The sequence below is a fragment of the Hyaena hyaena genome, unplaced genomic scaffold (genome assembly GCF_003009895.1).
Source record: "Hyaena hyaena isolate Hyena2069 unplaced genomic scaffold, ASM300989v1 scaffold_311, whole genome shotgun sequence".
Lineage (NCBI taxonomy): Eukaryota > Metazoa > Chordata > Mammalia > Carnivora > Hyaenidae > Hyaena > Hyaena hyaena.
The window spans coordinates 1000250-1122145 of record NW_024080944.1 but is presented as its reverse complement, the minus strand read 5'-3'; the positions used below and the strand labels follow the sequence as shown (position 1 = coordinate 1122145).

At 47.1% G+C, this 121896-nt stretch overlaps 1 protein-coding gene across 1 annotated transcript; it reads right to left on the bottom strand.

Annotated features, from left to right (window-relative positions):
- Window positions 1–1457: 1457 nt before the first annotated feature.
- On the bottom strand, window positions 1458–80602 carry SPSB4 (splA/ryanodine receptor domain and SOCS box containing 4). The gene is made up of 3 exons (XM_039248571.1): window positions 80059–80602; window positions 63979–64825; window positions 1458–2553 (listed from the first exon to the last, which is right to left on the bottom strand). The coding sequence occupies exons 2-3, from the start codon at window positions 64670–64672 to the stop codon at window positions 2426–2428; spliced, it is 822 nt and encodes a 273-aa protein (XP_039104502.1). The 5' UTR covers window positions 64673–64825; window positions 80059–80602; the 3' UTR covers window positions 1458–2425.
- Between the last annotated feature and the right edge of the window lie 41294 nt (window positions 80603–121896).

The window sequence follows — 121896 nt, the reverse complement described above, 5'->3', positions numbered from 1 at the left end:
TGTTTTTAAGCTGGAAAGATGGTGGTGAAACTGGGTCCCTAGGAGTCAGGAGAGGAAGAGTCCTTGTCCACTCGCCACCTGGTCTAGCCACTACAGTGTGTAGAGAAGGGAGTGTCACAGTAAGTGACAATGCTGGGACTCAAACCCAGGCCCCCTGACTCCAAAACAGAGCCCGGCCTCAGTCCCGACCTCAGAGCGAGGGAAGAACACTGTCCCTGGTGGTAGGTTTAGCTCATCTGATGCTTTCTGTCTGTCCTCACCGAGGTTGTCTTAGCTTAAAAAATACGTATGAGGAGTGCCACCTCCTTCAGGAAGCCTTCCCTTCAGGCCCTATCTTCCCACACCCGCTTCGTGATCTTCCTCTCACTTTATCAGTCTGTAACATCTGTAAACATCTCCCCTGGAGGGACAGATCTGCCTGTGCTCTGGGTCCTCAGAGGTTGACAAGGTACGGGTTGGTGACCTGTAGTGCTGAGTGAATGTTGGGCCCTTATCCTGAACTGGCTCCTGACCTGCTCACAGCTCCAAGCCTGCCGCCAAGCCTGCCGCGGCTGCATACTCACTCACCCTCCAGCAATTTGCACTACTTCTTGACCATGACATGCATGTGCAGGGTCGCATCCAGTTCCACCTCCAGAGCCAGCCCTCCGACACCCCCACCCTGGCGTGGTCCAACCTGTTTCTCCACCATCGTGACTAGCTTTGTGTGGACCCAGGCCCCAGACACATTCGTTTTTCTGGGGCAGGCCTTTGTAAAATGACTCAGGTTTGGGCTCAAGTGGGAACAAGACAGAAGAGGCAAGGGGGCACCTGGGGGACTCAGTCAGATGAGCATCGGACTTCAGCTCAGGTCATGATCTCCTGGTTCCCGATGTTCGAGCCCCACATCCAGCTCTGTGCTCACAGCCCAGAGCCTGAGGCGTGATTCAGATTCTGTGTGTCTCTCTCTTTCTGCCCCTTCCCTGCTCACGTTCTGTCTCTGTCTCTCAATAATAAATAAACATTAGAAGAAAAAAAAAAGACAGAAGAGGCACGAAGAGCCTGGGGAGGGGTTTGCACTCCTGCCTTCTGAGGGCCTGGGAACCCACCAGCCAGGCTAGTGGAAGACACCCTCCCAAAGCTCCCCACGCAGCATTTAGTAAACAGTGGAAGGACTGAACAGCAAACTTTATTAGAAACGCTCCTCATTCATCAAATTCACATTAAAGTCGGGGAAGGCAGTGCCGGCTGGGGCTCTGGGATCCCACTGCCGTGACAATTTCCAGTTAGAAACGAGTCTGCGCAGAGAGCTCCGGAAGCGCACGGGAGATGCCCACTGGCGGCAGCGGGCGGCGGCGTCCGCAGCGGAGGACCGGGCTCGGAGCGCGCAGGGAAGCGGCTCCCCACGGCCACCCCTCCGGTCCCGGGCTACCCCTGCGGCCCCAAGCTGATAAATAAACAGCACATCACACACACGCTTGAAACAGAAACAAACTCGTATATGTCTCCTAAAGTGAAAAAATAATTCGCTCAAATAAAGCTTTGTGGCGCTAGGAACATCCGAATGGACGGTTGCCCAGAGACCCTCAGAGCCCCAGGGAGGCTCCCCAGCCTGTGACATCATCCACTCGGGTGTCACAGTGCCCCCAATTCCCCCATTAGCACCTTTGGACTAAGTACTGCCCTCACCACATTCCTCTTTTAAAATACCATGAAACATAAGATAATAATAATAAAGGCTACACTCTGACCCTGGGGTGAATTAGTCAGACTCAGCTTCCCTGAAGAGGGGTGCCTGGGGCAGCCAGCGAGCTGCGGGTCAGCGGTGGGGACAGAGGGCACGCCAAGGGGTGAGTAAACAATGTGCAAAGAGGTCAGCTGGAAGGGGTCTACACACTGCTCTGTCCACTGGCCAATTCTGCAACCGGGCAACCCTGGGTAACAGTCTTTCAAAGGGGCGCAAAGTACAGTGTCAGGGGTGGGGGCCCAGACGGGCACCGGCATCAAGCTGCTTTCCTCGTTCGTTATTCAGACGCAATTTCCTCCCGAGCTGGCCAGTCTTCCCCTGGCCCTGTCTGCACCCGGGCACACAACAGCAAGGCTCCCGCCCAAATGTTTATTCATTCTCTTCAATAAGGCTCTCTGATCAATGCCAGGGCCGCTGTGTCTTGGTGGTGGGCAGGATCTCTGCTGGGCGCAGGCCCCAGGCTCCTCGCGGCTCCCAAGGAGGTGCCCGACTTAGGAGAGCTGCCTCCAGGGCGGCAAATACTGTTGGCAAGAGACATTTCACTTTCGAAGTTGGCGACGCGTCCCGGTCCTTTCAAAGAACGGAGTGTCCTGGCGCTCTGGGGCGAGGAGGAGGACACCTTCCTGAATGTACTGTGTGACCGTGAGAGGACAGGCCCAGGCCGTGGTGTGTGTGGGTCCCCACTGCTGCTCCTCAGCCTCACTGGTATTGCAGATAGTTTTTGAGAGATTGAGGCAGGGGCAGGGCGCCGATGTCCCGTAGGCGTTGGCGGCCTAGGGCCAGGCGGATGGACCTCCGGCACAGGTCCATCAGAGGCAGGGGCTCGGCTGGAACGAGAGGGAAATGGATTAGTCTTGCCAGTGCCTTGCACACCTTCCCACCTCTGCCTACCATCTCCCCACCCACCACCAGCCCACCTGCTCCTCTGAGCTGGCCGCCAGGGCTCCTCCTCCAGGAAGCCTTCTTCGGTTATTTTAGCTGGAGGCTTAAAGAAGGGGTTTTCAAACTGTGGGAAGCAACGGCTTAGACTAAAGAGTCCTGAAATCGGGGTGCCTGGGTGGCTCATTTGGTTAAGTGTTGGACTTCAGATCAGGTCATGACCTTGTAGTTCAGGAGCTGGAACCCTGCCTGGGGCTCTGTGCTGACAGCTTGCAGCTTGGAGCTGCTTCAGATCCTGTGTCTCCCTCTCTCTCTGCCCCTCCCCCACTCACACTCTCTCTCAAAAATAAGCAAACATTTAAAAAAAAAAAGAGGAATGCCCAGGTGACTCAGTCAGTTAAGCATCTGACTTCCACTCAGGTTATGATCTTGCCATTGGTGAGCTGGGAGCCCCGCATCGGTCTCTGCGCCAACAGCTGGGAGCCTGAAGCCTGCTTCAGATTCTGGGTCTTCCTCTCTCCCTGCCCCTCCCCCACTCAAGAATAAACATTAAAAAAAAAAAAAAAAAGAATCCTGAAATCAATTCATTGGATGGTGACCAGCAATTTTAAAAAAAGAAAGAGAAGAAAGGGAAAATGGAGAACAATGACCATGGCAAGAGTAAGTATCATTCCATGACAGCTTTTTCTCTGATGTGCATGTTCAGTGTGTTTCAATGGAAAAAATACTTCTCTTGGCAGGTCATGATAAAAATGAAAGCCTCTGACCTAGGAAGGGATCTGAACAGGTGAGGCTTGGGAGGCTGTTTGAAATTCCTTTGAACCCTCAAACTTCTCCTGTAGCATCTTTTGATAATTAGCAGAGGGATGCATTTTCTTCTAAAATCCAGTTCTGGGGAAATTCATGAATTAAAATCCATAACCCACAGAACACCTGGACGTAGGACCAAGTTTAGTTTTATCGCACACATATTTATTAAGCTCTTATTCTCTTCCAGGCCCTCTGATTGGACCTAGTGTTACAGAGGTAACTAAACCAAGGCCAGAGGCAGCCCTGGAAGTGGAGGAGGGCTCGTGGTACAGAGTTTAAACAGGTGAATAATTATAATAGAGTGTAATGTATGCAATGACTCCTAAATGCACAAGGGACAGAAACTGGGCAGTTCCTATGGAAGAATTCATAATCTTCAAAGGGAGGATTACTGACGAGGTTTTGAAGGATGAATAGGAGTTGTATGTCATGTTAGTGAGGGGAGTATTCTAGGCTGAGAGAACAGGCAAAGGCACAGAGGCATAAAATAGGATAGGCTGGAAGGTTTGGAGGGAGAGGAATGGGTCTGCTGGGTCACGAATAAAGAGGATGGTGGTCACATGTTGTCTCATATGGCTTGTACAGGCCTAGTTTCCCCAAGCCTATGGTATCACACTGGAGGCCTGATGCTGCATCTTTTTTTTTTAAGATTTTTTTTTTTTTAAAGAGAGAGAGAGTTGGGAGGGGCAGAGAGAGAGAGAGAGAGAGAGAAAGAGAGAATCCCAAGCAGGCTTCGTGCTGTCAACACAGAGCCTGTTTTGGGGCTCAATCTTGCAAATGTAAGATAACCCCAGCTGAAATCAAGAGTCAGACACTTAATCGACTGAGCCATCCAGGCACCCCTTGAAGCTGCATCTGAATGCTTTATTGGTAACAGAACAAGTGATAGTTTAAAAACATTCTATAATGTGCTAAGATGCAATAAAACTATAAGTCATAAGTACAAGAGTCGTGATAGGAATAATATCATAATGGATGGGAAAGTGGTCAAGAGTGTGTTTTGGAGAATTTTCCTTTGCTAGAGCTGCAGAGTTAATACAGAGAGCCATGTAAACTGAAGGAGGACGTGGCCAGTGCACTGGAAGCCACATACCAGCGTGTCCCCAGCTCTCCTTCGCTCGGGGCAAGGCTGTGCGGAGGCATATCTGTATGCAGGATTGGTGGCTTTAAACATTCTCTCCTCTGTATCTTCTTCTGACCCTCATACAAACGCTCACAGTTGGCCAAGGAGGAATCACTTACCCTCAGTCACCATGCCTAGGCCCACACCTGACACCTCTCTTGAGGCATCCCCGTCTTTCCCATACCTACACCATTGTGTCTAGCTCTCCCTCACCCTGTCCCCCACCTGTTCGGATCCAAGCTTTACCATGCTCCCCAAGTCATGTCTCTGTGAACATCCCTTCCCAAACCCCGATCTTCTTATCTAATTATAGTTACTTTAATTTGTGGGTTTCCCTCTCTTGACCAACTCCCCCCCCAATTATCGTTACTTTAAATTATCTATTATTTATATATTTTTTATTTGAGTATAACTGACACTCAGTGTCATATTAGTTTCAGGTTAATCATAGTTACTCTTTACTGAAGACTTATTACGTGGTGAGGTGCTGTGCTGAGCTCAGCTCACAGGAATGTGTTATCAAACTTATATCCCAACAACATTTTGGGGTAGAAATTATTATTGTAAGTATTATTATTACCCCCATTTTATTTTTATTTATTTAAATTTTTTTTAGTTTATTTATTTTGAGAGATAAAGAGACAGCATTAGTAGGAAAGGGACACAGAGAGGGGAGAGACAGGGAATCCCAAGCAGGCTCTGCACTGTCAGCACAGAGCCCGATGCAGGGCTCAAATTCATGAAACCATGAGATCATGACCTGAGATGAAGCCAAGAGTCTGATGCTTGAGTGACTGAGCCACCCAGGTGCCCCATCCCCATTTTAAGGAGGAGGGAACTGAAACACAAAGAGGGTAAGCCACTTGCCCAAGGTCACATGGCCGGTAAGTGCCCAGGCCAGCAGCGGGGCCTCACTCATGGCATGGGCAGAGCATAGGTGGGTGCCATGCACAGGGGCTACGGACCAGAAGTGCACTCTTCCTCCGCTTAGACAAACGCGGCAAGACTTTCCAATTCCATTCCTTGTTACAAGCAGCCTGTGAGCTTCTTAAAGGACATGACCCTGACTCACCTGTCCTTGGACCTATGGCTGTCAGTCTGCGCACAGGGAGATAGCCCAGCAATTGTCTATTCAGCGAACGAATTGATGTTCTGCTTCGGGGCATGTCCTCTACAGATGTTTTAAGCTACTGGAATAAATGGCTCTTGGCATCATTTCTGCCTCAGCTCCCCACTCTCCTGTAAGTCCCAGGAGAACAGGGCAGTTTTAATTGAGGTGGGGATTTAATTGTGGTGGGGATTCAGTGAGCTGGAAAGTGTAGTGCACTAAGCACGATGACCAGCACAGAGTGGGTGTTGAACACATGCCACTGCTAGCTATCTCCTCCCCACCCGGGCCTTTGGTTGGTTGTCCTTTGTGAGAATAAGCTTGGGGCTGGTAACAGGTAGGCTCTAGCTGGGAGGCCGGCAGTTACTTCTCTGAGTGGGGGGAGATGGGCCGGCACTTTGCATCAGGAAAATTCTGAGCTGTTAATGTTTGATAATCATGTCAGAGCTTGAAAGCTTTCTTAAATATTTTAAAGCTCTAGGCACACATCAGGTCCTCAGTGCCCAAAACGCTAAGCCTTTTCAGCAAACCCAATGCCCTGTGTACCCTCTGCCTCGTTAGGGGCTGAGCAGAAGGAAAGAACTCTGTTTATCCATTCATTCCTCTGTGGTCTTTGAAATCAGTCCAGAGCCCAACTCCAAAGGAAGCGAGAAAGGGGGTGGGAGCTGGGGGGCCGGGGCATGTCTTTAGCTCTAAATGTGAAATATAAGTCATCTCTCCTAATTTCTGAGTGACCTTTGAACCGATGGCTGTGCGGCAATGCCAGAGTGCAAGCAAGGCTGTGCGGCAGCCGGCCGCTGTGGAACTTCCAAGGCTCCGGGGATGCCCAGTGTTGGCTGGGCCCACCCTCCGACTCTTCTTTTTCTGACTCCCCTTGGCTTTGGGACCCTTCTGGGAAGTGCCAAATGTGGAGGTTTAGCAATGATCAGCCAGGTGGGAAGAGAAACACAGAATCTTTCAGCATAGGAGCCATTTTCAGAAATGTTTTCCAACTAAGACAATGAAAGAGGAGTCCTTGTTCACAAAAGTGCATATGCAAATGGCCAATAAGTAGGTGAAAAAGTGCTCAACTTTAAATTAACACCATAATGTGACTCTGCTGCCTGCCTGCCAAAACAGGCCAAAAGGAAAATAAGACAATAGCAAGAGCTGACGAGGATGAGGAGGAACTGGAGCCCTCATAACGCGGAGAGCGTGCAAGCTGGCATAGCTGTTGTGGAACACTAAAGCTGAGCTTATGGCCTGCAGACTCACTTCCGGTGTGGGCCAGTATATCAAATGCAAGTACACGAATGCTCATAGACGCACTATTTGTTTTTAAAGTTTATGTAATTATTTTGAGAGAGAGACAGAGAGTGAGCAGGGGAGGGGCAGGGGGTGAGGGGGGGCGGGAGAATCCCAAGCAGGCTCTGCACTGTCAGCACAGAGCCTGATGCAGGGATCAAACCCACAAATTGTGAGATCGAAGTCAAGAGTCAGACGTTTAACCCACTGAGCCAACCAGGTGCCCCAGAAGCAGTATCTGTAACAGCACCAATCTGGAAACAATTCTACTGTCCACCAGCAGTGGAATGTAAGCATAAATTGTGTATCTTCACATAGCAGAACACTAACCAGCCATCAGAATGAGGACACACAATTACATGCAAAAACACGGATGAGTCACAAATGTAATTTTGAGTGAAAGAAAAATACATTTTGTGTGGTTTCACCTATAAAGTTTCCCAAACAGGACGATGACATTAGGGCAGTGGTGATACTGGGCAGGAGGTGATTAGGAGGGGCAGGAGGAGGGGCGCCTGGGGGGCTCCGTCGGTTGAGCATCCGACTTCGGCTCAGGTCATGATCTCATAATCTTGAGTTCGAGACCCAGTCGGACTCTGTGCAATCAGCTCAGGGCCTTAAGCCTGCTTTGGAATCTGTGTCTCCCTCTCTCTCTGCCCCTTCCCCACTCACATTCTGTCCCTCTCTCTCAAAAATAAATAAACATTTAAAAAAAAAAAAAAAAGGAGGAGCAGGAGGAAGCTGGGGGCCAGGAACTGTCCTGCTCTTTGACAAGTTCTGGCTGTACCAGTTTGTTCAGTTGATAGAAACCATCCAGCTTCGCCACCTGAGATTTGCATGCTTTCTGTGTATTTATGCATCAAAAATGCATTTAACGTCAAGAAAAATAAAAGATCACTGACTGAGTCAGGGGTGCCTCCCCTCTGTGGTTGGGGGGTGTGGACACAGCGCAAGCCAGACGTCTTCCCAGGGGCCTCAGCGGGGCCAAGTGGGGAGAGGAGGCTGGCTTGGAGCCCCTTCTCCCACTCCCACTGCCAGTGGGCCAGGCGGTTGGCGCACCTTCTGGGAACCACGGTTTTCTCATCTGTAAAGTGGGGAGAGAAACACCCCCCAGCCACGTGTTGTGATGACAGTATGCTATAGCAGGCTCCTTGCCTTAAAGACATTCTCTCTACAGTAGGTCTTATCTCAGCCATCAGCCCAAGAGGCACCTTTAAAATAGTAACAACTTACTTACTATGGTTCTAAACATGCTTCAGTACATCGTCCTAATTGACAACACTGCTCTACTCCTGATGAAGATTTATTGAAGCTGGGGCTGAATGTCTGGGTCCATGCTAAAAATATCACCAGGCAATCATTTCCAAGGTTCTGTGGTGACCTGAATTTTCCGTAATTCTCCACCAAGCCCCTGTACACCCCCAGGTAAGGCACAGAACTTCCCAGGGACTCTGTTTTGCTGTTGGTGAAGTGGGGAAGTTAGATCATCTGGCTTCAAGAGTCCATATCTGTGATGTATCAGTGAATGGTGGAGATTTCACGCAGGGATTGGTGGCTTAAGCAGCTTCCCTGGGCCCTTGATGTCCCCTCTGCCTGCGGTGGAAGATGCCAAGATGTGAGTCCTACCCTATATCCATCCCTACATTAATATTTTGAAAAAAAGATCAACATTTTAAGGTCAGGAGATGAAATTCTTTTGCAGCAGCTATAGACAATGGTCAGCAGATGGGGGAAGGTTTGAGTGACAGCCTTGAAATCGGAACTTAAGTAGACCTGAGTACCGTTTGTTTTCGGGAAAAGAAATGAGAAGACACGCATACGGGCAATCACATATACGCTCTATGTGCAGACACTGTGCTAATTGCTTATCCACAGACTATGGTTTTGGTGTTGGAAGACTCAGAGAATTGCCTGCATGTCTCTGGGCCTCCTCTCATGCTGCTCCCTCAGATGTTAGACCCTCCCTGCCTTCCAGAAGCCTGCCTGCTTTCTAGGACCCCAGCTAAGTGTCATCTTCTCCCCAATGGCTTGGCTCCTCTGCCTTCTCTGTCTACACCTGTCAAGTGTCACTCCTTTTAATTACGCTAATGGATAAATATGTCATTACCCACTCCCTTCTAAAATATATGGCATCCCTGTACCAACTGGCCCTGCCATTATCAACAGGGACCCCAGTTTATATCTAAGAAAGCATTTGGAATCTGGAGTTTTCTCTTAGCAAGCTTCACTGTTTCCCCAGCAAAAAGCATTGTGATGGCAGCTGGGACAGAAGCTGTGTTTTCTGATGAACTCTATGCCAACAAGCGTCGCTGGCACAGATGGTCCCCACAGTGCAGGTGTGGCCCACAGGTTTCCCTGGGATACGGAGTGAGGGAGAACCTTCATGCGCATAGGAGTGCAGCACAGCAGTACAGTCCTAAATAATGCATGGTCTTCCCCGGGCAACACTGCGGAGTGAGGACGTGGGAATCCTCCGAAGGGGCGAACCCAGAACAAAGTGTGCTAGAAAACACCACAGTTCAGAAAACTGAACTGTGTGGGGCTATGCTCAAGGGGACAGCCTGGACCACCCACTTATACCTCTCCCACCCACGTCTCCCGAAAGGGCAGAGGAGATGTGCACCTGTGTGCACCTATGTGTGTAAAGGGTCTGACAACAGTACTGGAAAGCACAAAAGGCAGTGGGCAGCCTAGACGTTTGGATAAATCCTGGGAAGACAGGGACAGGATGGTGGAAAAATCAGGCAGAGAACGGGCAGCTCTGTGTGCATGGGCAAGACTGGGTGTGGAGCAAACATCAGGTAATCCCTCCAAGAGCTCAGCATCTGGGAAAGCCTGGCCTTGCTCTCTGCATGAGATAGCCTGGGGGAAGCGCCTGTCATGGCCTGCCCAGCTCCCGGACCCAGTCCTCTCCAGGAAGGTGTGTCCAGCAGGAGAGTGGTCACCTGAAGGCTCCACAGCACTCCCAGCACAGGGGGACTGCACAGTCTTGGAGCAAAGAGCAGCTACAGGTCAGATCCTGAAAGAGCCTCTGCACATCCAGTCTGAATGTTATTCAGGGAGGTGCTCCTGCAGGATGAAAACGTACTCCGAGGGAAGAGTAAATGGAGCGGGGATGTAAAGGAAGGTGGAGTGATGGACGTGAAGAGCCAGTAGATTTTCTGCCTGTGGCCATCGCTTCTCTCAAGTGCCATCCTCCCCATACGGCCCTGTGCCTCCTCACCTCTGGTCCCAAACCTCAGCGAATCTTCCTCTGTGCTCTCTGGAACTGCAGCTTTATACACAGAAAATTGTGCCCCTGACTTCTTCTGGAGCTCCCCCCCCCTTTCTGTGCATGGGGCATTCTCTCCCAGGCTCCACAGCCCCTTGGCCTTCCCTGGGGGCCGTCTGTGCCCGCAGGCCCAGGAGGTGGGCAGGACTCCTTGCCACATCTGTAGCTCTGCACCTGCCATCCACTTGTGAGAAGTCCCAGCTCCTCCTCGCACCCCTTGGCTCTGATCCTTGCTGTTTTCATCTACTGACCTCTGGCCCCTTGTTTGTCAGGGCTCTGGCCTGGCCTCCCAGGTCCCATCTCTGTCCATATCTGCCGCCCGCCTCTGATGCAATCCTCCACAGGCACAACGCTCTCTTTGCTCAGGCTCCTGGTTCTGGGCTGCCTCGTGCTCAGGACACTCTCCTCCACCCAGCTGCCCACCCCTGGGTCATGCCATGGAGCCCAGCCACATCCCTAAATGCCCCTTTCAGCACCCCAGTCTCTGACCACTGGATAAACCACCCCCACTGTGGCCACAGGACCCTCTCCTTTTTTGCTCAACCCATCAGCATTCTTTTCCTTCACCTTCCTCCTCACCCAGCTGAATGATTCCCCATCCCCAGCGACAAAGGATATGGGGGCAGACTGGCAGCACGGGTAGCCAGTGAGTGGCCGGCGGCGCAGGGCTGGGGACTGAGAATGAACAGGGAGTGAGGCGCACCTCAAGCTCAGTTCATCTCTGTTCAGTTCCATCTCAGGGCCCCCTCACCCTGAGCCTGAAGCACAGCTGCGTGGAAAGTGGCCAAGCAGCTAGCAACCCTGGGCTCTGGCTGGCCTCAGCCACCAGCTGGCTGAGTGGCTTTGCCTTCCTCCTTAGGGTCTCAGCTTCTATCGGTGTGGCAAGTGGTTTGGCAAGAAGGCTCAGGGTCCCTTCCACGGCTGGCACTTGGCAGAACAGAAATCACATTTAATCCTGGCAGCGGAAGGACTCTAACTGAACCCAAACAAATTGGGCTTAAATGTACATGAAAAAGTGAAAGGCAAGGCCAGTGAAGCCTGTGAGATAAATGTTAGGTGAACCTCGGAGATCTAGGGTCGTGGCTCCCAAGTTGCTAGCACAGGCAAGGTGGGCTTCCTGGGGGAGGTGGTACTGAGCCAGACCCAGGAGGGGTGGGCTGGCCATAACCTGCTATATGATCAAAGGCAGGGGGCTGGCTGCTCAGAGGCTGCACTCAGATTTACCAAGCGAGGCCCGTTTTAGCCACAGGCTCACATTAGCTGTGCCGAAGGAATGGGTAATCTGGTGACCTGAATCCTTCATCTGAGGGCCTTCTATCCACGGATACTCTCTGCTCTCTTGGCCCAGATCTCAGCAGAGCAGGAGCTGCCTGCCCCCTCACTCTGCTATGCCCGGGGCCCTGCCAAAGCCTGTGGGTGGGTGTCAGCTGTTGCCCTCACCCTGCTGTGAGGAAGAATGAATGGCTCCAGGCAGGTGTTGGGGTGGGGCGTGGAGGAGAGGCTCAGGTCTCCCTGGAGATTTGTGGCCTCAGCCCCTGTTGAGCCTCCTCAGCCTCTAAGCAGTTGCAGGCTGAGAAGCCCCTGTGTGTTTAGGTTGGGGAGGACTGGGGAGATGGGAAGAAGATCCCATAACTTGTTCAGCCTCTTGAGAGCCTGGCAGGGGTGTGGGGAGCAGTACTGGAGAGAAACCCTAGCTCGGCTTCCATTCTTGTATAGGGTCAAGGTCAGTCTCTATTGACAGAAAACCTGAACTTTCCCTGAACAATGTAAGATATCTTCATTGACCCATTCTGCAGATGGGGAAATCAAAGCATGAGGACGTCACTGTTATAATCAAAGTCTTCTTAAGAAGGGTTTGGAGGGATACCAGAGTCCCAGTGTCATTTTGTGGACTTTGAGGATAAACTCTTGTCCCTCTGATGCAATGATGAATCACACATGCATGCACTCATCATACTTCTACTTCTAAACTTGCTTTGCAGGACCTGAGCAGGGAACCGGGCACACAGGGGCTCACGGGGCTACAGATGGGACAGGGAGACTGGATGAATGGTGGCAGCCCACATGGCTTTGTGTGGAGCAGGAGTTGCAGGGGGAGTTGTGAGAGCCAGGAAGAGGGGCACTTAGCCCAGCCTGGAGGTATCTAGGATGGCTTCCTGGAGGAGGCTGCAGGTAAGAGAAGTTTTAGAAGACGAATAAGAGTTAGCTTTACTGCTGGGTAAGGATGCCTATTGGCTCCAAAGCCACATCTCTAAGATGTGTTCAAAGAATCTCGTTTGTGTAACATTGGGAGGAGTCCACAGTTTTTCTCAAATGACACTTTGAGGAAACAAAAATCGGTTGTTGAAGAAGATCTAGTCTGTTAAAAAGAAAAAAAAAGTCAGTGCCCTCAACTTACTGGGAATAGAGGTTGTACACTCGATCTTTGCCAAGTGTCCATGAGGGTGCCCAGGCGAGTCCTAGGAATGAATGCACACTGTGAGATGGCGTGTGCCTTGCTCTTCAAGTGAAGACATTTCCAAAAAGGCACATGTCCCTTTCCATTCTCATATCCCTGAATTCTGACAGGAATGATCAGTGGTGGTGTTCCTGAAGCCTGGGACACTTTCATTTTGGAGGGGAAACTAAAATGACTATCAATCTCATCTCGACAGGTACTTAGCCCCTGCTATTACCTGAGTCAGGGACACTGTCACACCAGCCTCTGCCCCGGCTCCAGTCTGGGACCCTCGTGAGCCATCCATGGACCAACAGCATCAGCTTCAGTGGGGAGCCTGTTGGGAATGTGGGATCTCCGGCCTACCCTGAACAGCTGCACCAGAAGCAGCGATTTCACGAGTTCCCCAGTGATTCCAATACAAGTGTCCACCGGCCCGCTCCACGGGGCTGCTCCACACATATCCCAACACCCAGCAGGGAATCCACATGCCTCCCGCGGCCCCTCCTCCTCCCCACTGTGCTGCTCTGGTGAGATCCCTGTCCCAGGGGCCATGTCTCATGCTCCTAAGCCCCTCCTCTGCCCTCCTCTGCCCTCCTCTGCCTTCCAAACTGGCCCTACCAGCAAGCCCTTCCATTCCCACCTGCTAAACTGGAAGGTGGATCTCTGATCCATCCTGTCTTTCTATCTTCAGGACCAGCCTTCTGGTCACCTCCTGACCCCACCATGAAAAGCAGCCTCCTGAGGGTCCCCCTGCCTCTCCTCCTCCCCATCTGGTACAGCTTCCTCTTCCTCTCTCTGCTGGGTGAGCCTGTCCTCCAAATACCTCTCCCCAGCAGAGAGGCCTTTGTGTGGTTCTCATCATTATGGTGACTCACCTGAGCAGTTTATGGGACTACACCTGTTGGAAATATTCTGTCCCGCTGCCAGACATCATTGTCTCATTTTCCATTTGGGAAGCACGGCTTCCCTATCCCCGACCACCATGAATTCCTCTAGCATCGTTTCCTGCGGGTGGTGCCCTCTTCACCCCTGCAGACTCTGGACTTCCCCGGGTAGGGACCGGCTCTGCCCTTACTTCCCGGCCCTTACAGCTCTGCTCTGCACCTGATGGGCGCTTGGTCTCTGACCAAGGAGGCAGCTGCAACACACCTCCTCTTTACAAAGGAAACTGTAAGGGCGCCTGAGTGGCTTAGTCAGTTAAGCGTCCGACTTTCGCTTAGGTCATGATCTCGCGGTTCGTGGGTTCGAGCCCCGCGTCGGGCTCTGTGCTGACTGCCAGCTCAGAGCCTGGAGCCTGTTTCAGAGTCTGTGACTCCCTCTCTCTCTGATCCTCCCCTGCTCATGCTGTCTCTCTCTCTCTCCTAGAAATAAATAAAACATTAAAAAATAAAAAAATTTTAAAAAAAGGAAACTGTAGCCCGGCTCTTCTGGTGCAAGGAACACATTTTTAAAAAGTAGCCCTTTTACACTGCCCTAGGCTGGCTGAAGAACCCTCCAGCAAGGTCCCACAGGCAGACAGAATTAGTAACACACTGCGCCAGTTCCTCGGCCTGGTGGAGAATGTTGCTGACTCAGCTGAAAAATTTCCCAGAATATCTGGCCGTTTTCAACTTGGGGCTTGCCTTGGGGAGCTGCGCAAGGGCTGGACACCCTGGCTTTGGATGAGGACAGCCCCTGGCCATGCGAGGAGAGCCGCAGGGTGCTGGGCAGAGGGCTCTGGCTCTGATATGCCCTGCACCATGGGCCTTCCCTGCGTCCCTATATGTTTTCTCAGCTACTGCAGTCCTGGGAAAGCCCGGCTGCCCCTACAGATGCTGAAACAAACACGTCTAACAGGGGTTGACCACAAAAGGGAGCACAATGGCCCTTCGGAGGCAGTTGGTGCAGGTCTTATCCAGGGCAGTGTTGGGACCGTCAGGGATGGGTCCCCCTTCTTCATGGCGTGTCCCCTTCTAAAGAAGAAGAATAAGGAGCGTGGGGGCAGCAGGACTTGCCGGCCACATAGCAAGACTTACTTAAAGCCACAACAGTGAACACAGTGTGGTACTGGGACAGACAAACTAGTAAAGTTCAAAAATGACTAAAACTAAGCCATTTAAACATACATCTATAAGTGGAAAATCTATAAGGAATAAACACAAAATTGTTAGCAGGGATGAACCAGGTACAGACATGGAGGTACCCAACTACTGATGTTCTAGTCCTTGGGTTGGGGGATAGATTCATGGAAGCATTAAATGATAAGAAAGTAAATACATAAAGATGCAAGTCAGAATGAAAGAGGGCTATGAATGGTACCGATGACAGTGTATTACAACTAAGGATTGTGTTTAGTTCAATTCTGTGTATCGGAGTTTCAGTCAAAAACAAAAAAAAAAGAGAAAGAGAGCAAAAGTGAGTGAGAGAAGTTCTGGCCTGGCCTCTCTCTGGCCAGAAGCTTGGCCAGAAGACGAATTATAGTTGAATTCTAGCTGATGAGTAATAATGGAGTCACCCTCGCCTGCCGAGAACTTCGCACTGCTTAAGAGAAGGCGTCGCTGGAAGGAGGCACAGCCCAGGCCCAGAGCTGAATTCTGGCTGTACATGGCCAGCTGCTTCCTCTGTAGAAGGGGGATGATGCCTGCCCCATGGGGGTGTGGGGGCATGAGATGAGAGGCACGGGCTTAGGCCTGGAGCACCTGGGTGATCAAACATGACAGCTACTGCTGTTCAAGAGCAGTTGATCATTTAGAACGAAGTGAAAGCAGAGTCAGGTGGTGTGAAGAGCGGGACGGGATGCCCCGAGTAGGATGCCTCCACGTCACTAACCACAGGTAATTCTGACCAGAGGGCTGGGGAGGCCCAGCAGCTGGTGCACCAGGAAGCCGGGGTCCGAATCTAGCTCTGTGAAATCCCAGACTCTGGCCCTCCCCATCAGCCCCTTCTATTTTGGGGAAGTTCCTTTAATCTTTTCATCAGAAGCAGAAGCATGAGGAAAGCCATGAGTGCTGATCTATTTTCAAAGTCTAACTTGGTGTTCTTCTGGGCTCTTTGGCTGCATTTCTGGCAATAATAACAGTAAAAATGTAAATAGTCACAGCAAGGATGTACTTCTTATGTCTGGAGATGGTCTAAGTCTTACTGTACTTACTCCTTACTACCAATGATGCAGCTACTATTATGAATGCCTACTTACAGATTGAGGAAACTGAGGCACAGAGAGAGGTTGGGTAGTTTGCTTAAAGCCACCTAAAAGGGGTCAAAAAGGACCAGAACTCAGGCAGTATGGTTTGGGACACCCCTCGTGTTGGCACACTCTCCTGGGGAAGTGGGGTGACAGTCCTTGAGGAAGAAACCTAGCTCAGCTGACTGTCACCCAGTCTTTGTGCCCCAAGCCTCAGCCTTGCTCCGTGTGTGTCAGGGAGGGATAGCTCTTTCTTTGTGTGTGGAGATCCCTGGATGGACTGGAGGTAAGCCCCTGGCCCGACAAAGTCCATCCATGGGTGGCAGGCAAGTGGTGAGATATGCGGCTGATGAGGGACCCTGCCAAGTGGCGGACAGCAGCTAACGGGTTGTCCAGTCCACCTGGTTGCACCTGGGGTTTGGCCTGAAGAATTCAGAAAGGAGAAGGAAGCCAAAGCAGACCCCACGAGGGTGCTTCTCCCCTCCAGGTATGACCAGCAGCCCCACGGTCACCCCTTCCTGACTCAGCCCCAGCCCGTGCACCCTGCAACCATCGAGGCTAATGGGGACAGTTGACTCCTGTGCTCTAGCAAATAGCCAAGGCCAGGCAAACTTCCTTCCACTTGGGAAACGTCATCACCCTAGCCTCTTGCTAAACAGCATAAGCCTCGGGGGTTTAATATGAAGGCCTTCTAATAGATTTATAGTGTTTATTTGACCTTTCCAAGTGTGAGCTCAGAAATAGGCCCAGAGGAGGATGGTGGAAGCTTGTTTTTCTTAACTTAAGCAAAACTGATGAGTAAACTGAATTCTTGGATGGAGTCTGCCTAGTTTTCTTACCCTGGCTCCCACTCCTTTAGTTAGAGGATCCAAGTAGCTCAAGAGGAACCCTGTATTTAGGAGATAGCTGGGGAAGAGAAAAAGTGTGGCTAGTGAAAAGCGGTAAGAGATGAGGTCTGTAAATAAATATTTTCTGTGTGTAAAGAGCCATGATACAGCATAATACCTAGCAAATTTGGAAAGTCCTGCTCTATTTCCATTTCTCATTTCAAGGCAAATGGCTCTTGCTTTAGGTAACTTGTTAAAAAGTAAATGGTCAGTACAAGAATGAAAGCCACTTCTAGTATCGCAGATGTTTGGATTTTAGACCAGAGGTGCCACCTCCAATACCTAGGGGCCAGAGCGGGGTCGCCTGCGTGAATGGCAGGAGCAGGTGTAGGCAGCGGGCGCAAGGGCCCTCCACCAGGGGGCGCATAGGAGCTCCAGCCTCGGGTCCACGAAGGAAGGTAGGTGCAGTGTTACAGGTTCCCTGCTCTTTTCCAAAACTCCTGAAATCCAGACTTTTATGTGACATTTCTGTGTTGTTTTAATTTAGCACAGCCAAAGAAAACATTTCTAGGCCCAGACACAGACCCAGGCCAGCGGTGTCACTGCTACTGTAGATTGAAGCTCATCTACCACCTTGTCAGAATCTGGTTAACTGTCACCCCACCCTGCAGGGGGGCACCCCATCCTTATAAACTTCTGGAAGGTCTGATCCAACTACAGAGCCACAACCTCGATGGAATCCAGCGATTTGCTCACTGTTCTTCCATGCTGAGGATGACTCTAGCTATAATATCCGTGATGACACGTTAAGAATCCTGAACTTCATGAAAACCCCATTCTCTCTCTCTCCAGCGTCCCTCACCATGGATTCTGAGTATTCAGATTGGTCACCAAATGCACCCACTCCTTCTTCACACTCGGTTTTCCTTGTGTAGACAGGTTGGCAAACCAACCAGGTTGGCAAAATGTACAACCCGCTGTGTAGCAATTAGGACACCTGGGAGTCCGGGGGACTGTAGGGACCACCACAGAGTAACAGTAACAATACCACCACCACTACCCCCCCAACAGTAATAATGGTGAATAAGGAGCTCACCCCAAGCACCAGCGCTTGCCCTTTGGTAACTGATTCAGTCCTCAGCATCCTATGAGGCAGGTACCATATTTACCCTCATTGTAGAGATCGGGAACAGAGAGGTTGTGTGATTCCCAAGGTCACCCAGAAAAAGCGCAGAGTTTCTTCCTCACAAGACACTATTCAATGTAGTTGGTGTAAAATGTCCATATCTATTTTCCCATAAAATTAGACACCTTCTTATTTCTTATTTTACTCCAGACAAGGGGTAGCAGATGGTAGAGGTTCAGGAACAAAAATATATTTGTAGAGAAAAATGACAGACAAAATTAATTTTTTTTGTTAGAGCTGGACAAAGACAGGAAAATATTTTAGGTTCGGTTGCAGCCAAACCAGTTTCTTAAAGGAACATAGACTAAGAATCCCCTTGACCAATCTTGCAAGTTGCCAAGAGACTACATCTTAAAGGTTCCCACCATGGAACGGAGGTGTTAGCTTCCCCTGCAGTGGTAACCATTCTGTAGTATGTAAGTGTATCAAATCAACATGTTGTACATCTTAAACAAACTTATACAATGTTGTATGTCAATTATATCTCAATAAAGCTGGTTGGGGGAGGCTTGTTTCCCAGTAGTAATAATAAAACCTAAGGCGAGCAGCAGCTGCCTTCTGCTGGGTCCTGCATCTGGGCCCACCCTGCCCCACCAGCTTGAGATCATCACCTCTCTGGGTTGGCACAGTGAGCCAGACACAGCGCCATCATCCCATTCTATTTCGTGGTGAGGAAAACAAGCTGGGAGGCTTAAGCCGCTGGCACAATACTGCAGAACTGTCAACTGGCGGACAGTGCTGGTGTGTACTCACTATGCTTTCATCAGTTACCCCCTGGAGCCCTAGGTTCCCGGAGGATCCCCTGTGCGCAAAGCCAGGTGCTGGGGAATCAGAATTGAGTCAGGCACCCTCAGTTTGGGGAGCTCACAGTTTTCCAGGGGTCATGGGGGATAAAGGGTGCTCCCTAGTGCTATGCTTGGGGTGAGGGAGTTCACCTTCTGCATGAGCATAACTGCTGTTGTTGACTGAAGTCTGGTGACAGTTTCCTTGCAGTGAATTTATTTTTTAATTATGGTGAAGTTAGTATAACATAAAATTAAGTATTTTAAAATATATAATTCAATGGCATTTAATACAGTCACAGTGTTGTAGAGCCACCACCTGTATCTAGTTCCAAACCCTTTTTATCACCCCCATAGGAGATCCTGTACCCATTAAGCAGTTAGTTCCCACCATCCGTCTTTCCACCAGCCTCTGGCAATCACTGATGTGCTTTCTGTCTCTATGAATGTATCTATTTTTGAGAGCTCGCCTTCTGTATCTGGCTTCTTTTACTTAGCAACAATGTCTTCAGAGTTCCTCCATGTTGCATGTGTCAGAACTCCATTCCTTTTTATGGCTAAATAATAATCCATTGTGTTGATACACCATATTTTGTTCACTCATCCACTGATGGACATTTGGACATCCACTGATGGACATTTGGATTGTTTCTACCTCTTTTTGGCTATTGTGAATACTGTGTCTATGTATATTTGGGTACAACTATTTGTTTGAACACCTATTTTCATTTCTCCTGGGTATATAATGAGGAGTGGAATTACTGGGCCATAAGCTGATTCTATGTTTAACTTTTTGAGGAACCACCAAACTGTTTTCCACAGGGGGCCACATCATTCTACATTCCCACCAGCAATTTCTCCATATCCTTGTCAACATTTATTTTCAAAAATGTGAATTTAGTTGGACAAGACTCCTGGAGTAAGAGACAGAAGACCCAGGCCACAGTCTCACTATACTATAGTATTAATAGTGACCAGCATTTCTATGGTGTGTACTTCATCAGGCACTGTTTTAAGAACTTTCCACAAACTAACTTCATTTAATCCTCACAACAGCCATCAGTATCTTCCTTTACAGATGAGGAAAGTCAGTCACATGGAGGTCATAGCCTGCCCAAGATTACTCAGCTAGTGAGTGGTTCAGGAGAGATCAGAACCCAGGCAGTGTTACGAAGGTTCTAACCACTGCACGCAGTGCCGCTCTGGGCTGTGGTTCTCGGCCTGGGGGGCTTGGGGGGGGGGGGCAGGAGGGCAGGTCTTTTGGCCCAAACTGCAGAAACCTGTTGCCAAATGATTTTTTATGTAGAACCACAGGTAGAAGGGAAGGTGATCGGAGTGAGGGATGGGGTCTCAGCTACCACCCTCAAGGTGGGGCCTTGAGGACTTCAGAGGAACAGGGTTTTGGAACTCCCTTGCAAGATCCACGATTCTGGGAGGTGAATGTTGACACAAAACCTCTGACTCTTGCCCAATGGCTAGAAAGGGCACATTATTTGATACATCTTAAAGTTATCAAGCATGTTATCTCTTCTCGGAGGACCTTCACAAAGACCCTATTTGCTATCAGAGTGAATTATTCCACAAATACACTCAAGGATGTCTGAGGCGCTCAAGACTTCTATTTACTAGGATAGACTTTTCAGCAACCAAAGAGACCTGCTGATTTGAGTTAAGTGAAAACTGGAGCATTCCCACTCTTTTCTTGCTTTGGTTTCAGTTCCTGTGGCGATCTTCCACAAGCCGGAGACTCTTTCCTGTCTTGTCAGTTTGAGCTTGGGATCTAGAATAATCACCAAGTATTGAGCACTTCCAACATGCTGGGCCTAGTGCTCAGAATTTTTGACACATCATCTCCCTTAATCCTTACTGCAACCCGTTGAGGATCCATAGTGCCTTATCCAAAACCCTGGGGCCAGACTGTTTCAGATTGAGAGAGTTCCAGAGTTTATTAATTAAATTCCATATGCCTTGTATTGCATAACATCCCTGTGGTCTGGGGCAGCGCCTGTAATCAAATACATTAATATTTCTATAGTGAAACCTATGAATATTCACACTGAGTGAAATAAGGAATGACTATAAATAGGCTCACACCCATTCTGATGGAGTCTGTCTGGCTGCCAAATGAGTTTGCCCAAACTTAGGAATAAAGTTCTGGTTTTCAGAACATAGTCCTGCACCAATATCTCTATTTTACAGAGAAATGAGGCTCTGAGAGGTAACACGACCTGATAATTGGGGTAACATAGCTGGTGAACACTGGAGATAGAATTTGAGTCATAAGTCTGTTTTTAGCTCCCATGTCTATAGCCACTTTGCAACATGGGAAAAGAGCACAGGGGCGCCTGGGTGGCTCAGTTGGTTGAGCATCTGACTCAACTTTGGCTCAGGTCATGATCCCAGGGTTGTGGGATGGAGCCCTGCTCCATGCTGAGTATGAAGCCTACTTAAGATTCTCTCTCTGTCTCCCTCTTCCCCTCTGCCCCATTCTCTCTCTTTCTCAAAATAAAAAATAAAGATAAGTTAAAAGAATTTTTTTTTTTGAAAAGGAAAAGAGCAAAGATTTCTAGGGAGAAGAGCTGAATGTTCAAATCTCTGCTCTGCCACTTAGGAGCTGTGGGAGCTAGGAAAATCACCGACCATTGACCCTGAGCTCCTGTGAGGTCATTAGGGCTGTTTTCAAATATTCCAGCTTCCATTTTCTAGGCACAGGATCAGTTTTACCCTTCCCTACTCATTTGCAGCTAGGAGTGACCACACACTTACTCTGGCTAATGAAAAGTCAGAGGGAGTGCAGTGCACCACTTCCAAGTGGCAGCCTTAGCAGCCAGTATGTGCACTGCTGTCTTCCCCTTTCCATTAGTGACCATTGGAGCTTGGTCCTTTTTCCCAGGACCTGAAGGACACGAACCTTACAAAATAGAGCCTCTGGCTGACCAGCGATGGGCATGCAACAAGGGCAAAAATGAACCTTGGTTGTTGGAAGTCAGTGCAATTTGGGGCTTGTCTATTACAGCAGCAAGACCTGGCCTACCCGGACTGAAATGGGTTCCTCGTCTCTAAAACAAGTGACATGAAGCTCCAAAACAGTGCCTGGCAGTGAACATTAGTTCATTCCTCTCCCATGCTCAGCTGGAATTCCCCAGCTGTAAGGAATGGGGTGTAATAGTTATCCTGCTGTGTGTGAATGAGTAAAACTGCTTGTTAATGCCATGATGAATTAATGGAAAGGACTTTGTGGATGTTTACTTGCATATTCAGTCATACATGTCCCTCAGCCCACTCTGGCTTTGATGTAGAGGCTGGGGGAGTGATGGGGGAGGTCGGGGACAGAACCTCAGTCCTAAGACAAATGGCCGCCTGAGGACTCCAGGTTCCTGATGGAAGTGACAGCTGTGGGCCAAATATCCCCGAGGACAGGACTGCAAAGGGCCTGCTTGTGTTGGGAGGAGGTCAGGGGGGCCAGGCAGCCTGCTGACAGCTGCTGAGTAGAGGGAAGGCACCACTGCCCCCAGGAGAGGCTGCCAGGCAAGCCCGCTCAGGCCGGCAGATGGAGGGAGTGAGGCTGTGGGGAGGAGATTCTCTGTGATGAAAATGTGCAGTTGCCACGGGACTTGCATTAAGACCCCATTTAGCAACACCGATTAAGGAGCTATAAATAGCACCTGGGCTCTCTCACAGGCCATAAAACACACTTCCCTGCACTGCTCCCAGCCTGCAGCCTGCCCTGTTTAATTGGGGCTCCAAATAAAATACCTGGAAGGCCACTTTTTGATGGAAGGCCTTTGTTGTCATAGTGACCGGTTGCTGGGCTAAGGATGGGCCAGAGGCTTGACACAGGGCTGCTAGGGCAAAGGTGGGGAGGAGGAAGCTGGGGAGGAGGAAGGGGAGGAGACGGCAAGGGGGAGGGGCGGGAACACTGACAAAGGTTACTATGGAAGCCTGGAAGCACACATCAAGAGGCTGGTGGATACCTCAGCCTACTCCCCCAATGACTATAAAAAATGGCAGCCTCACCCATCACCTTTTCCAACCCATGGTTTAACAATGAAGACCATCGAGGCAAGGAAGTGGACCTTGCTGGCCTTGGGTAGATATGAGAAACAGAAGACTTGAGTATGGGTCCTGGCTCAGTCACTGAACAGCTGGGAGACCTTGGGTGGGCTTCCTACTTTTCTGGACCTCCGATCTTTTCCACCATCAACAAGGGACCGGATGAGAAGGTCTCTAAGCAATTCATGCACAGCTGGGGCTCTACAGCTGGACTCCCACCACTATAAAGAAAAATGACGAAGCCCTCCAGGTGCGAAGTCACCTCCAATAGATGAAACAAAGAAAGCAAGGTGCACCTTAGGGCATAAGGGGAATGCTGCTGTTTGCGTACCTGTGAAAAATACCCTAGAAGAAAACGCAGGAACCTGACAGCAATGGTTGCCTCTGGGGAAGGTGGCTGGGAAAAAAAGGTAGGCAGGAAACTTATCACTGTCATATTTTAATCAAACTTTATGAATGTATTTAATAGAAATACATTTTAAATTAAAAAACTATGGGATTTCAAAGGCCCAGGTTTAATGAATGAACAAATGACCAACTACGTCAGTGGCATCACCCTTACATGACTACTCTCTGCCTCATGTGCTCCTTGAACTTCTTGCAGTCTCCTGCACTTGGCTATGTGTCTGAAAGCCTCTGTCCCATTGCACATACTACACCCATCTAGCAACAGCCTTTCCATCTAGTAACCTCTTTAAATTTCAACTCCAACATCCCTCTTCTGTGAACACTTCCTAGATGCCACAACTGCCGTAGACACCTGTTATTCTCCCCACTGCACTTCTGAGAGCACTTGATTAATCTTATCTCACTGAATTGCCATTATCTGTGCAGCTGCTCCAATAACTAGGAGATTTTTGAGACCGGGCCCATATCTGATTTCAGAGTGTATCCCAGACCCTCACATAAAATGCTGCTCAGTATCTCTCAGGGATCAAACACACACAGAGCATCCATTCCAGATGATTTCCTGCGGTTTATCTGCTGAAATTTAAGTATCTGCTTTCACACCACCTCCTTCCTTGGCCTCATTTGAGTGCAATGGGGAAGTTACTTTTGAACTTTAGGCTGAGCAAAATACAATTAGGAACAGATGCCCTACAGAAAGAAATAATCACCAAGGATGCACCCAGCAACACACACAGTGAGACGTCTCTCCACCGCTCTGCCTGACTAAAGAGAAAGGATTTTGTGGATTCTTCAGGCAAAGGTTTCATTCTGGCCTTCACCACAGCTGCCTTCCTGCCTGCCTACTCAGGCATCCCATGGTAATGAGGCACCCACAGGAAAGGGATGCCAGCCAGAGGGCCTGGGCTCTGCAATTTAACTGGCTGAGTGGCGATGGAAAGCCCCTGACTCTTACTGGTCCCCATCCACAGCACGGGGGCTTGGACCAGGGTCCCTAACGCCCTTCCCAGTTGAAATCTCTACCTGGAATTTTAAACATCAGCCCAGGGAAGGCAGCACAGTGAGCGAAATCTACTCTAGACAAATAAATCTCTAAGTGACCACCAGAGACCAGAGGAGGGGATATAAGGATATCCCAGTAGTTACAGGATGATATCACACGCAAGACAACCTCCCATGGGTAAACCCACAAACCTAAAGAAATATCTCCCTTTTTCCAGGTCTTTAAATTGGAGTCATCACTGAAATGTGTCTTCACCGGGACTGCCCCCTGTGGATGGCAGTGTGGGCAGGACAGAATCCATCTGCCTAAACTCCACAGGCAATGAAGTGAGGTTATCAAAAGGATAGCCTTGATTCTCAACCTGATTTATCGAAAGATTGATCATTTATAAACTTTTATCCTATTAACTCTTATGTTAGTTACTAATGGATTTTTGGTGGTTTTGCCTCCAGCATCTCTTCTCTGCTCTTTTAATAAAATATCTTCAGATTCCCTTGGGGAATATGCATGTTTCCACGACTTTGCCCCACCTGACCTCCATGGGTGGAGATTGTGACCTGGCTCAGCCAATCAGCACATTCCAAGCCAGTGGCCACAGTGATTGGCTCAGGAGCAGGCATGTGACCCAAAGAGGGCCAATTAGAATGCATTCCAGGTCTTGTGCTAGGCAAGCCTGATACAACAGGTTGGGACACCTGGGTGTCTCAGTTGGTTGACCATCTGGACTCTTGACTTCAGGTCATGATCTAACAGTTGTGGGATTGAGCCCTGCACTGGGCTCTGTCCTGAGCCTGGAGACTGCTTAAGATTCTCTCTCTTCCTCTGGCCCCTCTCCTGCTCAGCACACACACACTCTACCTCAAAATAAATATTAAAAAAAAAAAAAAAAGGAGGGAACAGGTGGTCCCAGGGGCTCCTTGCACGCATTTTGGGACTGGAGAAAGAAGAGCCCATCCATGGGGCCTCCAGAATGTGTGTGGAGAAGGGGCTTAAGGGTGGTGCTCTGTGGGATGGGCTATTCACTGTCTATACTTAGATTGTGTTATTTCATGTAGATTGAGAGTATGAGGACCTAAAGCCCCTTGAAGTAGCCCTAAGGCACCACTAGACACAAAGGAAGAGGAGCTGAGAAATGGAGAGAGAGAAACTAGATCCAGGCAATAGTGTTTGAACCCTGGATGTAGGTGAGACTGAAGCCAGATTTACCCAAGTAGTAGTCAGTGATAAAAGCATATACATTCCCTTCATTAACATAAGGTAGTTTGGGTCAGGTTTCCTGTTCCTTACAAGAGAATACAACTAATAAACCTCCCTGACTGTGTTAAGCCTTCTCTAACCCTGGACTTGAGTGAGTTATTGGACTATGATCAAAGGTTATTCCCAATGGAGACACTATAATGGGTGGAAGAGGATCTCTGGTCCAGTGAAGAAAGGCAGGGAGTGAGAATGGACGTTAAGAGGCCTGGATTCAGAGAGGATTCTAGAGAGGTAAGAAAACCATGGTGGGCCATGCTGCACACTTGGAGGAGGAAGTCTACCTTTGTGGAGTAGCCCGAGGGCTCTGGAAAACCTTCCTTGCCCAATGGCACTTTTCCGACCGGTGCTTCAAAATCCACCTGAGCATTTCCCTCTCAAGTTCAGTGCCACATGAGAGACAGAGAGTCAGGGAATGTACAAGTTAGAAGGGACCTTCAGGGATACCACTCCATGCAAGCACTGCACAATCAAGAATTTGCTGCCCAGAGAGCTGAAGTGGCAGACTCAGTGCCCATGTGGCCAGTCCAGGGCAGATCACAGTCCAGGATCCCTGCTACGTATTATCCTTTCCACCTACCTATATTTGTTGTCTAGTTAAGTCTTTGCTCTTTTTCTCTGTCTCCACTGCTATGAGAAATCTCTGCCACCAGGTGGCGATGCGGAGTTACCGCATGGTTTGTGGAATTGAGGTCAGTAGCCATTACGTATTTGCTTTTAAGAAAATGTATCTTTATTCATCTCAAAAGATAATTAGCATACAAAACTATGATTAATTTTAATATAACTTAGAACACAAGCCAAGGAATTATAATTGAGGCTACATATATTGTCTCTTCTTTACTAATTACTTTCCTCTTTCTAACCTAGGCAATGAAGTAGAGAGAAGCTAGCAATGAAGTCAGACTGGCTTGGCTTTCAAATGCAGCTCTTTCATGTAGTAGCTGTACGTCTTTGACAAGTCATTTCTCTATGAGCTCAACTTATTCATCTGTAACAATGAGTTCGCTGCTACTATAAATAGGGCTCTTGTAAAGGAGAATGTCATTGCATTCTCAGGAGCTTGTATATAGTAGGTTTTCAAGAAACCTCAGTTGAAAGAATGTGGTACCTAATGAAGTGCTTGGCACAGAGTGACAAGTACCCAATGGCACTTATCACTAGTGGCAAAAGGGAAGTAGGTCTACCAATGAAATTATAGGCCATGGTCAGGAAGACAGGGGGCTTTGCAGGGGATAAGGAACTCACTGGGAAGCTAGAAATCACAGTGTGTCAGTGGCTGCCCACTCGCTCACTACTTAAGGCTGATGCTTTTTTCTTTAATGTTTATTTTGAGAGAGAGCGTGGGAGTTGGGGAGGAGCAGAGAGAAAGTGGGAGAGAGAGAATCCTAAGCAGGCTCCATGCTCAGTGTGGAGGCTGACGTGGGGCTCGATCCCATGACCCTAAGGTCATGAACTGAGCTGATATCAAGAGTCAGACACTTAACTGACTAAGCCATCCAGGTGTCCCTAAGGCTGATGTTTTTCAACCTCACTGTGTAACGTCCTCTCCCACCAGTTATCTCAGCCCTGAAACCCTTCTAGAAACCTCTGTGCCTGGTGGGCAACTTCTGCAGGAGAATTCCCATTTATCCTTCTTTGTGGCCTCCCTGGCCTCACCTGTGAATGAGGGGCTAAACCGTCCCGAAAAGCATAGTGCTCAAGAAGGTTCTCAGGGAACTGACTCTCCTCTAATACCATCTCCTGGGCTCACTTTCCAGGCGTAGGGCCTCATTCTCTCCATCCACAAAAACTGCAGCTGACTTGGATGGTGCCCACATCCCCTCCAGAGGGAGGATCCTGGGAACACCCCTCCCCCTCGGGCTCACAGGCCTTTCCAGGGGTGCAGAACTCCCTTCACTTCAAACCTCCTCTCAACTCTAACGGAGCAAATTATATGACGCTTTTATTTTTCCCAGCTTGAATGGGCAGAGCTAGCACCTCATAAAGTGACAGGGAAAATATTTGGCTGGTTTCGTAAACCAGAGCCACAAAGGCTCGCTTGTGATGGGCAGCCCTGCCCATCTGGGCAGTGAGGTCTGCAGACACCACTGCCCGCCTGACACCGGCCACCTGTGTGCAGACCACGAGGCCTGGCAGCGTCTCAGCTCTGCCAGCCCGTCTCCTCCCACACACTTCCCGACCCCGAGCTGCCAAAAACAACCCCAGCCATTGGCACTGCACAGGGCATTCTCAGGGGCATGCCTGGGAGGCTCTCAAAGAAGCTTCTGTGGACCGGTCAGCGGCAGCCACTGGGAGACGTCTGCAGCGTGTCCGGGTCACCGTCTGGCCCCAGCAGGCTCCCCCCCAGGAACTCACCCACAAACTCCCATCCCGCAGACTCAAGTGCTTTTCAGCCTCCCTGCCCTTGCCCTTGCCATTCCGCCTGCCTGGAACACCTATTCCATCCTCTCCATCGAGACCATGCCGACTACGCCCCAGCCCTGCACACCATCCTCCTCCAGGCCTCCGTAATTCTGCACCCGCAGGGACTTCGCCTTTCCACGAGCTCTCAGCACTCATTGCCTGTGCCTTCATTAGATAATTAATCACACCCTTCCTGGGGTGTCTTTATTATTTAATGCTGGCATTATTTCGCTGACACCTCGTTTATTTGAAACAGGGAAAGAGCTTTTTCAACATCAGTGAATTTTTCTGATAAATTATCCTTTTAAGTACCTACACCTACTTTTAGCTTGATCTCTTTGGGTGGGAATTTTTCTAAAATGCATTATGCCTTCGTCTTTAATTTTTTTTCCAGTTTTACTGAGATATAATTAACATATAACACTGTATAGGTTTAAGGTGCACCACAGTGATTTCACACACGCATATACTGTGAAATGATATCACGCCCCCATCTAAAACCAGTCACCCTGAACACAGGGGAATCCATTTTTGAAGATTCCATTAGAAAAGAAAATGCCACGCTTGGTCCTTGTGCTTGGCTGCTGGGATGGAGGCTGCACGCCCCTCTGCCGTGCTCTGGAGAGCTCTGCTTGCTGCTGCTCTCCCGAGCGCCCCCATGTGGGTAGATGGTCCATGCGGGCCTGCGCCTGTGCGCTTTTCTCTGGCCTCACTGCCCACGCTTGATGCTGCTTCTGTTCGGTGAAGACAGTGGGAGGCAGAGGATCAGGCTGATGTAAATGCTAGTAAGGTGTGGATGAACAGAAAATAGCATCTAAGAAGATTGCTCTAAACTTCAAGACAGAGATTGGGTTCCTTTCAAGGCCCAGAGTGAGTCTTTCCATTCATTCTCTGGGATGGGGTTGTGTAGAGCTGAGGACGCCAAAAGGGCCTGCTGCTCCTCTGCTGATGTGCCCTTGGGGTGATGAGTGGGCTCTGCTGTGCCTGACCCAGCATGGCTCAGAAATAAGACCCGGCCGGCTTGCTCCGTGCTCCGAATGGCCAGTGTGTGCTGGGGATGAGGCTCTCCCCAGAGCACCGTTCTCAGCTCTCACTTTAGAATTAACTGCTTCTTGTGCTCACTGCCGCAGAGGGCCCATGACTCCAGGGTGCTGATGAGTGCTGGCTCTGGAGCACGCACATTTGCGATGCGTGGGAATTCCTCAACTTTGCTGGAACTAGTTGTTGTGTCTACCCTCTGGGGTCTTGGAAACAGAGATGTCCAACAACCTTAGGCAGGACGTAGGACAGGTGTGGCCACTTAGTGACCACAGTTGGCATGCGCTGCAGTAAATCCCCTCCCGAGGCCTGGGAATTGAGCGCTGAACAAGGAGCGGGCTGGGCATGGTGAACTACACAGCCAGGATTCAGGGACAATGGAAGGAAGGGCCTGGGAGGCCCTCAGAGCTGTAGGCTGGAGGTGGAGTGTAGAGGTGTGGTCTGGTCCGCAGGCAGGTGGCCTGTCTGCCTGAAACATGGTGAGTTCTGCCAAGCAGTGTTCTCCCTGGCGATGCTTTCCTTGGGCAGCCACTTTGGCCAAGGGGCATCTCCAAGGTGCCACTTAGCCACCTGGCTTTGGGCACTGCTAGTGAGTTTATAATCTCATCACACCCCAAATTATCCTTGTTCAAAAATCTTATGTACGCAAAGCTTTACTTCCTGCTTGCTCCCTTTAATCTTTGTGATTAAGGCTGCCTGCCTCTCCAGCCTTGTTTCTTGCTATGCTCCATGCATGCCACATGTTATCTCAGTTGCTAAATTATGCTAAGCTCCTTCTCACCTCAGGGCCTTTGCACATGCTGCTCCTGTTACCTGTAATACCTTTTTCTTTATTCCCACCCCAAAACAGATATCTTGCTAGTTAATTTCTCCTCTAAGCTTAAGAGGTTCCCTAGATTGCCCTTTTCTGTCTCCCAAGACAGACCAGAGCCCCCTCGTGCACTCTCCCAGCACTCTCTGCTTCTCCTGTGTGCTACCAAGCACCATAGTAACCACAGAATAACATCTATAATTGGTTGTGACATGTCTCCCTGCTGAGTTCTAAGTTCCAGGACGGGGTCCCTGGCTGCCCTGCTCACTGCCTTATCAGTACCTAGCACAGGGCCTGGCATAGAGTACATGGTCAGTACATATTTAATCAATCACTACACCCTCCACTCCAACTCCAGCCAAGCTGAGCTTCCCCCAGACCCTGAGGCCTCTCATAACTGTGATTTCCTGATCTTTCTGCCTGGATACACCTTCCTGCCTAAGTAATTCCTGCCCTTGGATGAAGGAAGGAAGGAATCAACGAAAGCATGAACAAACAAACAAACGACTAGGATTTCAGTTAATTTATATGGGAATCATGAGGCTTTCCACTGTGCTAGAAAGGCTCTGAACATGTGGCTGGAGAAGCACTCATAGAGAAAAGGGCCCAGAGTGGGTGCATTGCCTGTATCAAAGCGGATGAATTTACAAGCATCCCTTAAAATGCTTTCTGGAAATCCTAAAAAGTCTCTGGTGGGCAAGGGCCGGTGAATGGAAATGAATAGTGCACAACCCATTATGATTAATTTAAGATGAGCATGCCTCATTGATGCCTCTCATGTTAGTGTGCTGTCTGCTGTTTAGCTTAAGGGAAAAGAAAAAATATTCATTTGGAGAGTATCATGCAGGTAATGATAAGAGTTATCCGGCAGTGATCACTTCTCTGTGCCAAAGCCGTGCAGGGCAGTTGTATCCATTGTATTATTTAATGGTCAGGAGAACTTTGACAGGTGGGATCTATCCCCATTTTCCAGATGAGAAGACAGAGGCTCAGAGAGGTTGAGGAGCTCAGCCACGAGGACTCTACCACTGGTAGCTGGACTCCAAAGTCTCTGGCTGGCTTTAGAGTGAGGTTCTAGGCAGGTGGCTCCAGGCGAGCGTCCCCAAACCAAAGGTGCAGTGCTGCCATGGAAACAAGGCTCCCGGCCTCTGGTCTGGCCAGGTCTGATTCGCCAAGTGTTTAGTCAGGTGCTCCCCAGCCTCCCAGTGTGGGTGTCTGCAGGGGCGACGAAGGGGACAGCAGGCCGCTACGGTGCTTGGGCCAGCCTGCTGAGGGCTGTGGCAGTCCCCAAGGAGATGGCAGTGGGCTCTAAGGTCCCCCAGCCTTCTCCAAAGGGACTTCTCTACTGCCAGCCTGGAAGGTCTGGAGGGCATGTTTTAGGGCCAGGGTCATCCACCTGTGACAACTCCACCTGCTCATCTACACTTGCACAGTTGCAGGTTTCACGAGAAGCCCACCTCTGCCTCCCTGAAGTGACGTCCCTGGGTGGTCATTGTGTGTCTCCAATGCTAGCGGGGTAGCTACAGGGCTTGGGCCTGGAAAGCAGAGGCCTCTGACCTCTGGGATTCTGCAGGGTTTGTGCAACATGCATTCCCTAGAGAGCTACCTGCTGTGTACCTGCACGGGTACCCTTGCCTTCTCCCTCTAGCCTCCAGGCCCACAGCCACGGCTGCTAAGTCCTGGGATCCAGGATGCTCATTCTACAGGCTATGCCCCTCCTTAGCCTTGGCCTCACATGTTGAAACCATCGTGATGCATCTTTCTGAGCACACAGAGGCCATTGCATCACGTTAATTGAGCAGATGAGCCTTTCCCTTATTTATCAGTCTGTTCGGTCCGCCCTAACGAAGTGCTACAGACTGGGTGGCTTAAGCAACGGAAATTTATTGTCTCAACTCTGGAGGCTGGGAGTCCAAGATCAGGGTGTCCTCACGGTGGGATCCTTCGAGGGCTGCGAGGGAGACTGTTCTATGCCTCTCCCCTAGCTTCCGGTGGTTTGCAGGCCATCTTTGGTGGTTCTTGGCTTGTAGACACGCACCCTGATCCCTGCCTTCTTGTTCACACAGTGTTCTCTCTGTCGCCATGTCTGGAACTCCCCTTTTTATAAGGACACCAGTCTTATTAGATTAGAGCCCACTCGAGGGACCTCATCTTAACTTACTACTTCTTATTGTATCTTATTTCCAAATAAGGTCATAGTCTTAGGTTCTGGGGGTTAGGGCTTCAACATGCGAATTTTAGGGGCACACAAGTAAGCCCATAACACTTTGTTTACTTTATGCAAGGGAAGATGAGGGCTACTGGGGGAGAACAAGACCAGCCCAGTAGCTGGTACCTCCAGAGAGCCGGGAGAGAAAGACTGAGTCATATGTGTAAAAGGCAGCACAGAGGGGCAGAGCCATGAGCCAAAGGACAATGACCCTTGCTTCTTGGGCCTGGGCAAGACCAGTCAGGTCAATACTGGGCCCATGCCCCATGGTGATATACTTTACAACAGTCTCTGGCTGAAGGGATTCTCAGAAGAGGGAAGACATAGGCTCTGCTGGACCTGAGCTCAGGGGACCCCAAGAGGCCAGACTCAGCCTCAGCACTAGCCCATTCTTTTGTTTATTTATTTTTGAGAGAGAGAGAGCGAGAAAGTGAGCATGAGTGGGGGAGGGGCAGAGAGAGAGGGAGACACACAGAATCTGAAGCAGGGTCCAGGCTCTGAGATGCCAGCACAGAGCCCGACGCAGGACTTGAACTCAAACTGAGAGATCATGACCTGAGCTGAAGTCAGATGCTTAACTATCTGAGCCTCCCAGGTGCCCCGGCACTAGCCCATTTTGATGCCACAATCTCTTGTTCTGAATGAAGTCTGAGTCGACATTAAAACATCCTCTTGACAACACTAGCAACCGAGCTCATTTAATATAAATCTTCTCTAAGGAAATAGTCCCCCAATCTTGAGATTCTACAAGGCATTAACCAATCTTCAAAGCTTTAACCTATATGTGTTTAATTAATTAGATAAACCCTTTCCGGAAAATCACTTGGCACTCAGTTATCAGCAACCTCAAAAACAGTTCTTATTCCTTGACCTATTATTACTCCTAATGATCTACCATGCTGATATAAATAAAGAGGACAGCTGGTATAGGTAAAAACATTCATTGCAATGTTATTTATAAGAGAGGAAAGCTGGAAACAAATGTATAAAATAGAGGACAGTTAGTTAAATTATGGTATGATTAAATAATGACATACTATTTAGTTATTAGAAATTATATTATACCACCAACACCACCACTGCTTGTCACTGTTCTGGAAGTGAAAGAAGAGAAAGAAGGCAAAATTGTTGTTTTCTGCAGATGGTTTGCTTGTATACCCATAACACCCAGGAGAACCAAAAGACAACCTTTGAGAGAAATAAGAATGCACTGAGGCAGAAAATTACTGGTCATCAAAAATCAACAGCTTCCCTGTAGACATATAACAGGTCGGGAAATATAATGGAAAGTAGGATTCCTTCCATAACAACAACAGAAAGATAAAATACTTAGGGCTAAACACAACAAGAAATGTGTGAGGCTGGTAAGAATAGAACTATAAATCACACTAAAGGACACAACAGAAAACTTGACTAAATGGAGAGACATGTTTTATGCATGGACCTCAGTACTAGATGTCAATTATCCCCTACAAGAATCCACAAATGTAGTATGATCTCGATTAAAATACCAATGGGATTTGGGGGGGGACCTTACTAAAATGATTAAAGTTTATCTGGAAAAGTAAACACAAAAGAAGAAACAGAATAATGCAAAATTAAGGAATAATGAGGTGGAGAAATCCTACAGGCTATTAAAAGAGATTTTGAATCATTGCATCACAATAATTAAAGCCATCTGGCACTGGAGAAGGTCTAGACAGAAAGTGAAATGTTGCACTTCTCCAGCAATCAGTGAACCTAGCTGCTGCTGGGTGAGAAAATGGTCCTGGTGGGGAAGAAAGGCCATGGATTTGATAAGCAGACTGACCTGGGCTGTCCTCACAGCCTGTGTGGCCTCAGACGCCTGTGGTACCTGCCCCTAATCTATTTTATTTCACGCGAGTATGGTAAGGTAAAGGTAATGAATAAGGGGTCAGATGTCACAGGGACTCACTGAAGAGTCACGATGATGGTCAGTAATTTATTATTTTTTATTTTAAAATTATTTAAATGGATTGTTTTAATTATTTTAATCTGTTGGATTTAACTTTTGGATATTACCACATTGCCACCCAGTCAGAGGCTCACCAGCCTTTTTTCCTGTGGCACCGGCCACATCGCAGCGCCATCTGGTCCTCCCCTCCAACTGTCCTTGAGCCTCTCTCTCCTCCTTTAACAGAGAGGAGGCCCGGCTCTCTCTCCCATGGGAGACAAACAGAAAGTCAAAGTGGAGGCCTTTGGAGATAGTCCCAAGAAAGGATCAAGATGACAGGAAATAGGAGTCTTTGGAGAGAAATGTGGGCAGCTTCAGAAACGGTCTCTACTGCTGGAAAGCCCCTGTTATGGGCCCAGGGTGGTATTTTTGAAGATCATCCGATCCCCAGGCTGGTAGAGAACAGAGACAATGGTGGACATGGAAGAATCAGCATGGTGGGTCCAAGGGCCAACAAAGGCCCTGGCCCCTCTTCAGGGATGGTGTTAGGGTCGAGGGACCTTGGGTCACCCCGGGGCTGGGAGCTGATGATGGAGAGCCCCATATGTGGGCTGAGTGGCCTGGCCTAGTTCAGCTCCGACACAGACTCTCAAGAAAGGATGGAACAAAAAGCAATGGTATTTCAGGGCGATGAGTCTGGAAGCCACGTATAAAAGGTACCAGGTTGGGGACAGGGGACCCGGGGACAGGAGGTTCAGCCAGAATGCTGATGCAGCTGACCTGGAAAGAGCAGGGAAATGACAGCCCTGCTTAAACCATGCAACTCTCCGGTCACAAGGCTCTGCATTACAAATTTTCCAAGATCCTTAAAGTGTGTTTGAGATTGGGGTAAATTTATTGGTTCATTTATTGGTAAACTTATTGAAAGAAAGCTGCAAAACTGAAGTTAATATATTTAATATCCACCCTAGAAGAAAAGCATTATGTCAATAAGTGCAACACAACGGACTCACCACTACACCTTCGTTATGTTTAACAAAGGATGCTGCAAGTTTTTTTTTAATTAATTAAATTCAAGTTGGTTCGCATACAGTGTTAACTGTATTTTGAACTCTATTCAGGAGTAGAACCCAGTGATTCATCACGTACGTCTCACACCCAGCACTCATCCCAACAAGTGCCCTCCTTAATGCCCATCGCCCATTTAGCCCATCCCCCCACCCCCCTCCCCTCCTGCAACCCTGAGTTTGTTCTCTGTATTCAAGCCTCTTATGGTTTGCCTCCCTCTCTGTTTTTATCTTCTTATTTTTCCTTCCCTTCCCCTATGTTCATCTGTTTTATTTCTTAAATTCCACATAGGAGTGGGAAATCATATGATATGTGTCTTTCCCTGACTGACTTACTTCACTTGAAGGGTGTTGTAAGTTTTAATGTGTTTGTTATGATGTTACCACATATGTAAGAAGCACAAGCTGGAAATGATAGATGACACCCAGTATGGAACTAGAAACCCAAATGATCCCCACACTCTAGGAAACTTGGCATAGCACAGGAAGACGGAACCTTGCAGGGTTTCCTATAAAGTCCTGCTTTTAAGCCTCGGAAATAAATCCAGCTGGCAGGACAGGGAAAGCCGGCCTGGCAGTGTATTCTGTGAAACAGAATACGCTCCCTGAGATCGGACAATGTGAGCTGGCTGCTTAGTTAACTGAGACTAACAGAGGCTGCATCAAAAACAGTATGAGGTGCAGATGCAAGGAGGTGAGGGCTCACTCTAATGTTTGTTGGACAGGCCCTGACTATATACCTCCTTGCTACCTACCTATCACTTGCTGGCTTATGAAATTATTTAACTGCTTCCTTCTATAGTCTTGGATGGTCATCACATCCTGGCTTTGGCTCCTCTTTCAGAGAGTAGCATAGATGGTGCCTCCACTTCTGTCTTGGGAGTTATTTCTACTCCTATGTTTTTCTTATGGTTTGTCCAAACCCAGGCCCAGACTCCCAGCCCAGACTTGGTCACAGAGGTCTTATGGCTGTCTACCAGTTTGCCCAAGATCTCTACCCTCTCGGGGGACTCCCCCTGCCCACAGTGCCAGCTCTTCCCACCCTCCCCCCCAACCCCAGTTAGCTCCCGGCCCAGCCTCTAAAGCAGATGGCACTGGAGCAGATGACCTAAAATGTTCCAGGGGGCTGGGGCACAAAGGGTCCCCAGCCATCCCTGCGTTCCGGGTCCCAGCTGCTTCCCAGGAAGTTTGGGTGGACATGGGCCCTCCCCATCGATCTCCCTCATTTACGGAGGAAAGTGAAAATCCCCTCTTCCCTCCCGATGTCTGGGGCCCTACGGACAACAGAGCCAGATGACACTGGGATTTATATGAGTTTTGACAACATCAAGTCCCAGAGAAGTCTCGGGGGAGCTGGGCAGGGAGCAGGTGGGGGAGCGAGGGATGAATAAGTCTGTTCTGAGCCCCAGGACGGCCTCTTCCATTATGCATTTGTATTCATCCCGTAGCCATGGCCTCCAGGCAGCGGCCCAAACAATACAGAGCGCACAGCTGTTGAGGAGCTTACAGTCTCAAATTTTCCGCCTCAGAGTAGCCCGGAAATCCCTTCCTGAACATGCCCTCCACATTCTCGCCCAGAGCACTCCTCCCCAGGGGTGATGCGCGGCTGCCTCCTCACCCTGATGCCCAGCAGCAGCCCCCCTGCCCCACACTACCTGGAAACAGGCCCGAGAGAGGAGCTGAGCCCATTCTTCAGATGGGAACATATACCAGCTATGCCCTTTTAGGGAGCAGGATACACGGGTACAGAGTCCAGACTTTTCTTGACACCTTTTCTCATAAAGTGCTTCCTTGGTGACCCCCAGGGCACTTCTCAATCCTCCTTGTTCCCTGAGGCAGAAAGTGCAGCCACAGGGAAAGGGTGTAATGTAGAGGACAAGGGAATCGTGGGCAGGAGGGCAGGGACATGTAGGCAGGACATGCTCTTTAGCGCGCAGAGCGCTCCCACCTGAGGACAGGGAAGCTGGGGACATTATACACCACCCTCCTGACTGTGAGGGAGGGCTGCTCCCAGGGGAAACCAGGTGGCACTCCCCGAGCAGGAAGTCAGGCTGAGGTGGGGAGGGTACCGGCCAGTCAGTGCTCAGGCTCTGGGAGTAATGGGTCCTTGACGGGAGTCTCAGCCCTAGCCTGTGACAGCTTCCTTCTCAGGCTGCAATAAAGGGATTTCCACCTCAAAGCCTTTTGTTACAGGACTTTTGGGATACACTGAAAGAAAAAGACCAGGAGCAAATGTAATACCCAATCCACATTCTCTTCAGACCAATCCAAAAATTGCCTCCTTGGGGCACAGAAATGTGTGGAAGGAACAGCTGTACAGCTCAGCTCCCTGAGGAGGGTGTGCAGGCGAGGAGCCACCCCATGGGTGAGGCTGGCCGAGGTGCCGGCTCTTCAGGACGCCCTGTGGTAGCAGCACAGGTCTGCATAGAGCAGAACAGGAACTCCACCACTCACCAAGTTCCCAAGCACCTACAGTGGTGTGCTGTGCCATGTTGGAGGGAGGGCAATGCCGGGTCAGGTTGAGAGGGCCGAGGCTGGGGGTGGCGGGCACAGGAGGAAGAGGAAGACGGACACGAGCTGCCCTCGGCTACAGAGGTGACTGCTGTCCTCCAACTGGCCCCAAGCTACAAGACTGCCATAGACATTGTTCTAGAAATAGAATGAACATGTCTGGCCACCAGTCACTAAAGAGAACCAGGCCAGGCCTAGGTGGCCTTTGTTAAATGTCAACAGGGTGCCAGGTGCCTGGCTGAATTTTTAAAGGTGTCACCACACTAACCCCCCACCCCCACCCCCTGGCCATCCCAGAGGGAGGTGCTGTTGACTCCTACTTCCCAGAAGGGGAAACTGAGGCCCAGAACTTGTCAATGACTCGCCCAAGGTCATGTAGAGTGTTTATGTGGTGTTAGAGGAGCTTGGCAAGGTGTGGCTCAGGCTCTGGATGGCCAAGGTAATAGGCACATGGCTCTTAGTACCCGGCTGGTAAGGGAGACTCTTGGCTTCCAGGGTGCATCTCTTGCGGAGGTTGAGCTGCTCATAAAAATATATACGTGATAAATATGCACATGAAAGGAGGGAAGAGGGGAGCCTAGCCGGACCCTGGCAGCTGGCATACGGCCCTTCTCCAGCAGTGCATGGGGTAAGGTGGCTCTGGAGATCCGGAAGCTTCCCCAGCTATGACTAATCCACTGTGGGCCTCACGCCCAGCTTAACCTCTCTGGGCCTCCTCTTTGTCATTTCGGATCAAACATTCTGATGAATTAAATTATACCTTAGTTAGAACAGCAGAATGAGCATGTTTTTGAAATGAGACAGACCTGGGTTTGGATCCTGGCTCTGCCACTTATTAGCTGAGTGACCTTGGGCCGATCAAGTGACCTCTCTGAGCCCCAATTACCACAGCTACAAAGTAGAAAAGAAAGTAATATCTACTGGGCAGATTTGCTAGGAAGATTTACAATGTGAAAAGTGCCTACCACAATATATGGCATTACTACATATTTTATTATTGTTGTTGTCATTATGGCCAGCTAGCATTTTAAGGTTTAAGTTCCAAGAAGCCTTGATTTCTCCCCACAGACTCTATTATGAAAAAGAACACCTTCATCTTCCTGCATCACCTCTGCAAATGTTTCTGCATCTCCAGGGCTGCCCCACCCTCTGCCTCCTCCTTTCCTTTTGGAGCGGGGATCCTGACACCTTTCATCTTCATCGCCAGGCAGGCCAGGCTTAGCCCCACCACCATCCCCTGCCCAGAGCCCATCACTGACATCTGTCCTGCAGGCTGGCAGCCACAGTGTGGCCCACGGCCCCCTCTGAGGGCAGAGGGAGGGAGGCAGAGGAAAAAGAACTGGAGTCCAAGCATCAGACTGGCCTTGAAAACCTGTGTGGTCATGGCAAGTTGCTTCACCTCTCTGAGCTTCTTAAAACGCAGTAAGCAGCCCCTCTCTGCAGTGGAGCAGGGGTGAAGGAGTCTATAAGACATCAAGTATACGCTGGACACAGGAGGGAACTAGAATGCCAGGGAAGAGGGCACTGCCTCATCTCTCTCTCAGTGCCCAGGCTTCATACCCATCCTTTGCTTCCCTCGCTGCTCTCCCTGGATCAGGAAGCTGAGGGCAGGATGCCCACTCCAAAGCAGTAAGCAAGCTTGGGAGGCCGTTGGTGCAGGAGACTGAGCCCCCATGCCAGGCGTCCCTCCAGCTCATGGGGCAGGACACCGGCAAAGCCAGAGGCTGCCTGAGGAGGGCCTGGCTGCCCTGAGTTCCCCTGGCAGGATCTGGCTGTCTCTCCGCTTCCAGTCTCTCTTCTGGTGCCCAGGGGCACACAGAGGTACTGGCTGTATCAGCGATGGAGGCCTTAAGTGTAGTAGATTCTATTCAGTACTTCTTTTTTTTTTAAGTTTATATGTTTTAAAAGAGGGAGAACACAAGCAGAGAAGTGGCAGAGAGAAAGAGAGAGAGAGAGAGAGAGAGATTGGATCCCAAGCAGGCTCCATGCTGTCCGCTCAGAAGCCGATGCAGGGCTCAAGGCCACAAACTGTAAAATCACGACCGAGCCAAAATGCTTAACCAATTGAGCCACCCAGGCGCCCTGCTAATCAGTACTCTTTGACTGACCCTTGGTGATGGTTGAGAATAAATGTGGTTATTGAAAGAGAAGGCCTTTGGCTGAACATATGTAGAGTGATTTCACTCTGAAAGTCTTCATTTAGTTTGCTGTTAACATTCATGCTAATAATAATCATCATCTCATCATCTACTATTTATCAGGCCCTGCTTTGTGTCATTCCCTCTATATGTTATTTCGAGTCCATAAACAATGCTGGGAACCAAGGGTGACCCCCAGAAGCGAGAGCTGAAACTCAAAGGGGTAAAATAACTAGCACCAGGTGCCCAGCCAGAGATAAAGGAAGTGGAGAACAGCTCAGCTGGACCCAGGGCCAACCCAGGCCTCCCCCAGACCTCCCATGCCTCTAACTCGGGGTTCATAGCTTCCTCTGGAGTTGGTTTGCTGCTGCACTGGAGATGCACTGACCGCTGGGGAAAGCAGCACCCCGGACTGAGCAGGCTGCGGCTCCGGCAGGCGTTGCTGAATAGAGCTGGTATGTGAATGAGCTCTACCGCCTCATCTGACCAAAGGTGTCTGACAAAAGGAAGTCACCCTGCCCTGTCACCACCTCCATAGGTTTCAGCCTGTGTCCCTGGCCATTTAGCATGAACCTAGTACCACTGGTGGGGAGCACTGCCACGGGGGCTTGTCCTAAACCAAGCTGGCATCCACATTCTCACTGGTGAGTAGCACCTGTCCTACTTAATCATTTGTCAGCCTTATCAGGCTGTGGCGGGAGGATCGGAGAAGCAGGGTTTGGGGGCTCCACACAAGCCCTGGCTCGGTCACTAATGTGGTGGAAAGCTGGGCACCTCCCTTAACCTCTGTGAATCCCAGGTTCCTCATTGGCTACATGGGGATAATTATGACGTGTCTTATTGTTCAGGACACTTTTTTTTAATGTTTGTTTATTTTTGAGAGAGAGAGAGAGAGGCACAGAGTGTGAGAAGGGGAGGGGCAGAGAGAGAGAGAGAGAGAGAAAGAATCCCAAGCAGGCTCCAGGCTCTGAGCTGTCAGCACAGAGCCCGATGTGGGGTTTGAACCCACAAACCGTGAGATCATGACCTGAGCTGAAGTTAGACGCTTAACAACTGAACCACCCAGGTGCCCCTCTCAGGACACTTTTGATGGTCAAAAATAACAGAAAGTTGGGGCACCTGGCCTGTGCAGTCAGTAGACCATGCAGTCTTGATCTCAGGGTTGTGATTTTGAGCCCTGCATTGGGTGCAGAGATTACCTCAAAGAAAAAAATAATAAAATCTTTAAAAAAAAAAAAATCAGAAACTAGATTTGAAAGTTAAAAAGCATTTATAAGCTAGGGGCATTATGCTTGTTGAGACCATCATTTCTCATTCATAACAACTATTTCTATCATTAAAACAACTCATGTCTATGGTACTCTTAACCTGTGCCCTTTATTATGAAATGTTTAGTATACGCATAACACAGGCAGTGCCTCACATGAGCTCTACAGCAGCCCTTATGAGGTGACTCTAGCTTCGATTCCCATTTTACAGAAGGAGAAGCTGAGGCTTGGTTTCTAAGTGTTACAGTGCCCAAGGGCTTTGTAAGGGACCTCTTCCCTTCAGAAGCTACACTCATTCCCCAGGGGACTTCACACTGTGTCATGGCTATAAAAGCCATCTGCATGCTGGACTCTCCCCTGCACCCCATATGCAGCTCCCTTTGCAGCACATCCTCTCCATGTCCTATGGGCATCTTAACCCCCACATGACCAAGGTCAGGCTCCAGTTCACCACCCAACCTACGGTCTTCCTCACCTCAGTTAATGGCACCTCCACCCCTGTGGTTACTTGGGCCCCAAACCTGGAGATCACCTCTGACTCTTCTCTTTTTCTCACCCACTCCAGCAAATCCCATTGGAATTTTCCAAATATATCCAGCATTCGGCTACCGCTCATCACCTCTTCTGTTACCATCCTGATCCAGGCCACCAGCATCACTCACTTGTATTACAGTAGCCTCCTAAGTGGCCTCCAAGCTTCTACCCGGGCCACTCTACAATCTATTCTCAAGACCACAGTTAAAGCGATCCCACTAAAACCTAAGGCAAATCATGTTGCTCCTCTTCCCAAGAGTTGGTAGTGACTCCCCAGCTCACTCAAAGAAAAAGCTGAATGTCCTACATGATCTGCCAATCCCTGTGCCTAGGTCGTCTCTGGCTTCATAGCCTGCTCCTGTGCCCTTCTTAGCACCTGTGCCTCAGGGCTTTTTCACCTGCTATTAATGCTGCCTGGATAGCCCTTCCCAGACACACCCACTGGGCTCACTGCTGCTGGTTTCAAGTTCTTTACTCAAATGTCTCTTTCTCAACAAGGCCTCCTCCAACACACTCTAATCCTTTCCCTGCTTTACTTTTCTCCACAGCACTTATCACTAGCTAACATTTTATTCATTTATTGCCTGATTGTCTGTCTCCACTTACTAAACATAAGCTTCACGAGGACAGAGCTTTTTCTCCGTTTTGCCTGTACTATTTGTAACTGAAGTGCCTACTAGTAATTGTCACATAGTAGGGGCTCAATATGTGCAGAATAAATGAATTTTTTAAAAAATGACTTGTCCAGGGTCACATGGTGGAAAAGCTGGGGATTTAAATTCTGGGCTGACCCTAATGTGTATTCCCAATCTGGGGGGGCAGGCAGAAAGAGAGGGCCGGGGCAGAGAACTGTTCTGCTTATCCTTCAATTTGTCAGCAGTCTGGACCAGATGGGAGGTGCAGGAGCCGGAAAAAGAGGAGGTAGCCAGCGTCACCTCAGACAAGTATTCATGAGTGTTCCCAACACCATCCCCACCCCTCACACTAATGGGCACACTCATTTGGTCAGCTACTCTCAGAAAAGCAAATAGAGCAATTCCAAAGCAGGCTCTAAAGTGACTTTCCTAAGGTCACCCAGCTGATTGTGACAGAGCTGTCAAAACTCACAAATTCTGGAACAATTTCTGTGAAATCCCTGAAAATTGGTTCTTCAAAGATAACTGGCTTCTGACAAATTCCTCAAAGAAGGAGGTAAGGGCTTCTGTCCAAATGCATACATCATCTCCTCTGTTCCTGACCCTAAGGCTGCTGGCAGACACAGGCCTGATTGTGAAGGTCGTGATAAAAGAATCCATTGCAGTCGAGAGAAACGTCAGGCCGAGGCATGAGAAACACCGCATCTGCTCCCTGTCCTACCTCCCCACACCCTCTCTCTCACCTCCATACCCTGGCCTGCCTCGCTCCTTTGGGCTCTACCCCGCTTGGTACACACGCAGGTTTCAGGACTCCGAGGTCCCTTCCTCAGCAGAGACCTGCCCTATCTGCTCTCTGTGCCCCCTCGGTGCCCTTTCCCTGTGTTCTGAGGTCTGTGGGAACCTGCAGCTCTTACCAGACTGTTTCACTTCTGCTGGGCAAATGGGCTGGGCCATGCAGGCCTATCTGTGCAGCTGCAAAGCCCGGCCTAGATCTAGGTGGGGGAGCGGAGAAGACTCAGCCAGTGTTTGGACAGCAAACGCGACCTACAGGATGAGGACGAGGATTTGTCACACACTCCCCTACCTTGAGGACCAATAACCTCTAGCCAGGATTGGTCCCGTCTTTGGAGGACCTGGGTGCCCACAATAAGCAGGATCAAGGCCACCAGGAAGGGCTGCTAGGTGCACACACCGTCACCTGAAATTCCCCCTGCAGTATTTCACTGAGTCACAAAGGAAGCAAGTTGCAGAACAGTAAGTACTGTCTGGTTCTGTTTGCGCTTTGTGAAAAAGCAAGTGTGCACATCAGTGTTGAGATACAGACGTGCTTTCGTATACCTAAAAGATGTCTGAGGAGCTCTTCCAGAAACTGGTCAGTGTGGGCTTGTCTTGGTACAACAGGGAAGGGAGGAAGACAAGAAAGGGTATGGTTTTTATTTTTATTTTGTTTAAAGTTTATTTATTTTGAGAGAGAGAGAGAGCACAAGCCAGGGAGGGCCAGAGAGAGGGAGGGAGAGAGAATCCCAAGCAGTTTCTGCACTGACTCATGAACCGTGAGATCATGACCTGAGCTGAAACTAAGAGTCAGACACCTAACCAGCTGAGCCACCCAGGCGCCCCAAGAGACGGTATGTTACTGAGGTCACACAGGTGGGGGCAACTGGGCTTATGCTCTCAGGAACCTCTGAGCAACCCTCAGTCATACTTCAAAGCTGTCCTGGAGGCTGGGGGCTGGGGGCATTTATCCCCCTGACTCCTCTCCTCAAAGTGGTTGAGGGGTACACTGGTACATCCAGGCTGTAGCTATACCCAGAGGAGGGGCCGCCTGCAGCTCAGGACAGAGCAGAGCAGATAGAAGCGACCACAGTACCAAGGCAACAGGCCCTGGGAATACCCACCACAGTGGCTCTGAAACTCGGTGGGCTGGGGGAAGAAAGCATGGGCACCCCAAGAATCTGCTAGGAAACGGGGATGGATGGAGAATACTTTTTATAGCCCTGTGTATGTGCTGATTTATAAGGTACATTGGGCACAAAGAAACAGGAAATCTTCCTCTCCTCCTGCCACCTAGGAGTAACCTTGGAAAATCCATTTGGAGTATAGCCTTCCAGCATTAGTTTTTATAGTGTGGACTTACAGTTATTTTGTACTTGTGGATTTACATATGTCCCTCTTTATGTTTCCCGTGTAACACGGCAACATCGTCCTTTGAAGCAGGTGCTAACAGCCGCTGCAGTCCAGGGCTGGGTCCATTTCCAAGACAGACTGGAAGGAGTTTCTGGTGGAACTCAGAGAGCAGGGAGACGCCAGGAGGCCGGCTCGCCACCTCACGGTGCACAGTGGATTTATCACTCTGACGCTGTGGTCCCAAGCTATTAAATACACTGCTGCCTAAATGGCCAACAGGGCTTTAAATCCCTGAGCCAGGGTCACCTCCATTTTCCTGGTCACTGAGCACAACCAAACTTTTGCGTCCTAAAGAAAAGTCTATGCCTTGAGGTTGTAAACACAGAAGGGTCCCACCACGCCCACCACTCCCACCACAGATAAGCCAGCAACTCCTCACCATATTCCATGGTATAGATACACCTCATCTTCTTCATCCATTCATCTGTTAATGGACATTTAGGCTCCTTCCATGATTTGGCTATTGTTGAGAGTGCTGCTATGAACATTGGGGTCCATGTGCCCCTCTGCATCAGCACTCCTATATCCCTTGGGTAAATTCCTAGCAGTGCTATTGCTGGGTCATAAGGGAGTTCTAGTGTTAATTTTTTGAGGAACCTCCACACTGTTTTCCAGAGGGGCTGCACCAGTTTACATTCCCACCAACAGTGTAGCAGGGGGCCCGTTTCTCCACATCCTCACCAGCATCTAGAGTCCTCTGATTTGCTCATTTTAGCTACTCTGACCGGTGTGAGGTAGTATCTCAGTGTGGTTTTGGTTTGTATTTCCCTGATGAGGAGTGAGCCCTTTCTGTATATTATCATACGGATAAGCCTTACAACAGCTCCACCAGGTAGGTACTCTTATTATCATCCCCATTTCACATAATGAAACCAAGGCACAAAGAAGTTAAGTAACATATGCAAGGTCACACTGTAACCAGGAGCAGAGCCAGGACTGGAACCCAGGCAGTCTGAGGCCAGAGCCTATGCGCCATCTGCCATGCTCTGTGTCTCTTCCCTGCTTTGCCCTCTCTTAGTTCATGTGATTCTCCCAAGAGCTTCTCAAGGTAGGTAGTGTTAGCTAAGGAAAGTGGGGCTCTGACACACAGCAGGTACGAAATTAAACCAGGAGACAGCACATTTCCAGCTGTGAAAATAAAATGGCTCAAAACTTTCCCCAAATTCTTTCTGAGTTATTACGCTCTGGAAGTCCTCTCAGTGAGGAATGAATGAGGCTACAGTTATTTAGTGACATTGTTATTTCTTTCTTGTCCTCCTAGTCCACGCTCTAACTGCACAGACCATTCTGTGCAAAGCCAAGCTTGCAGAAGGGCAATGGATGCCTTAAGGAGGTGGTAGATCAGAAACAAAATCAGACTTCAGAACACCAAGAAACCCTTTGCCTAGAATTCCGCTCAGCTTTGGGGCTTTGGAGAGTGGCTGGCCATGAGCCTGGCTCTGTTTGCAGGAAGTGCACCAAACACCATGGGAATCCCTGGGGAGAGGACCTTCTGGCAGTAAACCAACAGGACAAACATGGGAATGCATGCTAATTGGCTCCGTGCCCACCATGAAGGGAGGCATTATTAACTGAGCCGCGTTCTTTCCCACAAAGGCAAGGTAGGGCCTCAGGATCCTTTGCAGAAGAACAGTATTACAGGCAGCACCTAGTAATCAGAACTACATTTCTTATCTTGCAGCCAAGAGTGGTATGTGATAACATATTGACCATTGAGCTATAAGCAGAAGCATGGTATGGTATTTCTGAGACTTTTTTTTTTTAAAGCAAAGAGTGTGCCCTCCTTCACCTCTTCTTTGGTCCTACTGCCTGAAGTGTGCATGCCAAAGCTGGAGCTCTGGCAGCCATTCTGGACCATAAGGTACCTTTAGGAATGGAAGTCACAAGTTGAGAAGGTAGAGTAGCAGGCAGAAGGGGCACTGATCACCTCATGGAGCCTCACATCTTTGGACTGCCTGTGTCCTGATTTATCTTAAACGAGAGAGAAATGAATCTCTTTTCTTGTTAAACCTATATGATTGAGAATTTTTGGCCACACAACCAGACCTAATTCATACCGATACATTTCTAGCCCCCTTTTACTCCCCCATGTATACTTCCAGCATGTTCTCCAGTTTGTAGGTCCTGAATCTATCAAGCTGCTTCACACCCCATGCCTCCCCTGCCACATGCTATTCCTCTGTCTGAAACACATCCTTCATTTGGCAAATACCAACTCATCCTTCAAAACTCAGCTTCAGTGCTCCTCCCTGGGAAGCTGTCCTAGATTTCAAGGTCATAGTACATCCACCTGGGTCACCTGCTCAACTGTAGCCCATAATACCTTGTCCTGTAATTATCTATATCCACAGCTGTCTCTGGGTGTTCCTGGTGGTAAGGGCAATGTCCAGGCTTCCCAGTGGGCCCAGGCAAAGGAAGCACAGTGAATGCAGAATGAATGAACAATATATGACTGAGTGCCTGGAGCAGTCAGACCTTCTATGCCATAGAAGCTACAGTAACTGCTGTAGCCACGGAAGGCTTCCTGCAGGAGGGGTCGACAATGGCACAGAGCACACGAACTATGGCTCTGGAGCCAGGCCACCGCCTGGCCTCATGTGGCAAAGCAGGCACCACAAACCTTCCAGAGATCTTTTTTTTTTTTTTTAAAGTTTTTTTTTTTTAATGTTTTATTTATTTCTAGGAGAGAGAGAGAGACAGCGTGAGCAGGGGAGGGTCAGAGAGAGAGGGAGTCACAGACTGAAACAGGCTCCAGGCTCTGAGCTGACAGTCAGCACAGAGCCCGACGCGGGGCCTGAACCCACGAACCGCGAGATCATGACCTAAGCGAAAGTCGGACGCTTAACCGACTAAGCCACCCAGGCGCCCCTCCAGAGATCTTTATATGGCTTCAATGGAATGTCTCCAATACAGTCCCTAAGTGTGTCTGAGAGGTCACGGCCCCCAGCTAGAGCCTGGATCACCGATTGGGACTGATTGACAGGGCAGCTGTGCAAAGGAGCTCTAAGGCCCTGGGTCAGGCAAGGGAGGGGTCAAGCATTGTTGGAAGCTGAGTTACTCCGTGCTGCCGATGTATGGCCATCTGGTTTGGGTCAGAGGTCTCCAGGGACAGGTTTGATTTATAGGCCAGTGCAGTTGCCAGGGCGGCATGGAGGGGAGGGCACAGAGAGGCCAGGGCAGGGGTGTGGGGGAGGAGGACGCAAGGGCCAGGCAGAGGCCCCCTGGAAGGCTGAGCAAGCACTGTGCTTCTGCGCTGGGCCTTGGAGTGCCTCAGGTTGCATTTAATAGAGTAACATTACAAAAGAAAGATTGAAAAGAACCAAGGAGCCTTTACTGCGTGCCCACTATCCTATCCACCTGGGACTACATCATGCGCTGTTACTACTGGGACAAGAAACAGCCACCTGAGTTCCACCCAGTGATGCCAGGCCTCGGGCACCATGCTAGGCTTGTCACACTGGCAGGCTCACTGGTCTCTGTCACCCTCCAGCAGAGCCATTATTAGCCACATGTTACAGATGATGGGAACAAAGCAAAAGTGCAGAGGCCCGCAGCCCGGAAGGGCACAGCTAGGATCCACGCTTGGGCTTTCTGCCCACTTCAGAGCCTTTCCCCTCTGCGCTGAAGGGCCTCCAGACGTTCTGGAGTTAGTGGAGGGAGAGGTGACAGGGGCCAGCGTCCAGTAAGGAGGAGCCACAGAGAAAGACGTCTGAAGATGGGCCACCAAGAAGGTAGTTGTGCCTTCATCTTTTCTGGGTTACAAACCCTGTAGGCCCCAGCTATCCACCCAAATGTGCTCCAACAGTACAGAATGGGGCTGCTACTATGGACTGAGATCACTAAAGAGGACTTTAAAAACAAAGCTGGCATCATCTGAGCTGTGAGAAAGGATAGCTTTAGGCAGACAGAGAGCTGGGGCTGGCCTCCAGGCAGGGGGCACAGCATAAGCAAAAGTGTCTGGGTGGAATGTGCCTGGTCTCAGGACTGGGGGCCATTGTGATAGGCATTCTGAGACGCGGGCTCTGCCGAGGGAGGCCACGCACAGGGTGCATCGCCTTGGGGTAGCCTAGAGAAAAGGGCACAGTGAGGGCCCTGCTCCCCAGGCCTCCCTTCTGACATGAGGCTGAGAACTTCGGGTCCAAGTGGGGCCAATGCCTGTCCTATGTCTTGTGCCAGACATGTCCTGAACAAGAGGGGCACCGCCCAGGGTTCTAGCTGGGGTAGGGGGTGGGTGGGTAGCACGGGGACAACAGAAAAACCACAGAGCACGGTTCCCAAGGGTTGGGGGAAGCCGTGTGCCTGGCACTCCATCGCTCTAGCTCCCTGGATATGTATGGTGTCCCCACTGCCTAGTGAGGACACCTGAGGCTGGGGGAAGGGGTCCTGTGGCAGGCCCGGATCACACAGCTCTGCAAAACCTGGCCTTAAACACACATCTAGAGAAGTTCAGATCGTCAAGCTGAGGCCAAGCAAGGAAAACAGGGGTACTATAGAACCTATCAGATGGTTTAAAAACCCTGCTACAGCTGATCATGATCAGAGGGAAGATGTCAGGAAGAGGAAAGGAAGCCTTTAGGACCTCCTGAAAGGGAGCCTCTGAGAGTCAGACAGATAAGGTTACAATTCCAGTTCTGGCCCTGTGACCTTTTAGCTTCTCACGGCCTCAGTTTCCTCATCTATGAAATGGGGATGTTGATATGATCCACACAGGGCCAAAAGAATTGGTGTCTATCAAATGGTTCTTTGACTTATCTTCACTGCCACTTTTGTTGGGAAGCGTACCAGTCCCGTGGCAGGAAAGGTGGCTCTGGTGAGACCTGAGCTCTACTGTGTTCGGCATGTCTGCAGTGCAGACTTCATGAGAAGCCAGAGCCAGACCTGAGCAATGAACCTATCCAGGGCTGGTGTGTAGCAGGCAATCCATCATCAACAAGCCAGCCAGAAATGTCACCTCCCAGCTAGGAATGCAGATGAAAAGCTGATTTTTGGGGCGGGGGGAGGGGGGGTGCACATGATGAAACTAGACACCAGGCTACTTCCTGCCAAGAGCAACGCATGAGGTGTTGGCAAAGCCCAGCTCTGGCCTTTGACCTCTGCCCTCGATTTGTTTACACACAGTGGGGCTGGGGTCAGAGCCTGAGACGGGCCATGGGTTCAGAAAATGACAACCAGACCTAGTCAGATGTACATATGTGTCAGGGACAAGGAGAGAGTTCAACAACTCTCAGAGCATGACTACGTGTTGCCGAAAGGCCACCGGGTCAGGAGCAAAGAGTGCAAGCCAGCACGGCCCCCCACACGGTGGCCACCGGCACTGTTCCGTTCAACCGTGTGAAGGGAAAGTGCCTGCGTGGTCAGGGTTGGGGACGCGGGAAGAACGTGCTGGCCCCCTTCTCCAAAGAGCCTAACATCCAGTTGGTAAAGCAGGACAGACACCTCTTAACCTTAAAATCACAACTGAAGCCAGTCTATGATTACAAGTTAACAACAGTGCTCTGTGCAGCAGTCTCTAACACGATTTGGTCATACCACTGACAGTGGGCTTTCAAGAGCCTGATTTTATTTCATCTCCATCAAAACCTTCTTTTCTTATCCCTCCCCTTTCACCCATGAGGAGATGGAGGCTCAGAAACTTGCCCAAGGACACAGACCTAGCAGTGGGGGGTGGGGGAGGGGCTGCTCTCTGATCCTGAACCCGGGTGTCCAGAGCTATTGCCTCCTTGCCGCAGCCGCCCCTCTCCAGATGGGGCTGCTGGCCCCTGCTGGCCCCAGGCCCTCCTCTTTGGCATTCCTCACATACCTCCTGTCACTGCCCCCTCCTGGATCTCCCCACCCATGACCTTTGACATTCTCTAAGGTTTCCTGGTTAGCCCAACACTCCCTGGATGGGCATCTCTGCTGAATCTTCTTCCTACACCCAACCTGCTCAAGCCAGGCCCAGGGGAAAGCTGACCCTCCTCCTGGCACTGACCCCAGCACAGTTCCAGAATGGGAACAGTGGCCTGCATGCCTCCATTGTGTTCCCCAGTCCTTCCCCAGCGCCTCGAAAGCAGCGCTGACCACTAGAACTTTGTGTGATAATGGAAATGCTCTGAATGTGCACATCCAACATGGTAGCCACCACCGACATGTTGCCATGGAGCCCTTGAATGTGGCTGGTGCAACTGAGGCACCGAATTTCTAATTTAACTTTAATTAATTTAAACGCAGGTGTGAGCAGCTGCCTGAGGCTAGCGGCTGCTGTCCTGGACAGCACAGCAGTGTAAAACGTTTGTCATCATGTGCAGAGAGTGCCTCAATATCAGATAGCAAAGCAGAACAATGGAAACCCTTTGAGGTCATCTTGTCCAATCATGTGCTTCCAGCAGTGGAGAAATAAAGGCACAGAGAGGTGAGGTAACTTGCCCAATGTCACACACAGCTGATGGTCAAGCTGGAATAGGCCGAACCAGCTTTTTTGGCTCCAAGTCTAGCATTTATTTCCAGGACTTAACTCCTTCTCTTTTCCACCCAACACCTGACTCTAGGTAAGTCAAGTTACTTCAGCTCGAGAATGCTTTTTCAACTTTTGCACATCTGAACAATTTATTTTGTCACAACACCTTGAATAACTAAGAGAAGCTGGTAGTGCCAGCCAAAGCAGAAACAAAGCCATGTCCCTCCTGGGGAGCTCACCCAGCCTGGAGTGACAAGCACCCAAGCCAACAGACCTCTGTCAGATCCCTGGAGCCCCACCATGCCAGGGGACAGAAGGGAAGGCAGAGGCTACCTGCCTAGAACCCACCCAGGTGTCCCCCTTCCCAGGGTACAGCCAAGGATATGGAGAAGTGGAAGCACAGTGCACAATGGCTGGCCCAGACCCTGGCCACAGTGGTGGCTCCAAGCCCTGGGTCACCCACCCACCACCCAGATTAGGGAAGACCGTGAACCACAAATCCCCAGCCACAGCTCACTCAGCAGCCTGATGGAACAAAAGAACAGCATCAGGCAGAGACCTGTCCAGGTCCACATGGGCTTCCCTGCTCTGGAGAGGCCCCTTCTCTCGGCCGGACTGCCAGATGGCTCTGGGTAGACCCACGGAGCCCTGCTGTGCTCACACACACCCCTAGGACCTGCTTCTTGAGCAGTGACAATGTGGAAAAATGAAAGATGGGGTTCAAATCAGCTTTCCCACTCACGGTGCGACCTGGGCAAGGCTCCCAAACTTTCTGGGCCATAAGCAACTCATCTGTAAAAATGGAAATGGTAATACCCACCTCAAGCAAGGCTACCTTCACCAAACTTCCAACAACGTATCATTTGGTAGAACCAGGAGGCACATCCTGGTAGAAAAGGAACTTTAAATATCGCTTCTTTAAAATTAGGTTGTTTACGACTTTTTAAAAAATAGTGAATCATCTGGGCCTGTAGGATGGAGGGAAATGCCATGACCGGCAGGCCCCCAAGTCTAGCCTCTGCCAACCCATCTCCCAGCCCCTCTCTCCCCTGCACCATGCCCGGCCTTGTCGCTCGCTGCCACAGACTTGCTGCCTTGTGCCCAGCAACTCACTTCCCCAGGCCATCCCGGGGCTGCCCCCACCTCACTGGAGACGTCTCCAGTGCCCATCCCCAGCAGCAGCGTGGAGCCACCCCTCCCCATCATCGTCTCCTGTTTTGCTCACTGAACCACATTTATCTATGTCTAGACGTATCACAGCATTTATTTTTTTCTGTTTCTGTCTCTCCTCCTAAATTGTCATCACAGTACCCCCAGTGCCTGGCACACAGGAGATGTTTTAAAAAATAGCCACTGACTGATTGGCTGAGTGATAAAAAAAAAAAAAAAAAAAAGACAACAAAAAAACCCTCTCTTACTGTGATCATGGCTCTCCAGCAGATTGGGGCTCCACAGAGAGTGGCAAGCCTGCCTGCCTCGCTCACCACTGCAGCCCAGCTCCTGGCCCAGGTCAGCACAGGTCAGGACCCTCACAGACACTGAGTGAAAGGATAAGTCACCTCCTTACACCACGGGATGGACTGGCCCACGCAGGACGGCACGTGGTTGAGGAAAGAGCAATGGCTTATTTATACTGAGATCAGATTCGTGGCTGTGGGCAGAGTGCGACTAATTTTAATTTGCTATTCCTGGCTAATTGGAAATGTCTTAGGATTCCCTTCCCCGAAGCTTCAATGGGAAGCGTGGAAAGTCTTTTGTGCAGATGCTGTAGGGAGAATGTTCTCTTCCCTGGGCCTCCTGTCCTACCCCAAACCTGCAGTGTTTTCTAGCCCTGCCACACGGACCCTCGGTTATCCAGTCATTCACTCGAGAGGTTCACTGAGAACCCACCACGTGCCAGATGCTGGGGACGCAAGGGCAAAGGGGACAACCTCGTCTCTGTCGGCGGGGAGAAAAGCCGTACTCAGGACATTCTGAGACAGCACCTCCACCACCTCAAAGGTGCAGAAGCAGCACGCGCAGGAACATTCCATGCGCTGGAACCCTGGCTGAGGGGCTGATTCGGGACAGCATTTCCACACAATGCACCCCGTGTGACACCCCAGGAGGCAGCGAGGGAAGTAACAGAGCCTCTCCAAACTCAGGCAGCCAACACTGACACTTGGGCCGCGTGAAATAAGCATCTGCCTCCTTGGTGCTGGAGCCAGTAAGAATGATCTTCAGGTGCTCCACGCTTGTTCCAGCCCAGCCCCCACTTCTGCCTGGGACCACACTTCCTGATAACCAGTTCCTGTAAATCTGGAACATCACTGCTTGCCTACCACACTCTCTCTCTACAGGACCCTGCCCCCACCCCTACCCCAGCAGCTTCCTCCATAGGCATTCCAAGCCACTGCTGGGTCCGCTGATTGTATAGATGAGAGGAGGCTGAAATTTGTGGTGTTTACATGCTCCCTGAAGGATACTGGTGTCCAGGCACGTGTGCTAAAGGACCAGCTCCAGCACTCCCCACAGCTAAGGGAATCAGCAGGTAGGACTGGACCCAACAACAGCCAATCAGAGGGCCGGTGGGACCGTCTGCCTGCACCTGAGGAGAAGCACTGGACCAATCAGAGATTCTCAGGACTTTAAAGCAAGACCTAGGAAAATACTGTGCTGGCTAACAGTGAGGCACAGGAGTGGGGTCAGGGTCACAGCCACTCAGCACCAAGGGAGCACCCAAATTATGAGGAATCCAGAAAAGATACAGGAGAGGTTGGGAACAGGGGGGTGGAAGGGAGGCTGGGGCAGACATGCCATCGAGGCAGCAGTGAGGTGCCTGAGCATGGTCCCGTTCCTGGACCACTCAGTCCTCATACACCCTTACACTCACGCGTTTCCTGAGACAATTTGGATCCTCCGAACTCCAAAGGAGCTGGACTGAACGTCCCACTCTCACTTGGCACCTGGCCTTCATGTGTGTGGCCGTGACTCCAGCCCCTCCCCCCAGATGCAGCCACACTTAGGGAGATGAACCAGATCCCACATGCCCCTCCTAGCAAGGCCCCGACATCAGGCAGAGAGCTGTCACCCACCTCACTAAACACCAGAAGCAAACCCGCTCTCACCCTGGGACTCCCTCGTGCAATGCATTTTGAGGGAGAAACATCAACAAATAGGGCGAGATCTGGAACATGGCTGTAGCTCCAAATGGATCAACTCAAACACTTCTACTTAAATGGCACCAAAGCTAAGACAGCGATATCTTTGCTGGCAGCTCTGCCCGCCTTGCTGCTCCCCGGTGGGGTCGCCAGCCTCAGAGGTAGGAAAGAGGAGAGGCACCAGGTGCCTCATCAGGTGTGGTCCCAGAGGGCCGTGACAGGGCTGCCTGTGCCCACTGGGGCTCCCAGCAGCTAGGTCACGAAGCGGGGCTCACAGCTCTATTTATAGAAGCCGCCGCCACTAAGGATGAAGAACGGGGGAGAACCAGCACGGCAGTATTTTCCAAGCTCACGCTGTCTCGGCTTAATTTCACCCCAAGCAAATAAATCATTAAGGAGGCCCCGAGTCTTGGAAGATCTGATGAAGAACGGCCATTAGACAGGACAGCCTTAACTTGAATTATGGAAGGCCTCAGACAAGCAGCCTTATTAGTGTCTGGGCTGGGCTGTAACTCATGCTAACTGCACCCTTGCCTTAACCAAGGGACATGGCTGGGAGGATCAGCTGGCTCCCTGGCCATGCAAACAAATGCCACTGCCAGCCTGGCAGGCTGTTTGCTCTCGCCAATCATTCCAGCCCCATCCTGCAAATCTACTTACTCCGGCAGAACCCACTCTGCATCAGCACCACTCCCCTGGGCACAGGTGAGAATGAATCCAGTCCGGATGTCCTGTATTTAGGGGGCTTAAATGCCGCAGCAGTGAGTCTGCCGATGTCAGCTTCAGTAACCTCTTCTGCTAACGCTCGAGACCACCAGCAAAGCCAGGAAGGCTCACCATGACCCCGTGTGGCCTGGAGGTTAGAGGTGGGGGTGCTGGAGTTGACGGCCTGGATTCCTATGCAGATGGCTGCCTCCAGGCATGTGCTGTGTGCGGGCTCTCCATCTCCCTCGGCCTCAGGCTCCTCATGTGGGAAGTGGGGTAATGGTAGCTTCTCATCTGTGAGGATTTGATGAGCTAATGTGCATGTGTATGGGGCTGGGGGGTGGGCGTTAAATAAGACGATGTGATGCATGGACAGCGCAGAGCAGCGTTTGGCCTTTGGTAGGTGCTCAATCAATAACTGTTTAACAAAGAGCCATTTCTATTTGCAGTAATCTTTTTCCCAGATAACATTGCCCTCACAGAAAATTCATGGATTTCTTGTGTATACCTTGCTGGCAGCTGTGTGAACTGGGGTTCCAGGACAGGTAAACTGAGTCACATGGTGGTTGGGGTGGTGGAGAACAAGAGGAAAATGGGGCTGGATGTGAAATGAAGAAAAAAACACTGAAGGCACAGCTGGACAGCGAAAGGCTGGGGAGTGTCGGGGGACGAGGTGCAGGAACTACCCTCACATCAGCCACACAGGAGGGGTGGTGGGCAGAGCCCAGCTTGGTAACACTGGGCTTTGATAGGGGAATGGGGGGTGGGGACGGGGAACAGGCCAATTCCAACAAAGAGGTCAGCACAGACCAAGGCACGGAGGAATAAGCAGGCTGGCTTGGCCTCAGGATCAGAGCGGTGGTTAGAGAGGTGGACGGTGGGAGTAGGGGACAAGCCACGTGTATGGAAGCCTTCTCTTATGCCCTGTCCTCAACATGCAGCTGCATAAGCATCACCCAGGGGCTCATCAGAAATGCAGAATCCTGGGCCCAACCCACACCTCTTAAGTCAGAACCTCATTTAACAAGATCTCCAGCCCCGGCCGACCTGAATCCACATTAAGGTTTGAGAAGCACCACTGACCACAAGTCTATGGGGTGAGTGCCATCATCAAACCCACTTTACAGAGGAGAATACTGACAAACTGAGAAGTTAGGAGACTTCTGTCTAGCTCATCGTAAATGAAGGGACCCGTGGTCTCTGGTCTCTGTGCTGAACTCCCTGCTCTGTGGTCTGAGCATGGTAGGGACCGGGTCTCTGACATGTAGGAGGCACTGCGAAGCCATGGAGGGTTTCAACTCTGCTCAGACTTGCAAAGGCCGCTTCTAGGAAGGCAGCATTCTCCTCTTAAACTCCTCTGTCCTCTGTCCTCTACATCAGGGTTTTTCAATATGGGCTCACAAACTGCACTGTATTCTCACTCTTTTGTTTCTGGTGAGGTGCACTTTCAAGGGGTTTGGGGGGTCTGGGTTTTAGGCTACTTAGTCGGTGACCTTGGGCACGTCCTTCCAGCTCTCTGGTCCATTCAGGCCCTACCTGTGAAGTGGGGGTCTGGCACTGGCTGCTGGGTGCATCTGTTCCAGCTCTGATGCCTGGGGCCCGCCTTCCCCCTCCTGTCAGCTCTCCAAGAGTGGAGTCCAGCCACCTCCTCCCCCTTCCCTTCCCTCCAAAGGTTCTGCAGGGGCTGGCCCACAGCCGGTCCTACAGACCATCTGTTCCCAGGCAGATGCTGCCCCCCCCCCCCGGGCCCACCGCCCCAGCAGCTCATCCCCACTGAATACGCACATGGGGCACGGCTAGGGAGGAGGTCGCTTATCTGGACACCCTTGCTGAACACTCGTTCACCAGGCAAGTCATCACCAGCAACTACAAAACGCTTAAACCAGACACTTAGCTGGAAACCTTTGAAACTGCTCACAGGGAAGGCTAAACACTCCCAGCTCATTTGTGACAAACTCACAGTGGCCTCTGAACATCAGGTGGCATTTCCACCAAGGATCTTAAAGATAAAAGAGTCAAAAACCTCCCCTAACCAACATACTCCCTTATGTGAAATCCCTCGGATTTCACTATGTGGACTGAATTTTTTTAATATTTGTTTTTGAGAGAGACAGACAGACAGACAGAGAATGAGCAGGGGAGGGACAGAAAGAGAGGGAGATACAGAATCTGAAGCAGGCTCCAGGCTCGGAGCTGTCAGCAGAGAGCCCAATGTGGGGCTCGAACTCATAAACTGTGAGATCACGACCTGAGCCAAAGTCAGACACTTAACCGACTGAGCCACCCAGGCACCCCGTGGACCGAAATTTAATAAGAATGAGTATTCCCACATATAATGATGCTAACAGTAATTTTACCAATGTTTGGGAGCTGCAGTAATTATAACCGGCAATTTTGAAACCTACTTTTTCCAGTACCTACTATGTGCCAGGCACTAGCCCTGTTACTTTCTATATATCATCCACAACCCCAATGCCTTGTAGCATGGTATGTTTCTATTACTATTATAGATAGGGAAACTGAGGCTCCGAAGTGGAGTGACTTGCTCAGGGTCACAGCTAATGAGCAGCCCTGTCAGGAGTGAGCCCCAGCTCATCCCACGAGGCCACACTGAGGCCCTGTGAAAGGAAGATGGCAGGCACGTATTGTTTCCAGTGCCCCTGCGTGTAACTCTACCTTGGCCCACAGTGACACTCTCCTGACTGAGCCTGCATTCCAGAGCCCCCTTCCTACAGGCAGGACTTCCTAGAGTGAACCTACTCATGGCTGTTCAAATGTGAAAACCCCCGACTCACAGCAGGGCCACCGTGTCTGAGCAAAAGCTTTTATCAGCTCAAAGTCTGTTCCTTTTTGTGGAAAACAAAGGGCAGGGGCCACTTTCTGAATGTCAAGAGTCTGAACTGAATTGCCCTGCCCATCATGCAGCCTCTGCCTGGCCTGAGTGTGGGGACAGATGTGCTGTGCTCCACACACAATGAGAGCGGCCAATGGGTCACTCTAGGGTCAGGCTTCAAGAGGGCGGCCTATCGTAGCCAGCCTCCCTCTGTTCCAGCTAACTGTGACTCAGGTCCCACTGCCGCAGAGAAAAGAAAAGCTGTGCTGGGTGGCAGGAGGCCAGTATATTCACATATACTTACTGAGCACCTACTATGTCCTCAGTTCCAAGGTGCTGCAAGAGAGGGTGGCCGAGAAGGCTGAGATGCACCCCTGCCTCCCAGGACCACCACCTTCCGCAGTGGCAAGAGCAACAACAGGACGGCAAACCACACTCATTGTGGACCCACTCTGTGTAGGTAAGGGACCAGGTGGCTGATCGCACTGATGTTCACCCTACGAAAGGACTGACTCGGTTATGCAATTCAAATGATCTGGGTCCAGTATTGTCTGAAGCCTCTGTGACAGCAAATAAATGTCATTCTACTATATTTTAAAGTAGATGCCAAATCATTCACAAGGTTCATCAAGTGTCCAGGATGAGTTCAGCACTGGACACGGTCCAATCGGCCATGCACGGTAAGCATAATAAGACCCACAGCCCCTCCAGCACACACACCTAGGAACCACACGCTGGGCCATTCTTTGCTTCCACCTCATTTCTAACACAGCAGTGCTGCAAAGGGACATCTGATTATTCCCACTGCACAGGTGGGAAAACAATGGCTTGAGAATGTTAATTGGCCAGGAGACAGAAATGAAATTTAAATCGGAATCAAATGATCATTCTCAAAAATTGGAAACTGTCTTAATGTCAAAAAATAGGGGTCTGAATTATTAAATTATGATACAACCATACCAAGAAACTCCATACAGCTGTTAATAAAGAATAAGGCAGTTCTACATTAATCATATTAAGTCATCGTCAAGATCTATTAAGGGGGAAACAAGATGCAGAGCAATGTTTACAGCGTGATCACATTTATGTAAAAATTCTGTCATAAAATTCTGGAAGGACACTCAAGAAACTGTTAATGGTGGTTGCCAGCAGGGAGAGGAGTTGGGGAGCTAAAGGGTGTGTGTTTGGGGGAGGGGGTATTCCCTTGTAATGTTTACATTGCAGTTTGCTTTTCAAAAGTAAAGGCGGGGTGCCTGGGTGGCTCGGTCAGCTAAGCATCCGACTTTGGCTCAGGTCATGATCTCGGGTTTGTGAGTTTGAGCCCCAGCTGTCTGCTGACAGCTCAGAGCCTAGAGCCTGCTTTGGATTCTGTCTCTCTCTCTCTCTCTGCCCTCCCCTGCTTGTACTCTGTCTCTCTCTTTCTCTCTCAAAAATAAATGAACATTAAAAAAACAAACATAAATAAATGCATACATATTTTTAAGTCTCTATGACTTCCTCACACATGCCTGCTGTGTCATGTCACCATCCCTTGTCCAAGGGAACTTAGTTCATACCTACTTAGGGAAGGAAGGCACACATGTGGAAAAGTGAGTGAATGCAGCAGATGAGGGACACCCGGTGCTGAATGAGTATGCAGGGGACAGCCCTGGGCTGGGCGAGGGGCCTGGGGTGAGCTGGGGTCAGGGCATAATGATATGGCAGAGGGGCGAAGGGGAGACCAGGCCTGGCCCTGGGTCAGGAGGGAAGAGGAGCTGAGTGTCAATGTCAGGGAGACTGGGAGAGACACATGGGAGTTGAGCAGGAAGGTGGTGAGTTCAGTGTAGACTGGAGGATGGCTCTGACAAGGGGATGGTGTCCTTGTACTCATCTTGGTAGAAAACTCTCTCTGGCCTTCATCAATACCAGAAGCCTTGGCTGGCTGCCAGCTCCTTCTGCTGAGCTGTCGCGCCAATAAATACTTGTTGGCAGGTCAATTAAACCATCTAGGAACAACGTCTGGAATACAGTTTCCCTGGCCCGATGCAGGTGGCCAAGCCCTCTCTGCCAGTTAGACCTGAGATCCTGTTTCCTACTCTCCCCCCACAACCCCCCACTCCAGAAAATGAGTCCTGGGCACCAACACCTGCTCTGTGGAAGGAGGCCCTAGTTGCTGGGCAAAATGGAGTCAGGGATGGTCCAGGCAGCGGGAGGCAGGGCACAGGAGTGCTTGGGCCTGGGTTTAAGCACAGCTCTACTGCTGGCTGGCTGTGTGGCCTTGAGCACATTCACTAATTTACCCTTACCTTTCGAAGAGTCCGTTTTCCCATCTACAGAATGGAAATAATAATAGCAACATTGCCTCAAAGTTTATTATATAGACAAAAAAGAGACAAGGTGGGGGAAGGGAGAGAGAAGAATGCCTGGTCCAGCACACAAAACGTGAGTGGCATAAACAAACAAACAAACAAATAAACAAAAACCTTATCATTGTTCTATGACTCTCTGATCAAAGCTGCGTGGCCCTCCAAGTGTGTATGTCCCTGTCTGGGGCTCCTCTCCGTTTCCTCCGCTTACACACCACTCACCACCCAAGATCTCCAAGACAGGAGACAAGGCCGTTCTGTCGACCTTCCTGGCCTCCAACATGTGAAAGGAGGAGGCAGGGAGTGGAGTAGCAATTCCGGAAACCAGCCTGGAGCAGATTCCAAAGGCCTGGCCCACCTCACAGTAGTTGGGCCAAACCTCACAGCAGTTGGGACATTTTCAGTGACATTCCCCTGTTAGCGACCAAAGCATGCCTGATTCACAGCCACTGCTGGGGCTGTCTTTATGCAGCTAACTTTTCACTACACCCCATGGAGCTCTGTACTGAGCCAAGAGCTTTGAGGGCTAGAGATGAAGGCAGGAGTGAGAAGTATCAGGACGGCGTTTCAGAATCTCACCCAGACCCACCGCTGAAGGGAAAGTCCAGTTGGCTGTGTGGCCGCCCAGCCCGGTGGAGCAGCCTCTGCTGTTCCTTCCCTTCCTTCCCCCTCTGCAAACATCTCCACAAGGGGCCCACTGGGCCACTATGCCTCCGTTTGAATTCCAGCTCCCCCAATTACCAGTTTTGTGACCCTTGAGCAACGTACTCAAGCTCCCTGGGCTTTAATCTCTTCATTGTAAAATGAGATAATACAGGCATTAGCTGAAAGAGTGGTTACAAGGATGAAGTGAGTTAAAATCTGTAAAGTGCTTAGAAGAGAGCCCAGCACCACCTATGAGGGAGTTTAGTTTATTGCTGGTGGGTTATTACTGCTGTTATTATTTGGGCCCTGTATCTGATCGTCTGGAGACTTGTCCGCTTACCCGGCCTTGGTTCTGCACTACACTTAGACGGCAGAGCTCCTGGGGGCCCTGCAGCTCTTTGCAAAAAACTCTGAGATGTAAGGCCACTTCACTCCAGGCCGTGGCCGAAGAGCACATCTGCGACAGGAAATCATGCTTCTAGGAGCCCTTGCCCCCAGCAAACACAGGCTACAGAGTTAAATGTCAGACCTTTTTAGGTCTTGCTTTCACAGTCATAAAAATTCAAAAATTGAGAAAAGGATATCCATCAACTTATTTCCGTCACATTAGACGAGAAGCTTCTACTGAGGTCACTTCTGTTGTAATTCATAAGTGAACCCGGGACCTGGCTCTGCTCACCTAGCTAATTAAAGCAGGAAGCACCAATTGCCATGCATCTGTTCTGTGCTGGTGACCTCTATTATGCCCACTTGACAAAGGAGAACAGTGAGGTTCAAACAGAGGGGTGATCCTTGTGCCCGGCCTTCTGGTGAGTGCCAGGGCCAGAGTCTAACACTGTCTGTGAGGGGCCCTGGGCACAGCTCTCTCCCTGATGATCTTCCGGGGAAGCAACCCCAGAGAGCAGCCCCACCTTTCTGTTCCAGAGCATCTCTCTGACTGTGCTCCCCCGCATCCCTGTCAGGTTTGAGTATCGAGACTTGACATCATGTCCACAACCAATGTTGGCACAGAATTCTCATGTACACAGCGCCAGCTTGGGTCACCTTCCCCGCCCAGGGACTCCCTAAGGCAAACACCTCCCGGTGTCCAGGGATGCTCTCGGTGGACATCACTCCAGGTCCCAGCTACAGGCGCCACACAGTCCCTTCCCAACCAGCCCCTACCAGACTCCACTACAGCATGTCCTATGGCCCCTCTGTAGTCAGAGCTTGTCCTAGGCTGACCATGGCCTTTCAAGGCACAGAAAAGTTGAGTTTCCCCCCATTTTAAATTTTTTCAAAATTTTTATTTATTTATTTTGAGAGAGAGACAGAGAGAGTGCGCAGGGGAGGGGCAGAGAGAGAGGGAGAGAGAAAGAATGCCAAGCAGGAACACAGAACCTGATGCAGGGCTTGAACTCACAAACTGTGAGATCATGACCTGAGCTGAAACCAAGACTCAGACGCTTAACCCACTGAGCCACCCAGGTGCCTCTAGTGAGCTCCTCCTTTGTGCAGTCATACCCTGCTCATGGTAGAGAATATTACTTCTATCTGGAGAACAGGCCATTGTCATAGCAGAGAAGACAATCTTGACATAGAACACCAGATGCTACAGACAAGCATCACATGACCTCCTGGCCTTTGCTTGCCTCCTGGAGGAGCCTTCCAGCTTCAGCCAACCTCAAAAATCACTGCCGGTGGGGAGAAGGATGGAACAGTCCGAGTTTCAGCCTCATCAAGCTTCTCCAGCCACCTGAAGTATCCAAGAGCTCAAAACATCCCCAACACAACTATCTGTTCCCATCCAGCTCCCCACCAACATTGCACCACGGAGGATACCATAGCTTGACTACTCCTGATCCTAATGTGCACGGGGGAGCCACTGACTATAACCTTGTTGGCACCTCAGCTTTGTACCTAAAAACCAAGCAACTGATAATAGCTGGGCATGAATCAATAAGTCAATATCCAAGAGGAAGCCCCCTTGGGGACCCAACTGTAGGCTCAGGTAGCTCCTGCTGGGTATCAAGGTCAGCCTTTAATCCCAGCTACAATATTATTGGTACCACATATGAGATCTCACAGCAGCTATGAAAGAGACCTGACACTGTCCCATTTTACTGATGAGCAAAATGAGTTTTAAGGCATTAGAATGACTCATCAAAGACACAAAACCATTGAGCACTGGGGATGCAGTTGGAACGAAGGTGTGTCAGACTCCAGAGCCTTGTACACCAAAGTCCACCCTTCTAGTCCCATGATAAATTCTGGCAAGTAAATTTCCCACTTCTGCTTGAAAAGAGTGTTTGTTATTGCCATTGGTTTTTTCGGTACTGAGGTTTGCCTGATGCCCATTGTCTGTGAGGGTTCCAGACATTCTCCACGTGGCACCGGGGTGATTAAACGAGCCCTACTGAGCACACACTCAGCTGCTCCGAGATCTAACCAGTTCATCAGCAAAAACAGAACAACCCTTTGCCATCCATGGAGATCTCAGTTCAACAACCATGAGAAGGAAATTTGAGCAAGAAGGCTGTCAATTACAACAGAGAGCTGAGCACACCAGCCACTTTCTGCTGGCCTGGCACCCTTGAAAACAGTCAACCTCACCTACACTCCAGTAAATATAAATTTTACTTGAGTAAAATCTTGTTCTTGACTTCTTTTGTTGGGTGTTACTCTCAGTTCCTCAGTGGAAGGTGGGGGGCAGGTGGGGAGTGAGCTTGGAAAAAGAACAGGCTTAAGAGACTGACAGACCTAGGCAGACCTGGTTCTCTGTAGCTCTGCTCTTCAGTTTTGTCATTGCTGAAATGGGGGCAATTATATCTCTCATTTGAAATGAATAAACTGGAATTTTGGCATTAAGCACCTGCCTCTGTGAGCTTTGTCAGGGGTATGGCCGGAAGTCTATTTGAATGAGGCGTATATGAGCCCACAAGTGGAGATTCAGCTGGTGGCCATAGATGCCTCTTTCCAGAGGCCACCCTACCTCAGAGTGACTCCCTCCTAAAAACATAACCATTTTTTGTCGCCATGATTTTGAAGCTGCCTCGCAGCACGATGGTGCACGTGAAATGACAGGAGGCCTTCAAGCTGCCAGGGATCAAGCCCGGCAGCCTCCCAGGGTGTTTTATTTGCCCATGTGGCATTTTCAGCTGCTGCCCACTTCTAAAAATTGGGATCTTTCACACAAATCTAGATTTCTGGGTCTTGGAAAAATGAAGAGATTCTACAACGTTTGGCTCTCATTTCCAGGAAGCAATAATCAAATAACAATGAGGGGCAACTGCCCCCTTGTCACCAGGAAGAGCTGGGAATGGAGTGTTCAGTCTCTGCCTTCAGCTGGGGGTCAATACATAATACATAATAGTCGTTATTATCATTACTTATTATACTTATCATAGTATTAACTCAGAGTGTATGGCATTCAAGTGCAGGGACTCTGTCTTCCACTGTCACTCTCCTCCTGTGTGAGCCTGAGGCCCGGCACAGAGGAGATATCATTTTACATATGCGTTATACAGACAGCAAGATTTATGATTTGTATCCACACAGGAAGCCGTTATTAGGTACCTGTCACTGTTCTAAGCACCTCACGTACATTATTAGCATATTTGGTCCTCACAACAACCCTGCCCAAGATTACTTGTGCCACTTTTGCAGGTGGGAAAACTGAGGCACAGCCCAAGATCACCAAGCCAGGAAAGGAGAGTCCCAGAGTCCATGTCCTCCACACGCCAAGGTTATCCCAAGTGGCTGTGGAGGGTGGGGCCTCCCCTGCTTCTTGCCACCCTCCCCAACTCGACCAGTGACAGCCAGCGCCTGAAATCCCCCGCCACCCTCACTCTGCACTTACGGTCAAGGCCGTTGATGTAGCGCATGGTGACTTCGCAGTGGCCCCACACCGCACTCACCACCGGGTACAGCTTCTTGCCCTTGAGGCCGCGGAAGGCCACGCCCAGATACTGGCCGTCCACCACGAAGCTGAGCGTGCCCTCGTCCATGTCCAGCACCACGAGCAGCGAGTCCGGCAGCGCGAAGGCCTCCTCGGGCCCCAGGAAGGCGGGGTAGGCCACTCCCGGCCTGTTCTTGCCGTCGTGGTAGAGGCGGCTGCGGCCCAGGTCCCAGCCCCACGACTCGGCGTCACTGCCCACCAGGGCCGTGTAGCCCACGGAGTGCAGAGGGGCTCGAGCCGTGGCCACACCCACTACGGCGTGCGTGCCACGCTGCCGTGCCGGCCAGTTGATCTGCCAGGCGTGCAGGCCCCGGGCGTGGCCCACCTTGCCGCGGATGCCGTCGGTGCTCTGGGCCACCGGGTGCCGGTGGAAGGTGAGCCGGTCGTCGTCCTTGACGAAGACATTGAGCGAGCGGTCCTCGGGGTTCCACGCGTGCCGCAGTTGCACGGCGGGCCCTGCCGCGGGCATGTCCAACAGCTGGTCGAGCCGTGCCGGCCGCCCCGGCTCGGCTCCCTGGAGCTCCCGCTTGGCCGGCCGCAGCGCCGGCTCTCGCACCTCCACCGACTTGAGGCTCCCCGAGAGCTTCTGGCCCATGGCTCACTGCCGGGCGGGGGCCGCTGCAGGCCACCGCTACCTCGTGGGAGCTTCCGCTCCCCACCGCCAGGGATGGGCCACCGGGCTGGGTACCAGGCTTCTGGACCGTACACCTCCGCAGCCTCTCCCGGGCTGGGGCAGGGGCCCAAGCTCCTGGAAGGAAGCAAAGGGCACGGGTTACAATAGCAGCATCGACAGCCGTTTATGCCCAGGGGCTGCATTAATAATAACCTGAACATGGACACAGAACAACCATCTGAGGATGGGGTGGGGTCTCCGTGGGAAGGTGAGTGGGAGCCAGGGGGAAGGAGGGAGCTAGTGTCCAGGCTCTGGAGCCAGAAAAATCTGCATCCAAATCCCTGTCTCCATCTCTAAGCTGTGTGACCGAAGACCCTTAGCCTCTCAGAGACTACAGTTTCCTCATCTGCAAAATGGGGATAAATAGCACCCTCTGGGTAGTGTGGTGATCTGAGAGACAATAATATAAAGGGCTAAGCCTGAGACTCTATGGCTCTGTCCTCTCTGGCTCTATCCTCTGGGCATGCCACAAGCACCCCTTCCCTTCGGATGGGCATGCTCTTTCTTTGGGCACATAAACACCATTAACAGCACTGACCCCGGACAACCTCCTCTGAGGCAGGATCCTGGTTTTCAGCGAGGAGGACTTGGCCACCATCTCTAGGAGGCCAGCCAGAGCCCAGAGTGCTTGAGCTCCGTGGACAAGCCCTGGGTATGAGGAAAGATGGAGAGGTGAGCCCTGTAGCCAGGCCGGAGCAGAGGCTGCTGGGCTCAGAACGACTTCCCCTGAGACAGACCAAGAGGCAGGCGTTCTTCATGCCCTGCTCCACCTGGCCACAACCTCCCACCCAAACAGCGGCTCACTCGCAGCCACAGTCCAGAGAAGGAAAGAAGCTTGCTGCCTCACAGCACAGCAAGTATAGTATGGATTCCTGTCGAACTCTCCTATTTTATTCTCAACTCCCATCTTCTTTTTTTTCTATTTGCAGACCCTAACTTCAGCACATGCCAGCCCTATCCAGAGAGCTCTGGCTAATGTTTAATCTGGGGGAAACCAGAGCACGTAAAACTTTGCAACACTAGACAGGCCTAAGATAGCAGAATACAGTTACTTCTTTTCATATCCCAAATCACCTAAAATAAAGGAGAAAGAGAAATGTAAATTTTATCTTCAGCAAAACTAGAACACATTTGTAACCCAAACCACAACTTAAATGGAAAGACTGCCAAGAACAGTAGAGGGCTGCCAAAAGCAGTGAAGATCAAATGGGGGTGAGAAAACACCTACAGAAAACACCTGTGGCTGCAGATCTCGGCTAAGCTGGCAGAGCCAACCAGTAGCTGGCACTCTCTGATGGAAAAAACCAATGGTTCCTAAACAGAACAGTGGGAACAGGGTATGCGGTCTGGCCTCGGGAGCTGCCTCGGACACCCTGAGGGCAGAGGAGGGCAGGGCTAGCAAGCCAATCACAGGCCTGCCATGGTCACAGGAAGCAGTGTGTTGGTGAGGCCGAGTGGGGGCCTGAACTGGTGGAAGCCCATGGCTACAGATCTCTGCTACCTGGGTAGAAGCAAGGCCAAAAGAAATCACAGTCTTGGGAACAAAATTACCATGAACCGGAGAGCAATCCTGCTCTCCTAAAATACTTCCTGGCATCTCCTCTCTGCATAAATCCACTGCAAAATGTTGATCTAGAGGAATAAGTACACGATGTAGTCAAAGATGCTTACAGGAGAAATAAAGGAGGAAAAGAACAACAAAAAAAATGGCAAACCAAGAAAATTCACCAGAAGAACGCTGCCACAAAGCATATAAAAATTGTGACTAAATTTGTAAACTAATTTTGTGATCACTTATTGCAGAAGGGAGACAACTAAAAAAAAAGATAAAATACGTCTAACATAGTTATAAAGGCAACTTCTAGAAGAACTAAAAATAAAGTGAAAAGCTTCCAAATTGTCAGGAAGAACACAACACAAAATAAAACCGACCGTACACTGAAAGATTTTGCTGTAAGAAGCAAAAGAAGTCATAACACAAAGACATAAAATATGATAGTAAAACTAAGCCTGAAATACTAGCTGTGTTAATGAGTGGCCATAGTAAAATACAGAAAAAAAAAATTCTAAGATTGGAAAATAAGACAAAACTCCCAACCATATGCTACATACAAGAGACATCTCCAGGGGCACCTGGGTGGCTTAGTTGGTTAAGTGTCCGACTTCAACTCAGATCATGATCTCACAACTCGTGATTTCGAGCCCAGAGTCGGGCTCTGTACTGACAGCTCAGAGCCTGGAGTGTGCTTCAGACTGTGTCTCTGTCTCTCTGCACCTCCCCTGCTAATGCTCTGTCTCTGTCTCTTTTTCTCTCAAAAATAAATAAACATTTGAAAAATTTTTAAAAAAGAGACATCTCCAAACAAAGAGATGCAACAATATTAAAGATCTAACATACCAAATAATAGCACCAAAATTCAGAGCAAAAGCTACAGAAAAAACAAGAACAAACAGATACACAGGAGAGGCAGGTGACTTTAATGTACCCTTTTAAGCTTATGACAGATCAGTTAACCAAATTAAGTAAAGACATAAAAAATAAAATTTGCATAATTAATAAGGCAGGGTTATATATCAAACATTTCCCATTTATCAGGCCACAAGTAAGCCTTACCAAAAAAGCAGAGATAATACAAAATCTATTAGCATAAAAGAAAAACTAAAAATTAATCCCAAAAATATAATACAGAACCCTACCATGCGGGTATTTTAAAAAACTCTTTTTTTCCCTAAAGTTTATTTATTTTGAGAGAGACAGAGCATGCAAGCATGAGTGGGGGAGAGGCAGAAAGAAGGAGAGAGAGAGAATCTCAAGCAGGTTCCACACTGTCAGAGCAGAGCCCAATGCAGGGCTTGAACCCATGAACTGTGGGATCATAACCTGAGCCAAAACCAAAAGTTTAACTGACTGAGCCAAGCAGGTGCCCCTAAAAACTCTCTTCTAAACAACTCAAATCAGAAAAGAAATCTATATAGAATTTGCAGAATATATAGAGAGTAAGAATAAAAAAACACATTCCATATTTTAGAACCTGTGGGATCCTACTAATGTAGTGCTCAGAGATATCATGGCTGGCGTACTTATACTAGTAAGTATAAAAAAAAGAAAATACATGAATTAAGCATAAGGAAATAGAAATATAATAGAACTAATATGGGAACTAGTTCTTTGGGGGAAAAATACCACAAAAACAAAAGCAATACAACACAAAACCTATCTAATACAATCATTTAATCTACCATATTATCTATTATACGGTTATTAATTATTAGATCGTTATGCTGATAGGATGTAATGAAATGATAAAACACGATGTAATGAAATAGTACTTTATGGTCTTCTTCCACAAAACCTCAGTCTAATCATGACAAAAACATAGGACAGATTCCAAGGGGGTCATCCAACAAAATACCTGACCAATACTCTTCAACACTGTGAGGGCCACTAAAGACAAGGAACATTTGGGGCACCTGAGTGGCTCAGTCAGTTATGCGCCCAACACGATTTTGGCTCAGGCCATGATCTCATGGTTTGTGGTTTGGAGCCCCACATTGGGCTCTGCTCTGACAGTGCAGAGGCTTCTTAGGAGTCTCTCTCTCTCTCTCCCTCTCTCTCTGCCCCTCCCCCCTGCTCTCATATTTGAGGGCACACACTCGCTCTCTCTTTCAAAAATAAATAAGTAAATAAAATTTTAAAAAGAAAAAGGAACATCTGAGAAACTATCACAGTCAAGAGGAGGCTACCTAAAGAGATGTGACAACTAAATTTAATATGGTATCTTGGAACAGAGAAATGATAGTAGGTGAAAATAAAGGAAGTCTGAATAAAGCATAGTCTTTAGTTAACAACGTATCAGGGTGCCTGGGTGGTTCAGTCCGTTAAGCTTCCGGCTTCAGCTCAGGTCATGATCTTGCAGTGTGTGAGTTCGAGTCCCACATCAGGCTCTGTGCTTACAGCTCAGAGCCTGGAGCCTGCTTCAGATTCTGTGTCTGCCCCTACCATGCTCATGCTCTGTCTCTCTCTGTCAATAATAAGTAAACATTAAAAATGTAGAAAACAAACCAGTGTATCAATATTGGTTCATTAGCTGTGATAAATGCACCATACTAATGTAAAATGTTAATAGGGAAAACTGGGTGTGAGTATATGGGAACTCTACATATTTTCTATGTAGTTTTCTATAAATCTAAAGCTATTTTAAAAACTAAAGTCTGTTAATTAGAAAACATTAAACCAAGTTCCAAGTTCTAGAAAATTTTTAAAATGCACAAAACTAAAAATCACCACCTATCTCATTAACCAGATGAAACATTGTTAGCATTTTGATGATTTCATTTTATCTTTTTTTTTAAGATTTATAAAATATTACTGAATTTTATTTTTAAAAATTGGCATCATGGGCCTTTATTCAGGTTATTTCACCTAAAATTAAATAATTAACATTTTCATGTATTGTTAACCACACTTTAAATGCAGGATTTCAATGACTAAAATAAAGAAACAATAAAACATATAAACCATTTAAGCCAATCATGTAAAGGGTGGGGAGAAGACACAAACATAAGAAATGAAAAGGTTGGGGGGGCGCCTGAGTGGCTCAGTCAGTTAAGTGTCCAGCTTCGGCTCAGGTCATGATCTCCTGGTTCATGAGTTCAAGCCCCACATCAGGCTCTGTGCTGACAGCTTGGGGCCTGGAGGCTATTTCAGACTCTGTGTCTCCTTCTCTCTCTGCCCCTCCCCTACTCACACTCTGTCTCTCTCTCTCAAAAATAAATAGAACATTTAAAAATTATAAAAAAGAAAAAGAAAAAAGAAATGAAAATAGAAAATGACCAAACAGCAAAGCAAAAAGCACTCATAAAAGAAGTTAGACTTGCTTATTGTTTTAATAGGAGAAAATACTTATGACACATATTGCAAATATATGACAAACTACTACAAATTGGTAAGAGAAGACCAACCCACATACAGAATGTGAAAGATACAACAAATAATTCACACAAAAAGAAAAACAAATGGCTCCTTTGAAAAGATGTTCTGTCAAATGCATAATAAAGACAAAAAGGTTAGGGGGCACCTGGGAGGCTCAGTCCATTAAACCTTGGACTCTTGATTTCCTCTCAGGTCACGATCTCACGGTTTGTGGGTTCAAAGCCCCAATGGGGAGCTCTGCATTGACAGCATGGCGCCCATCTGGGATTCTCTCTCTCTTCTGTCTCTGTCCTACTTGCTCTCTCTCAAAAATAAACAAACATTTAAACAAAAGAAAGAGAAACAAATTGGAACTACAGTGAAATGCCATTTTGTTTATCAGATTAGCAAAGCTCAAAAAGTTGGATAAGACCTTCCTGGAGAAGCAGATAGGCTCACAAGTTGCTTAAGTGAAGGTGAAACGGTGTGACCTCAGGATGGAAATACACATACCCTTTGACCTAGCAATTCCACTTCCAGTATTTATTCAGTATTAAATATGCAGAACTATGTACATACATATAATACATCAGACACATATAATATATACTATATATAATGTATATATCAAATATTTTATCTATATGTAATGCATTTCAACATCACTTGCAGAAAAATATTGGGAAAGAAACAAAACTAAAGACAGGCTAAATAAATTATGGTAAATCCATGTAATGGAATACTATGCAACTGGAGAAAAGAACATACTGATGATGAAGTCAAACCAAGTGCAGAAACTTATGTGAGGTGTGCTGCCATTTCTGTGGATGGTAGGGGAAGAGTCAAAGGGAAGAGGCAGGGGAGTGAGGAGGGGGTGGGGTATCGAACCCAAAGGGCCCAAACGGAAAGGAGGACCAGTTGTGTCTACCAGAAAACTGGACACTGTAGTTCACTGAGCAAGACAACTTGCTTTTTTTCTCTATTCACCTTCGAGCTTCACGCAACCTTCATTCACCCCTTGAGCCTCAACCAGATTAGGAGAAGTAAGCACGATACTGTGTGTGAGGTGCAGGGTGTGTGTGGGGACTCAGTTAATAGAACTGACACTCATCCAGAGCTGTCTTTGTGTCTGTACCGTCTGCCCGAAGCAACTGACTGAGGGGGTCGGAATCTGCCATTTTTCTAATTCACTTAAAGGCATCTTACAGTCCCATTCTAATAGACCAGGAAACTGAGGTGCCAAGAGGAAGCAGCCTGACCGAAGTGAATGGCTAAAGGACAGCACAGCTCTTCCCATCCTGAACCCAAAGTCCCCATGTGCTCCTCTGTGCTTTCTCCAATACTAATCTTAAGTATCTGCACCTACTCTGTGCCAGGTGGCATGACAGCCGCTTCACAGGAACTGTAAGGCATCCGCCCCTTTATTCAAATGAGGAACCAGGCTCAGAGAGGTTCCTAGCAAGTGACAGGACTGAGAGCGACCCTGGGCCATGGCAGGACAAGCCCGAGCTCTCCCATTTTCCTCCACACTGTTAAGAACAAGGCAGAGGTCTGTCATCAGGGCTGCGTGGCCCACATAGGGCATGTCTAAGGGAAACTGCTTTATCCTCATAGACAAGCTGGCCAACTTTGGAGTTGTTGCTGTTGAAGAAACACCTTTAATGTGTCTGAAAGCGACAGCCAAACCACATCCCCAGAGGAGACCTGCACTGGGTCACTGAGGGCAAGAGCTCTCCTTCCCAGTCTCAGGGTCTCGAGGCCTCTGCTCCAACAGTGGCAGGTGGGTATCCCATAGGCTGCCCACACTGGGGGTGAGACTTATAACAGATGGCCCCTTTGCTGCTGCCCCCAAGGCAGGACCCATGCAGAGTGTTCATGTCCACTAACTAGTGACTGCTCCTTATCATGAAGGGCCAGCTTTGAATGCCGGCTGCCCACTGGGCCTTGGGCAAGGACATAAGCTCTCGGAGACTCACCTGAAAAGTACTGCTAACTCTGTGCTAACCTTGCCTGCCTTTGCAAGCCTGTCTGGAATGGCACAGGGCACCCAGGAGGTACCCAGTAAATGATAAGTGCTCCTTTAAACTGTGTTCTCTGACATGGCCATTTCAGCACCTGAATACATCTTTTTTCTTTAATGTTTTTTATTTATTTCTGATAGAGAGAGAGAGAGAGACAGACAGCATGAGCAGGGGAGGGTCAGGGAGAGAAGGAGACATAGAATCTGAAACAGGCTCCAGACTCCGAGCTAGCTGTCAGCACAGAGCCAGACGCTGGGCTTGAACCCACAAACCGTGAGATCATGACCTGAGCCGAAGTCGGATGCTTAACCGACTGAGCCACCAAGGCGCCCCTTGGCACCTGAATGCATCCTAAAGAAACGGCCATGGGTGTGCACTAGGATTCAGCAACAGAGCAAAGGGCAGAGTGGTTCATAGCGGCAAATAATGGAGATCAGTGCAAATGCTCAACACTAGGGGACTATGTGTTCACTTCTAGCTCAGACCCTGGTCTGCGGTGGGGGCCCTACTCTGTCCTCACCTTCCCTGTACCCAAGAAGACTCACTGCCTCTACAGTCTTCACCCCAGGGAAGTTCCAGCTCCTGAAGTCTCCTGCAACTGGTGAGTGAATAACAAATAAAAGAGGGGCTAAGTAATTTGGTTTTAGTCCCATGGAACTTGTCAAGGGCAATGGTCAGGATCAGAATTGAGGGACAGAATGACCAGCGGACAACAGGCTCGAGGCCAGAGCTGGGAGAAAGGAAGTTAGTAACGCAGGTCCCAACTCCTAAACCAGGGCCACAGGTCAGTCTTCAGGTCTTTGTCCAGGTGGGCGGAGCCCCTAGTCCTTCCTTCCTCAGCTCCCCAGTCCTGCCTGAGAGCTCCACCTTCTCCAGGAAGCCTGCCCTGATCCACCAGGCCTTCAGGGACCTGCCCAGCACCTCTGTCCACCCAGAGCCGGCCTGGTCTCTTTAGTCCTGCTGATCTGCTTTTTTTCTCTAGGGGTGTTCCCCTGAGGACAGGAATCTTTCACCTGTACTTCTCTGCTCCCCACCATGCACAGACACAGGCACCATGCTGTAAAGACAGGGCAGAGCCCATGTGTGCGTGTGGAGAGGGGACACTGAGCTTCAGGGAGGTCTCATTTCTGGTTTTCAGAGGATGCAGCCAGGAGATGGGGACGTGGGGCCTAGTTCTGCCACTAACACTGTCATCGCCTCTGATCACCTGACTCTTGTCTATATCCAGTCTGCCCCTTTGTTAGATACTGCTGTGCACGCTTCCTGCCCTAGTCCTCATTTATTCATTCAACAAACACCTGGAGGATAGCTGTCACGTGCCAGGCTCTGTGCTGCTGAGAGCTAGAGACAGAGCAGTGGCCAGGTCAGGCTCAGTCCCTGCCTTCGCCTTCAGCCAGAAGGCATGGGTGCTTGTCACCTTTCTTGTCTCCACCACAGGACGTGGCACTGGGCCAGGCACACAGGAGATACAACAAAGTCCAACTTCCTGATAGGAATAATAACATCGTCTCTCAACCCAGTAAGCAGAGGGCATGCTGAACAATGCTTAATGGTTCCTCTTTTACATTTCTCCCCAAACCAAACTTAATTTCTTAGTCTACGCTTAGATGGGGATGCTTAATGACATTATCTGGAAGGGTCCGCACTGGGGCTTCAATGATGACTGAGCAAGAAAACAAAAACCCAAATTGCCAATTGCCCTCTCCAGGACCCTGGTGGGTGCTAGAACCCGACAGAGAAACGAGGAGATGTGAAGTGTGGAGGTTGCATCGCTTAAGGAGCCTCGGCAGTTTGCAAAATGTGACACGCAGTCTTCATAGGCACGGGACCAGAAATCCCATTCTTGGAGGCCAGTCTGGCCAGGCTCACCCAGGCATAGGGTTTGCTGCAGGAATTGGTAATGACTGGGTGAGCCGCCCTCCTCTCAGTGCGGCCTTTGGCAGACTTAGGGGTTGGTACGGATTTCATTTCTTCGTGTAACCAACAGTGATGCTGCTTCCCTGGGGATCTGAGGATAGAGGAACATATAAAACCAGACCACTTCCCTCTAGGGAGAGCTCACACCAAAGGGGTCACACTCAGCGACAGGTTTGAATAATGACAAGGACTATATAAAAAAACGAACAACAGTGCAATTTGATACCATTTGAATTCCTTTAATAGATGGCATATTGCTTTAAAATATATACTCCAGCATTTGTAAAATGCAAAGCGAATTTAATCATGTCCTTGCTTACAATCTTCCACAGCAGGATAAAGTGCGGACCCCTAACCCTAACCTCCCAAAGTGCTCCCCTGGCCCATCATCCTCTGCAAACACCTTCACTGCATCCCTACCAACCTGCCAGAATTTCCCAACGGGCACACGTAAGCCCACACATTTCCTGTCCCGACACGCTGCTGCCTTCGTCCCTTCCCTCTCCCTGCACAACCTCACAGGCACACAGATGGGTAATTCAGCTCGGGTATCAACACTTCCGGGAAGCCTCCTTCCCTGCTCGCAGAGCTCTTATACTCATCTCCACCAGACTTATCACAGGAGGCTGTGACTCTCCTTATCTGCCTTCCCAAGACCAGCTAGGAAACAACTCGAGAGCAGGGATGGGTCCCTTCACTGCGGTCCCGAGGACTCTCTATGGCCCTGGCTCAGAGCAAGGGCTAGGTTAATGTCTACACAAGGCACAAGCCTGAGCAAATGAGTAAAAGAACCTCCACCAAGGCATGAGCTGGAAGTACAGAGCTCCGTGAGCTCAGGCAATTTATTTCCATCTTCATTCTGTAGTGTTTGCCTCTGTACAACGGAGCCAAGGATACCTACCTGAACCTGGTTTGACGGGGATGTTTTGAAGATTTTCTTAATACAAATAGTAAGTAGAGGGGCTGCTTCATTCCAAGATGCTCATTCAGAATGAAACCCCAGATGAGGAATGAACTAAAGAACCCTCAAGATTTTATCCATGGATGCCCATTATCTTTCTCCCTCTATACGCATGCAGGGAGCTCACACTACCAGTGGCTGGGCAAGTCTTTTCTTCCCCAGAGCTCACAAAGAGAGCCATCTGTCCGGTTCCAGGTGGACCCGTCTCACGCCTGTCTTCCTAGAGTGTGAATCAGTGAGGCTTTCCCCAGCCTCTCCTTCTTCTGGGGTTTCCATGGGAATCCTCCCACGTGTGACTGAGCCAGGGGCCCCCAAGGCAGAAGCTCAGGCTGTCAGCCAGCAAGGAGAGCAAAGGACGGGATGAAGGAGGTTGCTGGGTGGAGACCCAGGCGGCATGCTCTGCAAGGTCATTTGAAAGAGACACACCTCTGAGGCTGCGGAGGCCAGAGGCCCTGATACACAAGCAGCCTGGGCAGGCCTGGTCACCCTGCAGTGGCTCCCACACCCAGAGGGCAGCCCCAGACACATTCAGGTTGTTCTGAGGGGCAGCTGGCCTCTGTGAGGCCCATTGTGGCTCGGGCTAGAACAGAGCTGGGCCACAGGGGCTGGGGGAACGTGCTTCACTTTGGGACCCTCTTAGGGAAAATTCTATGAGGAAAACACAATAACCTTCATGTCCAGCCCCTCAATTATCTCCCAAGCTGAACTTTGCCCATTTGGTTTAACTGGTTGTGGGAAAACACAGGATGCCTGAAAGAAAATCAAAGCTATTCATGCCTCAGGCTTGATTGAGGAGATCATGATAGGCACCTGCTGGGATTTCTGAAGGTCCTTCTGTTAAGCCTGAGGTCTCTGGGAGCATTTTTGAGATACCAGTGAGCAGAGGAGAGGAAAGGCACTGGTGAGGAAATGTGAAAACAGGGAGGCCAGAGGGCGGTTGTGAAACAGAGAGAGAAGATGGGGGGGGGGGGCATGTGAGAGGGAGCCCCTGGCCCCAGGAATCTATGTAACTTAACTGATCTACTAGTACATGGCTGAGAGGGGAGCCATCTCTGTGGTCTGATTAACCAGAATAACCTTGTCTCCCTCCTAGAGAAAGCAGAGCTCCATGTTCACCATCAATGACATTTCACAGCGCTACGCCAGGTAGGTGACGTTGGAGCTGCTCTTGGCCTCTCCTTCTGTGCACACATGGAGGTATAGAGCACACGGCAGCTTCCTGCCACCTCGCCTGCCCCATAAACCATGGGGTAACCCCTAGGTCACGTATTCCATTTCTGCTCCTCTCTCTCTCCTTTCCGGCCTCTGCAGTTTCTTCCAAACTGGGTATCCAGCCCTGCCTTCTCTCCTCATCACCAGAACCCTCTTCCGGGAAGCCTCTGCCCACCAGATTAGGTGCTCCTTCAAACAGCCTTGTAAAGCCAGCTGGTCTCTTTCTACCACAATCCTCATCTAGGGGGCTTGCTCACCTTCTCGGGATATCAGACATCTGGGGACGAGAAGACCCAACAGTATATGTCCAGGGCTGAACCTCAGCCTCTTCCCTCTCCAGCATACCAGGTTCTTCTCTGTACACCCCCCCGTTTCTGCCACGGATTCCCCATCTCTCTCCTTTAATGCCTCCGGCTCTCCCTCAGCTCAGCTATTGCCTGGATTACTTCAACGATCTCCTAATGGGGCTCCTGAACTCCAGTCGGTGTCCCCTAAGCCCACATCCACATTGCCAAGGGATAAATCTGATCACGCCACCACCCACCTTCTCATTCACGTCTCCACGTGGCTTCTTGGGGGAAGCTGCACCCCGTGGCTTGGCACAACAGTCCCCACGACCTGCTCCTGCTGATTTCTCCCACACCGCCTCCCAGCACGGCCTAGCTCAGAGTGGCCACGCCAGAGCCCCCCAAGCACCACATTTTGTCCATACCTTGGTGTCCTAGGAGCCTTCCCACTTCCCCTCGCCTGGCTGATTACTCCCCCCAAGCAGGCTGGGCAGCCTCCCTGCCAGCCCTCCATCTCTGTGCATCCTCATCTTTGCAGTCTTCTGTACTGCGAGCCGCATTTCTCGCTGGCAAAGCCAGCACCCAACTCTCCTCTACCTCTTGCCAGCATCCAGCCAGCACCTGCTCCCTCTGGCGAGGCTAGAAAGTACTTGTTGGGCTGAAGACGGAATATCCACTCCACATCTCCCGTATCATTTGCATTGGAAGCAACACACACTTTTCTTCAAAATTAAACTACACATTAAAAAATAAGGTACACACTTTAAATGGGGATTAAGTTCTAAATTCAATATGTGAAGCAAAAAGCACATGCAGTCAACACCGGCCTGGAAAGGCCCACAAGGCTCAAGACACTTGATTTGGGTTTACCATCCTCTTCCCCAAAGGGTTCATCAGAGACACCAGGTTTTCCCACAGCCTCCAAACAGATCCTTATTTCTTGAGCTGAGCAGCAGCAGATGAACTAGTTGACTTATTTAGGAACCATGTTTTATTAAAAATGTGTTGATATTTTTATGTATTTTTTGCTGTTGATCTTCTTTAACCAAACACATATGGTTATGTTCACATAAATTAAGTGCACACATTTATGTACTAATTTTTTTAAATGACTATGAGGCAGAAACTCCTGCCTGGTAACTTCACCCCGGGTCCCACCACCTGCCTGATTTTCCACGCAGAATGGCCTGTGCTAGCCAGGGAGCTGCCTGAGACCCTCCGTTCTGAAAACAACAGAGAAGGGACCTTTCAAGAACCTGGCTGTGTGACAACAGGCCAGGCAACTCAGGGAATTAAGCAGCCCCTGTCTGGTGAGTTGAACTAGGTCTCTTCACAGACGGATGAGGAACTCTGTACTGGCGCAGGCCTGGGCCACTTCCTGGGAGAGGAGTGACGCCCCCCAAGGACAGGCCTGCCCAAGGGAGGAGAAGGAGCCAATCTGAAGAAAAGCAAAGAGAAAAAGTAGTCTAGGAGGGGGAACAGCAAAAGGAAGTCCTTCCACTGTTGCAGCAAAACCAGAAAGGCCCAGAGCAGAGGGCAATTCAGGAAGAAAATGATGACCAAAAGGAGGAAAGGGCAGTAACCAGACCTGGAAGTCCCTGGTGGTGACCAGATCCTACTGCGTGGCAGCTTCGAGGAGTCTCTAAGATAGAGAGGACTTTAATTTATTTAAAATTTAAGAGAGGTTTCTGATAAATGCTTATTGCTACTATCTGCAGAAGTGAAAAAAAATATAAATCTTATTGTAGTGCTTTTTTTTTTTTTTTTTAAATAAAGATAGAAAGATCACAGGCAGGGGAGAGGGGCAGAGAGAGGATCTTAATCAGGCTCTATGCTCAGCATGGAGTTCAACTCAGGGCTCAATCTCACCACCCTGGGATCATGACCGGAGCTGAAATCAAGAATTGGTAGCCCAGCCAACCAAGCCTCCCCAGGGTCCCTAGCTTACTGCAGTTTTAACTTACATTCTTATTGAGGGAGGGAGAGCATCTTGTCATATGTTTAAGTATTACTTCACTTTCATTTTGCGTGTGTGGACTGTTTATGGTCTTTATCCAATTTTGGTCTTTTGCTTATTGATTTGAGGAACATTTTACATATTAAAGAGATAGCCCTTTGTGATAGGAGTAATAATTCTCCCCCTGGTTTGACTTTTGACTATTTATGGTGCTTTCTTTCCCATGCAGAGTTTCTTTTTATATAATTGAATTTATCAGTCTTTGAAATAAAATAGAAACAGCAACTGAAGAGATATTTGAGTGGGGTGGCCAGCAAGTTGAATTTTGTTTGCTGTTTACCAAAGGTGGCTTAGATTCCTCTTATTACTACTTTTTAAGGATGTTTTAAAAATTGAATCAGAGGGTGTGTTTCAGAAGAATATGCCCTTGTGTAAAGCTTGCTTAGATCATGCTACTGACACTTTGTCTTTCTGCAAACTCCAGTAATCTTCAGAGCTTTAAAAACAAATGAAGGTTTTAGGGGATGAGGAGAGGTTCCCCCATCAGCCTGAGTGACAAGCTGCAGGATAGGGCCGGAAGACAGAGGTGAGAAGGTGGGGAAACAGAGATGGAAGAAACTGAGAGAGATTTAGTGCATTGATCTCTTCTTATGCTGCGGTGGCCAGCCGGGAAGAGGGTGGGCAGAGCCTGGATTCTCCTTTTAATAGCGTTTCCCTGAGTCTCAGGCATAACATTTCACGTCTTCCGGATTTAGGCTCATCGGATTTCGGGGAGGGCAGAAGGTGGGTGGAAAGATGGGGGCTCAGATTCCTAGAGAGGAGAGAACTCCTTTCTTCACACCCGCCCCCCAACAGCCCCCGGAGGAGGATAGGGCAGACGAAGAAAATAAACTGGGAGAGATTAGAGTACTTGCCCAAGGTCACACGGAGGGCTGATGGTGGAGGCGGAATTCGAACTCTAACCTGACTCCAGAGCCCAGACTCTCCACCTCTTCGTGACAGCGGTACAAAACAGCCCTCCTCTCCATGCCAGTCCGCAACAGTCCACGGTCGGCCATTAGGGAGGCTGCAGCGGCCACTTTCTCAGCTTATCCCACCAGAGAGAGGTCCTGGTCTCCGTGTCCCCTCCTGGCTCAGAGCCCGTGGCGCGTCCTGCGCCTCCCGGGCAGACACATTTGCCGCGCGCCAGGCTCTGGCCTCCTCCCTCCTTCCCAGACCCCACCTCCTACCCTCGTCCGACTCGCTGAGCTCGCGACCCCCTCCCTTCCTGAGCATCACCAAGTTTGTCTCCAAGCAAGGCCAGAAACTGGCCCCGCTGCTCGGGCCAGGCGACTAGCCTCTCTATCCCAGGGTCTAGAGTAAACGAGAACAGCCACCACTTCATCACAGCCTACTGCGTGCCAGGCCCTTAATTTCCGCCTCTCCGAATCCCCTGTCCCCCACCCCGACCCCCAGAATTTATTCAGTCCCCGTTATATAGACGAGGGAGCTGCTACAGCTCCAGAAAGTTGTGACGCGCTTGGGCTCACACCGCTAATAATAATGTACTAGCATTTGACTGAGTACTTCCTATGTGCCAGGCACAGGTCTACGGACGTTACAAGCACCACCTCGTAGATCCTACCAATACTCCTATAAAATAGGTACCATGATCATCCCCATCCTACGGATGAGGAAACTGAGGTTTGGCAGCTTGCCCAAGGTCACCCAGACGGTGAATGACGGATCTTGGACCCAAACCCAGGCAGGGTGACTCGGGGGACAGTTTTCCGTTCTGTCTCCATTACACAGAGAAGCAGCCGACTTCGAACCTACGGTAAGAGGGGCCAGCCCCAAACGCCTCAAGGCTGCGCGCAAAACCAGACCAGCTGGGACTGCCACAGCCTGCAGAGAGGAATTCCCGGGAACCCGGATAGGACCCGTGCCAGGAGCTCCCGCTGTGGTGAGTGCCGGCCCGCACGAGGTCCGCGCTGCCAGATCTTGGCTCCGGGGCTCCCGCGCGCCCAAGGGCGCCCCTCACCAGAAGCTGGACAATACTCACCATAAAAGAGAGGGCGAGCGCCTGCCGGGAGGAATCGCCAGCGCTGGCAGGTCCTGCACTCCCTGAAGAGGCGTCTGCCGCCGCCGCCCACTCAGGGGCGCCCGAGCAACCTCGAAGATGCCGGCTGGCTCCCCAGGGCCAGGGGCGCGTCTTCACGGCCGGTGCCCAGCAGCAGCGCCCCCTCTGCCCGGCAGGGTGGCCTGGAGTTGGAGCGTTCTTGGGGAAGTTGGCGCTCGGGCGAGGCGGGAGAGCGGGAGAGGTCGGGTGGGAGTGGGGCAGTGCCTTCCTGCGCGGATCCCGGGGACGCGCCAAGGCCCGCGCTCTAGCCGTTCCGAGGCTCCGCGCCTGACCCGGAGGGCGGCGAGTCCCGAGCTCAGGGATCACGGGCCGCGCCTCGGCCGCTGGCCCCTGGCGCGCCCTGCGTCTTCCCTGGCGCCCTGGGCGCACGTCTCGGTAGTTGGAGCTGGGGTCCGGGCCCAGGCTGCGGTGCGCTCATCGCCCTCCCCAGGGGCTGGGCGCCTTTGTGCGCGGGGCGCGCCGGCCGCCGCGGCCAGCTCTGGATGCTGCAGCCGCCGCCGCCTCCCCCTCCTCCGCCGCCGCCGCCCGCTCCCCGCCTTCCCGGCCGGCCCGGAGGCTGCAGCTGAAAGCCGATCCGGCTGAGCTCATCCCTGAAGGCCACTAATCCAATAGCCGCGGAAGGCGCGGCCGCCGGGAACGCCCCTTCCCCCACCATCCCGCGCCCCGGCCCGTCCCAGCTCGGGCCGCTGCCGGCGCCGCCACCTTCCCGAGGCCACCAGCTGGCGGGAGAGGGAAGTGGAGCCCGCGCCCGCGCCCCTGTGCCGAGTCGGCGCGGTCGCCATTCACCCGCCGGCTCACCCGCGCACTCCCTCACTCCCGCACTCATTCATGTGCACGGGTCCTCCCCCATTCATTGAAGCGCGCGGGAAGCTCCAGGGTGGGTGCCCCTGAGAGGGAGGAGACACCCACGGTCACTTGGCAGCTTTGGTGTCTCCACCCAACGCACGTGGGAAGTAGCAGCCAGGAAATGAGGATGGTTGAATAGCCTCTTCCTCAGACACGTGTCCACACTTTATTTTTAAAGAGCAGGCTTCAGTTCGTCTTTTAAATTCCAATTTCACACTGCACCTGCTTCGCGGAGCCTTCCCCACCCACCGAGTCTCAGGGAGGTGGGTCTCTCTGCTCTGCCGGTTACTAGAGATGATGGTGGGCAGCTTCATCGCCAGCCTGAGCTGAGATAAGGAAGAGGGCTTGGCCAGATCGGAGGCCGAGGGGGTGCTTCCTTGGGGAAATTGAAAGTTCCTGGTCTGGGTGTCCTCATCTTTGCTCCCAGAGTTGACTTCAGTTCCATTCCACAATCGTATGGTCTGATCCCAATTCTCTCTGTGCCAGGCACCAAAGAGCTTAAATGCAGCACGCGCCCATTTCATCAAGAACATAGACAGATAAAGACAATTCAAACCAGTGAGGAAAATGTTTTGATGGAGATTCTGGGGCTCCTTTCCTGGGCTGGGAAGTGCAGTCTGGGAATGTTTCCTGGTGAAGGTGGTTAAGCCAATTAGCTCCTGGGGGCAAGGGACAGGATGATCACCTGGCTAGGTACACACCCCAGCACAGAGCCTATAGCATGACTGGTATCTGAGCAGAAGGTGGTAAGACGAACCTGGAGGGACAGACAGTGGTTAGGCTGCTTGAGGGCAGCCTACTCACTTCTACTGCACACGCAGCCAGGGCTGTCGTCCTAAGATCAGTGTCCTGGTACTTTCCCTTCTTAAAGTCAGTGTTCTCCCTTCCGGGTACGCCATGGCCTACCTGATGCTTTCCCACTTCTTAGCTGAGGCTAGTTCCTGAGCTCCAGTCTAACTTTTCTGCAACTTTGCTCTGGACGATACAGCTCTGAAACCCTCTCAGCAGCTCTAGCAAGTTGAGTTCTCTCTCCCTGACACACGTCTTTGCACACGCTGACCTCTCTCCCTGATATAGCCTGACCCCACTTAACTCTGATTCACCCTCAGCTCTCTGCCTGTATGCCAGTCATCTTCTCCAGGGAGTCTTCCTGACACCTACATTTATTTATGTGTTTATTCACAATATAATACACCCATAAGCCCACTATCCAAACCCAGGCTCCTACAGTTCCCTGTGTGCTCCTTTCCTAGCACATCTTTTGCCTTTGCAAAAACAAAAACAAAAAACAAACAAACAAAAAAAAAGAACAAAAACACTATGTTGATTGTTGAAAGTGACATACATACACTTATACAGGCACTTGAAAAAAAATTTATATGTATATGTCTAAACATTATCTGTTCAGTTTTATGTACTTGTTTTGTGAAATTTATTAATGCTATACTGTATCTTGTTTTCTAGGACTGGCCATTTGGACTCAACAAGGTTCATCCTCATTGATGCATGCAACGGCAGTCCCTTCATTTCCATGGCTTATCATAGTTCATTGGGTGGACAAACACAATGTTAAACCATTTTTGACACTTGTTAAAGACAGTAAGGAAGACTGTTCAAAGGGAGCTACTTCAGTAGGGTTTTGTTGTAGGGGAAAGAGATTAGGCTCAACTCAATACAAGGACAAGTGGGAATTTATAGCCAAGGAACTGGGTGGGAGTCAGTGGATAGAAAATGATTAAGAGCACACATCAGGGGTGATGAGGATCCTTGCTACACCAATCCAACAGGGTTCTTGCTGAAGGCAGACTTGGTTGAGGGATGAGGAATTTGTTCAGATACCGAGGGTGGTCAGAGACCAGAGTGGGAGATTTTTGTTAAACTGACTTAGCAAAATTCATTTTTCTCTCTTCTTTTTCTTCTTCTTTTTTTAATGCATATACTACCTTGATTGCTAAACTGTGTCAGCCCAACTGTATAGTTAACCATAATTCAAAGTCTGTGAAAAGAGTGTCTCAGTTTAGAAGTTTAACTCTATGCTTGAACAAAGATAGGACTTTTTGAATCAAATGGATTCTCAGCACCAATAATTTCTACTAGTTTCAAAGCATCTTTTTTTAAAAAAGTGTTTTTTTAATAACTCATTTAAGGGACTATGCTACATCTACCACATTCGATTAATACATTTAATTTTTTTTGGACTCAATAACATGATTCCTATAGAGCACAATCCAATATATCTAATGATGAGCCTTTTCAGGAACCCAGAAATGACCTAAAGTACTATTTGATATTATCAGCCTATGTGTTCTACATGCGTAAAAATATACTTAATTATTTATTTTAATTACTAAATATTGTTCAATGTAGAGAATATGGAAAGATATATGCTTATACACTGAGAATATGATGGTAGATTTAATGTTAAAAGTAGTAAAATAGAGGGGCTCCTGGGTGGTTCAGTCAGTTAGGTATACAACTTTTGAACTCAGATCTTGATCTCAGGGGTGTGAGTTCAAGCCCCATGTTGGGTGTGAAACCTACTTAAAAAAAAAGAAAAAAGAAAGTAGTAACATAGAACATGAGCACTGTCCTTGTTTATAACTATGGATGGGAATTTACTTTTTTTTCCTCTTTTTTTACCCCTGTTAGCCATTTCTTTCTCCCCCACCCACCTCTGACAACCACCAGTCTATTCTCTATATCTATAAACTTGGTTTATTTTTTTAGATTCCACATATAAAAAATCATAGAGTATTTGTCTTTTTTTTTTTTTTACTTATTTCACTTAGCCCTCAGCATTCATCCATGTTGTCATAAATGGCAAAATTTCATTTTTTATAGCTGAATAATATCCCATTGTATATATATACCAAATAATGTTGCAATGAACATGGGGTACAGATATCTTGAGTTACTGTTTCCATTTTCTTCAGATAAATATCCAGAACTGGAATTCCTGAATCATGTGGTAGTCCTATTTTTAATTTTTTGAGGAACCTCCATACTCTTTTCCATCCTGGCTACCCCAATTTATATTCCCACCAACAGTGTATAAGGGTTTTCTTTTCTCCACATCCTTGCCAATACTTACTATCTCTTTTCTTTAAAAAAAAAAAAATGTTTATTTATTGGGGCACCTGAGTGGCTCAGTCAGCTGATTGTTTGACTTCAGCTCAGGTCATGATCTCGCTGCTCCTGAATTGAAGCCCCAGGTCAGTCTCTGTGCTGAAGGCTTGGAGCCTGGAGCCTGCTTCAGATTCTGTGTCTGTCTCTCCCCTACCCGGCTTGCACTCTCTCTCTCTCTCTCAAACATAAAATTTTTAAAATGTTTGTTTATTTTGAAAGAGAGAGAGAGAGAGCAGGGAAGGGGCAGAGTGAGAGAGAGAGAGAGAGAGAGAGAGAGAGAGAATTTCAAGCAGGCTCCACACTGTCAGAACAGAGCCTGAAATGGGGCTCGAACTGATGAACCATGAGATCATGACCTGACCTGAAATTAAGAGTTGAACGCTTAACCAACTGAGCCACCCAGGTGCCCTTCTTGCCTTTTTTATAATAGATATTCTAACAAATGTGAGGTGATATCTCACTATGATTTTGATTTGCATTTTCCTGATGACTAGTGGTGTTGAGCATTTTTTCATATTATTGGCATCTGTTTGTCATCTTTGGGTAAATGTCTATCCAGATCTGCTTTTTTTTAATTTTTGAAATTTTTACTTTTTAACTTCTGCTTATTTTTTTAATAGAATTGGTGGGGGATTTTTTATTTTCTTGCCAGGCTTTGCAAATATTTTCTACCACTCTGTAGGTTGCCTTTTCATTTGGTCGATGGTTTCCTTTCCTGTACAGAAGTTTTTTAGTATGATGTAGTACCATTTATTTCTTTTTCTTACTTTTTTTTTTTTTTTTTTTTGAGAGCAAGAGATGAGATGGGTGGCAGAGGGAGAGGGATAGAGAGAATCTTAGGCAGGCTCCACACACAGCACAGAGCCTGACATGGGGCTCAATCTCACAACTGTGAGATCATGTCCTACACCAAAATCAAGAGCTGGGCACTTAACTGACTGAGCCACTCAGGCACACCTGTTGCTTTTTGCTTTTGATGTCAGAGTCAGAAAATCGTCACCAAGGCCTATGTCAAGAAGCTTACTGCCTATATTTTCTTCTAGGAATTTAATGGTTGCACGTCGCACATTCAAGTCTCAATCCACTTTGAGTGATTGTTTAAGTATACTGTAAGATAGTGGTCAGGTTTCATTCTTTCACATGTGGCTGTCTAGTTTTCCCAATACCATTTATTAAAGAGACAGTCCTTTCCCTATTGTATATTTTTGTTATAAATTAATTGACAATGTATACATGGGTTTACTTCTTGGCTCTCTATTGTGTTCTATTGATCTATGTGTCTGTTTTTATGCCAATAACTGTACTGTTTTAATTACTATAGCTTTGTAACATAGTTTGAAATCAGGGAGTGTGATGCCTCCAGCTTTGTTCTTCTTTCTCAAGATTGCTCTGGCTATTCAGGGTCTTTTGTGGTTCCATACATATTTTAGGATCATTTGTTCTATTTCTGTGAAAAATGCTATTGGATTTTTGGTTGGGATTGCATTAAATCTGTAGATTGCTTTGGACATTTTAACATTAATTTTTCCAATCCACGAGCACAGAGATCTTCCCATTTATTTGTGTCTTCTTCAATTTCCTTCATTAATGTCTTATAGTTTTCAATATACAAGTCTTTCATATCTTTGGTTACGTTTGTTCCTAGGTATTTTATTCTTTTTGATGCACTTATAAATGGGATTTTCTTAATTTCACTAATAGTGTATTAGTATACGGAAATGCAACAGATTTCTCTATATTGTTTTGTATCCTGCAACTGTACTGAGTTTGCTTATTAGTTCTAACAGTGTTTTGGTGGAGTCTTTAGGGTTCTATATGATATGTCATCTGCCAATAGTGATAGTTTTACTTCTTTTCTAATGAGTTCCTTTCCTTCCTTTCTCCTTCCTTCCTTCCTTCCTTCCTTCCTTCCTTCCTTCCTTCCTTCCTTCTTTCTTTCTTTCTTTCTTTCTTTCTTTCTTTCTTTCTTTCTTTCTTTCTTTCCTCCTTCCTTCCCCTCCCTCCATCCTTTCCTTCTTTCCCTTCTTTCCTTTCTTTTTTTGCCTCATTGCTGTAGCTAGTACTTCCAATACTATGTTGAATAAAAGTGGCAAGAGTGGGGCACCTGGGTGGCTCAGTTAAACACCTGACTCTTGACTTCAGCTCAGGTCATGATCTCACAGTTCACGAGTTCAGGCCCTACATCGAGTTCTGCGCTGACATTATGGAGCTTGCTTGGAATTCTCTGTTGCCCTCCCTCTCTGCTCCTCCCCTGCTCACTCTCTATCTCTCTCCCTCAAAATAAATAAACATTTTTTTTTAATGGCAAGAGTGGGCATTCTTGTCTTTTTCCTTATCTTAGAGGAAAGACTTTCAATTTTTCACCTCTGAGTGTAAAGCTGTGGGCATATCATATATGGCCTTTATTATGTTAAGGCATGGTCCCTCTATAGCCAGTCTTGGTTATATCATAACTTTTATTATAAATAGAAGTTGAATTTTGTTTAATGGATTTTTCTGCATCTATTAAGATGATCATATGGTTTTCATCCTTCATTTTGTTAATGTGGTATATCACAATGGCTGATTTGTGGATACTGAACCATCCTCACATGCCTGGGGTAAATCCCACTTGATCATGATGTATGGTCCTTTTAATGTATTGTTGAATTCAGATTGCTAATATTTTGTTAATAATTTTTGCATCTATGTTCACCAGGGATATTGACCTATAATTTTCTTTTCTTGTGGTGTCCTTGTCTGTTTTTGGTATCAGGATATTGCTGGCCTCATAAAATGACTTTAGAAGCACCCTCCCCTCCCCCCATCTATTTTTTGAAAGAGTTTGAGAATATTTCGAATGCTTGGTAGAATTTTGCCAGTGACTCCATGCGTGGCTGGGCTTTTATATGTTAGAAGTTTTTTGATTACTGATTGAATTTCCTTCTTAGTAATTGGTCTGTTCAAATTTTTTTATTTCCTCATGATCAAGTCTTGATGAGTTGTATGTTTCTAAGAATGTGTCCATGTCTTCTAGATTGTCCAATGTGATGGCATATAATTTCTCATAGTAGTCTCTTATGACCCAATGTATTTTCTATGATATCAGCTGTAACATTTTCTTTTTCAATTCTGATTTTGTTTGAGTCCTCTCTCTTTTTGTCTTGGTGAGTCTAGCTCAAAAGATAATTTTGTTATCTTTTCAAAGAACCAGCTCTTAGTTTCACTGCTCTTCTCTATTGTGTTCATAGTCTCCATTTCATTTATTTCTGCTCTAATCTTGTTATTTTACCTCCTACTAACTTTGGGCTTCATTTATTCTTTTTTTTTCTAGTTCCTTGAGGTACCAAGTTAGGTTTTTTATTTAAGACTTTTCTTCTTTTCTTGAAGTAGGCATTTATTGCTATGAACTTCCCTCTTAGATCTGCTTTTGCTGCATCCTAGAAATTTATTTCTATTTTTATTTGTCTTAAGATATTTTTTTATTTCTTCTTTGGCCCATTGTTTGTTCATGTAACATGTGTTTAATCTCAACATATTTGTGAATTTTCCAGTTTTCTTTGTATAATTATTTTCTAGTTTCATACCCTTGTGGTAAAAACAAAACAAAACAAAGAAAACAAAAGCAAAAAATCCCTGCTTCCTATTAAAGGTTTCAAGACTTTTTTTGTGGCCTAACATATGTCTATCTAGGAAAATGTCTCATGTGCACTTAAGAAGAATGTGTATCGTGGTGCTTTTGGATGCAGTGTTCTGTATATTATCTGTCAGTAGATCTAGTTCTACATGTCATTTAAGACTAATGTTTCCTAATTGATTTTCTGTCTGAATGATCTATCCATTGATGTAAGTAGCATAGTAAAATTCCCTACTATTATTACATTGCTGTCTATTTCTCCTTTTAGGTCTGATAATATTTGCTTCATATATTTAGATGCTTCTATGTTGGGTGGATAAATATTTACAAATGTTCTATCCCTTTGTTGGTTTGACCTCTTTATCATTAAGTAATACCCATCTTTGTCTCTCTATTTTTTTTTTCCTGAGAGAGAGAGAGACAACGTGAGCAGGGGAGGGTCAGAGAGAGAGGGAGACACAGAATCTGAAGCAGGCTCCAGGCTCCAAACTGTCAGCACAGAGCCTGACACAGGGCTCGAACTCATGAACTATGAGATCATGACCTGAGCTGAAATTAACCGACTGAGCCACCCAAGCGCCCCCATGTTTGTCCCTTATTACAGTCCTCGTTTTAAAGGCTATTTTGTCTGATTTAAGTGTAGCTACTCCAACTTTGTTTTGGTTTCCATTTGCATGGAATACTTTTTTCTATTCTTCACATTCAGCCCGTGTGAGTCCTTGTATCTAAAGTGTATGTCTTAGAGACACCTGGGTGGCTCAGTCAGTTAAGTGTCTGACTTCAGCTCAGGTCATGATCTTGCTGTCAGTGATTTCGAGCCCCCATCAGGCTCTGTGCTGGCAGGTCAGAGCCTTGAGCCTGCTTCGGATCCTGTGTCTCCTTCTCTCTCTGCTCCTCCCCCTTTTGTGCTTTAGCTCTCTCTGTCTCACAAAAATGAATAAAAGTTAAAAAACAAAAACAAAGTGTATGTTTTATAGGCAGCATATAGATGGGATTTTTTTTATTATTCCATTCAGCTACTCTATGTCTTTTGATTGGACAATTTAGTCCATTTACATTTAAAATAATTATTGATACTTATTGCCATATTGTTAATTGTTTATTGGCTGTTTTTACAGTTCCTCTTTATTCTTATTCTCTTCTTTTGTGCTTTGATGACTTTCTTTAATGGTACACTTATAATCCTTTCTCTTTACTTTTTGTGTATTTACTAAAAGTTTTTACTTTGTGGTACAAGCTTACATATAACAGCTTGTATCTGTAATAATCTATTTTTTTTTAAGTTTATTTATTTTGAGAGACAGAGAGAGCAGAGGAGGGGCAGAGAGAAAGGGAGAGAGAGAATCCCAGGTAGGCTTTGTGCTGTTAGCACAGAGCCCTATGCAAGCTCAAATTCACAAACTGTGAGATCATGACCTGAGCTGAAACCAAGAGTCAGACAATTAACCAGGTGAGCCACCCATGTGCCCCTGTAATAGGCTGTTTTAAGTTGACAACAACTTAAGAATGATCCCATTCTAAAGCTCAATATTTTTACTCTCCTTCCCTACTCATTTTATGTTTTTGATATCATACTTTACATCTTTTTATCTTGTGTATTTCTTAACTAATGACTATAATTAGTTATTTTTACTACTTTTGTCTTTTAACTTTTATACCAGCATTATAAGCAATTAATCCTCTACCTTTACTATATATTTATCCTTCCAGAGAGATTTATCATTTCATATGTTTACTTGTTACTAATTAGTGCTCTTTCTTTTTGGTTTAAAGAAATCCCTTTAACATTTCTTACAAGGCCAGTCTAGTGGTAATGAACTCCTTTATCTTTTGCTTGTCTGAAAAAACTGCCTTTCCTTCAATTCTTAATGATAACTTTGCCAGGTAAAGTATTCTTGGTTGGAAGTGTTTTTTCTTTCAGTACTTTGAATACATTGTGTCATTCCTTTCTGGGCTGCAAAGTTCCTGCTGAATAATTTGCTGATTCTTTTATGGAGGTTCCCTTGTACATAACAAGTTGTTTTTCTCTTGCTGCTTTTAATATTCTCTCCCTGTTTTTAGCATTTGACATTTAAATTATAATGTGTCTTCATGTGGATCTTTTTAAGTTCATTTTATTTGGAACATCACCAAGAATGACCCTAAGGGAAACTATGGATTTAGGGTGATACTGATGTGTCAGTGTAGGTTTATCAGTCATAACAAATGTATCACTCTGCAGGGGATGTCAATAACGAGGAGGCTATACAGATTGCATGCAAAATCTTGGTATCTTCTGCTCAGTTTTGCTGTGTCCTTGAAACTGCTCTAAAAAAAATAAAGTCTATTAAAAGAAAACTATTTCAGTCTAGCCACGAAACACTGAGGGTCATGTACACCAAAAGTATTTTGCATCATTCACAGGAGAGAAAGATTGACCCAGGGATCCCAGACACCATTTCCTTAGAATACTTTGCATATAAGTAAATTATTTGCATCCTGATATGACTATAGATCCCAGACCATTCCATACCCCATCCATTGTCCTTTACTTGTTAGATCATTAGAGCTAGCGGGGCCCAAACATCTCAGCACCCCAGGAGATTCAGATACCTGAATTAGTGTAGATACTACACATTAGTGTGTAGGAAGAAAAAGTGAGACTTAGTGACAGAGACACCCAAATTTATTCAGTGAACACTGAACTTGGTGCAGGATAAGATATTAAGGACACATAAACACACAAAGGCAAATGTACATCTACACTAGAGACCTGGCGAGTCCTATTGTCATAAGGCACCTTGGCTCATTGGGATGAGGAGGTGGGATAGAGGGCAGGTTACAGCAGAGCACACCACAGGACTTTGAGCTCTCTAATGGATCCCTAGACAGCTCATTTTTCTCTTATATAAACTGGCGTGATAATAACTGCCATGGAGAGCTGTGAAGATTAAAGACAGTGATGTCTGTAAAGGTTTGGCCAATGCTTGTTCTTCAAACTGTGATCTTGCACAAGTTACCAAATTTCCAGGAAGCTCAATTTCCAGTCTGTACGATGGAAGTAACAACAGTGCTTTTCTCTAGTGCTTTTCCATCAGTCACTTTTGGAAGTTGAGCAATGGAACACCTTGCAAAGCTTGAGGAACTTCGCTCATGAAGTTCCACATGAAGGGGGAAGGTTCCCTCCCTCTGGGTAGGAAGGTCTCTCACTGAGAGACAAAAAGCCTAGCACTCACTCATGGCTCTCTCAGATCTCTTGTGAACCCTTTTCACATTTTATTTTTGGTAAAACCAAACAAACAAACCCCTTCATTCCCTAGCCTCCCTTGCTACTCAGTGTGGATGTAATCTGGATTCTCCCAAACAGATACACCAGTCTAATTCAAAAGTGAGCTACTTGAGGGGCGCCTAAGTGGTTCAGTCGTTAAGCATCTAACTCTTGATTTCGGCTCGGGTCATGATCTCACCCGCATCAGGCTCTTCACTGACAGTGTAGATCCTGCTTGGGATTCTTTCTTCTCCCTCTCTCTCTGCCCCTCCCCTGCTTGTGTGCGCGCTCTCTCTCTCTCTCTGTCTCTCTCTCTCTCTCTCTCTGTCTCTCCAAATAAGTAAACTTAAAAAAAAAAAAAAAGAAGAAGTGAGCTACTTGAGTAAACTCTCTGGGCCTGGGACATCCATTCTGGCTGGTACTTTTGGGGAAGTAGAGGCAGCTCTTTTCAGTGGTCCAGAGCAAGATCTCAGTTGTGGCAGAAGCTGCCTTACCAGGCCCTGCTCTGCAGTGTAGTCTTGTGTATTTCCTTGAAAGTTTGGTCCATGGCCTAGTTTTCAGCAATCCCAAATTGCTTAAATTCTGTGAGCTATTTAATCTAAGTCCCCACCTGTGTGAAGTAGGTGGCATTGAATCTGTTGTTGACAGCTAAGAACGTTTTCTGTTACCCTGTCTTATCCGGTCTTCTTGACAGCTTGGCCAATCAGAACCTCATTCTTGGGTCTTCAAAGCTGGCCATTCAAAGAAACAAAGATGGTGGAGAATGCATCTGATGGGGGCAGGGTTAGCAGCAGCAACATCCAGACCCCAGCGATGGTGTTAGCCTGTGGTGCCCACCCCCGTGTCCACTGTCCAGGGACCTGGCCATGGCAGCAGTGTCTGCAACAGATTGTGTTTGGGGTGTGATTACAGTTGTGGTTCTGCTGTCCTGAATTTGTTGTTGACTCTGTCATTGTTGTTCCTGCCCACATTTTTCTGGATCTGGTTTTCCAACCTTCCCCCGGTCATTCTGTGACTGAATTTTGAATGTGGTACTAGCTTTGCATTCTGAGGCTAAATCCCATTTGGCTATAATATATCATCCTTGAATGCATTGTTGGGTTCCATTTACATCCATGTTTATGAGGGACACTGGCCTGAGCTTTTTTTTTTCTTGTTATCTTTGCCTAGTTTTGACATCAAATTCACAAGTGAGTTAAGGTGTTCCCTTTTCTTCTATTTTCTGGAAGAATTTATGTAGATTCGGTATTATTTCCTCTTTAAATGCTTCATAGAATCAACCAGTGAAGTAGTCTGGCCCTGGAGTTTTCTTTGTGAAGAGATTTTTAAATAGAAATTCAATTACTTTAGCAGATATAGAGCTATTCTTGCTCTCTCTTTTTTAGTAAACTGTGGTAGTTCATATCTTCCAAGAAATTTGTCATCTCATCTAATTGTTGTATATATTGGCATTAAGTTGTCTATAATATTTCCTTATTATACTTAAAATTTTTAATGTTTATTTACTTTTGAGAGAGAAAGAGAATGAGAATGAGTGGAGGAGGAGCAGAGATGGAGACAGAGTCCAAAGTAGACTCCAGGCTCTGAGCTGTCAGCACAGAGCCCAGTGTGAGGCTTGAACTCATGAGCAGTGAGATCATGACCTGAGCTGAAGTTAGACACTTAACTGACTGAGCCACCCAGGCACCCCTTCCTTATTTTCTTTTTAATATGTGTGGAATCTGTAGTGGTACCACTCCTCGTATTTCTGATAGTGGTAACTAAGGTCTTTTCTCTCCTTTTTGCCTGTTCAGTCTGGCTAGCAGTTTATCGATGTCATTGATTTCTCAAAGAATCATCTTTTGGTTTCATTTATTTCTTTGTTTTTCTGGTTTTGATTCCATTGATTTTTGCTCTGATCTTTCACTACTTCCTTTCTTCTGCTTACTTCGGCATCCACTTGCTCTTCTTTTTCTAGTTTCTTAAGGTGGAAGTGGAGACCATTAATTCGTGACCATTTTTCTTGTCTAATATAAGCCTTTACTACTATAAAGTCCTTTCTAAGTACTGTTATAGCTGCATCTTACAGATTTTGCAGCATAGCATTTTCAGTTTGTCAGTTCAAGATATTTTTGTAACTTTAGCAAACTTTCTTTTTTGACTCATAAGTTACTTAGAATCATGTTATTTCGTTTCCAAGTATTTGGATATTTTCCCATCATTGTTCCATATTAATTTCTAATTTAATTCTATTGTATTTAGAGAGCATTCTTTGCCCTCAAACTGCCAGTTCTCACCATCCACCTGTCTCAGGGTCTTTCAGCCCACAATGAACCAATCGGCCTTCCTTCTGCAGTAATCAGAGTCCACTGGGCAACGGCAAACAAAATGGAGGACAGTTATGTCCGGATAAAGGAAATGCTAAAGGAAGAAATGTGCTCACCCCAATACTTCTCAATGGAATATTTCTTTGAAAGGAAATGTACAGGGAGATTTACTTATAGAAGAGGATGTTACTAACAATCGGTGGCTATGGTAAATTATGTTATTGTTTCAGTTATCAGCTCCTTCTTCTGTAAGAACATCAGGACTCTCTGTGAGCAGAGTACAGTGGGATCCCACTGAGTTTCAGGATGGCCATAGAGCCTGCTTTGGCCAATAAAATATGGGAGGATGCAATAGGCACCACATCAGAGCAGAATCATTAACTGCATTTGAGTCGTTTACGTGGCCTTATGCTCTAGTCTTCTTAGATGATGTTACTTTCCACCTGGGTCCCAGAATGAGAAAGCCTGGTAATTAAGGTAAATTAAGCACAGCTGAGTCATGACAGCAGTAAGTACACCAATATACCAGCAGACACATTAGTTAGAAATGTTTGTTATTGTAAGTCACTGAGGTGTGGCTGTTTGTGGCCGCAGCAATACTGACTAGTACATTAACTTTAATTGAACACTTGGTCTGTACTGGCACCATCCTGGGCATGTACATGTGCACATTACAGTGATATAATCCTCACATTAATCAAACAAGGTAATGTTTCAACCAGGGTTTTCAATTAGGGACATCAGTAAGTTGCTCTGGCTATGTACAACAGGAAGGTTTGTTTCTGCTTCCAGCCAAGATGGAACAACAGAGTCTGGATGTGCCCTCCCGCCTGAAAGAATGTGTGGCGTTGGGTGCATAACTGAGTGACTTTCTTTAGTCTTCAAGGTGCCACTCTTATCCTAGGTGCCCAAGTCTTTATTCCTTATCATCAGTGCAGGAAAGAAGGCTTCCATGATGCATCTGAGAAAATCAGCCCATCTCTGGAGGATGCCAATTACTTTCCTTCTTTATCCAAGAATCTACCCCACCACCTCAGCCTGAATACTTTTGCTCTTCAGTGAACTCTAACAACCTTTTATTTCAGGGCATTTCACTTGGCGATGAATTACAGGCTGTCCTATAACAGATCTTCTGTTACATTATTTAACTATAATGTGCTTTGAGGAAAAAGGAACTTAGATTTTCCATGTGCCTACTTTGTGCCAGCTACATATAGTAACTATTCTGTTTTGTTTTGTTTTGTTTTGTTTTAAGTTTTGTATTGTTTATTTTGAGAGAGGTGGGTGTAGGGCAGAGAGAGAGGGAGAGAGAGAGAATCCCAAGCAGGCTCTGCACATGAAGCCCGATGTGGGGTTCAAACTAAGCTGGAATTCACAAACTGTGAGATCATGACCTGAGCCGAAATTAAGAGTCGGATGTTTAACTGACTGAGCCACCCACGCACCTCCATGTAGTAGCTATTCTAAACCTGGTGATGACCTGATGATGTAGACACTGGTGGGTCTATTTTACAGGTAAGGAAATAGAGGTAAAAAAGGTTACGTGACTATTCAAGGTCACATAGCTAGTAAGTGCAGAGCTGGGACTTGAACCCAGGTCTGCCTGCTATGCATTGTGCTTACTTGGGTCTTAACTGGGATATTATGTTCCTGGAAAGCAGGGACTACATCTTATATTTCTTTGTATCATCCACAAGATCCAGAACAGAAACTGAGTACTGGGTAAAACTTTTCTTTATAAACAGAGAAGCAGATGATTTAATGCTCCTTGAGTCCTGAAAGAAATATTGGGTGAGGTATTGGAAGAAGCATGGTTCCTCTTGGCTCTTGTTTCTCTGGTGTCTAATCATCATAGCTGGCTGATGGTACATTAGGCTGAGACCACCGTGTAGCTGAGAGGATATATGGATAAATAGGGCTTTGTCAGGGCACAAAAGTAAATCCATGGAAGTTGCAAAGGGAGAAGGGAACCTTCACTCACTGTGTGTCCGTGTGGTTGGCTTCCATCATTCATTATCTTATCAGAGCCACCGTAATATCTTACATGGTCAGGATTTCTTACCCCCTTTTAACAGCCCAGCATTATACAGCAATGAATAACAGAGCTAGAACTTGAATACAGGTCTGGCTGACTCCAGAGCCCTGACTGTTGTCACTACCCTCCACTACTAACATGGATAGCACCTCTTCTGCTGAGAGGAAGCCGGGTCAGGCCATCATGGAGGATGTCTGGCCTTGAATACATAGGGAATTAATAACTTGAAATATATTCCACCTAAACAGGTTAGAGATACCGACTCTGCACTACCTGATCTACATTGCCGCTTGACGGTTTTTTTGTCAGCTATTACTTGGGTGGTGGTCAAGAATTTCATCTTTTTCATTGAATTATCTCATTATGTTTTTGACATAGTCTTTCATTCCCTCTGAAAATGAATGGTTTAAGATGAAAACTACAATTACAATGCCCTATATTAAAAGGATTTGGGATTCCTGTAGTGTTAAAAGAAACATGCAATTGCCAATTAAAGAAAAACATGCTGTTGGCCACAACCATTGATTCGAAGTAAATTTGGAAACGTTCTCTGAGCAACATCATGGACAGGCTCACATCTTTTCTCCAAGCACCAAAGTACCCCATGTGGGGCTCAGAGAGGTTAATAACTTTCCCAGGGTCACACAGCTAGTATTCTCTTGACATTGGAGAGTGCATATGTATTATCCAGGGAGCTAGTACAGACTAGAATGCGTACGATTCTAGAAGGTCTTAGCTGACATCATGTGCAACATGTCCCTAGTTGTCTTCCCTGGTTCAGGCCTTTATCATCTCTCCTCTGGACCTTGGCAGTCCAGTCTCCTCTCTGTCGTGTCACTACCTTGGTGTTCAACAAATAGCCCCCAGAGGAACTGCCAGCTGTTTTTATTGGTTGCACACCAAGAAGCCTTCCCTATCCTTTACATTAACAGAACAGCAGTTTTCATCCAGTGGCACTATATCCAGCCTCAGGGACAAATCCTGATACATTTCAGCCATTCTGGCAACTGCATTTATAAGCCTCAGATTTTACTTACTACAGAAGCCTTGTATTTTACTTAATAGATTTGGTTTTCTGTGTGAGTATAAGAATTCTGGAGCTATTTTTTATGTTTTTAGGTCTGAACAAATAAATGGATATACTAATGCTGGGAATCAGAGTTCTCAGCCTGAAAGAAAGGAGAGGTGACCATGAAATGGGGCAAAGCAGGCAAACCCTCCAGAGTTAGATTAGAATTAGAGATACCAGGATTTTTAGCTTTGTCCATGGAAAGACCTAGAAACACCAACATAGCTGGCAATGAGTACACTCTAGCATACAATGTTTTTGGTTCCTAAAAAACACTCTTTGCTAAAAGGAACCAGAGATCCTTGGAGAAATAACTGATTTGAGGACTAGGGCAAGACAAGCACAAGATGAGTTGGGAACACTGAACAGTGACAGAATAAGAAATAATAGGAATATATCAAGAGTACACAGGAAACACCTGAAGGCATGAAGCATCCAACTAGATGACAATAATGGATTACAATCAGTTGAGTACAATGAGAATCCAGAAGTCCATACAAATATATACATCCATCCCTAAAGGACAGCTCTTCCTTACTGTAGAATGCCAATATACAACATAAATGCAGAGGGAATTATGGTGTTAGAAAATCACCACCCTATAATGGAGCCAGGCAAGAATCATCAAAGGCTGTTGGGGAACAATATATTTACAGTCTCAACAAATCTCTCCACAAAAATAATTATTAATTAGAAAAGGGAAATAGAAACTTGGCAGGCACCATTTTAAGAAAATGACCAATGTTAATATCACCAGTAATGGACAAGTCGTTACCATTGCCTCCTGATATGTTGCACTGAGAAGAACACAACGTCACTTCTGTGGCATTCTGGCCATAATCTGAAACTATTAACGAGGAAGTATCAAACCCAAACTGAGGGACGTTCTACAAAACAGTTGGCATGACTGTACTCTTCAAAATGTCAAATGTTATGAAAGAAAAAGAAAGGATGAGGAATTGTTACAGATTACAGGCGATGCCAGAGCTACAGAGGCCTGATAACTAAAGGTAATACACGACCCTGGATTGGAGCCTAGACCAGAAAAACATTTGCTATAAATTATTTTATTTGGACCCTCACTGTTTTGGGGGATAGGCTGGTAAAAGCACTGGGCAGTAGGCCAGGTTGGGGCACCCCGTGGGTTGTGTGTGTGTATCGTGGGGCATCCAGAGTTGTGGGAAGGTCAAGATGCTGAGAAAGCGTCTTTGCTGTGGCTGGCTTTCTGTCATGTGTGTCTGTTTCCCCTTCCTTGCTCAGGCCTCCTCCCTGGCTCTCCCTCAGGATGTGTGCCCCCTATCCTGCCCTGATCTGTGGACACCTCAGCCAACTCATCTTACCCCTTCCTCTTCCTCCTTTCCAGAGCCATCACGGTCAGCCTCCCGCTCTCCACCAGAGCACTCTCGTCTCTCCCGTTCTCTGTGTGGGAGATCCCTGAGCCACTGCAGAGCACGCCTAGAATGCCCATGCGCCAATTAAAGCAAGCAACGGGCTCCCAGGCTGGGGGTAAAAAGCAGGACCTGCAGAGAGACCAGCTGCTCTTGACACTTAACAATTCCTCCCTATCTCGATCCCACTTAAGGCTCAGGACCACCTTTACAGTGAAGTGAGTAATATCCTCACTTCACAGGGAAGGAGACCAGTGAGGCCCAGGGGCCTTTCCCACTGCTCTTCAAAATAAGACAGTACTTTCCTCACAGGACACTCGAAGTCTCGCAGGAGACTGGTTAGTGCTTAAACCAGCGAGACACCCAGGTGAGTCAGCCTCTGTCGCTTGCCAGCTGTGTGACTGTAAGCGATTCACTTGCCTTCTCCGAGCTTTAACTTCCAGGGCCCTGCTGTGATTCTATTTCCTGCCTCACACGGTTATGAATGATGGTCAAATGCACAACAAAGGTAAAATTCTTCTACAAGGAACTCATTTGATTTCTTTAGCTGTGAAGACAGATCTGCCTGCTGGTGATTCTTCTCTCTGAATGTCTTTCCTCATTCATTTTATGTTGAAATAGTAAAACCTCAATATCTGAAGCTTCATGTTGTATACATAAATACAAATTGAACTGTTTCTCCTCAATTATTTGAAACTATTCTTTTCCTCCTCTATTTTTCCTACTTCCCTTCCCCTATACGTAATCACACAGCGTCAGTCCATCAGTTCGCCCCGTGCTTGTATCTAACTTGGAAAAAGTCCACAGAAGAAAAAGGAGCCCTGCTGCACAGTTGGGAATGCAAATTGGTGCAGCCACTATGGAAAACAGCATGGAGCTTCCTCAAAGAATGAACAATAGAACTACCAAATGATCCAGCAATTTCACTTCCGGATATTTATCCAAAGGAAAAGAAAACATGTCTCAAAGATATCTGCACCCCCATATTCTTTGCAGCATTATTTTTATTTTTTTTATTTATTTATTTAAATTTTTAAATGTTTTTTTAAAAAATTTATTTCTGAGAGAGAGAAACACAGTGTGAGCAGGGGAAGGTCAGAGAGAGAGGGAGACACAGAATCCAAACCAGGATCCAGGCTCTGAGCTGGCTGTCAGCACAGAGCCCGTCGTGGGGCTCAAACCCACGAACAGCGAGATCATGACCTGAGCCAAAGTCGGACACTCAACTGACTGAGCCACCCAGGCGCCCCTGCAGCATTATTTACAAGATGTGGAAACAACCTAAGTGTACACTGACACGGTGAATAGATAAAGAAAATGTGGTGTCTCAATACACAATGGAATCCTATTCAGCCAAAGAAGGAAGTCCTGCCATTTGCAACATGGTTGAACCTTGAGATCATTATGCTGAGTATCAAGTCAGACAGAGAAAGACAAATACTGTATAATCTCATTTCTTTTTTAAAAAAATTTTTTTACATTTATTTATTATTGAGAGACAGAGTACGAATGGGGGAGGGGCAGAGAGAGGAGGAGACACAGAATCTGAAACAGGCTCCAGGCTCGGAGCGTCAGCACAGAGCCCGACGTGGGGCTCGAACCCGCAAACCACGAGATCTTGACCTGAGCCGAAGTCGGTCGCTCAACCGACTGAGCCACCCAAGAGCCCCTGTATGATCTCATTTCTATGTGGAGTGTAATAAAGTCGAACTCATGGGAGGTGGGTGGGGGATGGGTGAAATAGGTGAAAGGGATTAAGCGTACACATGGTGATGAGCACTGAGTCATGTACAGAACTGCCAAATCACTATATTGTACACCTGAAACTAATATAACTCTGTACGTTAATTCTACTTCAGTTAAAATTAAAATTAAACATTAAAACAAAAATTTTTTAAAGCTGAACTCACAAAAATCGGGAATTTTTTTTTTTTTTTTTTGGTCACGGAGCTGGGAGTTGGGGAGATGAGGACGTGTTGGTCAGAGGGTACAAACTCCGAGATATAAGATGAGTGAGTTCCGGGGATGTAAGGAACAGCCTGGCAGCTACAATTAACAGGGATCTATGGTACAATTGATAGTTGTTAGGAGAGCAGATTTTAAAGGTTATTACAACCCACACACAAAAAAGGTAATTATATGGAAGGATAAAGGTGATAATTAACCTTATTGTAGTAATCATTTTGAATATCCATGTGTATCGAATCATCACATGATTCTTCACCTGCATTGTACACCTGAAACTTGATATAGGGTATATGTCAACATATCGATAAAGCTGGGGGGAAAAATCCAGGGAAATTGCAAGAAAATTACATGAGAGTGAGAACTCGCCACCCAAATGTGTTACATGGACCAATGTCCAAAAAGGAAGAAGAATAGTTCACAGAAAACAGAATTAACTTTGCATAAAGTTACCATAAATCCAGACCCACTTGTGCATGGTCAGGACTGGTCAGTCCCCATACGGACTCAGAACTGTCCCCGTTGAGGAAACAGTGCCACGGCCTGGGTGAACAGCGAGGGAGTTTAGGAGGCTGTTTGTCTGTGACTCTGTCCTCTGTGCCCCCATAGTCCTGTCCCTAAAGCCCCCCTTCAACGCCCACCACAGGGGCCCAGCCATTGGCCCATCTGGGCTTGGCTGTGAGGCCGCCAGGCAGACACAAAGCAGAGGCCTGACCTGGGCCCCAGAAGGCGTCCCTGCATTGTTCCCAGGGAGGCCCTGGACAGCCCCAAGGCCGGGGGAGGGGAGCAGGCTGGGCTCAGATGGCAGGCGGTACCCCTGGCCAGACAGATGGTGTAAAGGGGGGTCACACAAAGGATGCAAAGGCACCAGGGTGGTCTCCACCCAGGGCCTGGACCTCAAACTGGTTTGACACAGCAGGGAAAGGGGAGGTGGGGGTGCCTTTTGCACTTGCCTGTGTGAGCTGGGAGCAAGCCAGTTTCTGCATTTAAACTTCACAGCCAAATTCTAGCTCTCATTTTACAGATGAGGAAACTAGATCTAAGAGATGCTTGTCCGAGGTCACACATCAGGAATTAAACCATGCAGTCCACTTCCAAAGCCTATATTTTTTATCTTCTTCACGGACTCTTTCTATATGGTAAATGGTGAGTTCTTGGCCTCCTGTACACGACTTTTATCCAAGATCACAAAAACAAAACAGTAAAAACTCCTCAACCTGTGTTCTCAAAAGCCAGGAAACATCCGAACTCTCAGTAGGGACAAATGAAACCATGCTGCCAAATTGCTTGACTTAGAGACAGTCATGTCACAATAAATGTGTGTTTTCGGATGTTTAAAACAATTGTTTTTTAAAAGGAGAGAGTTTTTGGGGCACCTGGGTGGCTTAGTCGGTTAAGTGTCCGACTTTCTCTTAGGTCATGATCTCGCGGTTCGTGGGTTCGGGCCCCGTGTCGGGCTCTGTGCTGACTGCCAGCTCAGAGCCTGGAGCCTGTTTCAGTCTGTGACTCCCTCTCTCTCTGACCCTCCCCTGCTCACACTGTCTCTCTCTCTCCTAGAAATAAAAAAAAAAAAAAAACATTAAAAGGAGAGAGTTTTTGACCACACATAGTTGTGCTGAAGCACAATCAATCCGAACAACTGCTGGGTCCATTAAACATATTTTGTGGGGCGCCTGGGTGGCTCAGTCGGTTAAGCATCCTACTCTTAGTTTTGGCTCAGGTCATGATCTCACGGTTTGTGGGATCAAGCCCCATGTCAGGCCCTGCACTGAAAGCACGGAACCTGCTTCAGATTCTCTCTCTTCCACCCTCTCTGCCCCTCCCCTGCTCGTTCTCTCTCCTCTCTCTCTCTCAAAATAAATAATCTTAAAAAATGCAAAACTTAAAATATGTTGCAAGTATGTAGAGGTGGTCTAACCAATTGGTGTGTAGTCCTCCTCACCAGGGGTTTTGCCAATTCTAGGCAAAATTCTAGGGCTCTCTAGAACCACAGAAGAGGGTGGATGGTGACATGAGGCGGCTGTCATACAGCACACGCATGCTGACTCAAAGGCTGCCTGTACCTCTGTCTCCACAAATGAAATAGAATAGACCCATCAGAGAGAGTGGAGATGAGAACAGTTACACCTGTCATGTTACTGAGTGTCAGGACTTCACAGATCTCACTGACTCCTCAGTTGGCTAGCATCAGCTCCATGCTACAGATGAGGAATGGAGGCTGGAGATGGTGAAATGATGAAGGCGTGTCTGAGTGCCTCCTCTGCCAAGGATCATGTCCCCCTGTTGGCAATAGCAACCCCGTTTCCCCTTGCCCACTCCCAGTCTCCTCTGATTCAGGTGAGGCTGCTGGGCTCCCACCTGATCTAGCCAGGCCCCTCACCATATTTGATCCCTAGGGCACAATGATTGGCTCAGGGGTGTGCAGGAGACCCAGGTCAGTCAAGCAGATCCAGTCCAGAGGGTTCTGTTGGCCACTTGGCCAAGAGAGCCTCTCTCCACTGGAATGGCAGCAAAGATGGGTGCATAGTTGGCCTCAAGAGGCTACGGGCATCCTGTGAAGTAAGAACCTTCCTGAGACTGAACCATACAGAGTAGGAGCAGCAGATGCATGAGATTCAGTCCTAGGGGCCACTGAGTTCTTGCCTGAGCCTTTCAGGGATGTGAGAAAAGCAATACCAATTTTGATGAAGTCCATTGGCTTTCTTTTCTTGCTTATTTCCCTTTACTTTCTTAGCTCCCCTACTCTTCTTTTTAACCTCAAGTACAGATGGTGGGGCTAATCATACGCCTCAGTCATAATCCGTTATCATCAGTCGGAGGCTGGGCACTTGGGAACACATACTTCCCAGCCTCCCTTGCAGTTAGCAGGACATGTGACTGAGTTCTAGTACTTCTCTCATCTATCCTATCTTTATCCACTTAACTTTCCCCACCTCCCACCATTCTAAATGAAATTCCCGACATCTGAGCATTTTACCGTCAGATAAGGAGTTGTAAAAACATTACCACAATACCATTATCACACCCACAAAAATTATGGTAATTTCTTACAACCATATAATACCCAACCCATGTCCCTGCTTCCTCAGTTGTGTTAAAATGTCTTTTTGTTGGGGCGCCTGGGTGGCTCAGTCGGTTAAGCGGCCAACTTCGGCTCAGGTCATGATCTCACGGTTCGTGGGTTTGAGCCCCACATCGGGCTCTGTGCTGACAGTAAGCTCAGAGCCTGGAGCCTGTTTCAGATTCTGTATCTCCCTCCCTCTATGACCCTCCCCTGCTCACGCTGTCTCTCACTCTCAGAAATAAATAAAAAACATTTTAAAAATTAAAAATAAAATAAAATAAAATAAAATGTCTTTTTGTCATTAGTGTGTCCAAATCGAAATCCAATTATGTTCCTTTTACATATGGCTTATGTCTCTTAAAGTCTTAAATTTATTTTAATCCATAATAACACACCCTTTCATTCTTTGCCCCTGCATCATTTACAGGAGAAACAGTCATTTATGCTGTAGAATTTCCAACTTTCTGATTTGGGCAGATTATCTCCTCACAGAGTTTCTTTCTTTTTCTGCTTTCTTGATTTCTTTCTTGATTTCTTTCTTGATTTCTTTCTTGATTTCTTTCTTTCTTTCTTTCTTTCTTTCTAAATTTTTAAATGTTTATTTATTTTTGAGAGAGAGACAGCGCGAATGGGGGTGGGACAGAGAAAGAGGGAGACAAAGAATTCAAAGCAGGCTCCAGGCTCTGAGCTGTCAGCACACAGCCTGTCACAGGGCTTGAACCCATGAACTGTGAGATCATAACTTGAGCCAAAGTCAGACACAACCGACTGAGCTGCCCAGGCGACTCTCCTCACAGAGTTTCTTAATACACTCCTCCACCCATTATGTTTTCTGTCATCTGGAAGATGTAGAGGTGTGGTCTGATTCAGGGTCAATTTTGGAAAGTGATCATACTTCAGAGTGGTGCTGTGTGTTCTCTTTGGCTCCATAGCTAGAAGCATATCACATCGGGTGCTGACCTTTGGCTGATGTTAAAATTGATCTCAGGGTTCAGGCATCCACCTGATTTATCCACTTCAGAGTTTTAATAGCATTGATGACTATTGTGGCTTAGATCCACTCTTCCAATATGGGTTGCAAAATGGTAGTTTTCTAATTCAGTCACATTTCTTGCTTTTATTAGCCAAGATTCTTCTATAAAGATAAACTTTTCTCTGTCAACTATTTGATCATTCTGAAATATCCAGTAAGGACAAGACAAATGGTTGTTTCTTTCCTCTTACTTGCCTGTTTTCAGAATGATTTATTCCCTACAAAACACACAAAAACCCGTAAGTTTTTTATGAAGATGATTTAAAGAGGATTTAAAGCATATGTGATATTTCAATGAATTGTAATCATTATTCTGTTTGATGCTCAAAGTGGCCACAGTGAGCCCCTTCAAATCGGACTCCGTTTCCTTTCCACAGAACCTGGTAGCCGCAATAGCTTCCTCGCTTTCCGGCACAAGATGTCCCAAGCTTATCTTGCCCGTGTCCAGAACCACAGCCATGGAGTCAGCCATTTCTCCAAGGAGCCTTGGTTCCTTTGGTGGTAAATGGTGCTTAACAGAACACAATCATTTTAAAAGCCCTTCCCTGTGGAAGTGAAACAGACAAGCATTTCCCATAATCACTGGTCAGATCTTTTCCGGAGCAGCCAGGGGAGACAGATGCTGCAAAAGCAACCTCACCGCATTCAAGATTTTGGCCTCTGGCTGGCCCTGCCGGAAAGGACCATGGAGAAAAGCCCAGGAAAACCCAGCCCAGCTGTCTTCGCATCCTTCCCGCAGAGCCACTGGCCAAGAGCTGGCAGGTGTGAGGCAAGTGTTTTCCTGAGACCTGGGTCCTCTGCTGACCAAGCTGATGTCTGAAGCAAAGTGAGAGCTGGCTTTCTCACAGACGGGTGTGGTTGGGCATGTGTGGGAGGAGGAGAGCCGAACAGTCCTGGGGGGTTTTTGGTAAGACCGTAAGCAATTTAAGCCTCACAACCACCCTAGGAGCTGAGTACCATTTGTACCCCCATTGTACAGATGAGGAAAATGAGGCTCAAAGAGGTTAAGTCACTAAGCTAAGGTCACCACACAGTAAGTAAGTGGACAGTCTACAGTGTAACCAGAGTTTCTTGGAGTTTGTAATAATGAAGCTCCCTAAGCCCGGATTGATTGTAGACTGATTATCTACAATCAAAATCACTAGCAGCAGCAGCAGCAGCAAATGAAATTGCTAAATGCCACCCCAATGTCCATTCTCTTTTCTTTCTTATTATCAGAATTCCCATTATATTCTGGAAAACAATGCATATTGCTGAAAGACTACATTTCCCAGCCTGTCAGGTGGCAGTTGGGGGCAGCCAGTGAGATGTAAGCTGATGTTGTTGGAAGGGACTCCTGGGTGCTCCTTATAAGGGGACAGGCAGTTTCAGGCTCCCCCATTGCCCACATCTCTTTCCTTGCTCTCTGCCAATATTGTGGCCAAGATGACTAGAGCTCCAGTGCCATCTTGGATCATAAAACAGGTCTGAAAAGGAAGGCTGTCACCAAGGATAAGGGAATGGAAAGATAGGAGACTGGGTCCCTGAGGACGGAGAAATTGCCACCCCTGTGTGCCTGTGACCATAATTCTCTCCTGGGTCTAACTCTACTCAAGCTGCCCTGTGCTCTCTTTCCAACTAGGCCCTGATGTTCCAGCTTCCATGTTCATCTCTGCCTTGTCCAATTTCAACAAGAATCCTGCTAAGTCAGTTTAGCAGAACCACCCCTTGTCCTCAATATCTGATCAGCTTCCTCGTCCCCACCATCCTCCACGTGATGTCTGGTCACCATGCCCTGCCTTCAGCAAGAATCCTGTTAGGTCAGTTTCAGCAGAACCCTCCTCACCCCTGATACATGCTCTTATCAATTTCCCATCCACTGACCTCCATGCTGTTCCTTGGCTGTAAAGTCCCACTTGTCCTTTGTGTTCAGAGTTGAGCCTGGTCTCTTTCCTCTACAACAAAATTGCATTGCAATGGCCCCCCCTTGAATAAAGTCTTCCCACCTTTAACTCAAGTGTCAAAAAGAAATTTTTTCTTTATCTTTGGAATTCATTTATGGGACAGAGAAACAGAATTCTGTCTTGTTAAAGCCATTTAGTTGGACTTTTTGTTCAGGGCAGGTGAGCCTAATCCAAACAGATATAAACAACAACATCAAAAGCAGAAGCAGTGCATAGTCCTGGATCCTCAGAGATGCTCTAGTTTGGCGCCTACCAGCCTTCTTGATAAAACTTTCTTTTGCATGACAAATATTTTGCAAGATCCCCTTTACCATTTTGAAATAAAAACCACCTGTAATAGGGGCACCTGGGTGGCTCAGTTTCAGCCCAGGTTACAATCTCATGGTCGGTGGGATCAAGCCCTGAGTCGGGTTCTGTGGTGACAGCTGAGAGCCTGGAGTCTGCTTCAGATTCTGTGTCTCCCTCTCTCTCTGCCCCTCCCCGGCTCATGCTCTGTCTCTCTGTCTCAAAAATAAATAATTAATTAATTTTTTTAAATCACATATAATATATCCAAAGCAATATAATATTCCAATTCTAATATAAAGGAGAAAAAAAGAAATTTGTAGAAATACTGGTTCCGTTATATAAATGCTTGGGCACCAGTACACCAGCAGACACAGTGAGGTAGTCAGAAGCCAGTATCTATACAGGAAATCAAGCAATTGGCAGCTTCCAATGCAGGCTAACAGGAGTGCTTTATTAGTGACTGAAATACAGGAATGCTACTGTCATTGGTGTGACTTTCTGAAATAGGAAACATCTCCAGGAAAGTTTCAATAATAATGTAACAAAGCATACTTTTACCCTGATTTACATAGTTAGATGCATTTCCAGGAAACACAATATTAGACCCACACAAAAGTACTTTGTTTATATATAAAACAGGAGTTCTTAGGTGAGCTAATCATGAACAGGTTTTTCATCTACATCATTTTCTGTTAGGACACCGAGAATTTGTGTGAGATGGAGGACAGCTCTGTTGTGTGGGTCTGTCCTGCACATTGCAGGGGACAATGCAGTCCCCATCCCCACCACACCCGCCATTACTCCTCTCTAGTCAACCTGAGCACAGAGCTCAGCGCCCCCTAGTGGGTGGTACTGTCCTGGCTGAAAACTGCTGGCAGAACACCGCTCTCTGAGAGGCAGACATCAACTCAGCAGCTCCAGAAAGAGAGTGAGGTCGACACACTGAGTAGTGCCTTCCAGTTCATGCTCCTTCTGGAACACAAGGATGACTCTGGAGGGCCAGGAGGTATCACTGTCCCCGTTTGCCAGATGAATAACCAGAAGTAATGGGGAAGTTATTGATGCCAAAAGAGCTGTGCCTTGAGTCGCTCAACAACTTAACTTCCGAACTGCTAAGAGGTCTAACAAAGAATAAGGAAAGATAATTATCAACACAATTCCTTCTGTTTTAGAAACAAACACGTAGTCAACACTGCACATTTATCTTGTGAGGCACTCGCCACTTAAATTTGGGTTGGCTAATTAATCCTTGGATGATTTGAAATTATAATCTAATGATGCTTTGTTTGTATTGTAAGAATCGAGAGAAAATGCCTTTGTGACAGATTTCCACTAACAAACATTAAGCCTGCAATGCAACATGGATGAGCAGGAACTCTCTTTAGATTCAGTCCCACAGCCAGCCCTGGCTGTTATTCAGTTGCAAGAAGGAACTTATAGCAGTCCCAAGACCAGTAACATGAGAAATATCAGTATGAAATACACAAAAATGCATATTTCCTCTACAAAAAAAATGGACCAGCTTTTTTTTTTATCTTCCAACATCAGCTTGACTTTGCAGAACTTTGGCACCGTGAATTTACAGTGTGATTTCTCTCCTGTCAGTAGGCACTGGGTGAACACTCAATTTACTGACATAGTCCCTCTCGTTGTTTTCATATATATTTTTTCATTTAAAAAATGTTAATTTATTTATTTTGAGAGGTGGAGAGGCCAGAGAGAGGAGAGAGAGAGAATCCCAAGCAGGCTCTGTGTCATCAGCACAGAACCTGATGCAGGGCTCAGTCTCATGAACCCTGAGGTCATGACCTGAGCCAAAATCAAGAATTGGACGCTTAACCGACTGAGCCACCCAGGGGCCCCTGTTTTTTCATACTGAAATAAAGAAAAATTCTTTATTCACTTCTTCCCTTTGCAACACAAGGTTTTTGTTATTGTTATTACTGTTGTTTTTTCTAGAAACTGAAGATTTAGACTGGCAGAAGTTTCTTGAAGCATAGTGAGGCAGATGGTGGGTTAAATGAAGGTACTATTGGGTCGCCTGGATGGGTTCAGTCGGTTAAGTGTCTGACTTCAGTCTAGGTTATGATCTCGCTGTTCTGGAGTTTGAGCCCCATGTCGGGCTTCATGCTGACAGCTCAGAACCTGGAGCCTGTTTTAGATCCTGTGTCTCCCTCTCTCTCTCTCTCTGCCCCTCGCCCGCTCATGTTCTGTATCTCTCTCTCTCTTAAAAATAAATAAATAAAGGTGCTGTTGACTTTTCTCCTCTGACTGGATGACAAGAGGCCCCTAAGGATGCTGCACAGTTTGGCCTTTTGTGCAACAGGACTTTCACATGTGCTTCCCAAGTATGATGCTCAAAGAAGCTGTGTTGGGGTAGGGCTCATACTTCTCATTTTATGGATGGGAGAAACAGACAAGATGATTTGCTCCACTTCCTAGAGCAGGTGCCAGGTTCAGGAGTTGAACCCAGATCTGTGCGAACCAGGACACCATGGTGATTCTAGCAGACCCTTTGATAATTACCTGATTGAACGAATTTGCCCTTCTCTACCACCGCACATGGGTAGGGTGTTCACTGCCTCATCGGGCAGAATCGTGTAGCACAGTGAGCTGAATTTTCTGCCCTTGTAATCTGCCTCAATCCCCAAATCTGAAAGTCTAAGGGTGCAGTGGTAAGTGCAAATTCTACCTACAAAATCCTCTAGAAAGCGGCTCTGTCTCCTTCCAGTTCTGTCTCTCCCGCAAATAGAACCCAGTACAATTATATTGGTCTTTCACTACGAACAATGAAGAACTGTTGAAGGAAGTTCTAAATTCCAGCAAGCTCTGCCAGGATTTCTCTATAACTCAGTAAACATTTGCTGAATATGAATAAACGAATAAACAAGAAACCTGATGAGTGTATTCTGTGCTTCCACAGATTGAGAATGCACTCTCAGGGGAGGAGATGGAGGGTGGGCCTGGAACAGCCTATGCCAGTCATGGACGCTCCCCTGCATCCCACCTGCTTTAAAGTGAAACCCTCTGAGAACAAAGAGGAAATTGCACCAATAAACACAATATTACTTTAAACCCTTGATTTCCTGTATGGCACAGCAAAGTATTTACTCTAATGCCCACTAAAGGCAGCATGAAATCCCATCCCCCAAAAGGAGAGGGGCCAGAGGAAGATAAAAGAGGGCATTTATCACAACTGCAATTAGAATCAGAGTCAAACTGTTTTAAAGATACAATGTCAATATTTTGCAGACTATTTCCCTATGGGGCAGAGAATCTGGGAGCACCCAGCTGCTGTTTTTGACTTCACAATCTCATTCTGGCTAAATTATCTCATTAAACCATGGAATTATTAATATGCACCTCACATTTGCACATATACAACCATACGAAATAGTATTTTAGAGGACAAGTATCTAATGGTGGATATATTTATTCAGATTACATTTAATTTGCCTTCTATCATCACAGAAAACTATAAAACCGTTCTTTATTTCTCTCCATGTTTTAATGTTTGTAATTTATCAGGCCCTTAGGCATCTCCCAGATTTTCCTAAATTATTAATGTAACGAACTTTCAGGGGTACTCCTCTGTGGATGGATGCTGTTTCCAAGTTCTGAGGGTTTTGGGTGCCAGCTCTTGATCTCTAGAAGGGAAGAGCCAGCAGCAGCAGGCCTTGGAGACAGACAGACAGCAAGCCACATAGCAGCTGCCGGGCGCCCCCTAGGGCTTCCAAAGGGGTAAAACACCTTATTTCCGTATACACCTTAATCTAATTTTGTTCCTAAGGCCTTTTCAACTAGGAAAATGTTTGGATTGAGAGAAACATTAGAGTGGATTATTTCCCTAAACTATTTTTCATGTAAATCAAAAGTTAGATTGCATTTGTAAATACTTTATAGTTGTGTCAGGAATAGAATTATCAGATCTTTAAATGCCTTCCGTCTTCCTTCCCAAAGTGCATAAACTCAATGTAATCATAAGGATAGACCAAGACAATTTCAAATTGTGAGTCATCCCACAAAAGAAGTGGTCTTTACTCTGATGAGAAATATTAGTGTCTTAAAAGTGAAAAGCTGAGAATCGCTCCAGAATGAAGGAGTCCGAAGAGACACGACAGCTACATGCAGTGTGTGACTCTGGGGCTGGAGGTTTTTGCTGTAAAGGGCACTATTGAGGCAACCAGCAATATCTGGGCATGTACTTGTACGCTAGAGAATAGTGTCACATAGGGGCACCTGGGTGGCTCAGTTGGCTAATCGACCAACTCTTGATTTCAGCTCAAGTCATGATCCCGGCCAGGGTTGTGAGATCGAGCCCGTGTTGGGCTCTGTGCTGAGCATAGTGCCTGCTTAAGATTCTCTTTCTATCTCTCTCCCTCTGCCTCTCTCCCCTGCTCTCTCTGTCTATAAAGAAAAGAAAATAGTGTTGTGTAAATGTTACTTTTCCCAAATTTGATAATTGTACTCCACTGTATGAGCATGCCCTTGTGAACTTACTCTGAAACTTACTCTTAACTGAAAAAAATTTAACTTAAAAAAATGGGGTGAAAACATATACATACGTGATATGTACATTGTATTAGTTTCCTGTTGCTGCTTTAACAAATTACCACAAACTTAGTAGCTTTAAATAACACAAATTCGTTATCTTACAGTTCTGGAAGTTGGAATTATGAAATGGGTCTTACTGGGCTAACATCAAGGTGTCTGAAGGGCTGTATTATTTTCTGGAGGATATAGGGGAGAATGTGTTTTCTTGCCTTTTCCAGCTTCTGGAAAAAAGTTGTCTGCATTCCTTGGCTCATCATGGCATGCTTCCTTCTGGATGCATGGATGGCCTAGTCTTTATCCCCATGCCGTCTTTTCAGTCCTGACTCTTCTGCCTTCCTTCTCTCCATTTATAAGAACTGCTGTGATCACATTGGTCCCACCTGGGCAACTCAGGATAATCTTTTTAGTGTAAACTCAGCTGATTTGCAATTTTAATTTTGTCTTCAAGCTTAATTCCCCCTTGCTCTTGGTATATATTCATAGGTTCCAGGAATTAGGATGTAGACATCTTTGGGGCCATTATTCTGCCTTACACACGCGCGCGCGCACGCGCACACACACACACACACACACACACTGAGAAAGAGAGAAAGCAAATGGGTTAAGATGTTAACAAGTTATATTGGGACCTCGTCAAGATAAAAAGCTTCTGCACAACAAAAGAAACAATCAGCAGAAGATATTTGCAAATGACATATCAGGTAAAGGGTTAGTATCCAAAATCTATAAAAAAAAGAAAAAACTTCTCAAACTCAACACCCAAAAAACAAATAATCCAATGAAGAATTGGGCAAAAGACATGAATAGACACTTTTCCAAAGAAGACATCCAGATGGCTAACAGACACATGAAAAGATGTTCAACATCACTCATCATCAGGGAAATACAAATCAAAACCACAATGAGATATCACCTCACACGACTCAGAATGGCTAAAATTAACAACACAGGAAACAACAGATGTGGGCCAGGATATGAGAAAGAAGAACCCTTTTGCACTGCTGGTGGGAATGCAAACTGGTGCAGTCACTCTGGAAAATAGTATGGAGATTCCTCAAAAATTTTTAAATAAAACTACTTTATCACCCAGCAACTGCACTCCTAGGTACTTATCCAAAGGATGCAGGTGTGCTGTTTCAAAGGGGCAAATCCATCCCAATATCTATAGCAGTGCTATCAACTATGGCCAAATTATGGAAAGAACCCAAATGTTCATCAACAAATGAATGGATACAGAATACATTGTGTATATATATATACAGATACATTGTGTGTATCTATATATACACACAATGGAGTATTACTCGGCAATCAGAAAGAACGAAATCTTGCCATTTGCAACTGTGTGGATGGATGAACATAAGGGAAGGGAAGCAAAAATGATATAAAAACAGAGTGTGGGACAAAACATAAGAGACTCTTAAATATAAAGAACAAACGGAGGGTTGCTGGAGGGGTTTGGGGTGGAGGGGATGGGCTAAATGTACAAGGGGCATTGAGGAGGACACTTGTTGGGATGAGCACTGGGTGTTTTATGTAGGGGATGAATCACTTGGTTCTACTCCTGAAATCATTATTTCACTATATGCCAACTAACTTAGATGTAAATTAAAAAAAAAAAAAGAAGAGGGATGCCTGGGTGGCTCAGTTGGTTGAGCGTCCGACTTTGGCTCAGGTCATGATCTCATAGTTTGTGGGTTTGAGCCCCGCGTCACGCTCTGTGCTGACAGCTAGCTCAGAGCCTGGAGGCTGCTTCAGATTCTGTACATCCCTCTCTCTCTGACTCTCCCGTGCTCACATCTCTCTCTCTCTCTCTCTCTCTCACTCTCTCTCTCTCTTTCTCAGAAATAAACACATTTAAAAACATTTTAAAAAAAGAAGAAGAAAACAATAAATGAAGAGTACATGGGGGCGCTTGGCTAGCTCAGTCTGTGGAACATGTGACTCTTGGCCTTGGGGTTGTGAGTTCAAGCCCCCCGTTGAGTGTAGAGATAACTTAAAAAGTAAAATCTTAAAGAAAAAGAGTATATGGAAGCTAATTGCAATATTCTTGCAACTTTTGGTGAGCTTGAAATTTCTTCAAAATGAAAAGTTTAATCGAAAAATCATCTTATAATAGTGCTAGAAATTTCAAGCAAACACAAATGCACAATCTCTTATCTGAAACACAAAAGCTCTTAAAACAGTTTTTTTCATAACTCTGTGGCTTCAAAGCCCTACCTGAACTGTCACAAAGCTCTTCACAGTGCCTATTTACTCCTTGCTGTGACTGCTCCCCAGCATCCCTTCACTGTTTCTCCTGACGGGGGGGCTCATGGGCTGAGCTCTGGGCTGACCAAGTTCTGGGAGGCAAACCATGGGGACAGGGTCCCCTCTGAGGGCCCAGAGACAGTGGGGCCAGTGCCCGAGCTGCTTTGAGATCAGCAGAACCCAAGCTGGGCCCAAGGGCTAGGAGACAACAGCCAGAACAGAGATGGGTTTTGGCATGAGGTAAAGGAGTAGAGAAGGTCCATGAGGAGAAGACACCCAAGGTGTAAGAAGTGTGGGGAATATCTGGAGACCAGAGAGCATGGCGGGTTCGAGAAACCCAAGTCGGTCAATCTGATGGGAAGAATGGTGGAGGTCAGAGGCAGACAAGGCCAGTCCATGAAGGGGGCTTCCAAGCACCAAATGACCATAGAAAGGAAGTGATTTTAGGGGCGCCTGAGCGGCTCAGTTGCTTAAGCATTGACTTCGGATCAGGTCATGATCTTGTGGTTCGTGAGTTCGAGCCCTGTGTCAGGTTCTGTGCTGACAGCTCAGAGCCTGTAGCCTGCTTCTGATTCTGTCTCTCTCTATCTCCCTCTCTCTCTCTTTCTCTCTGCCCCACTCCCACTCATGCTCTGTCTGTCTGTCTCTCTCTCAAAAATAAATAAACATTAAAAAAATAGGAAACGATTTTTACCCTGAAGTTCCTGAGGAGCCCCCAGAGGGATTTTTATTACAGAATATTTAATAGAGAACAAATACACTTTCAAATATGTTGTTAGCAGCTTTTTAAGTGGCTATCAGTGACTCTTGCCTCTTGAGGTTCAGTCTGATGTAATCCCCCTCCCAGCGTGGCTGGCGTGTGACTGGCTTCCCAGGTATAGACTACAGCAATGAAGAGAACACAGCAGAAATAACGGGCTGTCACTGCTCAGCTTAGGTCATACAGACTGGCTTCCTTCTTGCTTACCTCTTTTGCTTCGGCTCACTCTGATGAAGCCAGCTGCCACTCTGTGAGCTGCCCTAGGGAGAGACCTACATGTCGAGGAACCAAGGGTGGACTTTGGCCAAGAGCTGTCAAGGATCTGAGGCACTCCGTCCAACAACTGGTGAGAAACCAAATCTTGCCGACAATCACGTGAGTGAGACTGGAAGCAGATGCTTTCCTGTGGAGCCTTGAGTTGATTGCAGTCCCAGCTGAGAACTTGCAGCCTCTGAGAGTCCCTGAGATGGAGGGCTCGGATGCACAGAAATGGTGTTTGTCGCTTCACGTTGTTAAGCTTTGCGGTCATTTGTTATGCAGTGACAGATTAAAAAAAAATTTTTTTTTTAATTATCTGGCCCACCAGCTGCTTGAAGAAGCATTGGTTCCTTCAAAGCCTCCTGTGCCTTCTTCCCACCCCATCTTACCCGTTTCTCCTGCCAGAGGTAACCACTAGCCAGAATTGTTATCATTACACTGCTTTTAAAAAAAAATCATTTTAACATATGTATGTTTGCCTAAGCAGATTTTGTTACTTTGCAGGTTTGCGAACTTCATGTAAACAGAATTGCACTATATGAATGCTTCTGTGATTTGCTTCTCTGATTGAAAATTAAGTTCCTGGGGCACTTGGGTGGCTCAGTTGATTAAGCCCCTGACTTCAGCTCAGGTCAATCTTGTAGTCTGTGAGCTCGGGCCCATTGTCGGGCTCTGTGCTGAAAGCTCAGAGTCCAGAGCCTGCTGCAGATTCTGGGTCTCCCTCTCTGTGCCCTTCCCTTGCTCTCTCTCTGTATCTGTTTCAATCTTTCTCTGTCAAAAATAAATAAACATTAAAATATTTTTTTTAAAGAAAATTAAGTTCCTAGGGCGCCTGGGTGGCTCAGTTGGTTAAGAGTCCGACTTCGGCTCAGGTCATGATGTCGCTTGAGTTCGAGCCCCGCGTCGGGCTCTGTGCTAACAGCTCAGAGCCTGGAGCCTGCTTCAGATTCTGTATCTCCCTCTCTCTCTGACCCTCCCCTGATCACGCTGTCTCTCTCTCTGTCTCTCAGAAATAAATAAAACATTTAAAAATTAAAAAAAAAAAGAAACAAAGAAAATTAAGTTCCTGAGATTGAGCCATGTTGATCATATGGTTCATTCATTTTCACTGATGTGCATTTCTCTGTTCCCCTGTCCTTGGATACTTAGAATGTTTTCAGTGTTTTGCTATTGCAACCAGACTCTGTGAACATTCTTGTGCGTGATTCTTGGAACATGTGAGCCAGGGTTTCTCTGGGGTATACACCTACGAACGGACATTCCGGCTTATATGGAATAAACATCTTCAACTATACAATAGAATGCAATCTTTTCCCCCAAAGTGATGATACCATGTTACAGCTCCAGCTGGAGTGCCTATGAATTCCTTCATTTTACATCTATTTGAGATTGTCTGATGTACTCATTTTTGCCTTTTAGATGGTTATCACATGACATCTTGTAATTTTAATTTGCAGTTTCCTAATAACTACTAAAATGAATGTTTTCTTCACATACTTTATTGCATGTTAAGTTTTATCCTCCTGTGAATTGTTTATTTATGACTTTTGTCCAGGTTTTTATTGGGTGGTCTAATTAATCAATACACAAGAGTTCTTTATATATTCTAGTACCATACCTTGTCAGTTATATGTGTTACAACTTTATTCTTTGAATTTTTGGATGATCTTTTCATTCTTTTTGAAGTATTTTGAGGAAAAGAAGTTAAAAAGCTTAAGGTAGTCTAATTTATCAATCATGTCCTGTATGATGCGCACTTTAAGTGTCTTGCTTAAGAAAACATTTTACTCGGGGTGCCTGGGTGGCTCAGGTCATGATCTCATGTTTTGTGAGTTTAAGCCTTACCATCGGGCTCTGTGCTGACAGCTCAGAGACTGGAGCCTGCTTCAGATTCTGTCTCCTTCTCTCTTTGCCCCTCCCCTGCTCATGCTCTGTCTCTCTCTCTCTCTTTCAAAAATAAATAAACATTAAAAAATTTTTAAAAAAGCATTTTACACCCACTAGCTTGTAATGACTTTATCTTGCATTTTCTCTTAATGCTTTAAAAGTTTGGCCTCTCACATACATGTCTACTCCCTCTGAAACGGATTCTTTTAATATGGTATAAGGTATCCATTAATTGGATAAACATATCAAGTTTCATAATTTTTCTAATGGATAACCTTGAACAAGTACCATGCTGAGCGGTCCATCCACCACTCTGTAATACTCTCTCTGAAACAACCAACTTTCTGTGTAGGTGTGTGTCTGTGGGCTCCATCTCGTGTTCCATTATTCTGATTATATATTCCTGTATCAATAATACATGTCTTAATTACTCGAACTTGACAATAATGTCAGTATCCTTCTTTAGAAGCATCAAGCTTGCCCTGGTCCTTTGTTTTACCATACACATTTTGAAATTATTTTAATTAAATTCAAAGAAAAATACTGTTGAGATTAAAATTGTACGGAACCCATAGTCTCGTGGAGCCAGTTGGTGTTATTCTACTACTAAGTTTTCCTACCCACACTGTGTTCTATTTCTCCTGTTATTTGGAACTTCTTTAATGGTTTTCCAAAAGAGCTTTATCATTTTCTCCATATTTTTTGAGTTCTAGGTACAGTACATTATTTTTTGCTCTTGCTATTGTAAATAGTATTACTTAAAATTTGTATTTCTTGTTGCCCCCATAAAACAGAATTGTTGCTATATATCCAGGAACATTACTAAACATACAATAGCTCTAATAATTTACCTATAGATTTTTTAAAGTTTTCCATGCAAACAATCATAATAGCTCATTTTCTGTTTTTTTCTAATCATTTCTGAATGGGATCTTAAGGACAATGTTATATAAAAGTGGTAATAGCAGGCATTCTTAACTTATTTTTGAGAGAACTACCATAACACTTATAAACTTGATATTCATTATAGGTTTATTGAAGATATTTTTTATCAGATCAAAAAAACTCTCTTTCTGGGGTGCCTGGTTGGCTCAGTCGGCAGAGCATGTGACTGTTAATCTCCAGGTTGTGAGTTCAGGCCCTACATTGGGTGTAGAGATTACTTAAAACAAAACAAAACAAACAAACAAAACCTCTCCTATTCCTAGCTTATGAAGAGTTTTATCACGAATGAGTATTAGATTTCACTGATGCTTTTTCATACCTGTGATCATATGGTTTTTCTTCACTAAAGAAAATGTGGTGAAATTACATTAATAAATTACTTAATGTTAAACCAATCTTGTGTTGTTGAGATTAATCCAGCTGGGTCACAACCTACCGTCTTTTAAACAAGAAAACAATGGTATTGACTAATGCAGGCTCAGTAAGCTTATGAAATCTATGAGTGAGATTGACTCCATTTTTTCTTACTGTACTCTGTTCCTGCTTTTGCAATCAAGATATAGTAACTCAAAAATTAATCAAAGAGTTAATACTTGTTTTCTCTTCTCTGGAAAAATAGTGTAAACTTGAAGTTATCTATTCTATAAGTGATTGATAAAATTTGATAATTAAAACCTTTTAGGATTTGCTAATACTGTAAAAAATTTTTTTAATTTTTTATTATTAACATTTATTTATTTTTGAGAGAGAGAGAGACAGAGCATGAGCAGGGAAGGGGAAGAAAGGGAGGGAGGCACAGAATCCAAAGCAGGTTCTCAGCACAGAGCCTGACGTGGGCCTCAAAACCATGAACTGTGAGATCATGACCTGAGCCGGGATTGGATGCTCAACTGACTGAGCCACCCAGGTGCCCCTGAAAAAAATTTTTTAACTTTTAACTATAGATTAAATTTCTTTTCATAAGTCAGTTTAAAATAACTTTTTTAATGTTTATTTTTGAGAGAGACAGAGTATATGCAGGGGAGGGACAGAGAGAGAGGAAGACACAGAGTCTGAAGAAGGCTCCAGGCTCCAGGATTCTTAGCTGACTGAGCCACCCAGGTGCCCCTAATTTTTTTTTTAATTTTTAATTTGAGAGAGAGAGGGCATGAGCTGTGGAGGGGCAGATGGAAAGAAAAAGAGACAGAAAGGCAGAGACAGAAAGACAGAGAGAGAATCTTAAGCAGTCTCCATGCTCAGCATGTAGCCTGACACGGGGCTCAATCCCACAACCCTGGGGTCATGACCCAAGCCGAAATCAGGAGTTGGATGTTCAACCAATTAAGCCAGGTGCCCCCGTAAGTCAGCTTTGATAATTTTGGTAAGTGGTTTTTATTAAAAATTTGTTCATTTTATTTAATTTGCAGCTTCGTCCACATAACATTTTCATAACCATACAGTTAAGAATTACATGTTTGTAACAGAAATGCAAAAATCTAGTGGCTTCAGCAGGTTTTGTTTTCTCGCATAATGGTAAGATCAAAGGCTGGTTATCCTAAGTGGTTACATGATTCCACAATGTCGTCTGGGACTTAGATTCCTTTGTCTTTCTGCTTAGTTACATACCGTATGCTTGTAACTGGCGTATCACTAGTTGGTTGTCCTCAAGCATGGGGACTACATTCTAGGCAGGATAAAGTGAAAAGGTTAGGGAACAAGACATGGTCTACTTGGAGACAGACCCCAGGCCCAAGGTTTCCATTGCACTGTAAAAACTGTGCGAGTGAATGCCCTACGTGGTGTAATACATCATGCCTTTGAAAAACATGGAGGAACTAGTAACGCAAGGACATGGAATTAGGCGGCTATTGCTAAATTCTATTGCAGCTCTAGAAAAGACAATGAAAGGCTAAGAGTGATTCACATGCAATTGTAAGCCAATTGTGAAAGCCAGAGGGCTTCCTTGGCAGGACACTGAGAAGACTCATCTCTGCCGTGCGGGGTAGGGGGCAGAGAGAGCTGAGACCCAGGCACAGGACTTAATCATCAGAGCAGTCCAGCTCCCAAGAAGATTGAATTCCCAACAAGGCAGGTCTGCTACAGCCAGGGCGGGCTGTGCTTGGGAAAGATCTTTCAGAGATAAGAGTCTGGTTCATGCCACCATATAAGCCACTGAGACTAATGTAAGTTTGACTTGAAAGGGAGGAAAGTCTAGAATGGAGAGTGGAACAGAGAAACAATGAGTATTAGTTGCAGCTCCAAGACCAGCTGCGGTGCTGCGGTGCTGGGGGTGGGGGGGTGTTGGTAATTCATCTCATTAGCCTTCCTCTTCCTCAGGAGGAGCAGTCTGGCCCTTGATAGCTGCTTTTGGAACACGGGGAAGAAGTGGCCCTGACTGCGTAAACTGTAGTAGACAGAGATGCACCACACAGGTTCTCATTTCAAGGAATTTATTTATGTCATCTCAGTTGTTACATTTATTGGCATAATGTTTTCAATATGTTCTTATCCTTTCAATACTATAGTATTATAGGATAACTCTGCTTTATTTCTAGTATCACTCATTTGTGTCTTATTATTTATAGTCTAGCTAGAATTTGTGAATCTTACTGATTTTTTTTTTTAAACAGCTTTTGGGGGCACCTGGGTGGCTCACTCGGTTGAGTGTTCAGCTCTTGATTTCGGCTCAGATCATGATCTCACGGTTCGTGAAATCAAGCCCTGCATAGAGCTCTGTGCTGACAACTTGGAGCTTGCCTGGGATTCTCTCCTCCCCCTCTCTGCCGCTCTCCTGCTCATGCTCTCTCTCCTTTCTCAAAATAAATAAATAAATATTTTTTAATTAAAAAAAATAAAAACCACCCTTTAGTGTCATGGTTATTTTCCATTTTCCACCATCATTTTTTATAACCTTGCCCAAACTGCACAACCTGATTAAATGTGAAGAAACAACAGATAAGCTCAAACTGACAGTTTACAAAATAACAGACCAGGGCTTTTCAACAGTGTCGAGGTCATGAATAACAAAGAAATACTAAAGAACCATGCAAGTCTAGAGACAACAAAGGAGACATGATAACAAAATGCAGTGTGGCATCCTAGATTACATTCTAGGCCAGAAAAATAACATTGGTGAAACAATTGCTGAAATTGGAGTAGGGTGTATACATTTATAAATAATGTCATTTCAATGTTAACTTCCCAGTTGTGATCATTGTATAATATATTACCTTGTGGGAAAGCTAGATGAAAGTATATGGGAACTCTTTGTCCTCTTTCTGCAACATTTTTGTAAGTATAATATTTCAAAATCAAAAGGTTTTTTAAAAAAGGTTTTGGCTCAGGTCATGATCTCAGTTTGTGGGTTTGAGCCTTGCATTGGGCTCGGTGCTGACAGCTCAGAGCCTGGAGCCTGCTTTGAGTTCTGTGTCTAAATCTCTCTCTGCCCCTCCCCTGCTCAAGCTCTGTCTCTCTCTCAAAAATGAATAAACATTAACAAAAAAATTTTTTAATGAAGCAGCACATAGTTGAGTTTTGCATTGCTATCCAGTCTGACAATTTCTGACATTCAATCAATTGTTCAGAACACTTATATTTAATGTACTTATCAATATAGTAAGGTTCATATCTACCATCTTGCTATTTGCTTTCCATTTATCTCATTTGTTCTATGTTCTTCCAAAACCCTTCTTCTCCTAGCTTTTCTTTAGTATTCCATTTGTCTCCACTAGTGGCTCATTAACCGTATCTTTTTATTTTTAGCTATTTGAGGATCTACAGTATTCTAAAATATCACTCTTTTTTTTTTAATGTTTTATTTATTTCTAGGAGAGAGAGAGAGACAGCATGAGCAGGGGAGGGTCAGAGAGAGAGGGAGTCACAGACTGAAACAGGCTCCAGGCTCCGAGCTGGCAGTCAGCACAGAGCCCGACGTGGGGCTCGAACCCACGAACCGCGAGATCATGACCTAAGTGAAAGTCGGACGCTTAACTGACTAAGCCACCCAGGCGCCCCTAAAATATCACTCTTACAGCTAAAATGAGCAAATCAGAACACTCTAGACGCTAGCAAGGATGTGGAGAAACCGGCACCCTCCTACACTGTTGGTGGGAATGTAAACTGGTACAGCCCCTCTGGAAAACGGTGTGGAGGTTCCTCAAAAAATTACCACTAGAACTCCCCTATGACCCAGCAATACTGCTGCTAGGAATTTACCCAAGGAATACAGGAGTGCTGATGCATAGGGGCACATGTACCCCAATGTTCATAGCAGCACTCTCAACAATAGCCAAAACATGGAAAGAGCCTGTGTCCATCAACTGACGCATGGATCAAGAAGATGTGGTTTATCTACACAATGGAATACTACATGGCAATGAGAAAGAATGAAATGTGGCCATGTGTAGCAACATGGATGGAGCTTGAGGGTTTTCTGCTGAGTAATAAGTCAGGCAGAGAAGGACAGATACCATATGTTTGCACGTATAGGAGGATTAGGAGGAACTTAATGGAGGACCATTGGGGAGAAGAAGGGGGGAAATGGTGGGGGAAAGGGAGAGAGGCAAACCATGAGAGACTCTTGAACGCTAGAACAAACTGAGGACTGATGGGTGGCGGGGGAGAAGGAAAGGGGGGTAATGGGCATGGAGGAGGGCACTTGTGGGGATGAGCACTGGGTGTTATATGGAAACCAACTTGACAATAAACTATTTTTAAAAATTTTTTTTAAAAATCACTCTTAGTCTTCTTAAAGAACCAGTTTTTGGCTTTGATGATTTTCTATTGTATTTTAAGATTTTAGTTCATCAAGTCCTGTTCTTAATTATTTTATTCTTTTTAGGTTATTTGGGTTCATTCTACTTTCTTTTTCTAATTCATTGAGAGGGATGTTGTCACAGAATTCTTCACACAAATGTTTCTGTTTCTTTCTGGGCCAACATCAACTTTTTATTTCCCAGCCTTCCTGTCAGGTGTGATCACATAACTGGGTTCTAGCCAGTGAAATGTGGACAGAAGTTATATACCCCTCCTTGCTCACTGTTCTTACCTGTTGACTTGGATATAGATAACCCAAAATTCAGTGGGATTCATAGTATGGTCTTTGGACCAACAACAGCATCATGTTAGGAATGCAAATTCTTGGGAAGCTGTTAGAAATGCAAATTCTTGGACCACAGACTTAGGTTAGGCCTACTGAATCA

Coding starts and splice junctions, on each gene's coding strand:
- SPSB4 (XM_039248571.1), bottom strand. CDS start 64,672: ATGGGCCAGAAGCTCTCGGGGAGCCTCAAGTCGGTGGAGGTGCGAGAG. Junction 2,554..63,978: donor CTACATCAACGGCCTTGACC/GTAAGTGCAGAG, acceptor CTCTCGTTCCAG/CCGAGCCCCTGCCTCTGATG.